Raw genomic sequence first — 118253 nt, 5'->3', positions numbered from 1 at the left:
ATGCTCTCTTCAAAGCTCATGCATTTTGAGACCCATGCTTTCCATTGTGTTTTGCACCTCCTTGCTGTCTGTAATCAAGCTGGCTGTTATCTGAACTATATAAAGACACACATGCAAGTACCTCTGTCTTTCATAGCTAGTTTGTACAATTATTTCAACATTATCCTGAAGTGTATCAATGACAAAATAGTAATTGGCTAATGCATTAATTTTGTATAACTTTAGATGTATTCCTGCATCATTTGGATGCAATCTTGAATGTCCTGAGTACTACAAAAATCAAACATTTTCTTAATTTTATAAAAAAAATAACTGTTGTTAACTGTAGTATGCTGACCCTCATCAACTTGTTAAGTCTACACCAATTCTTCATCAAATGACTGTTGTACTATTAACTGTCATGCCAAGTCACTAAATAATCACCCTTGTTAATGCAAGTATTAGTTTTGAGTTTTCAGTTCAAAGTGAAACAATAATAGTTGTTCCAGTTTTTCAATGGTCACTTGAATTCTCAAATTCCACAGAATAAAGACAATACTAACACACAAAATGCCATGAAACGTAAGTTTTATATCACTACACTGCACCAAACTACTTTCAAACCTACAAAACAAAAAGAATTTTCTTTCTATGGACCCAAACTCAAAAAGCCCAAGGTAAATCACTGACCATTGGAAACTACTTACCTTCACAAGCCATACTGCCCCTGCTACTTGTTTCATCCTCAGAGTGTGTGTAGATAGAGTCTGAATCAGTGTCAGACAGCTGGGACCACCCTAAAACAGAGAGGGGCTTGGAGAAGGCTGGAGACGGACACACAGTTGGCCTGTGGACATCCGTCCAACATCTTAGCTGGTGGGTACTCAGCTTCCTCACTGTTGGTGTGCAAGGTCCTGATAGTTCAGTCAGGTCCATCTCTCTGCATCTAGTTCTTTTCGCAGACGTGAACAGTGCAAGGTCAAACTCAGAATGTGCTGGTGAAGGTGCAGGGAAGACCCGAGGAGTGGATGGAGCAGGCGATGGGGAGTGTCCCAGTGAAGCATATTCCTGAATCCCAACGACAGACCGCCGGGCCAGAAGTCTGACATTCTGTCGGCTGCTTGTAGATGAAGACCCGCAAATGGATGGTGCCTTGGTCCTCCTTCTGAGAGGTGTGTTCACAGGCTTAAGGAACTGTCCCTTGACAGAGGCCGTCTGTGAAGATGACGAAACAGGAGCAGGTGTCTTGAAAACAGCAGACTGATTGGAATTAGGGCTAGGAATCATCATCCTATTCCTCTGCGATGTAACTGAATGAGCTGGAACAGTCATATGGAGGCTTCTTGCTGATTTCCCATGTTTCTCACTGTGCACACAAGCATTCTTGGTAATGTCCAATGCCACTCCTTTCTGTTCTGTCAAGGCACCATTATCTGTTACACAAGAACACATGAAAACACTTTTATCAACAAACTTCTGTGAATGGAGTGGTGATTTTTCAACTGGAGTGTTTTCGGAGCTAGTATTCCTAGCAAAGCTAGCCCACTGATTGCAAGTGACAGTGTTAGTATAATCCATCACGCATCCTCCATCTCTAGCCCTTACTTTCTTGGACACATATGCACAGTCCTCACACTTTTTGTCCCTTGTACTAGTTTTGCAGTTTACCATGTGGCAACACTGTCCAAAATAATCCTTGGGTTCATTTGAGAAACCTCTGTGTTGTTGATTTTCAGTGTGTACATGTCCATCTGATTTGTGTTCCTCATCACTTCTTTCAAGCGCTGTGCAAACACAATGGTTCCTATCTTCAATATGTTGTGAGTTACAGCTACTCCTATTAAAATTCTGTTCATGTTTTTCATGCAACCTTCTGTTTTCATGTTCATGTCCATTTGTGTCATACTGTGACGACTGATGTTGAAAACTATCATAACCATGAGTATCACATGATGTTACAGATCTGCTTTGGGCACTTCTAAACCACATGTCATTGCAATGAGGGCTTGTCACCCTATCTTGACCAAGTCCATTGTCTACAAACCTACAACAGTGATTGTAGTCAACCACAGACATTGGTTGCCAGGTTGTAGATTGTTTGTTTTGACTCTCGTAGTCATTTGAATATTCTTTGACTTCATCTCCTCTTCTTAACAGGGCTTCGGGAATAAGATGTCTGAGCCACTGCATCAAGTGAGGAGAACCCTTTGATGTTTTCCTTTCAGAGTCAAAATCAAGCCTTGGCAGTGCTTTGACAGGAGTGTTATTGTTGATCACATTAGACTGTGACATTAGATCTGTCCAGTTGAGATTAGGAGGTCCAGCACTGTGTTGTCTGTCATAAATCTGCTTGATATCTTCAGTGGGACTGTATTTATTCCTTGCATCCAGTAAGTGACTATAACCTGTCTGAGGATCTGGTAGATTGTCAGTCATCTGAAAATCCATTAACAGAGTTACAGGTCTAATGTTGTAACATATGTTATATCTGGGATTACACTCATAAGGGTTCGGGTAGGATAGGCCTTCAGCAACCCATGCCTGCACATTAAAGGTGATTATGCTTGCCGTAAGAGGTGAATACCAGGATTGGGTAGTCAGGCTTGCTGACCTAGTTGTCACATGTCATCGGTTCCCAAGAGCGCAGATCAATGCTCATGCTGTTGATCACTGGATTGTCTGGTCCAGAGTTTATTATATACAGACTGTCGCCATATAGCTGGAATGTTGCTGGGTGCGGCGTAAAATTAAACTCACTCGCTCACTCAGTATTTGGGATTACACTTTCTCTTTAAAGTACAAATTCTAGCACTCTTCATGGGTTGAGTCCCATGTAGGAATCGAACCCACAACCACAGAGTGGGACAAAGTGACAACCTTGATCTTTCATCAGAATTAAAACAATATATGATAATATACACTAGCCTTTCAGTATCCAGTGATGAAATTCAAAATATGCAGGAAGTTACACCAAAAGCTCTCATATATATCCATGAATACACAACATGGAACATAGAGCACATTCACTGAGATTAACAGCCAGGTCAGGGCTTGTCTTTTCCCCCACCAGATTATATTGCTTGACATTTACTTACACATTGGCCACTCGTAGAAGGTAATCTTGTACAGTTGTTGCTCTGGTTAGTAGTGGTGGTTGGGTTGGACTCCTCCTGATATGTTTCAAGTCTTGCTGCAAGTTCATCAATCTTCTCCAAAATCAGTTGACTGCTCTTCCTTTGCAAGAAAGGAATCACACTTCAGCACAAAGCATACACATGCTTCTTAACTGAATAGTACTAACTGTTCTTGTAAAATAAGTATCACATGAACATCATACAGATGTCCAAACTGTCTGAGGGTGTCCACATTCTGCTTCACCCATGACAAAATGCTAATATTTTACAGCTGCTTCACTCAATGCATCAGTAATTCCATGATTATGAAAGCAAACTGAAGCATGTTAACAGAATAAGACTATACACTGAAACACAATTTTTCTATTTGTAAAGAGATGTCATTACTTTATGGAAAATGCTCTTCTAAAGACTAGTATGCCATGACTGAAATGACCTACATTTTGAAATTCAACAAGGAATGACATAAAGATCATACAATAGCTCCCTCAAGGAAGTGTCCAGTTTGCTGAATTTAGATTGAGGAATTTTAACAGTAAAAACAAGTTATTTGTTGGCCTATTCTGGGGATTCACAATATTTGCCTTCCAATTAGAAATTTCTTCTCAGCATCAATTTCAGAAAATGAAGTAGTATATTGACGATTAATATCAGATATTTCCAGACAGAAGGAAATAATATTAGCATTAGATGCGAAGAAGATGTCGGATCAATAGTCGAGACAGATTGTTATGTTGACCTGATGGTAATGAACCAACAGTACATTCAAATGACCGGATATTGTTACTGTGGTACTGAATGCGAAACACAAATATCAAATATTACCCTCTTGACCAAAGTCAAATCAGAATCAATGAAATAGCTTGTACAAATTGAAACACACTCCCTTAGGCTCAATGAAATAGATGTGGTCTGTTTCCCCTGCTGCTGCTCACTCTGCAGCTGATCAGAGCACCTGCTCCTTGCACGTCTACACAATACATCACCAAACAGCCTATGCAGATAATGCCATGCCTATACTGATGTCCCATAAACATAGCTATGAAAAATCTCCTTATGGAAAACAAATCATATTCAGACAGGAATCTTTACTTACTTCAAGTTTGATTTTATTTCAGGTGGAGCCTTCTGTTTGTCACGGTCTGAAATGAAATTCAACAATTCATTGTCAAATAGAGGCTACATGGCAATGCTCAAGAATAAGAAAAAGTGAGAACTATTTAATTTTCATCACACTGAAAAATACAAACATTTCTTGCTAACATGTTGAGTCTATCTTAACATGAGACAAAGTTACCAGAAAACAGAAGTAAACATACCCAAACAAAAGTATCGTCTGCAACTCCAAATGTAATAAGTAACACATCTATTTTTTTTATTATACACATATAGAAAGATCTCATTTTATAAGGAAGTTTAAAAATAAATCCAAAATACAATTACTCAGATATATTTCATGCAATATTTGTCTGCTATATTGTTACAATCGTGGGTGTCCCTTGCCATGATAATGCTGGAATATTGCTTAATGCAGCATAAAACTAACCTCCCTTACTCACTAAAATATACATGAAAATACTCTCATGTACATTTTAAATTGTATATACAGAAAGGTCTGTGGTGTATACATACTCACATAAAGGATGCTATAAGCTCAAATATTGAAAATGCAATTTTAGGGGGCACTCTATAAATATACAACAACTATACGAACATAACACTGATATTTAATACTATTAACCTGCATATTTGCAGACACAAAATAAACAATCCTAACTCAATTAACTTCACCGACTAGTATAGCATAGAGCTCATTGCACCCTTTTCAGCCTTCATAACTAAACGTATTTCCACATCTCAATTGATGGACAATGTAGGAATCATCAATGCGCACACAAGTCAAGAATAAATATTTACCAGGCCAGTCACTGTTTTTGATTTTAGTTTTTATAAGACATATTTTCATTCATATTGACAATGATATACACATCCAATATTTGGATCAGGTGAAGTTATCACAACCTGTGACCTTATGTGCATTTTTTAAAGAAATTTCTTTTGGATATATTCACCATCAACACTCACATTTGCTGGGCCCAATAACATCTAAGCAGTCAATATCCGACATATACCAGAGAACAGAAATACTGAGACCTCACGGGAACTAATTTATTGAAACAGCGCTGATCATCATTTCAAATGCTGCGCTAAGGGTTGTTTGCCTTACAACGTTTTAACACCACTGCAAAAACCTGGTTCTCTTTTTTCCATTTCTGTACTGGATATATTTCGTTCATATGCTGATTAGTGTTAGAAATTCACTTGTTAACTGAAATGCTTAAGAAAATCAAAAGGCAGCTGGAGTCCCATATTAGAGTGTCTCTAGACACATGAAGTCCAGAACTGTTAAGTTGAGTCACGATCATTGTCAGAGTATTTGTGTGTGTCTTGTCTTCCTCAGCCAAAACCCTGTCATTCTTCATTGTATTTTCAAAGATATGAAACTGGGCTACCCTTGAAACAACATAACAGGAATGACGAATGACAGAACAGGTTTTAAATGTCAAGACTTGTATATTTTCAGTGTTATCAGTTCCATTGTATACTCTCTCCATAAAACAAAAACATTCTCTGTTCTACACTTAGATCTAGGTCACTACATACAGATGTATATCCATAACTAACATACATGACTTTATGGCACACAGACACGTGTAAATTTGGTGTAGATTCTTGATGGCAGTGTAAGATTCTACACCAAACATGTAAATAAACAAGAAGGGTTTATCAATAAAGATGCATCTTTGTTATTAGGTCACCAAATTCTAGAATACTGATCAAACACTAGTTAATTTTGTTTAACTGGGAAACTAAGATTTTATTTGGAGAAGAGATAGAGACCAGGGTGGGCAAGGAGGGGCTTAGTACTATTTGACTAAGTTCGTCCGAGTTGGACTCAACAGACACAGAAGCTTGCGGTGACTGGGGGTATATATATACTCTGGAAGAGCCGGATGGGTTGGCCGCCAGTACAGGTGGGTCCGGTGTTTTGGCAAGGGAATAATTTAAACGCCTCCTGCTGCCGGTGTGAATGGCAGTCGGTGGTCCAACGGTGATTCCGGTGGTGGCTGGTGTTACCGATGGTGTGGCCGGTGTTAGCGGTGGCTATCTGTGGGATGCCGGTGGTAGTCAGTGGTATCACCGCTGGTGATGAGATTTGTATGCCAGTGTCCCTCACAAGCTGGTAAGGGACCTGGGGCCCCAACATTCTGATTTGAAAGTGGGGCTGAGTATAAAAACATACACTGAGTTTTGAGAGTATATAAACTTGTATTCAGATGAGATATACATAATAGCCCTAATGAGGGTGGATTCAGATAAGTCTGCAATTTTGCAGACTGAGTGAATGTCCCACAGTCATAAGAGGTGCAAGGTGTGCACCTACTCATAGAGAGTAATGCCATTTTGGTTCCCCAAGCTGGTGAGAGTTAAAAACAGCCGTCGAAAGCAGGTCTTGGTGTTGTGCATTCAGGTTAACTAGGCACCCGTATTCTTGAAGGATTTCGTCCAGGTTTTTCCTGATAGCGGGATTATGGTGAACTGTTTCGTTCAACAGGTGACGGCATCCCGTGGGATCGAGTGGAGAACTTGCCAGGGTTCTGTAACGATGGATGAGTGGCCGTTGACCGATCTGACAATGGCGGGATGGGCACATTTCCTCAATATAACATAAACGGGCAAGGTTGGTGTCTGTAAATGTAGGTAGTTACCTGGTTCAGTAGAGCATTGGGAGGAGGAGTCCAGTCGATAGAGGGCAGGATGTTTTCCGCATTTGCTTTAATGATGCGTGGGTCCATGGGTGGGTCAATGGAATCACGTTCAAGGGGAATGGTCCTTGTAGCAAAGTCAATTAGGCTGTCCACCGCTATGAAGAAAGTCTTCTGCAGTAGAAACGGGCGGGTTGTTCTTCCATGTTTGCCGAGTAGTCTGTTTAATAAATGCTTTGGGTTGAGCAGACTGGTGTTTAGTGTTGATGTGCTTCTGGCAGTCGTCCTGACGGAGGTATGTCCTGTTCCAGATCGCACAAAGGAAGTCAGTGTCGCCATGGTTAGTCCTCTGATGTCTAAGTAAGGCGTCTTTACGTGCAAACGTTGCAAGCGTGGCATTTGTCGGCCATGGTTGACGGTGGATACTTTGGTCCAACCGTTGTGTCTAGTATAGGGGAGTGATAGTATGACGTCATGGATTATGACGTCATAAATGCCGGTGTGGCCAGTGTCGGGGTGGCGTGGAGTGACATCACAATGCGGATACCTAGCTTGGTATGGACGCATTCAGTCCGCAAGGTCTCAATGTTAAAACTGTCGGCTTAGATACCAATCTAAGATTTTATTTGGCCATAAACATTTCCTGAGAAACATGTGGCTATCCAATTTATCAAATCTATTTGCTATAAGACCATGGACCTACATACAAATATGCTGTCGAGTGTTTACAAATAAGAACTGCATGTGAGTGAGATGAAGTTACACAGTAGATAGTACACCCTTGATGGGGGTCATGAAATATAAATGTTAATACCAAGAATTGGAACATGGACAAGTGGTGACAATAAGCCCAAGTATGTCTTTACACAGACACCAAAACAAGATCCTGTACTTGCTATATCCAGCAGCCACATCACCTGCACCTAACGTGTCATGCATTGTTTTGACACTTTAAAGCAAGGTAAAATAATCTCATTCAGTGTTCATGCCAGACCTGTTGATCTCATGTATGAAGGAATTTGCTACAAACATTCAGTTTCTCACAATCTGTGAGTAGAAGGCATAGGACCCTGTTTGGGGTATAAACTAATATGATCAAATTGCAGCAAACTTTAATCAATTTTTTCAGTATCTATTAATGCTCAGGCATGAAGAAATTGTCAACATTTAGCTTACGTATCTCTATGCACAATGTCTGCATGGTGTACTACCAATTAAATTGTCACATTTTATAAAGATGTTATTGGTGTGCACTGTTGAAACCGTGGTAATGATCTCTGGTCATAAGTAATGTTTTCAGATGAGTTCCGACTCACTTTGATACCTCTTACTGTGAGACTTCACAAGAAGTCACCATGTGTTCCCAGTAATGAGTTTGTTCATTTTCATAATTGACTGTAACGATAAGATATTATCTCATCAAAGTTTGGAAACTAAAAGTCAACTTAAGTCATTTCAAAGTACCCTGGGTTTTTTTTATAACACTTAGATTACTAGATTTCAAACAGTTTCTGTTGACATGGATGAGTATACACTTCTTATACTAAAGGAAATGTGAATTTGCCTAAACAGGACAAACACATAAAATATGCTTCTTTATTCACTTCAATTCAATCAAAAAGAGATGTGACTTAATCTACCTGAATCCTGAATCATCTGTAGGACATATTTGAGGGCCTTGACAAGTTCCTCATCCTGGGCCTGAGTGAGGAGGCACACCAGCTGTTGATAATCATCTGATGAAACACTAGCCAGCGCACCTAGAGGAATTCGAAGAGTACTATGGGTGAAACAGTACTCTGCAGTATCAGTATAGGCGCTGTATTTTGTCTTCGATTCTGTATACTGTAATGCCATCCAAATATTTGATATTTTCAGTTTTCATGCCATCATTTCTGTCCAGTCATAAAATGTTTTATTCAGTCAAAATTGTAAAGACCATGGTTATTTCTATTTCCATGTTGTTAAACAATGTAAGGTTTGGCTCTTGTCAGTTTTCTGCTTTATGATCATATCTCATGTACCAAACCAAAACAGACCCAACTGAAGGTCTTGTACTGCAATATGTAATGTTTCACCCATACAGTGTACATCACCAAAACTGATGTTCTGACAATGTTTTCATGATAGAATCTAATCCATGTATGACCCAACCCGCTCTGACCTAGTATTACAAAGGCATTCACTCTGATAAAATACACCCCTCCCCCCAACAGTTCCACAGAATATTTCCAGGAATTGATGTCTTGGGTGAGTGAGTGTGAGTTATTGCACTTAGCAAAAATGGCGGTTGTAAATAATACAGTCTAGGCCAGAAAATCCAGTGACCAACAGCATGAACATTAACTTACGCGATTGCGAACCGATGACCACACAATTCTGTTGGTCACCTGTTGGGAAGGCTGATATTCTAACACATACCATAATGGGTAGTCATATGTGGAAAGATATACACACATAAATGGTCAAATAATAAATACTTTCAAACATGATGTTACCTTAGTCAATTGGTGACTAAAAATCAGGGACATGGAAAAGGTACTGAGATTATTGTCTAATTAATAATTATAAAAACAAAGTCCAAGTTACTAAAGATCAGGAACAATTTGTGAAACAATTTACTGAGGACACAAGTCAAATTACATCAGTTTCCTTATCTGCACTTTCACACCTCTGTGACCTGGGGTATTTCAAGTTTATAACCGATAGATTCATCGGACACACTGCTTGTCTGTCTCTGAACTTGTTAGTGCATTGGACCCATGAAGGTCCCGGGGTAGAATAGGCCTTTAGCAACCCATGCATGCCATAAAAGGCGACTGTGCTGACTTGGTTGACTTGTGTCATCGGTTCCCAACTGCGCAGATCAATGCTCATGTTGTTGATCACTGGATTGTCTGGTCCATACTCGATTATTTACAGACCATTGACATATAGCTGGAATATTGCTGAGTGCGGCGTAAAACTAAACTCACTTACTCACTGTTAGTGTTATGAAATCGCAGGCAGACCCTTAACAATGTCATGTCGTGGGTTAAAGTAGTTTCCGTTCTATCACAGGCAAAGTGTAGCGCAAAATGGGTTGCGCAGCAGAATGAAACTGACCAGCTCGCATATACAAAGACTGGTCAGTTTCGTTCTGCTGCGCAACCCATTTTGCGCTACACTTTGCCTGTGGTTCTATAAAAGGGCAGTTGCCCAACATCAGTCTTCAGCACTGTAGCAGAAAGTCAAACCACCAAGTCACCTTGCAGTACCCATGAGATGGTCATCTTTGTTCTCAAGAAGCACACAAGGCAGCATCACCTACGGTAGTTGTCTAACAGCACATGCAAGAGGGTCACATACCTGTATTGTCTTGCAGGACATGAGAGAGTGTCACCACCACCTGCAACTGTTCCTGCTGACTCAGGAGCCCGGGTGTGAGGAGGGAAAAGAGAGGGCCAAACCCACACACTTCCCTTAGCCTATTGATGTTAACCTCTGTCACAAGCAAAGGTAATATTTTCTTACATTCATATTGACAGAATTACCTATACATTATTCATTAACAAACAGTCACACATTCTAGTTTCAGTACTAATCTTCACAAGGACTATGGTGCATACAGTGGGATAAATAACACCCATTCTGGTGAGAATGTTCTTGATTTTTCATGTTAATATGTAGCCTTGCTAGGAATTTTCAATTTAGAATAACGCACAGAATAGTCTAAACGAAGTCATTTCTTTGTAGAATAGGAATTAATCAAGATGACCTTCGTACTTCGACCTTCGTGGCAGAGAAATAGAAACACTCGAGCACTTATTCTTTTAATGTGAGAAAACTAAACATTTAATCTTTCAGTTAGCAAACTGGTATAATTTGAAGACTGACCCTCGTCTCAACATTGATATTACAAAGTTTTTACTGAGGGATCCTGAGGCAAGTGTATTAGTAAACCACATTTTTATCATTTACAAGCAATACATCAATAAAACAAGATATGCTCCTGCGGAATTTCGATCAACTTTTCTATTCCATAAAACATCACTATCATCTGTAAAAAAATATTTTCGGTGAATATCACCCAGGTTTGAAAAAAAAACCTGGTTCTGTCTATTTCAAAATGATTAAACCAACAATTTAATATGGTGAGTTTTCCTATTCTGCACTCTGTTATCCTTCCTAACTCTCTTTTCCTAACTCTCCTTTCCTTAACTGTGTATGTCCTCCTCATGCTTTAAATTCCATATGCTGTACAGTCTGTAATTTGTTTCCGAACAATACTTATATAACATGGCCTTTGCTTTAATAATAATAATTTTTCCTTATCCTGACTCATGCTTATTTGTTTATCTCCTCCTCCCTGGCGAAGGTAGTGGAATACCTGAAATCCCTTGAAGTTCCCTTCTAAAAGAAGCAGATGTAAAATACACTCACCCTCTGGGAGCCTCCCTTTTCCCGCCAAAACAGTCACATGACCAACCATGCCTGTCACTCTCTCTTCATTGCCTGATGAGGTCGGCTCAAGGCACCTGGCTTCTTGAATACAGCGATAAGTCTTTGAATTATTTCGGTCTTTTAGCTAAATTTATGTCGTATGCGGCATTTGGCTTATGCATACCCATCATAATTTGTTGAATTTGTGATAATTTTGTGTTTATATAGCATGTAAATCATGCTTGCAGTGTAGATTACTGCTGTCAGCGCTTGACTCGCACTTAGTTTGTCAGGCATGTATGCCAATCTGTTCTTCCACTGTTCACTGTGATTTTTGAAGGAATTTGCATGATTCACAATTTACTTTATATGTTCGTTCTGTTTGTAGACGTGCGAGGGACAGGAAATGTCGGCTTTCATCAGTCATGTCTAAATCTGCTGACTTAGCCTTGGGTAACCATTGGTCATTAACTGCTGAAATTCATCATTCTAGTGAACAGTCAGGTGTGTCTCCGGGGCTATGTCTTGGTTCCAGCGAGTCGTCCCCTTGACCACAGAAAAGAACTTCAACTGAGATGGGGTCATCGCAGCCTAAGAAGTCTAGGTCATTGTCGTCAAAGACAAAGTCGTCTTCAACAACGACGTCGCTGAATCAACATACTTCGACAATGAAGAAGTCCTTCGGCGACGAGATCATCCCTCTACAGGATCAACATATCTATGATGAGCTACCGCTAATTCAACACAACGAGCATACAAGATCGGCTCTGACTGCATCATCACCATTCCTGAGTCCCTGCAAGGGTCGTCAGACTACGCAGACTCCGTCAGCAGCATTGGTCATCGCATCAGACAACTCTATGAGTCAGACGTCACTACATACAACTCAGCCTTTCGACACCGGCATCTTCATGCAGCAGTTCACCACGCACATGATGAGCTTGATGGAGCATCGTTTTGAAGAAGAGCGGAGACTACAGTCTTCAACTACGTCCACTGCTGCTCCGTGTCAGCACTCCACTACATCTACACTCACTCCTGAGGATGAAGAGCAATCATATGCATGCACCCGATCAAGGAGATCGTCACCGTCATCTTTGTCATCCCTTCGTAGTCCAGAGAGATCCACCCACGTACTCGTCGAGTGAGTGCACCCACACGGATGAGTGCACTAACACTCACGAGAGTGACTGTGCTTGCGTGAGTGAGGACACTCGCTTGGGTGAGTGCACTCACAGGTCTACTCTTCAACGCAGAAGATCTTCTCAGAGTCTGAAGTTACGCCATGAGACAGCAATGGTCTGGACTTAGTCTCGCCATCCAAGGACTCCAACAATGCCAATACTCATGAAATGAAAAATGAGGACATGGACACGTTATCATTTCCTGAGACATTTATCTGCGGCATAGAAGTCAGCAACCAAGTTTCAGCAGCAACATATGCCATCTTTCAACGTTCGTCGTTTTCCTCTTCACCATATGGAGCCCTTTATCAGAGCACGAGATGTAGACGAATCATATAAGATCATCAGTAACGCCCCCTCAACAGATCTTAGAAGATAGAGGACATCAGGCCATTTGTCCAAGGACGGATGAGGCGGTTAACATTGAAGATCAGGTTCGGAACAACTGGAGTCTTCCATCCCCAGCCGTTCCCGTACAACCATTTTAAGTGGGTAGACATCTTTAACTCTGCTGGAAGAATTGGGGAATTCTCAACAGCGATCACGTCATGAAGATGCTTCAAGATGGCTACACCTCCGGTCACAAGAGTTCCAGCTCCCATCGTTACAGAAGGGAGCAGTAGAAGTAATACAGGCACAAAGTCTAACACCCGGCTTTTACTCAGAGGGTGAGTGTATTTTACGTCTGCTTCTTTTAGAAGGGAACTTCAAGGGATTTCAGGTATTCCACTACCTTCGCCAGGGAAGAGGAGATAAGCAATTAAGCATGTGTAAGGATAAGCATAAAATATCAATTTTATTCAGAAAATTACATAAAAAAAATAAAATATAATAATATGTAGCCTTCCTTTCAATCCAAAAGTGACATATTAGATGCCTTATTAATGAATGAACAGCTAAAAATATTGGGCTGCCTGTAAGATTCACTGCACTGAAAGTAACCTCACTACTGTAAACTTTTTACAACATAATCAAAGTGACTACTAATCATAAATAATTCTGTAGTTTGTTTCAACTAAAAGATGTAGCAAGTGACTGTTATGTCTGCCATGTTGTTATAAACTGTTTTCTGGATATTAAATGACCAATTTAACTCAATTTAAAAATACTTTACACAATCACATGTCACATGCACGAAGAGGGGATTATATCATTCTAACAAGTAACAACTGATGAAGATATGAAAATGTGTGCTGTCAATTAGAACTACTTATAGTCGTGTGGGGGAATGGACACCCAACATAATCTTTAACCTCACAGAATATAACTGTAGCAAACTAAATTAAAGTATATGCTTTCTAATATTCCTTGACAAGAAAATAATCAGTTTGCATTATTTCTGTCCAAACTTTACCATTTTCTGTGAGACATGAATCTAGGGCACCGACCACCTGCACCGCTAAAGTGAGGCAGTCTTCTTCCCCACTCCTGTTGGTCAGGTTACACAGCAGGGACGCCATTGTGTCTAGGCCCCCACACTTCTTCACTCGGTCCTGGTTAAAAACTGTAAGGCAAAAACACCTACATATTCAAATACTACAAACAAACAGCAACAGATTTTTGGAGTGCACATGCACCTATAATGCAAACGCAATGTTTTGAGTGAGCAATGTTTATGTACGTAACTTTCGATTTCTTCCTTCTTTTTTGGCCATATTTATCAAAATTTTTACACTGACACATCACAACAGTGCTGCTCAATTTGTGTTGATAAGTAAATATGGGGCCTTTCTTAACTGACAACCCCTTAAAGTTAGTAGTATGTGGAACAATGCTTTAATGCTAGAGAGATATTGCAAGAGATGTTAGTCATCTCATACAATCTAAATGTATAAGCATACATCACTGACATCCTGGACAGGGTTGTTGTGACACATTTGATGATCATACTCAATGCCATGCACACAAGGCAGATCTTCACAGACAACAAGGTTAGGCCTCATCTGGCTGAGACATTTCTTACATAATGAGTCAGGTAGCAAGCCAGAGTCAAGATCTCAAAGCCATCAAGCATGTCTTGGACATCATGAATGACAGATTATGCCAGAGAAATCCTCCAGAACAAAAGTACTGGAAAAAACCCTCAATTCAAAAGTAACACACTGGGACTATGAAAATATGTTGTGTCTCAAACCATATACTTGCTTAATACTGTGTACTACATGTACTTTTACGTGATGCTTGCCTTTGATTGTAGCATGTGTATATCTAAAATCAATGTATGCACCCAAAGGGTTGCAAGAATCAAACAAATAACAAACATATTTAATCACAAACATATTTATGATATGAATATATATGGCTATATGGGTATTACAAATCAAAGATAGTGCAATAGGTGTTACTATCTCAAGATAAAATGCCATTGTAATGTCAAAATATTTTGTACAAGTCCACAGGAACTGGGCCAGTGATCTTTTGACAAATTCCAATCTTGGCCTTATTCGGGTTTTATTTGCAGACTATGTGTGGTGAGCTCATTGGACAGTTTCTGCATTCCTCCTATCATTCACAGATCCTTAATAAATAACAACATCCAACAGATCCCCATGCAAAGTTGTACTGACTTCTTAAATTTAAACATAATTCAGCATGCATTTCCACTTTGCTAATTTTCACATGTACAGGGTTCGAGTTGCATAATGTTTGTGTTTTGATTTAAGTGTTCCAACAAACATACAAATTTGCATCCATTCATACCATTGTTGGCCACCATGACTCCCACCAAGGACAGCACAGGACAGAGGGTCTGGGGCTCTGAGACTCGCATCATGAGACTGAAGATGTGTGGCAGCAGGGTTGAGCACAAGCGCTGGTTTTCCTCTGTTTGTAGTGGGTGGAGCAATTTATCAGAAAAAATAACTTACAACTCATGTAATACTAAAAATATGGTTTAATTTAAAAGGAACAAGGATCATATGGCAAACACAATGCAAAACTTCACAAAAAGACACATCCATGAAAAACATCATGCCTTATATAATTGTATTGCCATGACATTACATGATCCTTGATCATCATGCCTTTCATTTAAAAAAAGACTAGCCACATTTTATTAGGAGGCCAGACCAATTTTATTTCTTGTTTTACATATCCAGTGTCGTAGTTTTTAAGAATAAGAAACTAAAAAAGGTTTACTTTTTAAAAACATTTTAATGTTCATATTGGCCAAAAACGTAAACTTACAAGAAAACGTTTTCCAGAGTGTGTCTTTTGCCCCATACACACTTCATAAATTGAAAACAGTAAAATACTTCCAGTATTTAAAAGGAATATTACGTTGACCGGATACTTTCATATTTTTTTCCCTCCTGCCTTTAGGTTTTCTGAGGACAGAAATCCGAAAAAAAAAGGAAATAAAATACAGTAGAATACTTTCATAACAAACATGGATATAACAAACTGACGGCTATAGCAAACTGTTTTAAAAGTCCCGAATTAACCTCTGTATATTATCACATGAAAAAGTCGTGAATAACGAATTCTCTATATCGTACTAATGGCTATAGCGAACTGATTTGCAATCCCCGCGAGTCCCAGTTCACACTAATGAACGGTGTGAATAACAAACTGAGCGAACTCAGTCAGTGTCACTGCCAGTTAGTGATGCTCACTTTGAAATCCTCGACAGGCCCGTGTCGTACCTGACGACATTGTTAAGGCCATTTCTGATCAGCGCGATGGAATATCTCATGTGGATTCGGAATGTGATGATGACAACACGAACATTGATGAAACAGACCAGGCCCAACCTTCATTCACAGAAGCCAATATGGCGTTACAAACTTTAAGAACTTTCTTGTGTCACAAAAGTCAACTGACATGTCTTCTTTCGATTCGCTTGCCGACTTGCAGTTGGCCATATGTGCACAGAGTAAGATTACTGACTTTGTAGGGAAAAGAAAGTAATATGAATGAATGAATGCATAATTAAATTAAGTACGAATGTGTTGTACTGTATACAGTGTGTTTTATTGTTCTTTCAATGGAATTTTCGTGAATAGCGAACTACGGATAAAAGCGAACGAATTTCAGTGGTTCCTTGTAGTTCGTTATAAAAATATTTTACTGTACTTCCAGTATTTAAAAGGAATACTACGTTGACTGGTGATTTTCATTTTTTCCCCCTCCTGCCTTTAGGTTTTCTGAGGACAGAAATCCGAAAAAAGAAAATGAAACTGGTCTTGCCAAAGGAAGAAAATTAGTAACATATTTAACTAAAGTGATTCTTAGTTACTGAAAATTAGTGAAAGTGAAGAAAATGATCAAACTAACAAGAATTATACATGTACCCAGGTATTTCTTCACATCAGAAAGAGATAAGCCAAATGATACTAAATTGTATTCCTGAATGGCTGTCCTCTTTCATGTGCAAGCTGATAGTTAATTCATGATGAAATGACTGGATTCAGTGTTGCATTATAATCACACTGAAGAAAACTCACCATTCTGTGGGTTGTTGATGCAGACACTGAGGGCACTGGTGACCAGACCAAACTGCCTAGCCTTGCTGATGACGTTGTTGCCACTGGTCACCAACTTCCTGGAACATCACAGAAAATATGATGTCCATGCTTGAGTGATTATGACCATGCATTTCATCAAGGCATGATCATGATTCTTAACCTTTGAGATGGTTCTAGAGACAGGAGATGAAAGGTATCTTCAAGTTCCAGTTCCATGTTCCAGTTCTTCTACTGGTAAACACATATAAGATGATCCACGACCTGAGAAATTACCCCAATCTGCATACTTGGGAACACCCCACAGAACGATCCACTTGAAACAAGAGGAAGACAGGTTGTCTGATAAATATCGAGAAGTTCATTTTTCCCGTGCGTTTCAAGCATGAATTGTTATAGCACACTCGATTTGGGAACAGGTACAATCCTAACGAATTGAATCAACACAATATTCTGAGCAAATATGTTTAGGACCACCGATCCATTTCACGAAGCAAATGACATTTTCCTGGGTTTTTTTAAACAAAATTGTTCAATATCTAAAATGCTTGTCAATGCCCCAATCATCTATTTGTCTTTGTCTTAACTAAAGGTTAGCGTGGAATATCAGTATCTTATGCCTGAAATTGCAGTCTTATCATTCGAAGCAATATGCGGTGTTGTTTTAATGGGTAAAGTTGACTTTTCGTCTGCTAAATATTAAATAGATAATAACTACATATAGTTAATTGTGTTTACTATTTAACTTTTTAATATGTGAAAAGTTATCTGTTACTGAATGGTGGTGGCTAAATCAGAGTAGCAAGGGGGAAATATTTTTATCCCATAATTTTGTTTCTATTTCTCTGTATGGCTGATTTTCGTCCATATTTCCGCTGGTGATCGACCAGGAATACAGGTCTTGGAAATTTATATACAGTTCCAGAGAAATGGTTAGTATTCAAACAACATTTCCAAATTTCTGTCATATTTTTATTATGGTCACCAAAATTGTGTACAGAAAACTGAAAATACCTTTAGACATTGATAAGTCAGTGAGAAATATCTTTGTACACAAATTTGTCGGTTTGGGGATCACTCAGTACCATACTCAGTAGATTTATAAGTGACTGAAAAAATATAAAATACAGACAACTCACCAAAGATTACTCATTTTTCATGACAAAGTATGGGAACAGTAAAAACCTGATATAGTATATGTCAATTATTACACAAGACACAATAATGCTGGAAAATTAGGCGGACTGACTGATTTATGCTTTAATTATCACTCTCTGAATCAGTCTCGGTGTCTGAATCACTTGCAAGTCCTAAGTCAATCACTGGTCTGTCAATTTCCCTTTCTACTGCGATTTCGCGTTGCCAGTAACCATCAATTGTTTTAACACGTTTACAACATTCCGACCATTCTTTTGCACGGATTGCAGACATCCTTTCATTTATGGCAACTCTTAAGGAACTTTTTGTGAACTGCAAGTTTTGTGAAGCGACATAATTTTTCACATTTGCCCACATTAATTCAATCGGGTTTAGTTCTGAGTGGTATGGAGGGAGACGTAGTACATCATGACCATGTTGCTTCAACATCGTGTCTACTCTGTACACATGGCCCGATTTGTCGGATTTTGAAAGAAACAATAGTTGGGCTTTAAGCATTTTCTCATCAAATGAGATATTGTGCCTTTGTAGCCACGCTTTTATGTCATCTTTTCTGTTGGCGGTTGTCGGACATTTGTCCACTTGCTTGCTATGATATGGTGCATTATCCATAACGATGACTGAGTTCAGTGGAAGGTTTGGGATCAACTTTTCCTGGAGCCATATGGAAAAATTATCAAAGTTCATCTCGTCATGATACACTGCTGATTTGAGTTTGGAATCAAAAACAAGCAAAGCATTTGGAACAAAACCGTTTTCACCCCCTCCATGAACCACAATAAGCCAAGGTCCTGTGCCAGACGGAGGTTGAACCCCTTTTATTACAACTTCACCCTCAAGTTGCCAACACTTTGGGACAATGTGGTGTACATGCAACCATGTTTCATCGATAAAGATGAGTGTTTGGAAATAATGTCTTTACGTTCCATTAAAAGTTTAGGGTTTGACTGCGTTTTTCACCACCTAAACCCCATGTCTTTGAGATTTTTTCGAAAACTTTCCTTGAACCCTTGTAGTTCAACTGGCACTTTGCCATATCACACATTGTATCCAGAGTGGGTAGTTGTTTTTTCACGCCATATAAACTTTGTACAAATTGACGGACTGCACACCAGTCGAAATCATCAAGTTTGTAAGTGCAAGTTTTGGGTTTGTGCAACTTGGTGGGACTGATAAATGTAGGTCCACTCGCACTCCTACCACCTTCAGCCTTAATGCGCTTTAAAGTTGCCGTTGAGAGTCCAGTAGCACGGCTACTTTGTAAAAGAGAATCTGCTTTGGTTGATAACATTGTATGCTATCTCCCTTGCATGAGAATGAACTATTTGCCCATGTTATCCTAACTTGGACATTATTTACCACAACTGAAATCTGTTTAACAGTAATGAGACAGGTGTAAAACAGTAACGAGACAGGTGTTACACAGTAGCGAGACAGGTTTTAATCAGTAGCGGTGTTGATTTCATGTCACGGTTAGCATGTATTGAACGTGCATAATCGTCAAGGTACCTGTAGCAGCCAAGTGTACTCGCCCAATTCATTGTACCGCCTCTGTTGTCACAAATGCGTTTTGTGAGCAGGATCATCTAATATGTGTCTAGCAGTACAACCAAACCAGAAATTGACTTGAGGACATTGTATGTTGCACATAATATAAAAACTGCAAGGTGCCTCAAACAAACCCTGGCTGCACATTACTGTAAAATAAAACATTACTGTAAAGTGAAATTGGAATATGTGTGTATCGTCTTGACTGACCAGTTTGATTATGTGCAGCCTAAGAAAGCAAGATAACTGACACATCACAAATGGATAAGTGATAAGATCATGAGCTTCAGAGGTACTGACTGTCTGTAAGGACTGTTTCTATGTGGACAAATAAGGGTTGATTAGACACCAATTGGAAACTTTATGACAAGTACTTACTTCACGTAGACATACCCATAACATGTAATGTTCAAACAATAGTTTGTACTTTTGCATGTTTCATTTAGCCAAAATGAGCTTTACAGACACATTCCAATACATGTCTGAAATTGATAAAATTCAATTTTACTTGAAACAAGAAATAGAAGTACATGCCTTACCTAACAAGCTTTCAAAATTTCCTGGATAGTTTTACATGTAGATTCATAATCATTCCCATATTGTTTTCGATGTGACAAAAATATTTTATCATGTGTATTGCAATGATCCTCTACAACAGTAAAAAGAAATCCTTGCATTGTCTAGACAGCTCTGTTCCCTTATAAACAGGTTCATGCTATGCTGATATATATTCCTGCTCACCTTGACATTTGGCAGAAAATATCTAAACCTTTCTAAATGAAACTACAACAACAACAAATGTGCAGGAGCAGGTTCATAAATCTCAACTGAACTAGGTCCCAGAATGGAACAGTTGTTGTTGCTAGCCTCAAGCCTGGTGTAAAGAGTAAGGGGTATATATGTTGAAGAACCCATATTCTCTTTTGAACTGAGGGTTAATTATGCTCTTAAATTTACTAGCTAGACTACAGTACGTGTTAAACTGCTCTACCTGAACATTCCCATAAGGTCTGCCAGACAACCAGAGTCCCTCGCCTCATTCTGGGACTGACCTGCAACACAGGTTCTCCTGTCACCTTTCCGAGTACAACTGTGGGTACATATGTATGCCATTATTTTGTCAGTCTCCACTGTGTACTGAAAAGTTTCTAAAACTGCAGTGTCAACAGTTAGCCTTACTGTTCAGTTTAGCTCAACCTGATGTGGGGGCTAGGACAAGCCCCGAAACGTCGTGAAAATAAACCCAAGAAGTTGTTATCAATAAAATTTGTCCTGTATTACTATGCCAACTTTTAAATGCCTTTGAAGAATCACTAGTCTAACCAATCAGCAAAACATTTCAGAATGCTTACTCAGTTTTAAATGTTTTTCGAAGATAAAGCCAACTCATCTTAATTTGCACTATAATGTGCAGGCCCAAGCACTGAATGTTAGTACAAGCGAGACAGGAATTACACGTATTATTCACTGAGGAAGACTTAAGCTGTGTATAAAAGATCTCTGAAGAGATGCTGGCAAGCTCAAATGGCAACAAAGGAAACTGGTAAGATAAGATGTTATTATGCTTTGGGAATTTTCAAATAAATTAGCATGAAAATTACATACAAAGATGAAATGTTGTGCATTTTGAACACAAACAAAGCAGATTAGTTATAATGACTTGCAAAAGCATTTAGTGAATGAAAAAGATTAGACATCTTGATTCCTTAAGTTCCAATATTTGGGCAGGTGTGCATGCATATTTTCTCTAGCCTAAGGATATTTGAAACTTATGAAATCCAAAATTCCCCTCTATTTGATAAAACACCACAAACTGTACATACACTGAGGAAAATGTCTAATGATAGGTAACACCTGATCTGATTAAAAAACAAGACATACCATTGTTAGCGACAAGACACAGCAGTAGGAAGACGGCAGCTTGTCGGAGTTTGTCTGTGGATGTTACACCGTGTAGACTGCCATGGATGATACTAAACACACCATGCTGTGTCAGAAGTGTCTGGGAAAACACTGAAACAGAAGCAGAGAATTCGAAGTTAAAGGACAGTACGTGGGGGCTCTGATCTGCTGCAATAGTGACAGAAGAGGTAACCAAGGCCTAACCAGGAGCTACAATAAAAGGGAACTATTTTTAGATCTGAAAATATATGACAGTTCTGTGTCATGTCATTTAAAGTCAGGAATGTTACACAAAATCAGTTTTCATTAAGGTCTTTCCAAAGTATCTAATTATTATGACAATGAATGCTTTGCCAAATCAGAACTGTATTTCCCTGACTGTGTGATGACTACCATTTAAACAGGTGAAGTTCCTGAGATTTGGGCATGGTTGGACTGAAAACAAAAACACCAAGACAAGATTGTTGCTTTACATAAATTCCACTTAGTACTTACTTAAAATAAGATCCTAAAATAGAAGAAATCTGATCCTGTTGTCAATATAGTAATGTGCACATCAACAAAGGTGATTTTCAATATCTGCCTTTTAAAACCGACTCAATGCAGCCAGCCTGACAGCCAGGCATCTTGTTAAGGGTGTGAGCCTAACAACTTACCAGAGTTGGCTTGATAACACAAGAGACAGGCTGTGCATCAAAGGCATTACACCATGTTTACAGACAATGGTGGAAGAAAATCTTCATGTGGAAAGAAATATTAACATGATGCAGATAGTAAACCTTTATCACTCTGGCAAAACCCACAAGCCAAATTTACTAGCATAGGGTCAATAATCAATCAGTGTGAAATAGCTGGTACCATAAATGGATTCTGGTACAAATGTAACACAACACTTTGTAATTTGCAGTGCATCTGTGCCCCCTAGTAAAATAGAAATTTGTTATTATTGCTTAATGCTCAAGTCATCATACCGTTTTTTTCTGTGGCAGAGGCTAGACAGAACAGAGCAGCTATCTTGATGTTTGGGAAGTCAGTTGTCTGTAGTAGGCTGTATAGATAGAGCAGGCCTCCACTTTCTCGGACATAGTCCCTAGCTTCATCTGAAAAATTAGGTTAGTTTGATAAAATGAGTCAAGTACCACAGCATTTTCAGATCACAAAATACATGAATCTAGAAATACATTTCAGTACATAATGTAACAAGAGGCACTTAAAATATAGTGGTTCCAACAAAATGAATGTCAAGCATGCTGAAATTTGCGCCACTACATAACATATCATTTGCACACAAATTAAAGGGTAAAGTGGCAATCATGGTTGTTATTTACAGAATCCACAGCATATTTTCAAAGTCTTCTCTGAAGACTGTTCAGCAATTGATTATCTGTTCATACACTATTACCTTACCTCACACATAAATGTTGTTTTCTGATTGGTTAAGCACTCTTCTATTCTTTTCAGTGTACCCCACTTACTAGTGAGGAAGTGTGCAATGTTCAATATAAAACGATGTTCAGAGATTCAAATGCAGGAATCGAAATTATTAGTGTCATAGTACTAATGGCACAGCTTAGTTTGAAATGCCATGGTTACATTCTTACCTGGATGCGCTTATGGCACACTTGATTTGCTTGCTAAAGTGCATTAAAGTATTTAGTGAATTCACCATTATTATCTTTCATGATTTATAATGACATTATGAAAAATGTCTAATGATAAAGTGTACAGGTCAGACAGCCAGCAACTTATAGGTGTCTTTTCAAAGTTTGATAAACAAAGTTTTCAAAGTTTGAAAAACATACCTGGCATTGTTTTATTTCTCATGATTTATTAGTGTATAATACAATACAATTACAACTTTTACATTCACTTCAAGTCATGTACTGTTTTGAAGTACAGTTTAATAGGCCATGACTTTATGGCGTACCTGAAATTTAAATGGCACACTTCAATTATCATAACAGTGCCCATGAGGCATACTTTAAAATACTGAATTTCCATCCCTGAACTGTAACTCAGTTTATCTACCTGACGAAAAGAGACTTGACAAGGTTATAAGTGACTGATGAAGAGCAGATGGGCTTTTTAGCTGACATTTCACACACTCCAGAACCACATCAATGTCAGATCTTATTTCTGAAATTTAGAAGACATGAGGTTAGAGAAGTCAGGTTTTTAACATCTATTATTATTAGCTGTTGTCCATGTACAGGATCATACAGGTGTTTGAAAGCTTGTTTCAATACTTGCAGTTCATAGTGGCATTGACTGAAACCAAGCAAGAAATATCTAACTTCTTCCAGTCCTCAAGATACCTTCTATTAGGGGAACAGTGTTGTAATAGAAGGTGCTAAGTCAATGTGATCCAACTTTGTCAAGTGATCAGCACATTTATTACAACTGAGAGGAAAACCTTCCTTCTGCGTTGTAGTATGTCTTTCAACCTTGAAACCTAATTTAATGAGGCCTTGGTGAGTAACCTTACCATATGCAGATCCAGAGAAAGGTTGCAGTGGTGCACACATCCCCTCGCCTTTTTGTCCTGAAAGTTTACTACATGGCCATTAAAACAAGTGAAAATGAAAAGTAACAGTCCCTCTTTCATAATCTCTCATGCACAACACCTTTCTCGAAAAGCTGTATCTGGTTCTGCTTACCTGCCATGTCTACACAATTACATCAAGAGTCCATCTGTTTGCTGTGGAATCTATCCCTGTGAACATAAAACAGATGTAAACTATTACCTACATCAACGTGGTTGGTCCTCAGTGTTGTTGGTGAAGTCATCAGTCACAACATGACAACATGGTTATTAATAGTGTTACATTTATGCATTTTCACACATTTTCCTTAAGCTGACCATAAGACTGCATTACACTACAGGGATGAATTTCTGTGATTTCTATTGACAATCACCAAACAATTTTATGAAGTGGATGTTTTCATTAGGTCTTGATAAACAAAAATGTCTTTATCAATCGCACATTCACTTTGGAAGATCAAATTAGTCCATATCCATAGGTCTTCTGTATTAGGCACCTTAGAACATCACAACCTGTAAACAGGGACTCACAGTCATAAATGTTAAAGCTTTTCAATTCTGTTAATTTGAGGGGAGATAGATATTTCAAGCCCTGTTTGCACAAATGTGCTATAGCACAGAGACACAGGCACAGACACAAGACTGTACTGTGGTTTAGTAAACATCTTGTCATGTTTTGGTCTTAGATGTTCACAAGAAGGCAGCTCCACATACAAGTACACATAAATTATGGTCAGAGGATATTTTCCAAAGGGAAAGTGTTTAAGATCGAAAGTCCAATGAACTGAGAGTTCCTCCACTAACAAGTATTAGCACTGGCAGAATGCTTGCAGTATGAGTCAAAAATTGATTTTCTATTTCAAGTGTGTGAGTGAGTTTAGTTTTACACAGCACCCAGCAATATTCCAGCTAAATGGGAGCTGCTGTAAATGATCAAGAGTGGACCAGACATTTCCAGTGACAAACAGCATGAGCATCAATCTGCATAGTGGGAAACAAATGACATCTATCAACCAAGTTAGGTTCAGTCATCAAGTCTGACCACCTGTTCTTGTTAGTCGCCTCTTTCTACAAGAATGCATAGTCCACAGGCCCTCATGCCATTGTGAGGATTAAAGATTATTTTTTAAAATATTACAATTTTGAGATGACCCCTGACTTAAAACGCTTCACAGTACGATATATCTGGACAAGGCAGGACACTTCAGTGTAACCCAACCGCCTGCTTTGCACCACCATTGCATGTCCCTGATTAAATCTTCATCTAAACATAATCACTGGTGACTGGCCTATATATTACAAATCATGATACCTACCAGTCCTTTATTGCTATTTCTACAAGTCGGTTGAAAGCCTATCTGACTCTCAACTAAAGGATCTTGACACAGATGGAGGACGATAGCAAGCGCTGACCAATGAAAAGGCTTGCTTTGGCCACATCCCCTTTTATGCTGCCTTATCCTCCTTGCCACCATCCTCCATTTGTCAAGATACAATAAAAACCTGTATAAACTGAGTCATTATCTGCTTTGCTGTGCTGAGCTCTGTTGTTTTAGTGTTATGTCATGATCGGAAAATATTTCACACAACATTATAAACACCCAGAACCATCAATATCCTAGCCTATTAAATACCATGGGAGAAGCCCTCTAAACGTTACACTGTATGCCCAAAAGATTTGCATCTACTCATAATAATGTTTCTCCTGATATCATTTCTGGAAGGTTTTAATGTTACAGTGCCTTTGGTTCCAGTGTTCTGCAGCGTTGTTTACAACCAAGAACAGGAGATTACATTCAAATTATTTATGCTCTGCTCATTAGCAATAAAACCATGGTCAAAACCAGCATATTCTGAAATTCAGAATGGTAAGTTGATTATCTAATTTGCTGGGCTGAGCTCTGATATTTTAGTGTGATGGCATGACCGGAAGATATTTCACACAAAATCAAAAACACCATGAACCGTCGATTTATTGTAGCCTATTAAATACCATGGAGAAGTGCTCAAAAAGTTAAATTCTCTGCCCAAAAAAATTGCATCTACTCATAATAATGTTCCCGTCCTGAGTGGCTAGCCAGGCAATGAGGAATGCAGAGAGTACTGTCTGCTTTATGCCACTGTAATATTTGTTGATTACTAAACACACTGATGCCTACAAATAGTTCTGCAGTTGTGCCCCATTTATCCAAACACTTGTGTTTTTAGTGAAATCCTCCAGATAAGCGAATTTTCAGATATCTGAATCACAGGCCATATGTACAAAGAAACATACAAAGAAACGAACATAGTAGGTATCAGACACAATCATTTACACATAAATAAACATCAGTGCATCCAAATTACAATGTCTCAAACACGAGCTTCCTTGTGAGACACGGGTGGGGGAGGTGGCACCTGCTCAACTTCGTCATCATCATCAGTCTCACTATCCAAACATACTGCTTAGAGGATGTCTGTGTCATTCAAAGATTCCACTGGTAACTTCATCAGTAATTATAGTGACCTACAAATTGACACGCCTCAGAATTAGGTCAGTGTCACCTTGCTACTCAGAGGTACTTATCTTCTCACGCTTCAAAGACTGCCGACTTCTTTCATGTTCGGCATGCGAAGCCCTCGTGTGTGTAAACATACAGTGCTCAACCATCCGGATATACGAGACAATGTACATAAATTGGTGTTTTGTATGTGAAAATGACCATACGGTTACGAAAACCGGATTTCCGGATAAGTGAGTAATTTTAAAACGTTGTGAATTCGTTTTAAGGAATTTCCATTCGGAAGGCGAGTTTTCCGGATATCTGAGATTCGGATAAATGGGGCATGGCTATACATGTAGGAGAAAGTCCGAAATCTGTCTATTAGTTTCGCTTATGAGGCTTCATGAGTGAAACTAATTGATGGATTGAGGACTTTCTTCAACTTAAAACAAAATCAACTAATCTTCACTGTATATTAGTGCTTTCGTAGTGCGCTTTGACTTAGAAAGTCTTCCTCGAATGCATCATTAAAGCGCAACGCACACGTAAGTGGCCTGCTGCATGGGGTCAACTAATCAACAGCTTTTTCATATAAAAATGAAGAAGTGTTCTGTACATGGCTTACGTAGAATTCAGTTGAACTTGTTGGCTGTTTGCAAAAAGGAAGACGGATCCTGATGAAAGTTTGTTTTATAGCCAAATGGTTCGTGCAGGGCACAAGCACAGAGTATGCAGAGACAGGGAGAGTGCGCACATCAGTGAAATGATGATTAACTTCGACAACAGGAGGAAATTAGAGTGGGGATTCAGCATAGAAAATACGGATGAAAAACAGCCACTGTCAAAGAAAACAAACTCCGCCTAGAATGATGTCTAGTGGAACTGTGTCATATCAATATATCCCTTAGGTAGGTAGCTGATTTAAGGTGGTAAGCATCATCATGCAGTTCCCTGTTATATGCTGCAGATGAGATTTGGCTCAGTAAATGATAATGTTATATTTCACAAAAGTGTAATTAAACAGTACAATTATTTTCAAGGCTTTTAAGGATATATGTATCTATGGTAAATAGTCCATTTGATTTGTTTAGGTTACATGTAGAAAGTGATTACTATAATATTCTCCTAATATTACTGATAATACTGTTTGTTTTGGATTCATCTATTTATTATGCACATGCCTTATTCAAGGCGAAACAAGGGTTCGTGTAGCAGTCTGTGCTTGAGAAATCTCCACTACCAGTTAGCTGATGCATGGTTTGCTGAAGTCCCCATCAGTGGACAACCACTAACACAGATGGTCAGTCTACTCCTCAAGGCAGCGGGATGCTAAGGGTTTTCTCAAAGCACTCTCTGAGGGCGACAACTCCAACATGCTTATATGGCTCGAATATTAATGAACAGCTTAACACTGAATGGACCGGCAACATGTCATCAGCAATCCATTGTTACAAAGCACTGTGGTTTATAATAATTTGTTAATAACTGACAAACCAGGGACGTAAATCAAATGGACATAAAATGCTGTATGTAATAACATTGATGCTTTTAGGACGTACCTCCTACATTTCAAAAGACTTTGTAAACATTCCTATTCAATGATTTCAGTTATGAGATACTGTAAGAGTTATCAGTTCTAAAGTAGGACAATGTACTTGTAGACAAATTCCTGCTTTTCATCATGTAATAATAACACTGTTTGAAGATCACATATGATGTCTGTATTTGAACAAATGACATCAGTGATAAAATTAAACGGAAGATTGTTCACAACACTGGTGTTTCTTTCAGCGAATGTCCGAAGAAAGGCCAGAAAAGTTGATGACATTGTTCAAACGAAAAGAACTCAGACAGCAACAACGAGCATCTGTTGGCACAGGATGAACTGCCTCTGGAGAAGAGATAAGTTAAAGACGCCCCTACCTCTATTCAGTTGTAATTCTTGAATCGATTAAAAAACCTGAAACCTGATTTTGTCATATTTTCTGGAATTAGGTACACCGATAGACAGTTATTATCAAAAACGTTTATCTGATTAAAGACCCTCCTCATACAGATATTGTCTACAACCGTTACGATTCATAGGGTATGTTTTGTCACAGATGGAGTGTACTAGGTATTCTAGGTGGCTTTCTAGTCACATGATGGAGGGGGTTGGGGTGGGGGTGTAGAAGGTATTTCAAAGGCAGCAAGCATGTAAAACTAATCAAAATTTTTCGTACATTATCTGACTAATCTAGACAAAAGACTACTACCACTTTCACTTTCCATGAGAATTTTCATGGAACTTTGTTTCAAACAACAATGTTGTCTTTCCACGATGGGTTAGAACTTTGCTAGGACGGGGAGGGACCGGTCCAAACGTCGATATATTTTTGGTTTAGAATCATGATTTATACTTTTCAAAATACTTATAAACTTACTCTCGTGTACTTGCTCATTCAAACTATAAATCAAACTTATTTAATGCCTGCATACCAAAACGCTTCCTACAACAATAACAACACTAATGAGTGTTAATGTCACTTGAAATTGAAGCGTAGATCTGAAACCCCGTCTACAATATTTTCATTACTTGTTCGTTATTGAAGATAACAGGACAAACCTGCAGCATGAGCCGATTATTGTAGTTAGTGTTCATAAGTCGAAGTTGTCATCTAACATAGCGTGAACAATTCTTGGCACCACTTGAACTTTACCCTCGGTGTCCGTCAGACGACTTCCGGTTTCACAGTTCGGCAAATTGGCAAAACAATCGGAACATCCCAACTTGTTTCTGTATTTCCATGAACGTTGTACTTGAAAAGGCGTGTTAGGTTATATGTTGAATTATATTGTAAACTGAAATGCGAACAAGCATTCTGACGTCTTTGCAATGTGTCAGAGAACCTATCATCCAGTCGGATCTGAAATTTCACATCTCGTTACAAATGCATTCACCCTTCTCTCAAATGGTCCGACTGAAATTGCAAAAAGACAAAGCATAAAACTAATGTTTTCGATGCTGCAACGACAGAATGGAAACAGATGCTGCAAAACTAGGACACGCATTTTAACGGCTGAAATATTTGCTGCAGAGTATATATACTACCGACAAGAAATAAGGGAACTAATGAAATAATAGCGAATTTGAAACTGCTTTAAATATCCACTAAATCAATTTTAAGCGTCAAGTTCAATATCTGGTGTGTCCACCATGTTTGGCAACACATTCAGGGCACCTTGATGGCATGCTGTTAATCAATTTCCGGATGGTTGCCCGTGGTATTACCCGCCATTCCTCTTGGAGAGCTGCACCAAGCTGGGCCAGGTTGGCAGAACGTCCCAGAGGTGTTCAATTGGGGACAGGTCTGGGGACTTAGAGGGCCAGTCCAATGTCTGGATACCTTCTTGTCGGAGATAAGCGGAGACAATTCGGGCCCGATGTGGTCTGGCATTATCATCTTGGAATACAAAATTTCGGCCGATAACTCTAGCCAATGGAGCCACAACAGGGCGCAATATTTGGTCAACGTATCGCTGACCAGTCATGGCTCCGTTAATGATGACCAAATCTGATCGTCTGCCATGTGTAATCCCACCCCACACCATGACACTAACACCTCCATATCGATCATGGTCAAGAATTGCTGCTCTGGCATATCGCTCCCCGCTCCGACGCCAACAACGTTTTCTGCCATCTGTGAATCGTAGGTAAAACCTTGACTCATCAGAGAACATGGTGTAACGCCAGTGGCGCATAGCCCGTCCCTGATGCTGCCTAGCCAATGCCAATCTTTGGCGCTTATGGTGAGCTGAAAGGGTGACACCCTTAAAAGGCCGTCTTGCTTTCAGACGAGCTTGATAGAGTCGGTTTTTAACGGTTGAGGTTGAAATGCGTCTTCCAGTAAGTGTGCGGAATTCTCTATTGATGGCAGGGGCCGATTTAAACCTATCGCGTAGAGCAATTAGCATAATGAGACGATCCTGTCGTGGTGTCGTTGATTTTGGTCTACCACGCCCAGGTCTCGTTGCAACCCCACCCGTTTGACGGTACTTATCCCACAGGCGTGAAATTACACTTTTTGATTTACCCATCTGCCGGGCAACTTCACATAATGATGTCCCCCCCTCTATCATCCCCACAATTCTCCGAGATACTGCCTCGGAGGCATTTCTGTCAGTAAGTGTCAATCTCTATTGCATTAGTGATTGCGACTTCTCCAGTACATTTACAGGAGTTAACTTCTGTATGCACGTGTAGCACGTGCTGGGCATGCATTATGCGAAATTCCATTGTCATTGGATGTTGCGTTTGGGAGATACGCCACGATAACGGACCCTGTCACAGTTAAAGTCATCTACATTCAATTTCTTCGTTCCCTTATTTTTCTGTCGGTAGTATATTTCCCGGCCGGTTCTGTGCAGTTGGTTTGTAAAGTGACTAAAATCAGGGAGCCTATTTTGTTGTAGAGTATCCCTGCTAAAATATACTTGTTTTATTCACGCTCGGTGCCATCAAGGCTGCACACCGGAAAGACATAAACAAGTGCACCTACTGTGGCAGGCTCAGAACAATGTATTTTCTTTGTAACTGTAGTTTTTTACATGTTCATAGACTAGTGAAGATCAGTCACTGTCACAGTCTCCTACAAATGGTTCGTCAATCAAGTATATCTATTTGTTCTCTCCGCGGATGATATTTCAGGGTAATTCTTGGAACGAATCTTTGGCTTTTAACAGTTTTACTTTATAGAATATTTCATCTTCTTGTGGTTTTTAGAGTAACGAAGCTATAATTTTAAAAACATATTCGTGGTCGTTTCACCAAGCAATGAGATAATTGTTTGCATAAATTAATGTGAAAGTTTAAACAAAAGAAAGATAGCTTTCAATTTTAGAGGGCTAGTTCATCTCTCTTTTCAAACCCTAAACATTGCCAGTGATAAAACAGCAGATCAGGCTAAAAGGTCATTAAAGGATATGATCAGAAAGGAATGATCTTGTCACTGACAATTCATTCTTCACAATATCCTGCAGCTCGTAAGGGGGCGGTTTTTGAATATATAAAACCCAATAAAATGTTATTCTGTCTTGGACTAAGCCAGTTCCCAAAATATCGAATGATCGGCCTACAAATGCATCACAAACTGCAGGAAATAAAACACGCAAGAGATATCTTGTGTGTTTGAGATTGATAGAGGTCCCTTAGAATCACACCTAGGTATTGAAATCCATAAAAAAAAACAGCTCTGTGAAATTACAATCACTTATTAAAGTGACTCCCCTCTTCGTCTTGCCTGAAAGAGCTTGTTTTGGAGACACTACCCATCCCCTTTCAGATGACGTAACCATGAAAGCATAACTGATTGTAATGTTTTCACTTATTCACACATGATGCCAAGGGTTGAAACTATACTCTGTACAGTCACACAAATGTCAGCTCACAATATATTGTTTACAATCAGTACCCGCTTGAATATCTGGACTTAATGTTTTAGGAAGATCGAAATGAGGATGTCCTTAAAAACAGCCCTCGACTAAATATTAATTAAGCCACCCAAATCTGTGACTTTTGATTTTGACAGGAAGTCACCCAGCACTACACTGAACATGTTTTATATGATATTCTCTGAGAGCAAGCCATTATCCAAAAGGTACCAATTGACACACCTATTTTTAAATTTTCTGGGGTTTTGTTAGAAATGTTACACCCCAATGTGTTGCGCTGATTAATATCTCGTTAGTCACAGTATCAACATATATGAAATTTGGAATATGGCGTTGTTAAAGATTCCTTCAAAATAAGATGGACGCTTCTCAAATATTGGACATCGAGGCTAGTTAGCCTACGTAGATTTTGATATTTTGATTTACCCTCGTACATGTTTTATAATTAGATTCATGGGTTTATTCTGAAGATTTGTGGTAGAAACCAACACGTATGTCGGGTTGTATTAGGAAATGTAATATTATAGGAAAATAAACGAAATGTCCGAAATAGTTATGTTACATTCTGTAAAATACCATCAAAATGTTGATGTTTGAGTATATATTTATTCATATGCACGTGCCCTCATATTATTGAAATTATGTTTGCTTCTTAACCTGGGTCCACTGTTTAATCAAGTCGCCAATCGACCTGAATACCTGACTGAGACAAAAGAAATTGACCCCGACGCTTTGATGACATTCCCTAACGGAAGAGCCTTGTGTTGATGTTATTTTGTATGACACGGACGGATTCGAACCACTGATTTTCGTACGCAGGCAGATACGTTATCCAGTAGACCAAGGATGCGTTCCGTCCACAACTGCTCTATACGGTCGTGGTACGTATGTTTGTGCAATACAGATGTTTATGTAGTCTGATCTCCACCAAGCATGAGCGCAGAGTTTTAGACCATTAAAGTATGTTTTGTAACAATGAGGGGAATGTTATTTATATTTACTGTGACTATCTTTGTTCACATACATCACTTTCCCATTATCAAATACATGGAAAAATACCAAGGAGAAGGTCGAAATTAAAGAAATAGTGACGATCATTACTTGGGTTAACGCGAAAAGCATTGCAACATGTGTTGCTGAAGTTTAACAATGGAGATTTTATCATAGCTTCTTGTGACACCTACATATGCACCCCGGCAATTCTTGAATATACCTTGTACAATTCTACAACATAGCTTCAACATATTTATCTTTAAACTTGGTCTTCAGTCACCCATGATTACCATGAGAGGCGACTAACAAGCTGTGAAGGTCAATGTGTTGACTTCACTGACATGTCATCGTATCCCTGTTTCGGAGACCGATGAGCCTGATGTTCATCACAGGATTGTTTGGTCAGGAAATTGTTTACATACCGCCCCTATGATGCATATAGCTGCAATATTACTGAGCGCAGCGTTAAACAACAACCAATCAATCAAACAATCAAATGATTCTAAAAATACAATTTAATGACTAGTTTAGCTAAATAGTGTTCCGTGGAAGCGCTTAAACACGTGTTGTGTGAAAATTAGAACCTGTGTGGCACCGCCTTTCAGAAGAATAACATTGAGCGAGACTTGTTTTGTCTTTCACAAACATCAAGAATAAAAGGGAAAATGTTTTGAGAATTTGCTCCGTCGAAAGGTAATCTTAATTAGTTTATCTTGGATATGTCAGATTAAAATCTTGTAGAAATGACGTTTCATCGACTGTATGTGTGTGTTACGCCAGTTTATATGTGTAGCTGTCTATCCATTATAATAAGTTGTAGGATGACACTATTGACGCGATGGGCATTGCTCGGCTGTACTGTTGCATGTGCAGAACGTGCTTACACTTCTGCCTCACATGGGCGGGTCTGCGTGTGATCGCTGTTGACATTACACCAAGGTGGACTGAGGTAGGAATTATTGAGAGATCATGATCAAGGGTGACAAGAATGCCAATGAAACGTGCAACACTGCATTGGTTTGGATCGTTTTAATACACAACAGAGACACATGAAAATAATTTACAATAACACTCACAATATACAGACAAGAAACTCTGTTTCTTCATACAGCCACGATGGATTTCCGATCAAAAATAAAATTCGCGCACCCGTTGTACTTACCTGGGTAAATTAAGTAAATGATTGTATTTTCATAATTTGAAAAGGAAAAGTTGTGGAAGAAACGTGACTCTTGCAGTAATATTTAATATCTTGAAAAATACCTATTGCTTGAAGGTGCTGAGGAAGTAAATAATATTGGAGAACTCGGAGGGTCTGTAAATATGTCATATGGCCTTAACTGTATTCATCAATAAAGATTTAGCAACAGTAGGTGAAACGGGTGAAACGAGTGAAACACATCTAAGGAGAATCACATGAGCTCAGCAATGACGTCACACACGGCAAACTCCCATTTCCAGCTGAACCATGGCTCATTCTTGAAGCTGTCCAAAGCAGTTCCTGACACATCAGCCCACATTTACAGAAGGATGATATGAAACAAAATAAATTATGTCTTTGGGAATGTCAGATTTTCCACGTTTCTGGTGTCTTTGAGACCAGCAGGTCAGCAGCAAATGTCATTCAAGTCCATACCTGGATCTAGAATCAGAAACATCAGGAGTGCATATTACACTCAAGTGATGAAGTCCTACGAAAATATGGTGCATGCACCTGCCCATTTACATCTGTCAGTAGTGGCACAACACCATGACTCCTTATTGTCATGGTTAATACAAAATGGTCATGTTCTTTTGACAATAGATGTTGAAACAATTGACTTATGCGGGAGCTTCCTATACTGATGTATGAAATAACAATAGCGCTGGTACCAGCCCAAAATGGATTTATCCAGACCAGACACCAAGAATTCACTCAAATGTATGGAACATCTAAAATTTGCACAGACTGTCAGACTGGCTTGGTCTATATTTCGACTGTCTGTGAGTAATGTAACCTGTCTCCAGTGGTTGGACAGGGCTTATTTCATACACTGCCCCTACCCCTAAATATTTGAGAACACTATTTCAAATCATCAATTACAGTGATGGTGGTCGATCAGTTGGTGTTCTTTCTTTTACATGTACTTTGTAAAAATTTGTAAAATGACAGTTAAGGTTCCACATAATATTTGAATGCTTGAATTCTGTTCAGAGAGCACAACAAATCTAAGCTGATGGCACAGGGATGAGGGTTAAAACTAAGGTGTGTTTTGGGTGGGCGCCAGTTGAGCATGAGCCATGACACTGAACACCATGTTTTTAAGGGGGGCTTTGGAGGAGGTCATGTAGGTGACTGTCATGGAATTCATTGTCAACATGGAATCCATTTCATGACCTTCAATGACTCATTTTCCAGTCTGCAGACCCCGTCAATTTTCATATTCTGGTCACTTGATTCAAGGAACCACATTCAAGTCACTGGATGAACTTAATTACATTTAAGTTTCTGGTTGAACTTAATCATATTTAGGTCACAGAATCACACATTAGACACTGTACAACATTCGTATCTTCAAAGCGGCAATCACAATTTGGGACTTTTTACGTTAAAAGAAATAAAATATACACCAGAACAGTCAGTAAGATTTATGTTTGTCATCTCTGGTGAGAATCCTTACAGAATTTGATCCACTGAATAACTTCACTTAATCGTTTTGAAAACATTGTCTTAAATAAGTTATAGGTGGCGTCTTTCTGCACAGCATCAATGAGAGGTTCATACGTCCTGGCATAGTGTTCGAGGACCTGATGGGGACTGATGCTGCCGTGGAGCTTGTGCAGAGCATCCACGAGTGATTTCTGGAAGATACACATCGTCTGTAGCATCTCTTTGTGGAACTGGAGGAAGTGTTCACCGTTACTGCCGCTGTGGTACAGAAGATCATATGCATCAAGGAGCCCACTCTCGTTATCTATCAACCAGAGCTTTCCTGTTGTTGTGGATTTACGAAGGTTACGAATGTTGTCTTGAATTATCTTTGGTGATTTCTCTTTCTCTGCAGCATCCTGCATACTGGCCACTCTGAAACACAGAAGGAGACAGTTGCTTGACATGCACCTCTGAGGAGGGGTGCTTGTATCACTTGTTTTGGAAGGGAGTGTTGTTCTTTTCAGTCATATCTTGTAGAATGAAATAGAATAAATTGATTTTGCCTCAAAATTAGCACCTACAATGTCCAGAATCATATTGTTCAGTTCTTTCTGTCTCAGAAAAATGTATGTCTTGATTCATAAACTAAAACAATATTACTTCACTTACTACTGAAGACTCAAACCATCCTCTCTGAAAATTGTTTCGTTGATCCACTGGGTTGTATCATTTAACAATAAGTGGTGGGAAAAATAATCCTCAGTCCTGTTTAAGTGTCTGAACAACAGACCTTCATATCTGAGGTTGAATGCCATGTCCATTTGACTAATGATGTTATACCCTTCAGCTGACAAAAGTAAGGATATTTTCTATGGGATGATCCACATACATAGTCAAATAACTCAGGACCGTAGATGATCAACAAGCACTAAACACTGCCCTCTTAATAAAGGTCGGCCTAACATGTTCCTTCCAGTTGCCAGTATAAAAGAGGACCTGTCATATACGCTGACTGTTCAGTTTACCACTAGGAAGACCTTACAGGAGAACCAGTGTGTAGACTGTGTCATTATCTGCGAAATGACACGTATTACTGGCCTTCTAAAGTAGCCATTCCTACAGATGATATTACCTTAATGGATGTTATTAGTGCCACAGGCATTAAGGCATTAAACCCAGTCAGCATCAAATTGGATGCATCATTCTGAGATGGAAATCTACAGCTGTAACTGCACATGCTGTAACACCTTCACTTCAGTGCCACTTCAAGACTGTTAAGTGGGTGGTGGGGTAGTCTAGCTAATGGTGAAAGCATCCACTCATCACAGTGATGACACAGCTTTGATTCAGTGTGTACAATGTGTGAAGCCCATTTCTGGTGTCACCAGCCATGATATTGCTGGAATATTGCTAAAAAGCGACACTGAACCAAACTCATTCACGTATCTAGATTCGTTTTCATATTATATTCTATTTTTTATTATTATATTTTATAAGCACCTACTGAGACATGCTTTGTTTTCCCCTCGATAATTGAATACCAGTCCCAAACCACACAGTTATCAATCTCAACTCCCTGGGCATCATACAACTCTTGCAGCCACTAGGTGCACAGAGTTAATGTGGCTATCCCACCCTTGCAATTGTTTGATTGTTAACACTGACTTGGTTGACATATGTCATCGGTTCCCAATTGTACAGATTGATGCTCATCTTGTTGGTCACTGGATTGTCTGGTCCAGACTCGATTATTTACAGACTGCTACCCTATAGCTGGAATATTGCTGAATGCGGCATAAAACTAAACTCACTCACTCTAACACTGACAGTAAGACAAACTGTAAGTATATAATTATATCCTATATATGTTTCTTTTCTCACTTGAACTTAATATGGCTGAAACAACTAAATACAGAGATAAACCCAAAGTCACTCACTCACTCACTTATCCATAACGTCATGAACACAAGGGGAGGGGGCTTAACACCCAAACACCTGACTAAATTCCTTTTTTTATTGTCACCAGGGGCAGTGAGTTAGGTTAGTGGTCAAAGTGTTTGCTCGTCACGCCAAAGACACGGGTTGCTTTCCCGACATGAGTACAATGTGTGAGACTTATCTCTGGTGATATTGTTGAATTATTGATAAAGTAGTGTAAAAGTATACTCTTTCATCTTCACCAACATATTTTAACCAAACACACTGCTGCTCAGACAACTGGAGTTTGATAACCAATGTATTTTTACCACCCAAACTAACAAGATAATAAATCTTTTGACTTTGGGCCAAAGTGCAAGTTTCACACAAGACATCATTAATCTTAGAGCTTGACCCTTCTCCCTATGGGGAGCTTTAGACCCTCCAAGCACCTTATACATGGAAATAATATATAACTCTTTTCTTCTATTTCAGGCGTGCAAGTAGTGCATACATCAACTTGTGGTTGTGGACAATCCTAGTCACATGAATGTATTGACATTCTAGATCTATACAGCTAAGGTGAGGGAACAACGTTATTGGCAGATGTACGCTGCTTGCTCGCAGGTTGCTAATTGTAAAATGATGAAGGAGCCGGACGTCCCTGAGGAAGTGGATGGAGCTCGCTAAATGCAGACACTTTGGAAGCGGGTTTGCAGTACCGATATTAGACTCATGGAGGAAACATCTGACTGCAGGTAGGAGATAATACTTATTCTGCTGCATACTTAGTTTACTTGTGGTACTGAATGGAATTTGGTCTTTTCAAAAGTTTTAAGTTTTATTAACACAGCATTGTTGTTTGATATCCACATACATTGGCTGATGTTATCATGCATACATTGATTGATGTTATGTGATATCATCATATTTGATACTTTCAAAGAGAAGCCTGTGATGAATTCACATTTGATACTCTCAAAGAGAAGCCTGTGATGACTTCACATTTGATACTCTCAAAGAGAAGCCTGTGATGACTTCACATTTGATACTCTCAAAGAGAAGCCTGTGATGACTTCACATTTGATACTCTCAAAGAGAAGCCTGTGATGACTTCACATTTGATACTTTCAAAGGGAAGCCTGTGATGACTTCACATTTGATACTCTCAAAGAGAAGCCTGTGATGACTTCACATTTGATACTTGCATAGAGAACCCTGTGATTACTTGGTTTGATATTCATGTACAGCTCATCATGTTTAGTACCTCTATTGATGCTGTTATTTTGTAACTGCATGATAGAAAGTTTGATGCATTGCTGTGAAAAAGATAGTACTTTGACATGATCAATTGGGTTGTCATTAGTGTGTAATTAAAGTCATACTGTAAACAGAAAGACGTCAAACCAACTCAGTCGTACAATATTCATGAAGACATCATTTTTGGCAAGTAGGATGTTAAAATGGGACTCTATGATTATTCGGGGAAACCATGTTGAGGTCTTGGGCCTAGTACATACCTATCGTAGTTGCCTGTGAGGTAGTCGAAGATGACCATGGCGCCCCACTGGACAATGTCTGACAGTGCTGCAGCACTCAGTTTCTTCTCTGTGATGATGTCTGAGTTGACGATACCCCCTGTGCGATACGCTTCCAGGATTGTGGGCGGCATCTGCACATGAGCTCTGACAGACACAGGAGGAAAACATATTCCAGTATGTGCGATAACACATATAAATTGTGCACGATTCAGAGAGATTTTTCTTACCATTACTCATGGAAGATATTCTGGGGAAGGAAAGTTATTTGACTATATGTTAATACTATATGTTAATGCTTGAACAGGCTGAGATTTTGATTACAACGTTATATTAGGAAGTAATGCAACGAAAGAAAGCAGGTTGTTTGACAATGAATAACATGTTTAAAATGTTATTTTACCTAGAGATATACGTTTCTGAGTTTTGTCCTAAAGTCCAAGATCGATCTGTTCTTCCACTGAAAGTTTTCATAGGAATTATGCTCTTTTTGTTAAATTAATTTGTTTCCAATGATAAATGGTTACCTTTAAATTTCTAACATTTTAGTCAGCATAAAATATATGATTTTTTTCATAGTTCTCAAGGAAAAGTAAGACATTACTTGTGTGATTAATATGAGGTGAAAATGGGTTTACATATTTACTGAGACAATACATGGAATAAGATTGCGGTTGAAGCTTCCAAGGCAGTGGGCTGACCTGCGTGAGTTCATGTTGTCTATCCACTGAATGAGGGCCACGTACTGGTTGTTGCCCCACCCTAGAACCGCTGTGTCCTGACCCTGCCAGTGGATTGCAGAAGCATTGATCTGGGACAGCAGCACTGCTGGAACGTTGTCCATGCCTAACAACATCGACAGATAAAACGACAGGACCTCACCTGCAGAAAGGAAGCAGGTTTGTTAATAAGTTAGGTGTAATAGACTAAATTAAAGCTACCACTTTGTACTTGGTGTACAATATCTCAGGTTTCCAAGAGGAAATGAAAACAATGCTCACTGTTTGATGAGATGTACGCTCGTATGATAATCAAGTGACACAGGGTTTTATTTTAGATGTCTGTCAAGAATCTCAAGTTATAACAGGGTTTTAATCTAAATGCTTCTCAAGAATCTCAAGTGATACAGGGTTTTACATGAAACCACTAGAGTCATGGTGACTCACAATAAATGAATTGGGGAGTTGCTTTCTAGATAAGCCATGAAAATATTTTGTCAATGAAATACTTCCATTATTAAGAACTAGCATATGGCTTAGCCAGGTGTGGTTTACAGTGAGAAAGCCTAAATGGGTTATTTGAATTCATGTTACAATTATTTGAGATATTATTGCTTCAGCCAAAACTTGTGAAATGATATGAAAATATTTTTGGAGCACTTTATGAAATTGTTGAATCAAATGTGCAAGAATTGTTCGACATTTAAAGCACCATGATATTACCCATAGGTCTAGGATTAGGAACTTGTTATCAGCAATTTTCTCTGATCATTGTGGTAATGTAATGGAGGGTTATTACTTCATCTGACACATCTGTTTACACAACTGCCATATGCTGGGAAGAGTAAGAACTCACATATCACAAGTGCCATGTGTTATGAAGTGTCAGTACTCACTTAACACAAGTGCCATGTGTTAAGAAGTTTCCAAACTCACTTAACACATGTACCATGTGTAATCAACTGTTAGAACTCACATATCACAAGTGCCATGTGTTATGAAGTGTTATTACTCTCCTAACACAAGTGCCATGTGTTATGAAGTGTCAGTACTCACTTAACACAAGTACCATGTGTTAAGAAGTTTCCGAACTCACTTAACACATGTACCATGTGTAATCAAGTGTTAGAACTCACATATCACAAGTGCCATGTGTTATGAAGTGTTATTACTCTCCTAACACAAGTGCCATGTGTTGCCAAGTGTTAATACTCTCCTAACACAAGTGCCATGTGTTGCAAAGTGTTAAACTCTCCTAACACAAAAGCAATGTGTTACGGAGTAGCAGTACTCACCTAACACAAGTGTGTCATGGGGATGGCGGTATCGGGCACACATGGCTGTCCCGTCCTCCATGACAACATATCCATTCTTGGGACGTCCACAGCGGTCCCATGACGGTTGCTGGAGGCTCTTTATGTGTGTTACACGCATCCTCCTTACCCAGTCCATCCGACTGTAGTTGGACATACCTGAAACCCAAATGTCACATGACACAACATGGTATTTACATGTACATTTTGGCAGAATGGATAGTGGGGTAGCAAAGTGTCTCTATAATGGAGAAATGTGGTGCAATGCAGTACCACGGTGCATTCACTCACTCACTCACTCACAGTATCACAGATTTACTGGATGCAAATTCTTGTGTCCTATATGCAGAAAAATTGATAGTCGATGCAATGAAATTTATTAGCTCATCCACAGGGCCACAGAAAAAGTCAAAATATTTTTCTAAAAAGTCCCAGCCAAGTAACAATACGTTATTACTGACTTTGCTTCAGGCTTGGTTATGGTATCATTTGCAAATTAATTACTGTAACAATGTGTTGATCAGGAAACACAATACAACAACAGTATTAATGATAATATTTAAGTGTTTAAGTGTCTGGCACCCACAATTTGTTGCCCAGGACTCCTTAAATTAATAAGCATGAGTCCCAGGGACCCTGAAATACAGGACTGAAGGTAAATTCCTGTGGGTACTGACTCGGAGCTGGCAAGTCTTGGGTTTCAAACTGACTGTCCACTGACTCACTAGGCACCAGGCTTCATCAGCTGGGACACTCGGGCAGTAATTCTAGTGCATGACTACTCTGTACACTTTACTTTTCAGATTAACATGGATATTATCATTTAACCTGTGCACCCAATTAAAAAGATCACGTCTTTAGAAATACGAAAAAATGCTTGTTGGTTAAGTCCTGATGATAAAATATATTTAATAACAATTAGTGATTACAATGGATTCTATTATTATCTAAAGTTAATTATGATAATACTGAAGTTGTGTGTACTGGATTATGAGTGGGATAAGACTTGGTGTACTGTAGTCTGTAATTCAGATTGCCATATCGTGGATTGTGGGGCAAGGGAGGCCACTCTTCCAAGACTAGCTGGTCATCATGCACCAATGTGAAATGTCATGTCTGTTCTCTGACAGAGTGGCTTAGTAATTTGTTTATTGATTTGAACATAAATGTACAGTAGGTGATTTGTGACAGCTGTCATATATACAAAAGATGAGCATCATACATGTCTCTGACATTCTGGTTTATTAATATTAATAGTTATGTTTCTGAGCTCATACCTTGACTCCATATGCCTGAGTATTCCATGGATATTTAAGAATTGTGACATTGTCAACCAAGTCAGCAATTTACTGTCATTTCCTAATTGATAAAGGTTTGATATTTAGGACATGTTGAAATCTGAGGTTCCCATTGTGTTAAGATTAGAAAATTGGCATTGAATATGAAATGAAATACTCATATTCCAGCTTGCTCGTGGAGCACAATTTACAGAATGCATTGTTTATCTATGAGCACTCGAACATGATGAAGATAGTGATGCTAGTTTTAACTTTCTGATTAAAGTGACATTTTGCTTAGGAAATATTCCCTTACACTTCTTGAATAATTACTTCCTACACAATAACAAGCTGCTTCCTGATTTGTCCTGTCAGGTGCAGTCTTACCGCCATCCACACACCATAGCAATCTTTTGATCAATCAGTTTGTACACAAAGGAAACACAGCTGCCTGATTTGACCCCACATTTTATATAATCTGTTGTCCACCGCTAACATCACAGCCCCGCCAGACACACCCCTGTATTTGGAGCAGGTGCCCCTTGACTTGTCCTCTACCCAGTGTGTGTGTAATGGTATCTGATGGCTCAGTTCTGTAATGAAGACAAATGGGAAGTGATCATAGCCTTAGATAGGAAGACACTTCTCATTCTGTGAAGGGCTATCCAGGTGCTGAGTGTTGTCATTTGCTCCTGTATAACCAAATGGAAACACTGATCTGTGTTGTCACATACAGATAGCTGTAGGAGAACTATGTTTAAACAGATAACAAGATTGTAGATCTTTAAGATTATGTCTCTATACCAGCTTACACCAAGGGTTGTTGTAATGGGTGAAATTCAAATACTGCCAATGTAGTTTCATTTTTATGCTTTTTTTTTATTTTATTGTTTGTTTTAAGAAGTACCTGTTTCATAAAACAAGCTTCTGGTTAGGTAGTAGAAAGCCCATGACTAGACTTGCACAAGTCTCTAAGGTAAAAATTAATGATTTAAATGATAATTTCTAAAAACTAATAAATAGTAGACTGGTCTGCTTATCTAGACCTGTTTCTTCGAAGTATACAATTACAATACATTCAGCAACTCTGTATTCCATACAGCTTTGGAGCAAGGCTAAACCATGACATGAAACTGAATGTTCAACTTATCAGTACATCTCAGATTTTTTACAGAAAATATCTTCCTTATTACTCATTCATCTAATGAGGGCATAAATAGCATGTATCACAGATGCAAAACCTGCTAGCATTATATACATGTATTATGTGCAATGCATAGTCTCACACATTAATATTTCAAACATGACAGTGTAAAAGTCAAGTTTCAAGTGAAAGTCTCTGCTTGTTTCAAGAACTTTATGATAGTACATTCTGATTACTTGAAAACAGTATCCTTTTCATTGTCATGGAAAAAAATAAAAAACTTCTATTTTTGTAACAATGAAATTAGTTTTTGATATTTTGAAATTTGCACTTTTAAATATAAAATTTTACAGCAAGTATCTCCAGGCTATACATTCCGATAACTCTCCACTATTGTTGAGAATTATCAGAATATATCCTGGAGATATCAAGGATGAAGTAAACTGAACACATAATCTTTGGTTCTTCTATTTTGACAAATACTGCACAGAATGTCATAAACCCCTGAGTGAACTTTATGCCGAGCAGGGGGCATCAGGAATAGGTTTTACATATTGTAACCATGTGGGGAGTTAAACCCGGGTCTTAGGTGTGACAAACATATGCTTTAACCTCTAGGCTACCCCACCGTCCCATATAAACATGTACTGACAGAATGACTCTTCATCCCACAAGTGCTTCATTACATCAGCCCCTGTAAAGTGACCAATGGTTTCCACTTGACTGTTACAATAATACAATAGTTACAATAGTACAGACCAACAATGTCCGGAAAAGAGTGTGATGAGATTTCTGTGTGGAATTTTGAGTTGCCAGACACAACTGTTAAATAATTACTTAATGAGGTGTGTAACGCAAGTTTTGTTCAAAGTTTTTGACTTTTAGGGGACAATCATAAAATCCTTGATAAATTTCGGGCATTTGTCTCACCCCAACAAATGATCATTGTGTAACCTTTTTGTGTGACACAGTTTTCAAAGATCTAAGGGGAGATAAACGTGACATAGTGAAGGGGATAAAGGTATGTGTACCTGTGAGCTGGAGCAAGGCGGCTGAAGTGAACTGAACACTTTTTCATATCTAACATATCCGAAAGCCAGATGGCTGTGGAAACTTCTGTCCTCAGGTGATAAAAACTTGAAGCACCTGTAATCTACACTTTGTTACTTGTGTTATCTTGGTAATACGGTGTCTCAGAAAACAATTCAGTAACTTCTGTCCTCAGGTGATAAAAACTTGAAGCACCTGTAATGTACACTTTGTTACTTGTGTTATCTTGGTAATATGGTGTCTCAGAAAACAATTCAGTAACTTCTGTCCTCAGGTGATAAAAACTTGAAGCACCTGTAATCTACACTTTGTTACTTGTGTTATCTTGGTAATACGGTGTCTCAGAAAACAATTCAGTAACTTCTGTCCTCAGGTGATAAAAACTTGAAGCACCTGTAATCTACACTTTGTTACTTGTGTTATCTTGGTAATACGGTGTCTCAGAAAACAATTCAGTAACTTCTGTCCTCAGGTGATAAAAACTTGAAGCACCTGTAATCTACACTTTGTTACTTGTGTTATCTTGGTAATACGGTGTCTCAGAAAACAATTCAGTAACTTCTGTCTTCAGGTGATAAAAACTTGAAGCACCTGTAATCTACACTTTGTTACTTGTGTTATCTTGGTAATACGGTGTCTCAGAAAACAATTCAGTAACTTCTGTCCTCAGGTGATAAAAACTTGAAGCACCTGTAATCTACACTTTGTTACTTGTGTTATCTTGGTAATACGGTGTCTCAGAAAACAATTCAGTAACTTCTGTCCTCAGGTGATAAAAACTTGAAGCACCTGTAATCTACACTTTGTTACTTGTGTTATCTTGGTAATACGGTGTCTCAGAAAACAATTCAGTAACTTCTGTCCTCAGGTGATAAAAACTTGAAGCACCTGTAATCTACACTTTGTTACTTGTGTTATCTTGGTAATACGGTGTCTCAGAAAACAATTCAGTAACTTCTGTCTTCAGGTGATAAAAACTTGAAGCACCTGTAATCTACACTTTGTTACTTGTGTTATCTTGGTAATACGGTGTCTCAGAAAACAATTCAGTAACTTCTGTCCTCAGGTGATAAAAACTTGAAGCACCTGTAATCTACACTTTGTTACTTGTGTTATCTTGGTAATACGGCGTCTCAGAAAACAATTCAGTAATGAGTTTCAGTCATTTATAGTGTATAAATAAAAGAATCAAGCTTCAGTTATCTAGCTGGTTGGTTTGTTGTTTAACACTGCAGTTGTCAGTGTTCCAGCTATATGGTGACAGTTTACAAACAAGGTAAGGTTACTGGCCAATTAAACATATTTTGAACAATTAGAATTGAAACTTTTAAATGAAACAGTACTATTCATCTTTAGATGGGGATCATTAAGTTTTTTATCTGTTTGAGAATGCACTTTTCATAGTATGAGAGTTTTTCGCGCCAGGGAAAGATAAATACGTCTATCAAACAAGGCATACTGTATCATAACATATATTATGTTGCCTGTTCAATTTAGAAACATTCCACTGAAAATTTCTTCATTTTCAGGAATCTAGATTTGCAAGATTAGTCAACACTGTGGTATTTTCAAATATTTTGATTTTGGAGTTTAAGGGTCTGTAAGGCACCACATTAGGTGAACAAACATTGAAATTGTTTAAGTGAAGGTTTGTAAAAAAAGTGAATGAAACTATTTCTTTTCAAACACTTTAGGGCAGAACAATCTTGTTTCTATCATCTTTGATGTTTCAAACACTCAAGTGCTAATGTTCTCTTGCAGACACATGTTCACTTAATCTCTTTCAACCCTTCAAACTCCATTCAGATGGTTTCAAAAAGGTTTGAATCACCATTATTCAACACATTAAAAAAGTTAATTGAAGAAGTATTCCTAGTATTCACTCATTCTGTTGTTAAAAAGTCTAGTTACGACTTGCACATGGGGAAAACATTGTAAGCACATAACGATTTACTGCATCAAAAGATGTTTGCGAAGGGAGTAACTTAAAGTTCTGTATCAGTCCAAAACAAAAATATGTAAGGAACATTTGCTGTGATTTGCAATGAAAACCGATTGAAACACTGTAAATTACAGTATTAGGGTACTTGCAACAAATGAATGGGACCTAAAACATTCAGATGTATCCATCAGTTTGTTACAAGTTACCTTGTTATGTACTCTGTTTACTGAACTACATTTTTGATGTTCTACTCTATTTACCATACAGAAGCATTTATTGTGACCAATTGAGACATCCTGTAGGGACTTTGGTTCAAATATTTCTACCCTCATGCTTAAATGATATCAGGATGTCATATCATCTTGAGTGGGTGGCATCCCTGACTGAATGTTAAGTTGCTCATGATATTGACCACTGGTTTGTCTGGGCTGTTACATCAAGGTCACAGTGACATAGGCTAGATATTGCTGATGCAGCATAAACAGTAACTCAACATAATTTCTCTGTCAATGATTGCATTTTGCTGAAGGTGTTTTGAGGTTGATAGTTTTTATTCTGCACATTTTGCACAAATTTTTTTTTTCTCTAAAAAATGCTGAATCTGCAAAAGAAGATTGGTCATTGAACTTGGAAGCACATTATATTCACATACTATTCTTAAAAAAATATATAATGCTATCTTCCTGCCAAGCTGCTCACTTGTCATCCCTGCTAAGGAGAAGCACCTTCTCAACACTGAGATTTATGTCCTATTATTTATGACAGTGGAGTGTTAAGATGTCTGTGTGAGATGGGTCCAGTCTTGTGAAGCACGGTCTTATTCACAGGTCGAGGTGTTGAGTCCCGGCAGTCAAGGAATTTGTCACTATCAGGCTGTCATATATTGTGTTGTCACACGCAGTCATGTCAAGAGGGGAGCCTTTTGATAAGAGATTCTTAGTCTGAGCACCTACAGAACGTTTTATCTTGTGAGGTTGCAGACATGGTGGACAACGGAGGCATGATGGAGCATATGTTGTCACAGATTTGCAAGTTCAAATTGACAAAGTTGTGTTATAACTCATTTAATAACACACACAGGTGATAAGTTTGTTTATAGAAAGCCTTATAATTCAGTGGTATTCGGTCAGATCTGATTTAACATGAGTGTTTACAGGTTTGTATTGCTCTTTTGTATCTCAACAGCAAACAGTAGTGATGTACAAATAAAAGATTGTAGAGCTACTACACTGCAGGGACCTATGTTATGAACCGATCTCATGGTGGAACATTAATTTAATATCACTTTGAACAATATTTCAGTTATATATCATCATGTTTGTCTGAATGTTTATGAGGCATGGATCTCATGGCAGTGAAAATTTCAGTTCAGTGAGGCTGTGATCAGCTTTTCAGTTCTAGGCAGCAATGTCGTCTCACATTAGGTGGAAGCTGATATGTATGGAAGATGTTCAGCAACATTAGAAACTTGACGTATATATATAGGGGCACTTACACTAATATCAGGAAAGCCTGACATCAGAAGTGTTGCAATACATAAGACACCTACTTCAAGAACAGGAAAATTCATTGAACCAGGTAAACATTTCACTAGTTACAAATGCATGATGTTTCATAAAATATATGTAACTGAAAACATTTACTCAGGCTGAATATTGTAGGGTTTCTCAAACATCTTTAATGTAATGAAAAAGGATGAAAATTCAAGTGGTGCTTATCAGCTGTTTTCAAAGCACATATTTGTTACTGTTTAACTTTTTAACTCAATCCAGTTTTTGTATGTTCTCCAGCTGAATGAAACTAACCAGTTCTTTGTTGATTGTGGATTGTGTCAACTATTCCTTGAGCGTGGTTAACACTTTAGGCATGAGGGAGGGATCATTATGTCATGTCAAGATCCCCTACAACTCCATGTGTTTTGTCTTTCTCATGCGAAACACAAACCTCCCTCACTCCCTCCCCGCCACACACACACACACACACACACACACACACACACACACACACACACACACACACACACACACACACACACACACACACACACACACACACACACAGACAGACACACACGCACAGACACACACACACACACACACACACACACAGACACACACACAGACACACACACAGACACACACACAGACAGAGACACACACACTGAAAAAAAGAGAAGTCTTTGGACCTGGTAGCCTAATTGTTAATGCATTCCCTCATTATGCCTGAGTCCCAGGTTCGATTCTCAGCATGGATAATATGTGTGAAAACAATATCTGGTGTCACCTACCATGATATTGCTGGAAAACTGCTAAAAGCAGCATAAATCTAAACTCTCTCGCTGACTTCATCAAGTGGGTCACATGACTGTATCATGAGGTATATACAAGTGGTTCACATTACTGTATCATGAGATATTCACAAGTGGTTCACAGGACTGTATGATGAGGCATACACAAGTGGTTGACATAACTGTATCATAATACATACACAAGTGGTTCACATGACTGTAACTTGATGTATACACAAGGGTTCACTTGACTGTATTTTGATGTATTCACAAGAGGGTCACTTGACTGTATCATAATGTATACGCAAGGGGTTCACTTGACTGTATCATAATGTATACGCAAGGGGTTCACTTGACTGTATCATAATGTATACGCAAGGGGTTCACTTGACTGTATCATAATGTATACACAAGGGTTCACTTGACTGTATTTTGATGTATTCACAAGAGGGTCACTTGACTGTATCATAATGTATACGCAAGGGGTTAACTTGACCGTATCATAATGTATACACAAGGGTTCACTTGACTGTATCATAATGTATACACAAGGGTTCACTTGACTGTATCGTAATGTATACACAAGGGTTCACTTGACTGTAACTTGATGTATACACAAGGGTTCACTTGACTGTATTTTGATGTATTCACAAGAGGGTCACTTGACTGTATCATAATGTATACGCAAGGGGTTCACTTGACTGTATCATAATGTATACGCAAGGGTTCACTTGACTGTATCATAATGTATACGCAAGGGGTTCACTTGACTGTATCATAATGTATACACAAGGGTTCACTTGACTGTATTTTGATGTATTCACAAGAGGGTCACTTGACTGTATCATAATGTATACGCAAGGGGTTAACTTGACCGTATCATAATGTATACACAAGGGGTCACTTGACTGTATCATAATGTATACACAAGGGTTCACTTGACTGTATCATAATGTATACACAAGGGTTCACTTGATTGTATCATAATGTATACACAAGGGTTCACTTGACTGTATCATAATGTATACACAAGGGTTCACTTGACTGTATCATAATGTATACACAAGGGTTCACTTGACTGTATCATAATGTATACGCAAGGGGTTCACTTGACTGTATCATAATGTATATGCAAGGGGTTCACTTGACTGTATCATAATGTATACACAAGGGTTCACTTGACTGTATCATAATGTATATGCAAGGGGTTCACTTGACTGTATCATAATGTATACACAAGGGTTCACTTGACTGTATCATAATGTATACGCAAGGGGTTCACTTGACTGTATCATAATGTATACACAAGGGTTCACTTGACTGTATCATAATGTATATGCAAGGGGTTCACTTGACTGTATTTTGATGTATTCACAAGAGGGTCACTTGACTGTATCATAATGTATACGCAAGGGGTTAACTTGACCGTATCATAATGTATACACAAGGGTTCACTTGACTGTATCATAATGTATACACAAGGGTTCACTTGACTGTATCATAATGTATACACAAGGGTTCACTTGACTGTATCATAATGTATACACAAGGGTTCACTTGACTGTATCATAATGTATACACAAGGGTTCACTTGACTGTATCATAATGTATACACAAGGGTTCACTTGACTGTATCATAATGTATACGCAAGGGGTTCACTTGACTGTATCATAATGTATATGCAAGGGGTTCACTTGACTGTATCATAATGTATACACAAGGGTTCACTTGACTGTATCATAATGTATACACAAGGGTTCACTTGACTGTATCATAATGTATACGCAAGGGGTTCACTTGACTGTATCATAATGTATACACAAGGGTTCACTTGACTGTATCATAATGTATATGCAAGGGGTTCACTTGACTGTATCATAATGTATACACAAGGGTTCACTTGACTGTATTTTGATGTATCCACAAGGGGTTCACATGACTGTATCATGATGTGTACACAAGTGGTTCACAGGAATGTGTCATGATGTTTAAGCAGTTGATTCCATGAGAATATGCAATAGAATATCAAGACCAAAAGTTTCATAATGCCCTGATTCAGCTGTTCATGATGAAAGCTGTTGATACACATGTTGTCTTAGTTTCCAATAGCATTTGGTGCATCTCATAAGTGATGATATTGTATACTTTGTAAAGGATTGTAATGCTCCATGTTTCCTGTGCATGACAAATCTGGTATGATAAAGCAATCAATACAGATAACGCAGGCATGTTACTCAAACACTGACATGAAAAGACGTCCATTTATCTCCCAGATGTGGCTCACAAACTGTAGTCTCAAGTCCGCACTTGGCGGTCTCCATGGTTGTCTGTACAGTTACTTCGAAATGAAGTGCACCATCAAAAACCTTTAGTAGATGAGACATTGATAGTGAACAACCAACTGCTCTGCCAAGTGTAGAACTGCAGATCAAGTTGATACATCAGAACAGTTGCCCAGGCCGGGTCCAGACCTTAGCTATGGTGACCTAATAAATTATCGGTGACAACCAGGTGGATCCAGTCATTGGTGGTGACAACCAGACAGATCCAGTCATTGTGGTGGCAACCATGTGAGCCTGGCAGATCAATTTGTTAACTCAGACCTGACTGGATCCAAACATTTGTAATGACAACCAGATAGAGCCAGTCATATGTGAGGACAACCACATAGATCCTGTGATTGGTGGTTACAACCGTATAGATCCAGTCTTTGATGATGACAACCACATGGAATTAGACATAAGTGCTCCAAAAGGTCTGTCTACTACACCAGTAGCAAACAGTACATCACATGTGTGATGCCCTAGTGATATACCAAGAACACTGCTGAAATTGTTTGGGAACTTGAAGGTGTTCAATTACCTTCTGTTGACTGTCAACAAGACAGACGCTTTGTCCAGATGGGTGCACACTTTGTTCAGTAGTGGCGAGGCAGCAGTTAATCTGCCTTTAGTTATACATTGCTGCCTCTTTGACAAGTTGGCTGGTGCCATTCTGACGCTCACATCACACAGTTAAGAAACAAGTGTTCACGGATGTTGCTTCACAAACACATTAGCTAGAGTAGGTTGAAATCAAATAAGGAATAATTAGTATCTGGATCTATGTTCAGTTTTGCTTAATGTTTTTCAGTTTTGTTAGGATTTGGGATACTCTTTGTCTACAGCAGCATGACTCCACTTATGCCAATGAAGCGTTCAGTGCTTCTTTGTAATGTTTGTACTGGTCAAAGGCTTTTAGTGTATTTTATTCAATTACTATTCCACACTTCATGATTCCATTTTGTAGTTGTCTTCTCTCTTATAATCCATTCAAAACAACAGTCAGATAAATATATTATCATCTCTTTCTAGTTTAGACGTTAACATTTGGCTCCAGTTGGGTGAGACTAAGTTAAAATGTGTCATATTACCAGACTTAATGCGGTTTTAACTGGTATGCAAACTTGGGAGGCATGTCAAGAGTTTTATGAGGAATTTACATTATTAGTTCAGTTGACCAGCAAGCACCTGCCATGAGAGTGCAGGCCAACATAATTCAATCATTATTTGTCCAACTTTTGTCATGGCAAATTGTTCAGGCATTTGTATAAAGTAACTTCATTGGATGTGTTTCACCCAAAGCACATGCATGCAAACATGCAGTGCACATGCATGGGCAAAAAATGAAGGGAACGTTGATTTTCTTAATCAGTGAAGGTATATGGGGACAACAACGTAATGTAGGCAGGGAGTTTCTTGGCTAGGAGGGTGGGGGGTTGAGAAGCTTATAATTGATTCATTTCAGTCGAAGACAAAGACTGTGGCATAACAAGGCCTAATGGAGCGTGGTGTGAAATCCTTGACTAGAATAGACAGCCAATTAAACATAGATACACAATTAGACACATTGGACCTCTGGGAGATGTTGATATCTGTCTCTGATGCCAAGACATTAATAATTGACACAAGTGTTTCACCTGTTGATGTGACTGGAAGAGAGGTGGTTACACTGTTGTAATCGTAAATTGAGTAGCTTTGGTCAGTCCCAGAGGCCATTCTGAGGGTTTGCCCCTTCCAGACTATTCCAAATTGTATCACATCTTTCCTGATGGGATTGTCATTTTTTGTTAATGTTGGCTATGTATATAGTGACAAAGAATTTTTAATATGAATGAAACATGTTAATTAATGTGTATGAAATATATTTTCATCATTTCTTTTATCAAAACAACTAACAAGCATGATATGATTTTCAAGGTGCCAAGTGAAAGGCAGAGAAATTGTCTGTGTTTTCATCTATTTCATTGTCACTGTCTAGTATTTACCTAGCTTAGTTAAAATGGAAATGACCAATACAATTGACTGTGAATGTAAATTTTTAAATGTTAATAGTAATTTAACTAAAAACCTTGTTAAGTAATATTGAGTATGACCTTATTCTGAATGGGTTACTGCTTTGGGTAACATGTTGATTGTTTAGATGTTCCTTGAGATGGGTAAGGTCCAGATGTGAGGCATGTGACCATCTGCTTCACACTGTCAGTGTGTAAAGCCATTGGAACAGCTGTGAAATGTACAAGAATTATTTCAGCTAAATGAAATAGATAAATATGGACAGTATTTAGGGGCTGTCATTTGTTTTAGGTGCAGATGGCCATGACAGAGATTTTTGCATTTGTTGAGTCAGGAACCAAACAATGAACATCATGCCCTTAGAATATGAGAATATTATTCTGTTGCTGATGAAATCTCTCATCCTCCACATATTCTTTCCCCAGCCTGGAGGTCACTTGTTCAAGGAAGAAGTCACTGATCACAAATGGTCACTGATCACAAATGGTCACTGATCACTGTCACCAAACTTGACTATCAGATCCTTTCATCAGCTCTATGACACACGTAATCTTCTGGGGATGTATTGAGAGTATTTCTTCTGCTAGTTACTTGAAACAAACCAGTCTGATAATGGTCGATCAGCTAATGAACTAATTAGTCAGCTCATATTCAGTTCTTAATGTAGCCTTTAAAGGTCGATATGTATGATTCTTTAGTTGCCTGCAGTAATGATCAAATTACCTGCTGAAGTTTTGCTCAATTGTCATGTTACCATGGCAGCAGGTCAGGTTGTATTGTTTGGAATGTTTAAAGTGAGATGCCAATAGTCAGCACTGCCTTGTCAGATAATGTATGATGGTCTTCTGGGAGACATCATTGAAACACTTCCACGGAACCTGTTAATCAGGGCTTTCACCGAATACAGTTGATTCTTTTTGTATGACATAAATATGATGACTAGTCCAAAGCTGGTAAATTCAAGTGCTGGCTCTCCCACTTTGGTTATAAATACTGTTCACCTAATGACTTAAAACCACTATTTCACCCCAACTGCCAGTCTCTGTGTTAGCCAGAGTTGCAATGTAATTGGATGATTGAATCTAACCATGGATGTGTCTTCAAAATCTTAGTAGACCTGGTGTCTGTCAGTCAATTAGGTTGATGCCTCTGTTCTCGCAGCAGTACAAACGGGTACCCAGAAGGAGAAGATTATATTGTGACTGTTAATCTTGTATGTTCCTCAGTAAGCTGAGATTGAAAGTGATTGGGGCAATAACCATAGTGCTTATAGATCATCATCATCATCATCATTTTTTAAATGTAAGATCAAATATGAAACTAAGTTGGGAACCTGCGACTGACAATATTTTTATGAAGTGGCTGTCACAAAGATGGTAAGGATTAAAGATTTTATTACTGATTGGTTAAGCAGATGCAAGTGCTGTATATCACATGTATAATTTATGGAATAATAAAGTGGCAATAATAGGTTATGTCTCATATTTTCCGTCACAAACCCCTATAAGTATTATGGTACCTAATTGGCTTGGAACACATCCCAACTATACGGTGAAAATATTTCTGAGGTGGAAAATATATCCTTTATACACTGTAATGATGAAAACAATTATTGAATTTTCACTTTTATGTTCTGAATGTTGGAGAGACATTAAACATCCATTCCTTTACAAATTAACCCAGCAGAAATGAGCATGTAAGTGCTTGCAATGTATTTTTAATTGGGGATTTTTTTTATCGGGATTCATGATAATTAGATTCTAAGCTTGATGAGTTGTCTTTGAATGTCAAAGAGAAAGTATTTGTTGTCACATATAGCCATCTATAATTGTGGCTTAACTTGCCCAAGTCTCTTGGAAAAACATTATTAGTTTAAATCATAATTCAGAGATAATATGAATCATCAAAACAAGTTGTATAGCATAAAAAATGGTGTCTTGTACTGTCTGCTTATGTAGATATACCCATTATGTAGGCAGAAATACCAAGCATCCACGGGCGTAATTCACTATCATTTGATTCAGTCTTGTGACTCATAATTCAGTACAGACTGAGCAAGACTAGATTATTTTTTCAAACTGTCATTTACATATTTGATTGAAAGGAATGTGGTGTGCAATTACACAAGCATGATGTTAAAGTCAGTCAGAAAAGGATCATTTTCCCATACCACTGGTCTTGCAGGCCAAAGTATAAAGATCACAGAATGATTGATCTGGAGGTCAAGGACAGTGCAAGAGTCACATTCCCTTTGCTGCTACTAATTACTCTTGGCATCAAATTATGAGGCGTTATTTCCATAACAACTGACTGGGGATCCTTGTAATGACCTATAAGTTGTATGTCAGAGATTGACAGAGTTCCAGACTCAAATACTAGAGCAGCCCTCAATAGAACCTCACATTTTCAACACTGATTGGTATTGCAGGCCCAAATGGAAGAAGTTAAGCAGATGAAAGAAATTTGAAAATCTGGAACCAGACTTTTCTTTTGACCTTCTAAAGTTTGTGGTCAAAAGAAGGTGGTACCTCTAAATTTCAACTTCTTGCCCCATTATGTAAACACTCATCTTTGAATGACAGAAAAATCATATATACTGCTGGAAGTAAGTTGATGTCTTTCAGTTATGCTCACCTTTTGGAATGAGTTGCTCAACCTGAGGTGACCAGTAAATCGCATCCACTACCACTTGATGTGGGAACACAACCGTCTCTAGAGTCACAGGAGGCACACCAACCTCTTGGAAGTGTAATGGCGGTTTTGTGAACACCTCTTTCGATGAGTTTTTCAGATTATCAAACACATTTGTGGGGTTTCTATCTGCTGCATCCTCATCATAGTCTTCATCGGGGTCGATGTCATCATCTTGGTACTCATCCTTGTCATCTTCCTCATCCTCATCCTGTATCACCACCTTCTCGATGTCCTCCTCATAGGAGTACTCATCATCAATGTCTTTTCTTCGATTTGGGAACAAAAATTTATCAACCTTCCTAAACAAAACAGGTTTCTTATCCTTAGCTGCTCTGACATTCTCTAGAACAATCTCAGGCTGAATTGTCTCCCCTTTTCGCATCATGACGATGCCCTTTCGTTGGCCGAACTCTGAGTCTTGGGCAGCCTGGGGTTTTCTGTCCACCAGTGGTGAACCAGCAGCATGGATGTAGTTGTTATCATGCTGCTGTGACAGTTGACGCAGCTTCATTCTGTACGCTGAAGGGTTTGCTGCACTGACATGCATGTCAATGTCTCTATCAGAGGAGTTGAGCTGATGTATCATCACATTGAGCAGTAACACAAAACAGAAACCGAAGGAGAAAATTGTAAGAAAAAGGGTTTTCACCCTCCTCACACTGAAGATCCTCATGGTAGATGAGCTGGATCTAGATTATGCTCGTGGATTGTGTGGATTTCTTGGGAACTGTAATACTGATCATTTTGACTGACTTACTCACAAAGAATGATGAACATTTAAAGCTTTGTGTCTTGAATATGCAGATGACATCCATAGAGTATCCAGGTAAACACATGAACAATGAAACTGTAATGTGCAGTCTTCAACACTGAATGATCCTGCCGGTTTATAACCTAATGTATTCCCTACATGGAAGGGCCATAACACACAGCATCAACCAGGGAGCTCACAGGACTGACTGACAGTCAACTCCAGACTGTCCACTATATTGTCCACTCTGATGGTAACACAGTGTGTTATACTGATTATTTGCCACAAACACCCATGTCACTGTATGGTGGGTCCAGTTTCTGTTGACTTCCAGCCCACCTGCAGGAGACAAGCTCGCATTAGAAACCACTCACCCTTGATAATGCCACCTATTGTGATCTGTTCACTGCAGCCGACATGGCCACACAGCACCTTGTTCAGTGTGTCAACTCAAAGGGGCAGTTGACCAGAACTTGTAATTGGGTCTGTCAAACAACAATAGGTAGTTGATGTATTTCCATTCATACCTCTACCTTATTGGTCTTGTATTCATCACAGTTAAATCAACATTGATTAGTGGCATGTACACCTGCAATCAACATCCTGCAGGTGTAACATACCCATGTAATTATCCTTACATGTGAAACACACACCTGTAATTAAGAATTTGTGCTTTCTCCGCTGGAATGAATTGTTTTATTTTCTATATTCATTTATCCATGTCCCCACTCCATTAAGTCCAGGTCTTGTGGACCATATAATCAGAGCAACAAATTGAATCCTTTATTAATGTAATCTGTATCACTTCTTGATCACTTTTGACCAATTCTTGGATAACGAGACATGGATTTTGACACAAATATGATTATCCCCTTGAACATTAGTGTCAGATCATGCTGAAGAATGTCTCTGGCTCTGTCCCAAAGGCTGGAATAGGAATCGTTATTTAGCGTAGTATCTGTCCAACACTTGAGAAGCTTACATCGTAATGTGCACAGGGGTCCCAGCAACAGAGGATCATTGTAGATTAACAGCACTGATTTGCAGAATGTCTGAAATTTAAATCAAAGTTGTGACAAAATGATATCAAGTGGGACTAAATATGTAAGTTACATGTATGGTATTAAGATAAGTATATTATCTTCCAGGTTGTTTGATTCTTAATACAGGATAAAGTAGTATGACATGTGTGACACACACATTCACTGTTTGTTGGTTCATGTAATGATGCAAGCATGCATACAATCTCTCAATCTCAAACTCAATTCACAAAAACGTCACTGAACATTTGAAAGATTAAAACAAAAGGATTGCAGACCAATTCACTGGTATGTGAGCTGAAAGAAATGTAGTCAAGTTTTACGGATTGTTTCAATTAATATTTCTGATATAACATCTATCACATTACCAAATAAAAATATCAGGAATTGCCTTCCTGTTGCGGTATAACATAAAGGGGAGAAGGGGTAGGCCCGTGGTTGAAGTGTTTGCTCATCACACCGAAGGCCTGGGTTGGATTCCCCACAGATGTACAAAGTGTAAAGCCCATTTTCTGATGTCTCCTGCCATGATATTGCTGAAATATTGCTGAAAGCGGTGATTATCCACACTCACTCACTAGTACAAGATAACCATGATAATAGAAGTACATACAAATGATAATCGCCAGCACGAGTGACGTGTAGATTTTATCTACCATAATTTGAGGGAGTGCAATGTAGTTCCAACATAACAATTTGTCTCGTGTTAGTATGAAAGTGTCAATGTGTACTACAGACACCATATTACAACAGATAGCCTGTTAATATAAGAGAGTGAGACATATACCGGGAATTCCTGTATTTAAGCCCATTTGAAATTTTGCCCATGGGCTAAAATGGGGGATTTAATTCTTGGGTGTTTAGAGTAACATCCGTTTCCAAATGCAGAGACTTTGATGCTGTAGATACTCTCTGTAGAGACTAGTAATTATCTAAGATGTCTAATATATACTACACACATACCACATTACAATAATAACTATCTGGTATATAAGGGAGTTGGACGTATACTTCACACACACCATATTACAATAATAACTATCTGGTATATAAGGGAGTTGGACGTATACTTCACACATACCACATTACAATAATAACTATCTGGTATATAAGGGAGTTGGACGTATACTTCACACATACCACATTACAATAGTAACTATCTGGTATATAAGGGAGTTGGACGTATACTTCACACATACCACATTACAATAATAACTATCTGGTATATAAGGGAGTTGGACGTATACTTCACACATACCACATTACAATAATAACTATCTGGTATATAAGGGAGTTGGACGTATACTTCACACATACCACATTACAATAATAACTATCTGGTATATAAGGGAGTTGGACGTATACTACACACATACCACATTACAATAATAACTATCTGGTATATAAGGGAGTTGGACGTATACTTCACACATACCACATTACAATAATAACTATCTGGTATATAAGGGAGTTGGACGTATACTTCACACATACCACATTACAATAATAACTATCTGGTATATAAGGGAGTTGGACGTATACTTCACACATACCACATTACAATAATAACTATCTGGTATATAAGGGAGTTGGACGTATACTTCACACATACCACATTACAATAATAACTATCTGGTATATAAGGGAGTTGGACGTATACTTCACACACACCATATTACAATAATAACTATCTGGTATATAAGGGAGTTGGACGTATACTTCACACATACCACATTACAATAATAACTATCTGGTATATAAGGGAGTTGGACGTATACTTCACACATACCACATTACAATAATAACTATCTGGTATATAAGGGAGTTGGACGTATACTTCACACATACCACATTACAATAATAACTATCTGGTATATAAGGGAGTTGGACGTATACTTCACACATACCACATTACAATAATAACTATCTGGTATATAAGGGAGTTGGACGTATACTTCACACATACCACATTACAATAATAACTATCTGGTATATAAGGGAGTTGGACGTATACTTCACACATACCACATTACAATAATAACTATCTGGTATATAAGGGAGTTGGACGTATACTTCACACATACCACATTACAATAATAACTATCTGGTATATAAGGGAGTTGGACGTATACTTCACACATACCACATTACAATAATAACTATCTGGTATATAAGGGAGTTGGACGTATACTTCACACATACCACATTACAATAATAACTATCTGGTATATAAGGGAGTTGGACGTATACTTCACACATACCACATTACAATAATAACTATCTGGTATATAAGGGAGTTGGACGTATACTTCACACATACCACATTACAATAATAACTATCTGGTATATAAGGGAGTTGGACGTATACTTCACACATACCACATTACAATAATAACTATCTGGTATATAAGGGAGTTGGACGTATACTTCACACATACCACATTACAATAATAACTATCTGGTATATAAGGGAGTTGGACGTATACTTCACACATACCACATTACAATAATAACTATCTGGTATATAAGGGAGTTGGACGTATACTTCACACATACCACATTACAATAATAACTATCTGGTATATAAGGGAGTTGGACGTATACTTCACACATACCACATTACAATAATAACTATCTGGTATATAAGGGAGTTGGACGTATACTTCACACATACCACATTACAATAATAACTATCTGGTATATAAGGGAGTTGGACGTATACTTCACACACACCACATTACAATAATAACTATCTGGTATATAAGGGAGTTGGACGTATACTTCACACACACCATATTACAATAATAACTATCTGGTATATAAGGGAGTTGGACGTATACTTCACACATACCACATTACAATAATAACTATCTGGTATATAAGGGAGTTGGACGTATACTTCACACATACCACATTACAATAATAACTATCTGGTATATAAGGGAGTTGGACGTATACTTCACACATACCACATTACAATAATAACTATCTGGTATATAAGGGAGTTGGACGTATACTTCACACATACCACATTACAATAATAACTATCTGGTATATAAGGGAGTTGGACGTATACTTCACACATACCACATTACAATAATAACTATCTGGTATATAAGGGAGTTGGACGTATACTTCACACATACCACATTACAATAATAACTATCTGGTATATAAGGGAGTTGGACGTATACTTCACACATACCACATTACAATAATAACTATCTGGTATATAAGGGAGTTGGACGTATACTTCACACATACCACATTACAATAATAACTATCTGGTATATAAGGGAGTTGGACGTATACTTCACACATACCACATTACAATAATAACTATCTGGTATATAAGGGAGTTGGACGTATACTTCACACATACCACATTACAATAATAACTATCTGGTATATAAGGGAGTTGGACGTATACTTCACACATACCACATTACAATAATAACTATCTGGTATATAAGGGAGTTGGACGTATACTTCACACATACCACATTACAATAATAACTATCTGGTATATAAGGGAGTTGGACGTATACTTCACACATACCACATTACAATAATAACTATCTGGTATATAAGGGAGTTGGACGTATACTTCACACACACCACATTACAATAATAACTATCTGGTATATAAGGGAGTTGGACGTATACTTCACACACACCATATTACAATAATAACTATCTGGTATATAAGGGAGTTGGACGTATACTTCACACATACCACATTACAATAATAACTATCTGGTATATAAGGGAGTTGGACGTATACTTCACACATACCACATTACAATAATAACTATCTGGTATATAAGGGAGTTGGACGTATACTTCACACATACCACATTACAATAATAACTATCTGGTATATAAGGGAGTTGGACGTATACTTCACACATACCACATTACAATAATAACTATCTGGTATATAAGGGAGTTGGACGTATACTTCACACACACCACATTACAATAATAACTATCTGGTATATAAGGGAGTTGGACGTATACTTCACACATACCACATTACAATAATAACTATCTGGTATATAAGGGAGTTGGACGTATACTTCACACACACCACATTACAATAATAACTATCTGGTATATAAGGGAGTTGGACGTATACTTCACACACACCACATTACAATAATAACTATCTGGTATATAAGGGAGTTGGACGTATACTTCACACACACCACATTACAATAATAACTATCTGGTATATAAGGGAGTTGGACGTATACTTCACACATACCACATTACAATAATAACTATCTGGTATATAAGGGAGTTGGACGTATACTACACACATACCACATTACAATAATAACTATCTGGTATATAAGGGAGTTGGACGTATACTTCACACACACCACATTACAATAATAACTATCTGGTATATAAGGGAGTTGGACGTATACTTCACACATACCACATTACAATAATAACTATCTGGTATATAAGGGAGTTGGACGTATACTACACACATACCACATTACAATAATAACTATCTGGTATATAAGGGAGTTGGACGTATACTTCACACATACCACATTACAATAATAACTATCTGGTATATAAGGGAGTTGGACGTATACTTCACACATACCACATTACAATAATAACTATCTGGTATATAAGGGAGTTGGACGTATACTACACACATACCACATTACAATAATAACTATCTGGTATATAAGGGAGTTGGACGTATACTTCACACATACCACATTACAATAATAACTATCTGGTATATAAGGGAGTTGGACGTATACTTCACACATACCACATTACAATAATAACTATCTGGTATATAAGGGAGTTGGACGTATACTTCACACACACCATATTACAATAATAACTATCTGGTATATAAGGGAGTTGGACGTATACTTCACACACACCATATTACAATAATAACTATCTGGTATATAAGGGAGTTGGACGTATACTTCACACACACCATATTACAATAATAACTATCTGGTATATAAGGGAGTTGGACGTATACTTCACACATACCACATTACAATAATAACTATCTGGTATATAAGGGAGTTGGACGTATACTACACACATACCACATTACAATAATAACTATCTGGTATATAAGGGAGTTGGACGTATACTTCACACATACCATATTACAATAATAACTATCTGGTATATAAGGGAGTTGGACGTATACTTCACACACACCACATTACAATAATAACTATCTGGTATATAAGGGAGTTGGACGTATACTTCACACATACCACATTACAATAATAACTATCTGGTATATAAGGGAGTTGGACGTATACTTCACACATACCACATTACAATAATAACTATCTGGTATATAAGGGAGTTGGACGTATACTTCACACATACCACATTACAATAATAACTATCTGGTATATAAGGGAGTTGGACGTATACTTCACACATACCATATTACAATAATAACTATCTGGTATATAAGGGAGTTGGACGTATACTTCACACATACCACATTACAATAATAACTATCTGGTATATAAGGGAGTTGGACGTATACTTCACACATACCACATTACAATAATAACTATCTGGTATATAAGGGAGTTGGACGTATACTTCACACATACCACATTACAATAATAACTATCTGGTATATAAGGGAGTTGGACGTATACTTCACACATACCACATTACAATAATAACTATCTGGTATATAAGGGAGTTGGACGTATACTTCACACACACCATATTACAATAATAACTATCTGGTATATAAGGGAGTTGGACGTATACTTCACACATACCACATTACAATAATAACTATCTGGTATATAAGGGAGTTGGACGTATACTTCACACATACCACATTACAATAATAACTATCTGGTATATAAGGGAGTTGGACGTATACTTCACACATACCACATTACAATAATAACTATCTGGTATATAAGGGAGTTGGACGTATACTTCACACATACCACATTACAATAATAACTATCTGGTATATAAGGGAGTTGGACGTATACTTCACACATACCACATTACAATAATAACTATCTGGTATATAAGGGAGTTGGACGTATACTTCACACATACCACATTACAATAATAACTATCTGGTATATAAGGGAGTTGGACGTATACTTCACACATACCACATTACAATAATAACTATCTGGTATATAAGGGAGTTGGACGTATACTTCACACATACCACATTACAATAATAACTATCTGGTATATAAGGGAGTTGGACGTATACTTCACACACACCACATTACAATAATAACTATCTGGTATATAAGGGAGTTGGACGTATACTTCACACACACCACATTACAATAATAACTATCTGGTATATAAGGGAGTTGGACGTATACTTCACACATACCACATTACAATAATAACTATCTGGTATATAAGGGAGTTGGACGTATACTTCACACATACCACATTACAATAATAACTATCTGGTATATAAGGGAGTTGGACGTATACTTCACACACACCATATTACAATAATAACTATCTGGTATATAAGGGAGTTGGACGTATACTTCACACACACCACATTACAATAATAACTATCTGGTATATAAGGGAGTTGGACGTATACTTCACACATACCACATTACAATAATAACTATCTGGTATATAAGGGAGTTGGACGTATACTTCACACATACCACATTACAATAATAACTATCTGGTATATAAGGGAGTTGGACGTATACTTCACACACACCATATTACAATAATTACCATCTAATGGTGATATGAAGTGTGTCAGTACAAGGGGAGGTTTGAGTAAGCGCCTGTTTTCTCACTTGCATTACACTTAATGTTTACAAGGGGATGCCTTGAAGGAGCGACTGGCCGCTACACTCAAGTCAATTACCTTTGTGCATGCAGTGTGTTGACGAGCCACCCTTTTGAAATTGTGTGTACCTTTCTGTTCTGTTGTGGACAATCGCACTTTCAGCAGGCGAGACTTGGCTCCTCTGCACACAAACCCATCATTGCAAACATTTCATCTTACGCCTGGGAGTCAGAAAAACATGTCATCCAGTACCTGCAAACATGTTCTTCTTTGGGGACAGCAACATCTGCGACAGCGGTGATGGTGTGTAGTGGAGGCATGGTTGTTACTGATGGTGCAGCATGGAAACTTGGGTGTTACCCGGGTATGGTTTGGGGTAGATCTGACTCTCGGTGATACTGATGAACTAGGTGGAGAAAGCTGGCCTTAGTGACTGAACCATCGAGACCTGGAAATATAAATCATTCTGATTTTCAAAGATTGTTGACAGTTTTTAATCTGTTCTGGTTTTTACTTTCGCAGATGGCCAAAGCTTTATTTAAACTGAAGTCAAGGGGGGTTTTCAGATTTTTCTCTAAGGGGTTTGATGGATTAAGGTCAATGTATTGGGAATATTTGGGTGTAGTTGGGCTTGAGTATTAAAGTAAAACTCGAAACAAGTTAAGAAACAAGTTGTGCTTTCTAATTATGCTCATTTATGTGCGATGACATCAGGGTGAGAAATAGCCACTGGCCCAGGTGCTCTTGAGGGGTAGTAGGGTGGCCAAGCAGGTAAAGCTCACTCTCTCCCTCCCTTGTTAGGTAAAGATCACACATACTCTAGGGGTTGCAAATGCATAAATCACTCATTGACATCGTTATAAATGAAACCCCGTCATTACAACTGCTCATTTCGGTCTTTAATTACCTTAAATCAACCTTTTTGACAACAGTGCACAATTGTCAACTGCAAACGAAATTTCAACCAATCGGAGCGGCGCATCTCCGTGACGTAATAGTAGGTATAGAAATGAGGGTCTATGCAGATTTCTACATTTCAGGGGTTAAACTTTTTCATTTACAGGTTTGTACAAAACTAAAATCACGACAGCTGTTGTGTAAAATGAAAGCTTTATGTTCTCACAATCTACAATCATTTAGTTTTGTCTCCTGCTTTGCCTAGTTTCCAAGTTACAACCCTTGTTTTCATAGACAGTTCTGTCAAAATCACTTGGTGTCGCTAGCTTGTAGTCCATGTTAGGTGGTATAAACCCATCCGTTTTTTGTCATCATTCACTAGATGCTCAGTTAATGAATTTATAACAGGTATAATTAGTGGTAACGCCACTTAGATTACCCGACAAAGGTCCCCATTTGGCATTTCTTGTGTCTGGATCGATCATAGGATTAACTGATAACATGCTGACTGATTAATTACTTTTACACGGATTTAAATGGGGATTTGTCAGAAGGTAGTGTTTATGTATGTATATTTACTAATCTCTACTGAATACATTCTGTCGTGTCTGTGTCTATGTAAAAACAACACCCTTCTTTCAAAGGATTAACAGCCAATACATCGATTGATTGCTCATTATTGGCTAAATGAATTACTTTTTTAAAAAATGACACACGTTATGCAATTAGTTGCCAGGTGTGCTATCTTGGGTGACCAATGAGACTATACATCAATGAAAAACCTGAAACGATATTTTCGTATATTAGACTGTTAAAAGACACATCATTTGTGAAATCTGCAGATGAAATATATATCACTCGTTTTTGTGGATATTGATGGATACATTCCTTGAACAAGGTAATAGCCCAACATTGCTCATTGCTCCCATAACTTTAATTTGTTTTAATTTTAATATTTGCATTTTGTTTTTATTAAGTTGCCGTAGCTTTCAACAGAATCATTGTTTTCGTTGTGAAGTGTAATGATACAGATGACATACACTAGGACGTGTGTACAAATTATGATTCATATTGGCAAACTATTAGATGTCTAGATATTACATTCTTGTTATACATTCGCAGATTGCTTCCTTTTATTAAGTTTCAAAATGCATACAAGTATGATTATAAAGTAATTAGGATTATGAGACCAAATATAAAGACGTATATTGACAAGTGTCTACATACTGGTGAGTGAATGTTACAAACCAAGTAAATTTAGCAAGTGAAGAAACTCCTTTTAGTCATGATTCAAATACATATTTAACTACTAGTAGAAAGTAGTTTTGATTTTCTAACTTAAAGAAAACAAACCATAATCTCATTATTTCAAATGGACATAAGTCTGTGATTTCATGATTTTCAAAAATGGCTGCGCCCTGTTTGAGGATGAATGCTATTTAAGTTTGTTTTCACCAACTTACAAAAGCAAAATTAATTTCTGCTGGTAGTAAGATGTGTATTTTATTGATGGACAATAGGATTTTGCATGACATTGCTTATAACTTAACAATTTCACTCTTGGAAGCGAGGCGGGGGTCCATATAAAATTACTTACGATAATATTGTCACTTTGACCACAACCTCGCTTCTTAGGAAGAAAACGTTATATTCATGCAAAACCCTTTGGTCAGCAATGTATAGTAAGCAGTCTTGATTTTATAAACTCAATGAAACTTGAACTCCATTTTCTATCCCTGGTAGGGGGCGAATTATCTGATTTAGTATACACCACACGCTTCCACAATGCTTGCTTCACACACACAAACAACCAATTTAAGCACAAACTACTGTTTGAAATCTGTGCATAGTGACACCATCACCCGACCCCAAGGAGCAATGAACAGCAACACAACAATTTGGCATGTCTTTGGTGGCGTCAAGAAATCAGCAAACTGACGAGCTTCCTACACATTTTCTATACAACTAACTGAAAATCGTACCTTCTATGACGTTACTGCAGGCCCCTGGGGACAGCGTTATGTAACCTGTCTGTAGTTTCGAGATAGAAGCAGACAGCTTTTTAGCAGCTCTTGAGCCCTTGGCATTGATTAACCACAATATTTTTTTTAAAAAATGGTTTTCTGTTTATGACTTACCAGAAGTCTTTCATATGCAGTGGTAAAAAGAGTAAAATTGAGTTTATTCGTTCTCTAAGGCTCACTCTCTCCCTTCCTTGTCATTAGTTAAGGCTCACTCTCTCTCTCCCTTGTTGTTAGTTAAGGTACACTCTCTCCTTCCCTTGTCGTTAGTTAAGGCTCACTCTTTCCCTCCATTGTTTTTAGTTAAGGCCATCTCTTTCCCTCCCTTGTTGTTTAACATGGTTTTACACATGTTTTCTACAGCTTCTCTTGCTATCATTTATCTGCCTTAAACATAGACATTTCTCTTTTATAGATCACAGAAGGCTGCATGTAGTCTGTAGTTTCATAGAGATGACCGGTTGCAAAAGCTCAGACAAAAGCTCTAGTCAGACAAGAAGCTTCGATTAGTGTAACATAATTGCTGGCTGTATGACTGTCAGTTAGTTATATAGCACTTGATGAGAGTACCTTCAGCAAGAATAGAAGATCTTCATCAACTGGAACCTGAGACTTACAGTAAGTCTCTGAAATGAAAAATTAGTTTGATTGTATAGGTTAAATTGTCATTTTGTGTATAATTCTATTAGATCAAGTTCATATCTTCAGGATATTTACACTTGGCAAAGTATTGTAGACTTGTTCAGATAATTCTGTTTCAAGTTCAACTACTCTTAGAAAGTCTGTTTCCTTGACCCAAGGGAATCAATTGAAAAAGGAGCCCAACTCACGTCCATAATGATTGAGCAAGTCCAAATTGCCTCCTTTTGGATATTCTATTCACTTGTTTGTTAAAAAACAATTTTAAGTGATACCATTTTATTTCGGGGACCAAATATCAGTCAAAGGAAAACATGATCTGGCAATTCAGAAGTGGTGAGTAATACAAGAGTAAGATGCAATGTTCCAGTGTAGAATCTTATACCTTTGTCAGGCAGGATCTATACTAAAATTTCACATCCTATATACTAAATATACTAAAGATGTTATCCATAAAGTATCTCTTTTTTTTCAAAGGAAAACATCAAATGAGTGTGTAGATAATTGCCATTACAGTCTAAATTCTAGCAACAACATCTGTTACTACAAGGCCAGGTTTCTGATGGACAGATCATATGAAACCATGCTTCACCAAGTCTGTCTGTGGTGTCAAAAGTGACACTGAAGCTGGAGAGAAAACAAAGAATAGAATCCCCAGATTTCAGGAGCACAGAATCTCCGTTCTGATGAATATTCTATATTAGTTTCCCGAACATGGTGCTTAACAGTCCCTTTTTGTTTGGTGACAGACCTTCACTGAGAGCTGATGAGGATACACCAGCAACAGATCCTGGTGTGAGACCTCAGGCTTTAGCATCAAGCGGAGGTGATCGCAGGCCAGACTTACAATAAATCAATACCGATTTCTTCTATTTTCCCCTGCCTGACGCAAACTAATAGTTCCCGTTTAGTCGGGGATGACCAGTAGACAATGGTGGAAGGTGAGTCACATTGTCGAAGTCTAGCGGGTATATTCACCGATCTCTGACTCACAGTTAGGACAATAAAGACACACAGTGTTCCTTACAGAATCAGTCTGCAGAACGAGGGCTGACTCCATGGTCGCACCCTTCTCATGCTTCTCAATTTGTGACTAATATGCATTTTGTCAATACCGTTTCTGGGAGCTGGGAAATTCATCATGCTGGTTTTAAAGCCTCTTGTCTCATAATTTTGAGTAGCTCTTTGAAGACTGCCAGATTCTTTCTGAAAACACATTTCTTTTCTCATTGAGGGACTGGAGAGACATGAAATTGCCTCTCGGAAATTTAAGAAATTTCAGCTAATGATAGGGTTCATCTACACATGGAGACTCCCATGTAACGGCTTCATGGTTTTTGTCAATTTTGCATCCGAAGAAGTTTAATATTTTGCTGAAAATTAGCATGGTGTTTTATTGCAGTCATTTCAGATGTAAATTTGCAGATATTTTTTTTTACTTAACACATGCAGTGCAGTACACAGAGGACACACATCTGTACTCTCTTGTTTTATAAGGCAGCTTTAATGGCTGGCGTGGAGATCTGATTACTGCTCTACCATGCACACAGGACATTAATGTGGGTACTGAAGTGGACTTAATCCACAAACTTAGAGGTCACACAGGGAGAAGTGCTGCAGATCACCACACCTCATGACCTCAGGGCTTGCTCTTGTTGAGCAAACCACCAACAAAGACAATCTTGTGCACGGTTTGACACAGAGATAGGTGTGTTAAACATACAGAGGTATTTACCTCCTGGTTTATCAAAATGAGCTAGAGTATCAGGCTTCTGTCATGTTCACTATCTTAGTGTAGCATGGCAGTCAGCCACATATGATAAACAAGGAGCAGGCAATGGTGAAGATGTTTGGGGCTGCACAGGTAATGTGTCAGGTATGATGACACACCAAGTCAGCCAGGCCTGTTTTGTCCAGGAAGAGTACCGGTTTCATTCTGCAGTGAATCCATTCTATATTTCTTCCAGCTATGGGGCAGTGGTCAGTAAATAATTGGGTCTGGACCACACAATCCAGTGATCAACATCATAAACTTCAGTCTGCACATCTGGGATACAATCACAAATATCTGGAGCTATTGGTGGTGATGGGTGGTGATTGGGGTTGAAATGTTATGGATGGTGATTGGGGTTGAAATGTTATGGGTGGTGATTGGGGTTGAAATGTTATGGGTGGTGATTGGGGTTGAAATGTTATGGGTAGTGGATGGAGTTGAAATGTTATGGGTAGTGATGGCATCCGTTCCACTTCATATATCTTTGAGGGAATCATGGCCATATCTTTAAAAGAATAATGCCCCTAGAATGTGTTCAATATACAAGTTTTAAATGTAGATGAGTGAAATATATTAAAAAATAAACATCCCCACCATACTGAGTTGCTAACTATATTGTGACTCAGTTACCCAGAGCTAGCCTTCTCAGGGGATGGAAACCTTAGTGTGGTCATTGCATGACTTTCATCTTGTGTGTGACATACAGTTTCTTTGTTATTGTTTAAACACTTTCCAGATGAAAATTTGTTCACTCTAAAATGAAAAAGAAATGATTTTTTCCCAATTTTATTGCATGTTCATGATTTTCTGATAACGGAATCAACACGAACCCCTCCATGGTGCACAGACTGCATGACTCCTTGCATCAAGTGACTCTTCTCATCAAAGATTTGGAATCTCAGAAATGCAGACTAAACACGATAAAATATGTGATAATTGTGATAGCACATGGGAGGTGCAGAAATAAATGGAAACATTATCCTGACACAACTCTATGAAGTCATCAGTGTGTTGCATACGAGTCTGGTTATTTGCAATGGCATTTCCAAAATATTGTTGTTCCTGTGTATAACCATACAGGAGTTGTGTATAACCATACAGGAGTTGTGTATAACCATACAGGAGTTGTGTATAACCATACAGGAGTAGTGTATAACCATACAGAAGTAGTAGTGTACTAACCATACAGAAGTAGTGTATAACCATACAGGAGTAGTAGTGTATAACCATACAGGAGTAGTGTATAACCATACAGGAGTAGTGTATAACCATACAGAAGTAGTAGTGTATTAACCATACAGGAGTAGTGTATAACCATACAGGAGTTGTGTATAACCATACATGAGTAGTGTATAACCATACAGAAGTAGTAGTGTATTAACCATACAGAAGTAGTGTATAACCATACAGGAGAAGTAGTGTATAACCATACAGGAGTTGTGTATAACCATACATGAGTAGTGTATAACCATACAGAAGTAGTAGTGTATTAACCATACAGAAGTAGTGTATAACCATACAGGAGAAGTAGTGTATAACCATACAGGAGTTGTGTATAACCATACAGTAGTTCTGTATAACCATACAGGAGTAGTGTATAACCATACAGAAGTAGTGTATAACCATACAGAAGTAGTAGTGTATAACCATACAGAAGTAGTGTATAACCATACAGGAGTAGTGTATAACCATACAGGAGTAGTGTATAACCATACAGGAGTAGTGTATAACCATACAGGAGTTGTGTATAACCATACATGAGTAGTGTATAACCATACAGAAGTAGTAGTGTATAACCATACAGAAGTAGTGTATAACCATACACAAGTAGTGTATAACCATACAGGAGTAGTGTATAACCATACAGGAGTAGTGTATAACCATACAGGAGTTGTGTATAACCATACATGAGTAGTGTATAACCATACAGAAGTAGTAGTGTATTAACCATACAGAAGTAGTGTATAACCATACAGGAGAAGTAGTGTATAACCATACAGGAGTTGTGTATAACCATACAGGAGTAGTGTATAACCATACAGAAGTAGTAGTGTATAACCATACAGAAGTAGTAGTGTATTAACCATACAGGAGTTGTGTATAACCATACAGGAGTAGTGTATAACCATACAGGAGTAGTGTATAACCATACAGGAGTAGTGTATAACCATACAGAAGTAGTAGTGTATTAACCATACAGGAGTTGTGTATAACCATACAGGAGTAGTGTATAACCATACAGAAGTAGTAGTGTATTAACCATACAGGAGTTGTGTATAACCATACAGGAGTAGTGTATAACCATACAGGAGTAGTGTATAACCATACATGAGTAGTGTATAACCATACAGAAGTAGTAGTGTATAACCATACAGAAGTAGTAGTGTATAACCATACAGAAGTAGTAGTGTATAACCATACAGGAGTAGTGTATAACCATACACAAGTAGTGTATAACCATACAGGAGTAGTGTATAACCATACAGGAGTAGTGTATAACCATACAGAAGTATTAGTGTATTAACCATACAGAAGTAGTAGTGTATAACCATACACAAGTAGTGTATAACCATACAGGAGTAGTGTATAACCATACAGGAGTAGTGTATAACCATACAGGAGTTGTGTATAACCATACATGAGTAGTGTATAACCATACAGAAGTAGTAGTGTATAACCATACAGAAGTAGTAGTGTATAACCATACACGAGTAGTGTATAACCATACAGGAGTAGTGTATAACCATACAGGAGTTGTGTATAACCATACATGAGTAGTGTATAACCATACAGAAGTAGTAGTGTATAACCATACAGAAGTAGTAGTGTATAACCATACACGAGTAGTGTATAACCATACAGGAGTAGTGTATAACCATACAGGAGTAGTGTATAACCATACACAAGTAGTGTATAACCATACAGGAGTAGTGTATAACCATACAGAAGTAGTAGTGTATAACCATACAGGAGTAGTGTATAACCATACACAAGTAGTGTATAACCATACAGGAGTGGTGTATAACCATACAGGAGTTGTGTATAACCATACAATAGTTGTGTATAACCATACAGGAGTTGTGTATAACCATACAGTAGTTGTGTATAACCATACAGAAGTAGTGTATAACCATACAGGAGTTGTGTATAACCATACGGTAGTTCTGTATAACCATACAGGAGTAGTGTATAACCATGCAGAAGTAGTGTATAACCATACAAGAGTTGTGTATAACCATACAGGAGTAGTGTATAACCATACAGAAGTAGTGTATAACCATACAGTAGTTGTGTATAACCATACAGGAGTAGTGTATAGCCGTACAGGAGTTGTGTATAACCATACAGGAGTAGTGTATAACCATACAGAAGTAGTGTATAACCATACAGGATTAGTGTATAACCATACAGAAGTAGTGTATAACCATACAGGAGTTGTGTATAACCATACAGGAGTAGTGTATAACCATACAGGAGTTGTGTATAACCATACAGGAGTAGTGTATAACCATACAGAAGTAGTAGTGTATTAACCATACAGGAGTTGTGTATAACCATACAGGAGTAGTGTATAACCATACAGGAGTTGTGTATAACCATACAGGAGTAGTGTATAACCATACAGGAGTTGTGTATAACCATACAGGAGTAGTGTATAACCATACAGGAGTAGTGTATAACCATACAGGAGTTGTGTATAACCATACAGGAGTTGTGTATAACCATACAGGAGTAGTGTATAACCATACAGGAGTAGTGTATAACCATACAGGAGTTGTGTATAACCATACAGGAGTTGTGTATAACCATACAGGAGTAGTGTATAACCATACCGGAGTTGTGTATAACCATACAGGAGTAGTGTATAACCATACAGGAGTTGTGTATAACCATACAGGAGTAGTGTATAACCATACAGAAGTAGTAGTGTATTAACCATACAGGAGTTGTGTATAACCATACAGGAGTAGTGTATAACCATACAGAAGTAGTAGTGTATTAACCATACAGGAGTAGTGTATAACCATACAGGAGTAGTGTATAACCATACAGAAGTAGTGTATAACCATACAGGAGTAGTGTATAACCATACAGAAGTAGTGTATAACCATACAGGAGTAGTGTATAACCATACAGGATTAGTGTATAACCATACAAGAGTTGTGTATAACCATACAGGAGTAGTGTATAACCATACAGAAGTAGTGTATAACCATACAGTAGTTGTGTATAACCATACAGGAGTAGTGTATAACCATACAGGAGTAGTGTATAACCATACAGGAGTAGTGTATAACCATCATTTTCTTCATGTTTTTTAAAAGTCCATATTTCTTGAAATATTTTGACGTTACGCTAATGTAGAATAACGCATTGGAGACTGAAATATTGTGACTTGTCTAATGTTTTCATTTTCCAAAATTCTGTGCTATTTTGACATTGCAGCAATGTACATTAGGGCCTCTATTGACTTAGTGGCGCTGTTACCAGTAATATACGGTTACTTCCAGGAAGTCAGCAAGTGAACACCCCAGTTGGAATTACTAATAGTCTTCCGCCAACCATGACTTGTCATGAGGGGTGTCTAAGAGGATCAGATGGTCAGGCTTGCTGACATGATTGACAGACATCATCGTCTCCCATTTCCTTGGATTGATGCTCATGCTGTTGATCACTGGATCATTTGATGCAGTTTCGAATATTTACAGACCACCACCATATCTGGAATATTGCTGAGTGTTGAAGAACAAACAAAAGAAACTTGACGTCACCTCCTGATAGCCATCACCACCCCTAACATACACCTTAAACTGAGAATGGATAGACTGCAGAAAGTAACCAGAGCTTTTCCCGGGCTAAACAAGCCTGGCTGACCTGGTGTGTCATCATACCTAGTGAATTACCTGAACAGTCCCAACCATGTTCAGTAATGTGAAGGTCCAAGGTAGAATATGCCTTCAGTAACCCATGCTTGCCATGAAAGGCGACTGTGCTTGTCGTAAGAGGTGATTGGGTGGGATGGGATTGGGTGGTCAGGCTCGCTGACTTGGTTGACACATGTCATCGGATCCCAATTGTGCAGAATGATGCTCATGCTGTTGATCACTGGATTGTCTAGTCCAGACTTGATTATTTCCAGACTACCGCCATGTATCTGGAATGTGGATGAGTGCAGTGTAAAACTGCACTCACTCACTCAGCAATGTTAAACTGCAAACCAGTTAGCCAATCTCCAAAGCCAGGATTTGACAGTGATCAACAAACATATGCTTGTGACATTGTTAGGATCAAACAATCAATTTCTTATGGTTATGGAAAGGATATAATCACTCCTATATTGACAAAGAAATAAGAAATTCATTTTGGAAAGTTTAAGTGATATTTACTCTATGTCTGGGGCTAAATAATCGCCTTGAAGCAGATGTGGAAGAAGCCCTGTCTATCACTGATAAGGATGATGTTGATGACAGATTGATGAAACAGCAAGGAATTATATGACAGCAGTGTTGTCAGAATAATCCACAAGGAATTCTGCTGGATTCTGATGAAGTGTTCCAATGATCAGTATGTATGAGACATCAAGAAGGATGTTGATATCATGGCAGTAGGTTTTAAAAAGCTCCCTACTCCCTAGATAGCGATAAGTCTGCTGTAATTTGTATACATCACAATATCAGATATTACCAGCATGAGATCGGACATGTCTGTCGAAATATTCGACAGTCAGGAAAACAATTACCAGGAATATCTCACTGAGAAGCATCTGACTTTCAAATGTATTGATATTACATTATACAGCTTGTGAGCTGGCCAGGATAGTGCAGGCTTGAAGGGAACAGTGGATTGTTCGACAGTGATATTGAATACTCATGTTCACTGACAGAAGGCTGCTTCTGAGGATGAGGTTGTTGGTAGACTTACCTCGCACATGTAGAACTATACAGCAGATGGTGTATTTGTCATCATGAAGCATGAGATGTGACCTTGTGCCTTGTCTGTCCTACTAACTCGATGTGGTCATTGTATTGCAATACAACTCAGCCACATGGGAAGACACAAAGCCCGCAATTCAGTGGTGACAAAATCATTCTCCAGTGGTAAAAAATGTCCTACAGAACTGCTTGACTGAATGAAGTTGAAAGGCTGTACTTTGTTGACACTGGCCCAGTCATGAATATAGGCTGCTTGTCACAGTGTTCTCATGCCAGCTTACAGAGAATCTGTAGTCCGTCGTTGTCTTGCTGAGACTACAACACTGTTCTGAGGAGCATTGCTTCAATCTCCCCTCTCTCCTTCGATCTCCTGGCTAAGCCGTGTCTGTCCCTTCTCAAGGCTTAGTCTGCTACTGTGAGGTGTAAACTGACGAGGGATTTACCCTCAACAGATAAACCCTCTTCAATCTTATTGGCTCGTAGCTGTGACATGAACACCCAACACAACTGCTGTTTGAGGCTCACCAGTGTTTCCTTCATTGATGATTCGCACGTTCAGTTGTATTCAGATATTACATAATTTGTAGAGAGAGAACAGTCATTTCCACAGTGTCCTGTCGATGTTATTGTCACTGTGTCCCAGACAGGCCTTTGTCCCAGGGTCCTTCCCCTACCGTGGAGCACCTGCCAATAGACTCTGTCCTCTCATCCACAGATGAATGACCAGGTACAGGTCACATGAGGCAGTCACACAAAAACACAAACAGCTGATGGAACACAGCTTTACACAGCTGTACGACAGTTTTCTGTCATTTTCTGATTTTTTAAACCTTTATTCTGCATCTATTCATTTTTTTTCAAGGAGACAGTGTTAGTTTCTACATGGAAAACAATATTCCAGCATTAGAACTGTAGCTTCTTGTTAATTGCGGCTGCACAGTGGGACTTGTGGTCAGTGTTGTTAGCATGGACATGTTGCGTTGTGGGTACAGTGACTTTAACTTCCCAAGTCTCTCTGAGACCTAAATTAGTCTTGTAGACTATAAAGACAATCAGTAGTTGTACGTTTCTAGACAGGATCCAATCAGGATTCAGGGTAGATGGTATCTACTTGTCATTATGGACATCTTGGCCCTTCTTTAAAGTCACCTGATCTCTTCACTTCAAAGGGGAGAAGTGACCACCTTACTTCTGAAGGTTTACACCGGGGAAAGTTCTCCATGTAAACACACATGACCACTTCACTTTAATTGGTGTACTATTGATAAAAAGTACTCTATGCAATAAGACCTGACAACCTCAGTTCTGAGGGTTTACTAAAATTGGAGTACTCCATGTAACAGATGACCACCTCAGTCCTGAGAGTTTACTACAGATGGAGTTGATACCTCTCTTTGGAGGGTTTGCAAAATAAGTATCCCCTTTATGAACATCATTTCAAAGGTTATACTACAGATTTGAAAACACCTGCCTGACTGGAGGCTGATTTCACATATTGTAGAAAACTTAGTAAGACAGGTTTTTTATCCCATAAAGGTAATGTTCACAGTTTATGGCCTCAATGAATAACTCTGAGCCTGTGGTGCATAAAGACTGTCATTGTGGTTGCAGTGATTTCACTTCCTATTGTTTGTTCAGTATTAAATATCCAATTACATGTACCAAGCCTCCAGAAAGGTATTATAGTGGCTGCAAAGCTGCTCAAATGCTCTCTGGTTCCTTAGCACAGATACAGTTTATAAAAGAAACTAAATACTCTTTCAAGCATGCATGGTCCAGAGTGTTAAAGATTTTCACACTGCTTTCCGTTAATGTTAAATATAAAGTGGCCAAGGAAAACGTTTGATGTTATGTACATTGGTTGATTACACTGAAGGTACACCTCAGCATGGAGTGATGATTTACACATCTGACCCTCTACAGCTGATCCACCATGGAGTGATGGTTGAAACATCACCCCCTTTGACACGCCCCTCTACAGCTGATCCACCATGGAGTGATGGTTGAAACATCACCCCCTTTGACATGCCCCTCTACAGCTGACCCAACATGGAGTGATGGTTGAAACATCACAACCCCCCCCACCCCCCTTGACATGCCCCACTACAGCTGACCCAACATGAAGTGATGATTGAAACATCACCCCCTTTGACACGCCCCTCTGCAGCTGACCCAGCATGAAGTGATGGTTGAAACATCACCCCCTCTGACATGCCCCTCTACAACTGACCCAGCATGAAGTGATGGTTGAAACATCACCCCCTTTCACATGCCCCTCTACAGCTGACCCAGCGTGAAGTGATGATTGAAACATCACCCCTTTGACACGCCCCTCTACAGCTGACCCAGCATGAAGTGATGGTTGAAACATCACCCCCTCTGACATGCCCCTCTACAGCTGACCCAGCATGAAGTGATGGTTGAAACATCACCCCTTTGACACGCCCCTCTACAGCTGACCCAACATGAAGTGATGGTTGAAACATCACCCCTTTGACACGCCCCTCTACAGCTGACCCAACATAAAGTGATGATTGAAACATCACCCCCTTTCACATGCCCCTCTACAGCTGACCCAGCGTGAAGTGATGGTTGAAACATCACCCCTTTGACACGCCCCTCTACAGCTGACCCAGCATGAAGTGATGGTTTACAGTCAATGTGTACACTGTTGCCTTTCCTTTGTGCATTACCAGCATTTTCACTGGTGAAGATAAAAACGTGCCAAATTTGCCAGCTTTGTGTGAGCACATTGTTTGGTATTCTCAGGTAGTGTGTATGTCCATGTTTAGCGGCGACGCTAGCTGTACCCATTGCACCGACCACTCCAATAAATCTCGCATTCCCATGGCTCATGTAAATATTGAACCCTCAGATGTGTGCAGATGCGACTTTGTCACTGCTTTTTCTTGCGAAAAAGTAATTGTTCCCATTTAGGATGGCTTGAGATCCTGTTGTGATTATTTACTGAACATAATTTAATTTTATTTTTTTGTGCTAATTTATGCTATGATTTCGTTTTGATTACATTTGAATCTTCAGTATTTCTCCGCGGTAGATGCTGTCTTGTTCACACATATTATTTTGCAATGAATCATTTTATTAGTAATTACAATAGATGGGTATGTACTGTACATCTCAACTTTTGATAAGGATATTCTGTCCACAATGGAGAGTGAATGAGATGATTGTTTGAAAACATTGTCATGAAAGTAGTATCTGATATTCCAGTAGAAGTGAATCATGCTTAGATTCTTTTGTTTGAGCTTCATTCGAGAAGTTGGTGGTTAGGAGATGACACAGCTTTATGGATGATCAACTATCTATATAGATTTTGTCAAAATATAGAAGTTGATCATCCATACAGTTTTGTCATCTCTATTCTCAGATTTGGGTCAATGAAAGATTGTGATAAAGATCATCTTTGTGTATTTCTATATCCTTGTATCTTTTGAGTTTATATTTGTAGTTCATTGAATATTGCCACTGTTTCTTAAAGGAATGGTATTTAATAAAATCTCATATATTATCTTATCTTATCTATCTTGATTTAATGATGCATTCTTCACCATGATGTGTTAGTAGGAACAGTTCTAGTAACCGGAACAAGTGATAAGTGGTAGAGAAGTATCCTTTAACTAACAATGTCCTGGTACTAATGAGCTTGTGAACCGGTTCCACTGCTATAAATCTGTGTGCGTGTCTTCTCAAAGCCCTGGAGATACTCGTCACTCAGCTCACAAATACTGATGATCTGAGTTTGTTGTTCTGAGAGTTAAGTCTGGAGATGTCCAGTTTTGTGTCAATACTGTGATGAGCTATGCCTGTACCTCTGTGTCATTGTGGTCCTGTGAAGGTCTGAGGTCACCAATACTGCCCTGTGAAAGTCTGAGGTCACCAGTACCCTGTGTTGTGAGAATGTACAGACATTGGAAAGAGTTCAGGACAAACAAGGTCCCCAGTGTCCAGACTGTGCTATTCTAAGGATATATGGGCAACATAGTTCTGGGCAGGTGCTGTGAAGCCTAGTCCACAGTATTCTTGATGAGTCCCCATTTCTCCATCACATTTCAGGAACTTTTTGGACAAGGTCATGGGGCAGAACATCTTGCAGCTGTACTGATCCATGCGTGTGTGTCGTGCATAGAGTGGTATAATATGCAGCATCAATGTATCCATGTTGCACCTTTAGGAAAAAAACAACATATTTGCCGATTTCCGACAGGATCTTGACAGCATTTGATAATACAACAAAACTTGGCCCAACAATGGCGGTTTGTGTAAACCTGACCTGTTGCCTTCTGCCACCTCTCCCGCACTTCAGCAATTATACATGTGTGAAGTTGTGAGGAAAGGTGGCACCTCTCGTAGTGAGTGATGTGGTTGTGAAGCAGCCATGTTGTTGTAGAGAACCTATCACTCTTTATCGGGACAAACTCAAAACATGAGCATAATATAGGGCATGCATGTCTGCCATACACACCCTGAAGCAAATACATCCATGAAAGCTCAAGTCTAGAAAATGTTGGAAGTCTTGATTTCCGCAGCTGAATGGAGAAAGTCTCAGGCCTCCTTTTAATTATAACGTCTTTTTTCTGTTGCTATGAGCTTTTCTTTCTGTAAAATGTGTTCATTTTGGAGACTAGTTGTTAGTCTACCAAGTGTTTAATGTCCTCTCTAACTCCATTTCACATATCTGTATGTTAGATAACAAGGTATGACACAAAGGAGTCGTCGATGATAACTCCCATACCTTGACTCAGACTCACACAGTTCTTGCTGTAGGGTTGTCGTGTACCATGGCACATCATTAGAGAGTGTTTACAAACATCCGACAAGCCCCTGATCTGGTTACGGCTTCAGTGAATATGTGTTCATACAAGACAGAATGCACTGCTATGATGTGTCAAGATTTGTACTTCCTGTGCTTTGAGATTTGTCTGACTTGTCACCACGACATGGCCATATTGTACTGGGATCTGAGGGATTACTTCACAAGGTCGTGATAATATTCACAATTAAAAAACCTGCCATCCTGGGATGTGTGAATAACATTATGCACATCAAACATATTTAGTGTTTCCTGTTCTAGTATCGTGGAAATGCAGGAATGGATTGTTTTTGAAATGTTTATTTATTGTAAATGAGAGTAAAGACAGTGTCCTGTGTTGATATCCTACTTGGTGCATGTAAGTGTAGTCTGGGAGGTGACCTGGGAGCTTGTCAACATTTCACCCCTCAGTGTTTGAACAGCACACCACTGGCGCTGTAATGCCACCTTCCGTAGTGCCTGTAATCTCTGAGTAAATAGCCACACGTAATTGGAATACACAGATAACACATTGTGTCCCATTGTGGACATCTTAGCATGTACAAAGCCTGGAGAGTAGACACTCCATGATGCAGCACCTCTGGCTTGTGGACCGTATGTGAAACTTTCCTATACCGACATTCCATTCTCTGATACCTCTGGTACATGGACACTTTCTTAAATGGAAATTCAGTACTTAAACACAACTGATATGTGGACATTCCAACATTATCATAGGCCTCCCACTACAGAGAACCTCTGTAAAATACTTTCTGTACCAGCGTTGTTGATTAAATACCTTCTATATGCTATATTTTCTATGTACAACATGGACTATGTAAAATACCCACTACATCAGTGGATCTGTGTACACTACTCTCTGTATCACTGGTTCAATGAACAATTCTACCAATACCACAAGTTCTATGAACAATAGTGTCTATATACCACACGTCTGTTACTAATATGAACAATGCTCTCAATGCCACATGTTCTTTAAACAATACTGTCTATACAACATGTCTGTATCATTAAGTGATTCTCCTACATCAAATAACAAATTAAGAACATACAAACTGGTCAAGTCATTTAAAAAGTTCACAGATCACATTTTTCAAAACTACAGTGAGGTAATCACAAACTGAGTAACTGAAACTGGAAGATGTTGAACCTGCAACAACACTAATATAACATCGGTGTAAAACATGTCATCATGTTTACAAGTTTGGATGAATTCTGTGAGTTACCATAGCTTCCTCATATTGTTTCCATGTTATTATATAATTTGTAAAATGGTTGTCATGTATATCATGTGTGTATCTGTATTGCTAAGTTTGTAACCATTATGTTTATGTTTGTAGTTTATAGAATCTTGGTGCTGTTTCTTCATAGAATGCTATGCAATAAATGTCATATCTACCACATGGTCTATGAACAGTACCCTTAGTACTGCCACATGTTCTGTGTACAATATCCTCTCTCTACAGTTTATTCTGTATTCAGGACCTTGTGTCATGGAACCACTGGTGATGGCTGTGCACAGTATCCTCTCTCTACAGTATATTCTGTATTCAGGACCTTCTGTCAAGGAACCACTGATATGTCTGTGCACAATATCCTCTCTCTACTGTATATTCTGTATTCAGGACCTTTTGTCATGGAACCACTGTGATGTCTGTGTACAATAACCTCTTACACCAAGTGTACAGCACAAAGTGTGGCACTTTCTCCATGCTTATTGGCCAGGACTTCTGTATTAAGGCCATGGCCAAATTCGCATAAGCTGTGATTGAATGGCACTAAATTTACATTAATTGATCATATGAATCAAACTTAAGACCATGACATTTCTCATGAGAGATAACCCCAGATAGGTTTCAGATATCAACCCAAATAAACCTTTGAGGTAAATATATGAAAGGCTGCACTTGTGTACCAGAGCTGCTGTTGAACAATGACTGACTGGCTGACTGAAAGAATGAATGAATATTTATCTGCATAGCATTAGCAATCTTCCAGCAAAATCACAGCAATATACCACGTACATGTGACAGGAATAATCATATATGTCATTCTACATTTATTACACACTGTAGGTATTATTATGGAATAAGGATATTTTCCATGTCATACATGGAGAAGTATATTTGCCAGATTTCTGCTGATTCAGCAAACTGTGCCAGCTACCTTGACAAAAGTATTAGATATGATAATCTTGTGTTTTTAGCATAGTGTTTTTACTTGAGCATGATGGTGAACACCTTGGAACACCATGATGTGGAACACATTCACAAGTATGTTTCACGCATTTTTATGTATAAATTATGCAGCATTATATCATGTGGCGGAACAGCCCCGTGAGATATTGCCGTGGTTACAATGTCCCTGTCAGCAGCCAGGCCTGATGTGTCGAAGTCTGTCACTGCAAAGCAGGCAGCGACAAAGCTGCCTTCAGCCACTTCATCATTACATCAAGGGGCCGGCAGGTAGTCTAGTGGTTAAAGTGTTTGCTCATCATGCCAAAGATCTGGGTTCGATGTTCCATGTGGACCAAAGTGCTGTCCAACATCATGATATTAATAGAACTTTGCGTAAACAGCATAAAACTAAACTCTCTCACTGTTTCACATGAAGAGTCTTTCAACCTGACTAGGGCTTACCTTTCATGCGTGATGCATAGTTATTAGACTGATGGGCTTTGTGTATGATACCTCCTATCAGGGCCTAGGGCATATCCTTGACATTAGTACAGAATAAAGCTGTATTCATTCATGGATTCGGTTTGTTATTCATAGATACTAGAATCAAATTTTTAGGATTTTTTAAAGGAGTATTTTTACATGCTTTTGGATATTTATTGAAATGAGATGTGCAAAATGAAATGTATCCAAGCCAGGTAGGTAAATAGCAATCACTGTTTGATATTTAACTTGAATATCGGCATTGGCCATTGTCATAAGGAATTAACTCTGTCAACATGATCAAAACATGTCAAAGAAATATTTTGTCATTTCTCCACTAAATATATTGAATAAAATGTTAACTTCTGACTTGTTATTGCGTTCATTTCCAATTTGGTATTTGTCACCCAGGTGATATATGTCGTATTCACTTCATATTTGATACATTGTAGCCCTGCTACTGATCATAGATCTGTGAGGAGTTGAGTTTTACATCTTACTTGGCAATATTCCCTATATATGGTGGTAGTCTGTAAAAAAATGAGTCTGGACCAGACAATCCAGTGAGCATCAATCTGCACAATTGGGAACTGGTGACCTATCAACCAAGTCAGTGCATCTGACCACCCGATACCGTTAGTTGCCTCATATGACAAGCATAGTCACCTTCTGTGGCAAGCATGGGTTGACCTACACCTATTTTACCCAATTCATGGGTCAGCACTGGTTGTGAGACAGCTTTCACTGTGTTGACATATACAAAACTGCACTTGGTCTCCTGTAACACTGCTTTTGACTTCCCCCATCAACCAGCACACCATTTGTGTTCAACTTCAGAACCATAGGAATATGGTAAAATCATGTAGAAGAGTTACTGAGGTGCAGAGAGCAGGGATTGTGCAGCGAAAACCATAGGTCTTTGTGGAGCTGGTTTGTTGTGAATTGTAAGGGTTTTGAGTGGTGGGTTGTTGGTAGTGGTATGTGGTGCATCACCAACTGTATGGAATAGGATTTTGGAGTAGAATTTCTGCTATGTGTTGCAGTTGGTATACTGTAGGTAGTGAGGGTTGGGTGATTGCATGAAGTGGATGGAAGACTGATGGGTGGTGGATGGTGTTGGTATCAAGGATGAAAGCTGGTATTATGCTAAAGGCAGAGAAGGTGGGATGGAGGGTGGTTTTCTGAAATGAGACTGGGGTTATGAATAAGTGTGAGTCAGACTCTGAAGGTCATTGACAAAATGGTCCTGCTGACAATAAACATTTGTCTTCCAGTCCAAACTAATTAGCCCCTTGTTAATGATCAAAGGAGTGATTCAGGCAGATACTGGAGAGGGTGGGCTGTACACAGTGAGTCAGTGATGCAAGTCAATTAGAGCTGGCCAGCTGGAGGCTGGCAGGGACATGCTGGACGGAAGTTACACTGCACTCAGGTACAACTATTTGCAGACCATGCAGTAATTAGCTAAGCATCTGTGCAGTATGTCAATAATTTTGTGATGAATGTAACTAGTAAATATCTGAATATCATTGCATATTTACATAATGTGTTGAGTATATAAACTGTAATGCAGGTCTTGACTCACTGATATTACTCACACCAAACAACTAGGAAGTGCACTTTCACAAAGATGAGTATCTGATCTTCGGGAGAAATTAACGTAATAATGTATATGTATTAAATTTGATATTTCATATCAGAGAGTGAGGTACATTCTCATTAATATGATAAATGCTGATCTTAGTAGAGTGATTCATTGAATAATAAATCACTTAATTCTGAAGGTCATTCATCTTGATCTTTGACGTAGGTATAATATTATGTGTGCATTCTGATAGGCTTGTCATTAAGGTTTTGTGATATTAACATATGGCAGGATCTTCTTGGTACAACTGTGTGTCACAGTGAACCTGTGGTAGCGATGTATTGCAATACTTAACAGCACTAAAACAATGTCAGTCCAAACATTCCTCTTGTGGAGTTCCCTTTAGCAGGTTGTATCTGATCTGGTCTCATGCCTGGCCTGCCATCAAGCAGCTATCTGCCTTGTGCAGATGATGTGTTGGAGGGAGGAGTGTAAGGAGGGGTGATGGGGCAGCGGTAACAGCAGTGCTGTTGACAGCTATGTCTAATGTACCAACTCCTGTGTGTGTCGACACCTACACTGGTGCTTCACTTATGGTAGATATGTTTATATACAGTTACATCTGATCTGCACAACAGTGAAGGGTCTAGGGGTCAGGTTTCACAACAGCCATCCATCTGGACAGGGTGATCCACAAGCCTCACTGAATGACCTCAGTTGTCCTTTGTTCTGGCATCAGTGTGAACAACTTGGGTTCACATTCTCCAATGGTTTCCTTGACCAAGGGTAAACTGAAATTAACTTTTCAGCTGACTGTGATAAGCTTTTGCAGGTTCCTAATTCGAGAAGTTAGAATCTCTTTGATGCCAAACCAACTATCAAGTGGTTTAATTGCCAACACTAACTGAAGGACCCCACTGGTATCTGTGTAGCTTCAGTAAATGCTATCACTGCTATCAAGAAAAGTCATCATCTTTTTTAACGTTTAAAAAAATGTCTCTGTGCTTATATTAACATAATTAATGGAACTTTAATTTTGCTAATATAAATGAAATGACAGATTTCTTGTTGTTTGTACACCATGGGTGGATCCAAATGGGGTGTCAGGGTACATTGGTGTGCATCCCCCTTTTTGTCTCATAAGTTTATTAAACGACCATTGAAATTCTAGTGAAAACAGGGTAAAATTAACTGTACACCCTTTCTTTCTCATAAGGCTGTATCTGCTCCTGATTATTGTGAGTGATAGATGATTGGAGCTCAGTTAGTTTCCATGATCATTGTCATAGCATTTCCTTCCCTCCAGTGAACCTTGGGAGCACCTGCTGAAAGTCCACAGTCCATCTGTCTGCGCTTGTCACAGGTTGGCAAGGAAGCCATGTTGAGAGGCTGTGGTACAGTGGCATGTTTTGTGGTGTAGAAACACTAGTCTTTTGTCATGGGAGAAAGATTTTACGAGGTGTGTAAAGAAGAACATCTGAAGGTCAGCTTGGAGGAAATTAAGACCTTGTCAGTGATTGATGTATCAATGACTGGACAAAGCACAACAGCTACTTCAGAGACTGAGAGATGCAGCAGCTTCATGGGAAATGCACAGTGTCCAGAAAGTGTTGCTATATTCAGAGGGTCACAGGTGGCCTTGTTTACCAAAGCAACACAATTCTCTGTGCTGGCATGCTGGAATCTTGATGTTGTGTGTTTCCTTCTCAAAGTCCACCTGACTATGAATCCTTGTTAATCAGCATGATGCCAGTGCTTAGAGATTTCACCAAAGTGATAAAAATCTCAGACCTGCATCTTTCTCTATCTTTTACTGTGGTAGGTCACCAACCCCTCCTTGAACAGATGACATTGGTAGCTCAGCTACTCCCCTCGCCTTCCGTCCCTCCCTCCCCAGCTCATGACACATGTAACCAAGCAACCACCTTCCCCACTGTCAAGATGCCGTGAAAAAACCTCAACACTCCCCCAAGTCTGTCCCCAGAGACAGTACATACAAGTAAGAAATAGCAGTCTTTGGAGATAAGACTGTTGACCTGGACCCTCACATCATCCTGAGGGATAAACAAGGCAATTACACTGAGTTATTGACTGATATCGTCCACATGGAAAAGGGACATAACTCTGGGTGTGATAAGACAACATGGCTAATAACAGTAGATCACTCAGTATTGAGTTAGTGAGTGATCAGTACTTTGAAGCTGCTTACGGTACACGCCACGTGTTATCGCATAATTCATGGTTTGTAGCCAGTGGAAACTCTGGGTACTTCAAGAGTACAAGAGGCTAAATATGCCATTTTACTGATCAAGATCACAACCAAAATTAGTTTGAATATTTATACAATGTAATTATAAAGTCCTAACTTGATCAAAATAGATTTTGTTGAGTTTTATATGAAAACTTTCTGGCTGTGATCATAACGTCAACAACATTCTGATGTTGCTTGAAAACTTTTCATTTTTTTATCTGTGGACATAAACAACTTTTGATTTTAAGGAGTTCTTATCGACAAGCTGTCACATGTTCAGCACCACTGATCCATCAGAGTGGGAATTATGAACTATATTGCAAACCTTGATCTTACATGCACTTTAATATTCTCATGCTTCCAGTTCTGTAAACATGCGAGTAGGAAGATAGTATCAATGACATGGTAACATGGAGGGGACGCAGCAGGATGCTATCTTCCTGCTGTAATGCTGCACATTATATTGCTCATCAACAACAGTTTGTAATGGCTTCATTGCAGGAAACTGATGAAGTATTAATGCTCCGATAAAACAGCAAAGCAAAGACTTTATCCTCCATGGCTTTTATGGCTCTGCAGGTGCTGCTGTTACAGTATCTTGCCTGTCAACTGATATGGAGGCTAACTCAATGTTTCAGCTTCCATCTCTCATTGGATTCTGAACTGTGGTGAATATACTGAGTAAAAGAAGCAAGGTGATATTGTTCTGAGTATGTCAGATTTTATACCCTGTAAGCAATTTTCAAGTAATATCACAGCAGGGTTCGTCAGAAATGAGCTTTTGTACCATAGTAATGGGGAGGATTGACCATTGGCCTTTGACGATAGACATTTTGAGAGACAAGGAACCTGGCATGACCAGCAAATGCTTTAAAAAACCCCATTATTGTTCTGAAGAATGTTAGCAAATGTTTAATGCACTTGTGAAAAAATAAAGCAGCTAAACACATTTCATCATAACGTCACAGTGTTATATATGTCTTAACGTATGATTTTTTAATGCTACATTTGTCATACATCCCGCAGTGAACAGATTTAAGCATAGATAAAGATATTTATTGCATGTCATTCCGTCAAGAAACAGTAGGAATATTCTATAAACTACAAATGTGAATGTTACAGTAGTTACAGACATATATAGATACATGAATGATATGCATTACAACAGTTTATCAGATGGAGTATCATCACATGGAAGCAATATGAGGCAATACACGGGATTCATTTGAAATTGTAAATATCATGACATATTTTGGAAATAATTGCGGGATTTCTGTTTGAAAACATTGTTATAAATTGTTCTTGATATGATATATATATTATATACAAACTCAACCTGTTTTGGCCAAGACTGGGCATATGATTTCCTAAAAGAATATGGTTAAAGCATTCGCCTGTCATGTGGACCCAGGTACAATGTGTGTTGCCCATTTCTGGTATCAACTGCCATAATATTGCTGGAATGTTGCTATAAGAGGAGTAAAACTACACTCACTCACTCACTCACTCACTCACTCACTCACTCACTCACTCACTCACTCACTCACTCACTCACTCACTCACTCACTCACTCACTCACTCACTCACTCACTCACTCACTCACTCACTCACTCACTCACTCACTCACTCACTCACTCACTCACTCACTCACTCACTCACTCACTCACTCACTCACTCACTCACTCACTCACTCACTCACTCACTCACTCACTCACTCACTCATGTGTACACTGATATTTTCCAGGCACTGAGATCTATGTATGCTATTGTTCAAAGGGAACTGAAGTTATGTTGCACATCTCCATTTACAGATCCAGAGGTACATTTCTTCCTGTTGTCAATATTATAGGGAACATCCATTGGTGTGGTGATTTATCATGGTGATAGAGCATCAGAACCCTCATCATCTGTCTACATGTCTACATCAGGCCATTTGCTGACACTTGAACACCCTGTGTAATAAATATGTGTTGTGATTGATGCTGGGCTGGGGAGATATGGGCATATATCCCCCAGTTTGAATGGCTGGTGTATAATGCATGGACTTCCATAGTAGGTAATCCTCCAGGGACTTTGGCAGATAACATGCATGAAATACATGCTGGACAGCTGGAAAGAGGTTGTAACCTTTTGTGTATGCCAAACTTACACAATTATTTTGATTTAAATATTTGGAAAATTTATTTTAGAAGCAGATAATGTAAATGAAATAGCTGAAAGACAATGTAATATTGTTTTTGAAACAACATTCTGTTCATGGGCCTGTCCATTCCTTACTCATGGCAACAGTGCAAGTGGGATTCCATTGGTAGCAGGATAACATAGGTATATTTTTAAAACAGGAAGCAGAAAAATGCACCAATAAATGATAGGTTTGTTTAAGTAGACATGGACCTAAAACAATGTACAATAAGTATACACATGGTCAAGTTAGGAGCTGTTGTATGCCTGCCATATCATGATGAGCTGATCTGTGATACCTGGCTATATACACTTGTATTCTGATTGTCACAGTGATGATAGAAAGCCCATGAAAGCAGGGCCATGGAAATTCCTCCCTGGTGAAGACAAGCATGTTACTAAACTGATTGATCAGTTACTAAAGTATTGATCACATGAATCAGAGAAAACTAACCTGGCAATATTGATAAAATCTCCATCAACTTGGCAATGGGCCATAAAGAGAATTCAATTGCAGTCAGTCTCATATATGAAGTGGGAATGGTTTTGTGAATCTAAAGGTGATGTATGGTGTAATTAACGGTTGTGCGGTGATGGATGGGGACTGAGGGTTGTCGGAGGGAGGATATTGGCCTCTGGGATTGGGCTCCAACTGTCAGTGTGGATCCAGCATCTTAAGGAAGCAATATTCAGAATGCCAGAACACTCTTGTTACTTTTAGCCAATTAGATGGGTTTTAGATGGTTTTGTGAGTCAAACTCCACACAAAATGCTTGTTCTGAAGGTGAGAGATATTCTCAGCTTTTCCCATGTCTGTCACAAGATTGAAATAGTGTAATTTATTGCCAGAGAAATGGACTGTTGGCTGCCAGCAGTGATTCCCACAACTACTTCCATATCTTCTTGTGTGGCATGGTGAAGACTGCTGTAGGTGTACTGAGTGGCCGGTTTGGTCCAGATTAACAGAAAGTATAAAGTGTAAAATGCCAATAAGGTATATATAATATCAGGTGTGGAGGAATAGAATGGTTTGACACTTAAGTTAACACCAATGAATCATTATTATTACATTGAAATGGTTGAATGTCACTTATCTCTGACATGTACAGATATTAGGAAAGTTTACTAGAAATAAAACATGGGAATTCTTCAGAGTATTTCATGAAAATACCAAGGTGCAGAAACATTAACCAATTGTTTTAGCTGGATGATTTGGGATAATGAATTGCTAAACATTTCCAACCATTTCCCTCCCCACTTTAGTGCACTTTGTGAAGCCAGTTTTGGGCGTGAGTTGCCATGTTGTTTCTGGAATATTGTTAAAACCAGCATAAGGTGCTTTCTCATTTGTAGACAAAACAGAAGTCTGCAGTACTATACCTGACATTCATGGATGCGAACTTTGTGTGCATAGTATAGCCCCAACAAAGGACAATGTCCCTGTAATACTGTCAGTGTTAAGGTGGTCAAAGGTCACTGGTTATTACAGGTTTAATGACACAAGTGTGGAAATATTTGGAAGAAATTCAAGTTGGAGACATGCCAGTTGTCAGCTGGTCAAGATTGATAGCCATCTAAATTACTAGCAGTTGATTTTAATCTGATCAAATGATTGGCTTGGGATTGGTTATTAGATGCAAATAATTAGTCAAGACGTCATGTGAGAGAGGCGACAGCATGGTCGTGTATGGAGTTGATTGATTTGGATTAAGGAGACAAGACTTTATAACTGCTCGGTGGGAGATTGATTTCTGCCCATAACAAATTCATAGTAGCTGATCTGAGTGAAAATATTTCTATTGAAAACAGAGGTCACCTTGACTTGGCTGCTAAATTGGTCAGTATTGGGGACGGGTCAATGGTTATTCACTTCTGTTATTGATTCAGTTCTAATGAAAAGTTTGAAAGTTTACTGAGCTAGATACTCCCCAGGGAGTTGAGATTGATAATTGTGACGTTGAGATTTACATCAAGTGATCACGGAAAACAAATACCAGTGCCTTGAGCAAGCACTAGTTGCATGGCTATGTGCCCTGTATGAAATATCTTATAGTAATATTTAAAAAACAATAATAGATAGTACTCAGGTCACAGGTCAGGATGGTTTCAGTTGGGATACTTAATATTTATGAATTGAGTTACACTTGAATTTGTAGTCAGTAAAATATTTCTTTCATCCATCCTGTCAGTCAATCATTCAGTGACTGTCTCATGCACACTACTGTTCAGTCACTCACACATTGCTCAGTCTCACTAATACTTCCTATCTCTGTCTCAAATATTCTTGCCCTTTTTCAAACTCATTCACTCACTCACTTGCATGTTCTATATCTAGCAGATTTATTTGCTCCCTATGTTTCTGTCACTTGTATGTTCCGTTGAGTACAATATAAATTTTGTGTTTCACATTCATGGCCACTTGAAGACAGAACCTCCCCAACCAGCTGACAACACAGCACTATGTTACAGTATGTACATGTTAGCTACAAGTGTTCCACTGACACCTTCCTCACTGCTGGCAATATAGTAGGTATGTTGCTTGGCTAAACACAACATATTTCTTGTGTGGCATATGTGGGTTATAAATGACTAGCAGATTTCTTTGATAAAGTGCTGTAACAGTCATAAATCATAATAGCATCTATTGTATCATGGCCCTGATGACTTAGCGCGGTAAATCTGAGCCAGTGAGTACATTGATGGAGTTTATCACACTTTATTGTTGTTGTAAATCATATCTGATGAACGTGTTCAGCTGGTAATGGCCCAGCTAGCGCAAATGACTTTCTGGCATAACAGTCATGTCTTGCTGCTAGCCCAAGATTGGAGTTGAAGCAGAGTGTACAGTGCGTGACAGAACGCTACTCATACATTGTAGCGCGCCCACAGGGAGTAAATGAGATACTGAAAAAATAATTCTCAACGATATTTTATGTCCTGGCTATAATTATTTTCACTCCCTGTTTTTTGTTTTCTCTGAAATGTTTATTACAATTGAGAGTAGCATGTCAATATTTGTAATGGTTAATCACATACCACATCACCAGAGAATATGAGTGCTATATGACAGGGGAGTACGGGATGTTACACCCCAGGGAATACAGGCCTTTGCATCAGGGGGAAGAATGCCGGATGTTATGGCATAGAGGAACATTTGTCATTCACAACAGTTTTATTACTGACTAAAGAAACTTTGAAATTACTTGGCAGCTATTTATTAGATAGAAGCTGTCAGTGTCAATCAGAGCTTCCCAGCTTGGTCGTCATTTTCCCCCACTGCAGATAGCAGGAGGATAAACATACAGATGATTGAGACAATTACTGAGATGAAACCTCAGACAGCATTATACCAAGTGGAGATAATCTCTCGGTGATAGAAAGAGGGGATGAGATAGATGGCTGAGATAGGGGAGCCTTGTGGCAGTCGGGGAGGAGAAGTGCAGGTGCACACGCAGGCTGCAGGTCATACTTAGACATTCTTATACTAGTGCTGGTATTAACATACAACAAGCCATACAATATATTGTCCAAGTATTGGACACTTAAGCTGCACTACAGTACAACACAAATTCCAATAAGAGGGTGGTGATAGGATACTAAATTCTTTAATTCTAACACCAATTATAGAACACCTAAGATCAAAACAAAACAAATTTGAAAGCATTCCACCAGCATTGTTCAATGTTTATTCAGAAGCAAGATAATTAACTTTATATGAATGTTAGTAACATGCGATTTTAATGTCTGAAACAGTTTTTGATGCAGGAATTTCCAAGAAAATATTTATTTATTAACAAAGTTAAACATCAATGTTTTGTTGGGATACATGACAATGTAAAACTTTATATCGATTCACTATATCGATGACCCAGGATCAGTGCATTGATGAATTGTCATACCACTGTCCTGTTGGATTATAAGCCTATACTTTGTTGCAGCACTTTCTTTCAGATAAGACATTTATTGCTTGATCTCTCTTGAAGAAATCAGTAGTTCTTTTAAACATTTTGAAATAAGGTAACAAAGTATATTTAAATGAACATAAGAAAATTGAGCATAATTATCATTTTGTTGAAAACTCCAAACTGGGCTGGACTAACACAAATGAAGGGTTGATTGCCTGAGTACACAGGTCTTACTCTTGTACCAATAAGGATAATCTTTGTCTGGAACACACCTTAATTTTGATACTCTACATAACCAAAATACTGTCTCAAAAACAAAAATCCGATTGAAGGTTTCTACAAGGGCCAAAAGCATAATGAGCTCTCAGATGTCTTCAAAACACAGCTGTATGTGGTATTACACTGCCATTGTCATTGTTAGGTTGCTTCAGTGTGAGTGTTATACCATAGTGACAGTGTTAACAAATACTGTCGTTAAAGTTTTATACCATAGTGACAGTGTTATAAAAATACTGTCGTGAAAGTGTTATACCATTGTGACAGTGTTACAAATTACTGTAGTGAAAGTGTTATACTGTAGTGAAAGTGTTGTACCATAGTGAGATTGTTATACCACAGTGAGAATATTATATCATAGTAATTCTGTTATACTAAAAGTAGGATACCATAATGTTCAGAGTGTTATACCATAGAGAGTATAATGTAGTGAGAGTATTATACCATAGCAGAAGCGTTATACTATAGTGAAAGTAGCTGATATACAATAGTGAAAGTAGTATACCATTGTGAAAGTAGCATTCATTGCAGTGAGAGTTGTATGCTATACCCTTATCAAATAAACATTATTCTTCTGTACATAACTAAAGACTACAAAAAATCTTCCTTCTGACATTATTGGCTCACTTTAAATAATGGGCATATTTTACATGCAACCTTACATGATAAATGTGGTTTACATGCCTTAGATAAGGTATCAGTATGCTATACAGGAATACGAGGAGATGGATTATTTATCATCTCATGCAACTGAGGTATCGCTCTGTCATGATAACCATGTTTTACATTTCATCAATTGGACATAAATTGCTTGGTCCAATAGTTGTGTTTGTCAGTTGTTCAACTTTAACTACATTTGTAGCTGAGTGAAGCTGACAGTGATGTACTTCAGAGCTATTGCCCACTGCACTTAGTGGTATACCATCCATATCACTGTATGATTGATTGCACCACCATGGGGGTGTTGGCGGGAATACATTGCCATAACTCCTTCATGTGACCAGTGGAATGAACAGTACAGGATTCTTGCAGACCAGCTACAATAAGGCAGCTGTACTGCAAACTCACACACCAGACAATTTATAATGGTGGAAATCATGTTGTGTTGGACCTTAAATGGGAATAATCCTATAAAATATCTCTTGAGGATAAGGGAACTCTCGAGTCAAGGAAGGGAGAAATGGCTGCGATGGGTGTAGAAGGGGATTAGAACGGGATGGGGTGACTGTTTTTCATTAAATATTCATACAATTTGGTCTGTAAGTGAGGCTATAGCTCTGTGCTGCAGAATCAGTAAGTACATGATGGCTGTTACACATGCTTACGTTTAGCAGCAGGGAGTCATGGAATAACGGTATCCTCTGAAGGATAACACTGTTATAGCACTTATGATAGCACATGCAGGGGTGTAAATGTCCATCTGATAGTGTGGCTTGTTGACCAAAACACAGGCATGTAGTTACTAAACTATATTATCAACATTTACACACACATTGACTTCAGGATGAGTTTATTAGAATCCTATAACACAGTCAGGTCTTAGCCTGAACCACATTATTTTTCCTGCAACCCAATGCTAAGATCTCCTGCTACCCAATGCTAAGATCCAAAATGAACCAATCTCCATTTGTTTGGGCTAAATTCCTGAATTTAAATGGGTCTATATGTTATTATCAAAAGTATATATATTCAGGGACTTGAAGTCCCCTTGTACACATAAGATACATAAAATGAATTTTCAGAATTTCAGAATCCTTGCTTGAGTGTATTTCTTTTAGATTTTTATTGCAAATTTATTGAAGGATACTTTTCCGTACATAAGCAGAACTCCTCACTCACTTTGTACACAAGCACAAGCCAAGCATTGCCCAATACCCCTTCATGTTGTTCAGGTAGCTTGACCTCCTGAAATGCATCTAGGAGTTTGCATGTTGATGACAGACCACATGGTGGGGGTCCTTTGCTGCTGGTCTGTGGCCATTGTGTTCATATAAATGCTTACCACATTAACAGCTCTCACTACAGGCTGTTCCCATCACACTGGCCGCAGGGAAGTATCTAGTGTTTTACTCTGTGCATTGCCCTTTCATTCATGAAAGTTTTTGTAATGTTTCAGTACACCAGCTTACGATAAATATTCTCTACACAAGCAACCTAATAGTTTTAACAAAAAAATATGAAAATGTACTTCTTTGTGTATGTTCATTATACAATAAATTAGTATTCATTATATGTAATATGACAAAAAATCCTTATGAGACGAGTGAGCCTGTATACAGCATCAATTCATGCAATACTGTATGCAATACTATATGTTAGGATAATTTGAAATGGGAAGGTAATGTCGCTTTGACCGCATGAAGGTATTCTTCCCAATAAACATCCAGTGAGGGAACGTTCTGGACAAAGAGGGTTTTCTTTTTATCATTTGATGAATTTGAATGCTGTCATTTTTAGATGCGACAATGTTGAATACTGTGTCAAACTGGATGTTATAGTCTCACAGATTGAATAAGGTCAGTGAGAATATCGTAGTTAAAGGTCCCTTTAAGATTGTTATGGCAGGAGATTAATGTTATATATTGGAGAGATAATTACTGTCACAATTCATTTTAATAACATTCTTTAGATGTTAAAAACTGATTGTATGTCCCACTTAAGTTTTGATATGTGAGGAGATGAATGTTATGTTATAACAGACTGTAGTTACCATGTGATAACTCCCATATCTACCAGCCATGATGTACACACTGAAGAGAAAACTAATTGGTAGGACACTTAGTTTGTCATGTCAAGAGTGGAATATCACAGACTACTCACCATGAGGTAACTGATATATCAACCAACACCGATGTTGTGGCACTGTGGTCCAAACACTGTTGTATAAAGTCCTAGCTGGGGTGTCAACAAGGAAAAACTGCTACATCCAAACACATACACACTTTCACTGTATAGGAAACATGTCACTTGAAACAACCAGTCCATACACCAGAGGGTGGAGAGAGTTTATCTGTCATGGAGTCTGTGCTACATGTGGCTAAACCAGGTGATGCAGGACAGCATGAATTCTGCAATGGTATCCCGTGACAGTGGGTAACAAGACTGGTCAGGCTATCATGTTTACATCGACTCCCACTCTGGTAGCGTGAAACACTGGATACTTGTCTCCGGGCACACATCCACTCAACACTGTTCCTAAGCAGCACCTGAGGGTAGGTAGTCAAGCAGCTGATGAGGAGTTGTGAAGAAAGGTGACGGATAAAAGCAGATGGACCAACTGACTGACTGGTTCAAAAGGAGATATGACGGTACTGACTGACAGGAAGGCGTGCTAGAGTCGGCCAGACCATGCCAGGCAGGCAGACAGGCAAGAGGCAGGCAGGCTGTGAGATAGAGCAAGCAGGCTGGGGAGAGAGGAGTTGATCAACTTCTTCACACATGCAATGAATGGGAAACACATTGCAGCAGTGGAAGATCTCGAGCTGCATGACAAAAGGAGAGGTGCCTGGAGGGGACCTCATGTGGAGGGGTGGTTTGGAAGAGTTGTGAGATTTTGTGTCACACTTGTCATTAAAGGGAATGAAAGGCAGTGAGTGAGTGAGTGAGTGAGTGATTGAGTGAGTTAGTGTGTGAGTGAGGATATTGCATCACACTGGTCGTTCTACAGGGGAGGGGTTGGTAGGGGCCTGTAAGGGCCTTAAGGACCTACTGTTGGAGGTCATGTCAGCTGGAGGGGATTGTTGTAGAAGGTGCACTGGATTCTGGCAAGGTAAAATATCAAGACCTCTGTGGCAGGTCAACTTTCAACTGGCTGCTGCATCAGGTCTGCTCCCTGTTACACAAATTAATTCCCTCTCCAAATACTTGCTGACCAACTCGCTCACTCACTCACTCACTTACTTATTACCTAATACCTGTCATTAAGGGAAGTTCATCTGGTTTACTGGTGACTGTAGGTAGACCTATAAACTCACTCACTCACTCACTCATGGTTTTCAGTGAACTCTACCTAGTGATTGGTTGAGTATTTGTTGTTCAGAGCTGCACAGCTGTATGGGAGTGGTCTGTAAATGACCAGACAATCCAGTGGTCAGCATCATCAGCATCAATCTACGCAGTAGGGATATTATGATGTGTCAACCAAATTAGCCTGATCACGTGATTCCGTTAGTTTTCTCTTATGATCATTTCAAGCCCGATTGATTTTCAAGTCATTGTAATCAGGCAAACAAAGTCTCACTCATTCACCAACCCATCTATTCACACAATTATTTGCTATGGTGGTGTAGACTAGTAGTTAGAACATTCACTCATTATGCTCAGGTCCGGGTTTAATTTCCCACATTGGTACAATGTGGGCACCCTCTTTGTGATGTGGAATATTGCTAAAAGAGGCGTAAAATCATATTCACTCGCTTACATATTCAATTATTCACTCAGTGTTCACATGTTACTAGAATGAAATAACTCACTCACTGATTACAGGCTCTCTGCTTTCTCCCAGCCTCATGTAATCAGGAAGAATCTGACCTGCTGCCAGTAGTGGTTATGGAGTGGACGTGACTGCTTGCTTCCCTCCTGAAGGAGGTTTGTTCCTTCTGGGATCAGTTCACTGGGACACTCTATTGATTTCCTTCTTTGTGGGTTTCTGCAGATTAATGCAATTAACTGAAAGAGGCAAATATTTTCTACAGAAACATCCACTCAGACCTACTGAGTTGAATGGGAAAATCTTCATAAGCCTTATGACATCAGAGTGTTTGAGATATTGCGCAGTGCCTGATTCAGGGATTGTGGACCACTATGCAGAGGTTTATGAATTTTTCAATGAAACTTCATGAGGTTTAAGTGTATTTTCCTGCCTGAATCTTTGTCTGTGTTTTTCATGAACTGAAAAACTATACTCTTTCTTGTGATCTCCAGAGCTCTACTTAGTGTTCTTAACTGTTCCTTTCCAGCTGCTTAAATCAATAATCAATGTATTTTCTCTCGTCTGTTTTGTTATGTATACAGTGCACCAAAGGGATAAGGAATCGTGAAGATTCTAGAGGGTATTTTTTTATGAATTAATGTGTGCTGTCTAAAATACAATGATTATCGGTAAAATATTTAAGAGCCCCATTTCTATTTTGTTTATGATATGACGTGAAAACAATCTTAAACACCTCCTTCTTTCTAAATTAATTCCTTTCATAGAAGCTGGCTAAATTAGCACTGAGCCTTTCATTTAAATTGCATGTATCACCAAGCAATGCTTATCTTGACGTCATCAGCTATGTGTTAAACATTTTATTGCAAATGTGCTGATTTTCCACTCATCATAGTATTGCCCCATATTGCTTCCATTTTATTATACTGCATATGATAAACTGTTGTAATGTATATCATTTATGTATCTATATTTCTATATGTTTGTAACTACTGTGTTCATATTTGTAGTTAATAGAATATTGCTACTGATTCTTGATGGAATGCTATGCAATAAATATCTTATCTTATTATCTTATCTTATGAAAATTGTCTCATGTGGCTTGTGATTGACCTTGCCTGGCATACATTTCATCCCCCACCTGAGCAGTAAATTATTTATGAAATGGTTAATGTTTTGTTTGAAGTTAAGAGTGGGTAATGTGTTCAGTTGTCTAACTGAACAACCTGCTTTGGGTACCAATGGGAGTTTTGTGTATGATGCAACATTGTAATGGTGCAACACTGTAATATGTGATACCTCTTCTCAGAACTTCTGCCCTGGTATCGCCTTAATGTTGCCAACAGGATGTAAAGTCTCACTTACTCACTCACTCATCACCACCAAAGTTTAGGTCATGTGACCTGCAGTGGAGGATGTCAATGTCATGCTGTCACCGTTATTGATTTCAGTCTGAAGGTATGGATGCTGCAAGGGGTGTCACAGTCCGATGAATGGGTCTGGGTTTGATTCCAGCTGTGAAGTCTTTGACATCCCAGACATACTGGTGGCTCCCCCTGGTGTCAACATGAAGACCAGACTGACCATCCCCCTTTTATTGCCTCTCCTAGATCAGTCTGATAGTCTGTTGTGTCTGATAGTGCGCCCCATTACACAGATAATAAACTGATGCATTGACTGGAAGGAGGAGTTGGACCTAATTAGATTATGGCATGGAAGAGTTATTTCCCTTGATGCAATTCCTGCTGTTCTTATGGGTGATATGAATGTTTATCTACTGGAGATGTGATAGCACTACATATTCACTGAAGATGGATGAGGATGTGTCACCTGATTGGCTGACCATGTATTAGTGTAGTGATAATGGGGAGTAGTGGTCAGGGAGGGGTGCTAATAACATCAATTATGCTATGGTTTATCTGCTAGCTCTACTCACATCATGAGATACTCGTAGTGCAGATATTCCAGTAACAGATACCAGTCTATCTCTAAAATGAAAAGTTTCAATGTGGGATTAGCATTGTCTTGTGAAAAGAAATATAAAAGAAGGCCAGAAAATCAACATATTTCCAGAAACTGAGGAAATATAGATTTACCTCAGCTTATAGACTTGCTTGAATTCTGACAGGTAATTTTGTTTAGACTCAACCAGTGGGTGAGTGAGTTAAAATATAATGTGGTAGTGGTACTGACAAGATCGTATGTTTGTCATCCATACAAAGTTGCTTACATACTTAGCATAGAGAACTGTTAACTGGACATTCAGTTGAATTGAATGTTTCAGAAAACCAAACCTAGTGCAGAAGCAACGAGGTCTATATAAAAGGAAAACAACACTGTCAAGAGAGGGAAAGCAAGCAGGTGATATAATGTGATGAGATGTATGAACTGTACAGTGAAGTATGTTGTAAACATCTGAAACCAGTGTCTTAACATACCATTCAGAAAAACTAAGGGATTTTAAGATGGAAATGATGACACCATGGAGGAATAGTGACAAGAAATGTGACAGTTGATTCCATTCCTTTGGAACTGTTTCATCTGTATGGATATGTGTTATCGTTTCTCATATGTATTGGTATTGGCTAGTGGTATGCTCACAAAATGGAATGTTCCCTACTTTTTTTGAATGGTATAGGATACATAGGAAGTAAAGAATGCCAACATGAGAAATAATGAGTTTTTTTAGCAGTAATTTTTTCTAAAGTTTCGTTATTGTGTTTATTGTCAAAGAATATTGCTCCACACATACCATTACATTTGACGTGCAATCAGTTGATGTTTTCGGTACAAGTATTTACCATTGCAGGTCATATTAAAACCTCTTTCATGACATGACACTCTGCACTGTCAGCAAGGAATACATCCTTTCCTAGATATTTACAGGGAAGTAAATCAGAACCACATTGAGAACATCCAGGTGCAGACTGAGACGTATGATGTGCATCATAATAGTGGATCAGAAAATCTTGTCAGCCCTTAAATGATTGGCCTGAACTTATGATCAATGGAGATATGTTCATATTCTATAGACAGGCATTTGTGCTCAGCTGTGTTCATGCTAAGGTTCATGTTCATGGTCAGATGTGTTAAAGCTCATGTGTGTCAGGTGCAAGTGAGGTGGCCCAGTGGTTAAAGTGTTCACTCATCACACCAAGGACATGGGTTTGATTCTCCTCATGGTTACAATGTGTGAAGCCCATTTCTGGTGTCCCCCGCTGTGATATTGTGGAACATTGCTAAAAGCGGCGTAAAACTAAACTCACTCACTGACTGAAGCTCATATGTGTTCGTGTTCATATGTGTTCATATGTAAATGTTTATATGTGTTCCTATGCTTAAGAATAATCATGCTCAGTGGTGTTCATATTCATATATGTTCTGTTGTGTTCTTACTGAGGTACTGTGACATAATTCATGTCGATATCATTAGGAGTTGTCCTCTCTGATTCTCATATGATTCTTCCATGCACATCTTGTCACATTTCCAATAATCAATAATTAATGACTAGGTCAATATTTATTGTCGATATTTATTATTCAGAAGACGTTATAGCACACCTTATTTGTCATGGAAGAGTGCATGTCTGGTGGACATTGCAACACACAGCCTTCCAGTGCATTTTCTTAACTTCTTTTGAGTAGTATATTCACAAGTGTCTTCTTCCAGGGAACAGTGGTAGATGACTTGTCCAATACAAGTGCTCTGTGGTATTGAGAAAAGTGGGGACCTCATAAGACATGTAATTTACTTCAGATAATGACCTAATGATGTGACTGGTCATCGAGAGCTAGCATTTCTTGATAAAGAACATGATACCCAGGTTGTATACATCATAACAGAATATCATGCCATACAATACCTGTAGCAAGATCAAGCCTTGGACCAGATGGGAGGAATATGGGAAAATGATGTAAGATTAATATCAGATGCTGAGAAACATGCAAAGCACATCTTCTTATATGACTCAGCTTCCTTAACGTGATGCAGGATCAAATTATGACAAACTGAATCCTCCACAGAGATGTCTCACATGTCTTAAGTTTGAAAAAAACAAATTTCAATCATTTGAACCAGTCTGTCATAAGGGAACCCTCACACCAGCTAAATGAATAAAGAAGTCAAAGTCAGTTTTGCAAGTCGAGAATTTTCACTGTATTAAGTCTGAGGTTTCATTTCTATTAATGGAATTAAGAAAATATCATGAGGGTATTTTTATTTCAGGACAATTATGGGAATTTGTAGAAACTACTTGCATTGATCAAGTATTTCCTTGAGCCTTGCATTCCTCAAGACTTGTGATTCTCTAGTTGAGACCTGACATCCAACCTCCTGTATAAACCACAGATGGAAAATCCGACAAAACAGTGAGATTGTATCAGCTGACACCAAGGATATAAATGATGTATACCATGGCCCACAGAAGAACACCTTCCACCCAGAGTAATCCTGGGGAATTATACCTATAATCACCAGTAGCCAGACATGTCAGTGATGGTTTTGTCGGCATTAATTTAACTTTAAGTGCAAATGTGCTGTGTTGGTGGGGTGGGCTAAGTGATTTATCATCTGTCAGGTGAGAAGAGAGATAAGTAGGGGGTGGGATATCACCTGTGTATACACCACTAGTTGCAACCACTTCAACACACATTATGTCACCAACTTTACAGCATGTCACACACTGTAGGAACATGTGTATATACATCAATGTGTCCATTTATAGTATCATATTGTGGCTACTGGTCATGTGCACTGTACACAGATCATAAATCAGATCAAGTTGTGCGATTTGGGTCACTGAAGGTAACTGGGAGGGTATGGGTGTTTTGCAGCTTGAGATGACTATGGTAGGGATAGTGGGGTGGCTTAATGATAAAAGCATTCATCATGCTAAAGAACTAGGTTCATTACCCATGTGTACAATGTGTGAAGCCTATTTGACATGTCCTTTACTGTTATGTTGCTGGAATTTTGAAAAAAGCAGCATTGAACATCACACGCACGCTCACTCACTCACTCACTCACTCACTCACTCACTCACCCACTCACCCACTCACTCACCCACTCACTCACCCACTCACCCACTCACCCACTCACCCACCTCCTGTAGAAGTAAAGAACACTAGGACTTCCTTTCTCCACTTGAGCAGCTTACATAAACATTCACACCAGGAAAATGCATTTAAAATATTTCTCCAGTTTTTGTCAAAGAAGATTGTTATCATCTAAAGATGAAATTTGTTGACCCAAGTGTTCGGAGAGTGTATCTGTGCATCGTTGCTTGTGAAGAGGGATCAGTTGTGTTCACATCACCAGACAAAGCTGTGTACCATATCATCCCATCTTTGTAATAGGGTCAATGGCTGCTGCGCACACTCCAGTTGCAGAATGGAAATTTGCATGTTTTTCATTGAAAGTGAGAAACTTGATTGAAGTTTAGAAAAGAAATTGGAATAAGAGTGTGAGTTGCAAGATAAAGATCAGCTAATGTAAAGTATGGAAACTCCCAGCAGAAGAAACAATCCATGATGGAAGCCATCTCACACGGACATGTCATCTGTTAGAAGTTACTGCTCTGTTTTTGTTCATGTAGTCATCAATGTGAATAAACTGCTCAGATGTGTTACTTAGCTAGATGAAAGAATGTCGAAACATGATACATATATAATCTCAAGGTGTATTAAATGCTTTCAAACCCCAGAGGATAAGGTGTCCAAGTGGTGAAATGCCACTTACAGTAGACAGTGCACAGCCAGTCTCAAGTGCATTCTGATTGGTCAAGTCATCTGTAAAACTCAAGGATGATCCATTTCATTGTAAAAACAAATCTCATAGATCAGATTTCTCAAAACTACAGTGAAGTAATCATCAACTCAACAATGAAACCGGGGAATGTACAAAACCTGAAATGTCCTAAAACAGTGTCTGTCAAGAATGTCTTAGAAGATAAGCAACACCATGTAATACCCGGTAGGAAGTGGGGACAAGAAAGAGAATCATGTCTACAAACAGTTCTTAATCTTGATAAAACATTTCATTCATTGTTAGCTGAAAAAATTCTTAAGACTTTCTACAAACAGATGTCCAGTAAAAATCTCCAAGATATGTTATCATATTTACAATTTTAAATAACTTCTGTGTATCACAAACTCCTTGCATTGTTTCCATGTCATTCACCATGTTTTTCCACGTGAATTTGTTACAGTGTACATCATTTATATGTTATATATATATCTATGTATTTCTATTTCTTTGTAACAACTTTGCTAATATTTGTAGTTCATACAATATTGACCTCACTTATCTGACAACACTGAAAGTGCATTGAGTGGAAGTGAAGCAGTGGTGAGTGATGAGATATTGAATGTTTTAGCTCCGAGTCGGTAGGGGTGAAACGGTATACCACAGTATTAGTAATTCAAATATTGAATCCAAATATTTGGTATTTTTGGTTTTCTTGCTGGCATTTTAGAAACGTTTTTAAACCTGTTCTAAAATATCTAGAACCTGAATCATGCTGTCCAAGACTACCGCCATGTTTCCAGATGTAAGTTTGGAATTGCCCTGAAATACAAGTCAGTAAGACATCAATACCTGGGTTCCTGTTCCAGTTATTTCAAATACAAATATTTTAATGAAATTCCAGACAATCTACTCGATACACATCATATCACACCTCGATATGTTTCAAATAGGACAGTTTGACTTGAAATAAGGGGTTACTTATAGACATGTGGTCATTTGGCAAAATTGTCATCAATCTGAGTGATATTACATGAGACTTGGAATGCATGCAATTACGAACAATACTGATGATTGCTTGAAACATCCCGTGCTATTTGCTATCCATGTGTTAATGTATTTAATATACTTTACATAATGACAGCTTTGTTCATTCAAAATAACAAATATTATCTTGTTTGAGTGGCATTTTAGAAGTTGAGGTGTACAAATAGGACAAATTGTATGGATAACAACTTCTTTATTGCGTGATTGCGACGTTTCAGTGCAGATTCTTGTACCGTTGTCAAGCAGGAATAACAACTTCTCTATTGCGTGACTGCGACGTTTCGGTGCAGATTCTGGTACCGTTGTCAAGCAGGAATGATGCATAAAATCCAGAACTTGTATATATATACACTAATAAAAACAATGGGATAACATAGTATACAATGAAAACACAATTGACAACCGGAGCAACATAATGCCATGATTGGACAAGCAGAAAGCTGGCTTCCATTCACTATCCTTTGTCTACTACTGGCTTCTCCAGCTTTCTGCTTGTCCAAACATGCACAACATTGTATACTATGTTATCCCATTGTTTTTATTAGTGTATATATATACAAGTTCTGGATTTTATGCATCATTCCTGCAACCGAAACAGACTGAACCAAAGACCTTGTACTGCAGTATGCACCGTACCATGGTTGAAGTGTACTCTTTCACTCCTAATATCACCATCAGTCTCCATACATGTCAGAATCAATGCAGCTCTGTCCATATCTTCCTTGACTCAAATCAAGTTACATATTTTGTATGTATAAATGCCACACTCAATATTACTCTCAGCTTTATGGCAGCAGTCTGTAAATAATCATGTTTGGACAAGACAATCCAGTGATCAACATCATGAGCATCTGTCTATGCATTTTTCCGATGTGGCCTGGTATGTGTTTGGTTTGCTCCTAACCAATGGAAGGTGTAAACATAGCCCTTCAGAACACGTTGACACAGCTACTTTGTCAGATCTTATCTTCACCACCCTGTTAGTGTGACCTACCCATGCCCTGGTTCCATGTTGTGGAGATGGGTCTGTACAAGACGACCCAATATGACACCCATCTCCAGACTGGAGTTCAAAGATCCAGGATTTTATTCCGTGCATGACGGGGGAGATGGGGTTGAATCAGCTTGTGATGGACCATGACTGGACTAATCAGACCACCTATGCTTCATTAATTCTTAATTGTCTGAGGTGTTCTGGGGCTTCTCACACTAAGATGAGCAGATAAGGCCATTAACACAGCCTTCCATAACAAGATAGCCTGACAAAACGGCACTGATATAATTGGGAATGCATGTGGGTGCTGCCTCTGCCTTTGTGACCATAAGATAGGATATTGCAGCTGTTTGTGCTTGATTACTGACATACTTGGCATGCTACAGTAATAAAGATTATTCCTGAGACATGTCGCCTCATCTACACTAAACCGCTCCATAGTAAACTTGTGGCAATGCCATGATTGTCCTGTGGTCTAACACTGTTCCATTCCATGGTACGCAAACAGAAACATAAATGCTGTCCTGTCACCCAGTTCAACTGTAGGCTGCAACTGAAGGCTAACTCCCAGTCTTTGAATATGTACCAAACAGCAAATGAAACACAAGTTTAAAAAAGGAAACCTCATGAAAGTAAGTGTTGATGTTTATGTCTTATATTTAGAAATACAGCAAAGATGTTCCAGGAAACACTTGGAAGGATCATTGAAAAGGGGAGGCAGGATACTTTGTGCTATTTCCAGGTATCCGCCAATTAATCTGGTGATAAATGCTCAAGGCATGTCCAATAAAATGTGCACATGACAGCATTCCTTGAACATACGGGAACATGCATGTCCTTGCTGGAGAAGATGATTCCTCTCAGCACCTTCAGAGAATCATTGCTCCAGGAAGTCCTCGTCTCTCTATGGGCCGTGGACAAGGTAGATGAAGTCTTGGCAAACATAGATTCTAACTCAACAGCCAAAAACTCGGTTATTTTTTAGTCCTAATGACAAGGCTTTAGCTTGGATTATCATCAACATAGTGCCAACCCGGGGGCCTGTCATGATATTGGAATGAGTGAGATGAGTTTTACATCGCTTTTAGCAATTTTCCAGCAATAGCATGGCGGGGGATACCAGAAATGGGCTTCACACATTGTACCCATCTTGTGTGTATTTAACATTTGTACCCATGTGGAGAACTGAACCTGGCCGGGTCTCCATGATGAACACTAGATTACCCCACCACCCTAGATATTGTAATGAAGCAGCGTCATTGTCTGTACATGACCAAAGTGGCATCACAATGGCAGTGGCACAGAAGGCTCGTAAGGATCACTTGAAAGTGGAAGTGATGACAGAAAGCAGAATGACACTTAAAATCACATATCACTACTGGAAGGAAAAAAACACAATAGAAGTCACATGATTAATTACTTGTTTAAGATCTTGGACGGGAAGTTCAACCTGCATCACTTTCAGTATTTGTCTCCGATGAAGCTGATACATGATATAGCCAAGATACTGGTCAAAGATGAGTAAAACAGAAAATTAAAGCAAAATGTCACCTTATGGTAAGACCTGTGTTTCAGTGAAAAGCTGCCTAATTAATCAGTGTGACTTTTATGGGTGGGTCATATGAACACAGCTTGCTGCACTTTGTGATTAAACATTTCAAGGTGTCTGCAGATCATCTTACTGCAGGTGACAGTTGCAGCACACTGCTACATGGCTTAACAAACAGAACAGTCATGACAAATGCCGGGCATTCTGGTTAGAGACTGTTATACTGTAGAACCATCACAGATACAGAGGCTTGTGGTGTATAAAACTGGATATGTCACTTGGTAAATTTACGACTGAAGCATGTTTGCTTAGGAGAAAGCAAAGTACCAACCTCAAATAGTCCAGCATATCAACACACATATTTAGACAGGTCTGTGTCATGCAATGACATTTTCTGAGCAAATATAACAATAGAAACATGGATATTTTTCTAATATTATTTTACATATTGATCTCTGTAGAACAACAAAGAAATAAACAAACCCTTGTGAAGATGTATCATTTTGTTCAGGTTTCATGTAAATTAGTTGATAGTTACAAGCACTATCTTTCAGTGTACAGATTTGACCAAGGTCAAGTTACATTAAGTAATCAACAACTGACAATAGAATGTTCATGGTTCACAGTCACACTCAGCAGATCTGGACTGATGAATTGTTATTCAATGTTGGATGTCTTTTTCTGAAACAATGTCTTTCCATCTTTTGTGTATTTAACATTCAAGCACAGAATGTTTGTCATCTAGTCCTGACATTCAGGACAGAACAGTTGTTTCAGAGTGGTGGCTGTTATGTCTAGAGGGAGCTGAGGGGTTGGATGACTGTCGGGATCAACAGTTTTCTCCCTTTGACTTTTCAGAATCTTATCATAACAGGTTTGATTCAGGTTTGAACAGGCTTGCCCTGTATGTGATCTTGTTTTGAGTTTCACCCAGAATGTAGTCATCGGAAACCTGCATCCCTTCCCCAGCAGCAGGCTGTCCCATGATGATATGGCAGAAATACTGTTTAAAGAAGCATCAACACCAACTCATTCACTCTAAAACAATAAAGCTCAGAATGTTCTTCCTCTCTTCAAGACATTTGGGACAAAACAGTTGTTGCAGTTGGTTATTGGTTTGGTGTCTAGAGATCTTGATGTTTGTTCACTGTAGAGACAGACAGCATAATGGTATTTCCTTTCAAACACCATAGCTTACGCATTTCTCACACTTTAAACTTCACACTTATTTATTTGTCAAACTCTTATCTAATTCCATGTCACAAACACCTCCATCCAGCATATATTTGTGCAGCCCTGTCTAAATAATCTCCTATCTGACATATGCACTGCTTCCCTGTTGGCTGGTGCTGACTAGCTGGCAGCCAGGAGAGAGCGTTGATGTTGGTGAGCCTCGAAGGAGGAAGAGATTCCAGTCAGGAAATATCTCGGTAGATTAATCCCTTCTTTCATTACTCTCTTCAGGGGACACAGAGTTGTTTGGAGTTTAATCAATGCAATTAAGTCCAGATTGTCTGTACCCTCCCTGATAAATCTCGAGAGCTTTCCAGATATCAGAGTGTGGAATTTCAACAATTAAATGAGTTGGGTTGAGTATCGCAATGATCCTGTGTTCAAAGTGAACATGTACCTAGGCCTAGCCTCTGCATGTTTTTGAGGCTGGTTCTTTTTAACTTTTAAGCAAATGCTTGTCTGTGTTATGGGTAATATTGTTTTTTTACAGCATATCATCTGGTCATTGTGTATACAGCATATCATCTGGTCATTGTGTATACAGCATATCATCTGGTCATTGTGTATACAGCATATCATCTGGTCATTGTGTATACAGCATATCATCTGGTCATTGTGTATACAGCATATCATCTGGTCATTGTGTATACAGCATATCATCTGGTCTTTGTGTATACGATATAACATCTTGTCATTGTGTATATAACATATCATCTGGTCATTGTGTATACATTATACCGTCTAGTCATTGTGTACACAATGTTTACTGTAGTCATTGTATATACAATATATCATCAAGTCACTGTTTACAGTTTGTTATCTCATCATAATGTATACTATGTATGATCTAGGCACTGTGTTTAGCATGTATAATCTTGTTATTATGTATATGGTGTCTAATGTTGTCATTGAACTACAGTATCTCATTTGATGATTGTCAACTGGATACAACCTCCATTGTGTAAACATTTTGTTACCCAATCACTCTGTAAGGATTCACACCCTGATACACTGACAAGGTAAGGATGTCATCTGTGGGATGACTCCACACCCTGATACACTGACAAGGTAAGGATGTCATCTGTGGGATGACTTCACACCCTGATACACTGACAAGGTAGGGTGACTTCACACCCTGATACACTGACAAGGTAGGGATGTCATCTGTGGGATGACTTCACACCCTGCTACACTGACAAGGTTAGGATGTCATCTGTGGGATGACTCCATGCCCTGCTACACTGACATCACACCTAACTGCAACTAATACATTAATGGTTGAGACATCACGTATAGTGTGACTAACATTATTCTGGTCCAGCAATTGTTAAACCAAAAAGTTTACATTTTGATGGAATGGTCCTGAATTTACTGGGTTTCACTGTGAACAGTCACTGTCTTCACTGTAGGTCCTGGAGAAAATCTGGAAATATTTTGCCTTCCCTCTCTCAGAGGGGTTCTGGCTCCGATTTGGTAATAAAACTTCAGCAGGTTCTTTTTCACTATGGAGAGTCTCGATAATTTCTGCCTAATGCGTGATCTTGTGATCGCTAAGTGCTTCCCCAGCAGCGCTGATGGGAGGGAGAGGCTTTGTCCTGGAGTACTTCACTTGGAGCTGGGTGCAAGACATCTTGGGTTACAGTGGTACTTCAGAGAAGGAGAACAGTAGATAATTGTTCATTTATTACAGATGTTGTACATAGTAGTGTCCTCACTTATTGACAACAACAACAGAATAATGGTGATATGTCCTAGATGTTGTACATAGTGGTGTCCTCACTTACTGACAACAACAGCAGAATGATGGTGATATGTCCTAGATGTTGTACATAGTGGTGTCCTCACTTACTGACAACAACAACAGAATAATGGTGATATGTCCTAGATGTTATACATAGTAGTATCCTCACTTATTGACAACAACAACAGAATAATGGTGATATGTCCTAGATGTTGTACATAGTGGTATCCTCACTTATTGACAACAACAGCAGAATAATGGTGATATGTACTAGATGTTGTACATAGTGGTGTCCTCACTTATTGACAACAACAGCAGAATAATGGTGATATGTCCTAGATGTTGTACATAGTGGTATCCTCACTTATTGACAACAACAGCAGAATGATGGTGATATGTCCTAGATGTTGTACATAGTAGTGTCCTCACTTACTGACAACAACAGCAGAATGATGGTGATATGTCCTAGATGTTATACATAGTAGTATCCTCACTTACTGACAACAACAGAATAATGGTGATATGTCCTAGATGTTGTACATAGTAGTGTCCTCACTTATTGACAACAACAACAGAATAATGGTGATATGTCCTAGATGCTGTACATAGTGGTGTCCTCACTTACTGACAACAACAGCAGAATGATGGTGATATGTCCTAGATGTTGTACATAGTGGTGTCCTCACTTACTGACAACAACAGCAGAATGATGGTGATATGTCCTAGATGTTGTACATAGTGGTATCCTCACTTATTGACAACAACAGCAGAATAATGGTGATATGTCCTAGATGTTGTACATAGTGGTATCCTCACTTATTGACAACAACAGCAGAATAATGGTGATATGTCCTAGATGTTGTACATAGTAGTATCCTCACTTACTGACAACAACAGCAGAATGATGGTGATATGTCCTAGATGTTGTACATAGTGGTGTCCTCACTTATTGACAACAACAGCAGAATGATGGTGATATGTCCTAGATGTTGTACATAGTGGTGTCCTCACTTATTGACAACAACAGCAGAATAATGGTGATATGTCCTAGATGTTGTACATAGTGGTATCCTCACTTATTGACAACAACAGCAGAATGCTGGTGATATGTCCTAGATGTTGTACATAGTGGTATCCTCACTTACTGACAACAACAGCAGAATGATGGTGATATGTCCTAGATGTTGTACATAGTGGTATCCTCACTTACTGACAACAACAGCAGAATGATGGTGATATGTCCTAGATGCTATACATAGTGGTGTCCTCACTTACTGACAACAGCAGTGGAATAATGGTGATATGTCCTAGATGTTGTACATAGTGGTGTCCTCACTTACTGACAACAACAGCAGAATAATGGTGATATGTCCTAGATGTTGTACATAGTAGTATCCTCACTTACTGACAACAACAGTGGAATAATGGTGATATGTCCTAGATGTTGTACATAGTGGTATCCTCACTTATTGACAACAACAGCAGAATGATGGTGATATGTCCTAGATGTTGTACATAGTGGTGTCCTCACTTACTGACAACAACAGCAGAATAATGGTGATATGTCCTAGATGTTGTACATAGTAGTATCCTCACTTACTGACAACAGCAGAATAACGGTCATATGTCCTAGATGTTGTACATAGTGGTATCCTCACTCACTGACAACAGCAGAATAATGGTGATATGTCGTAGATGTTGTACATAGTAGTATCCTCACTTATTGACAACAACAGTGGAATAATGGTGATATGTCCTAGATGTTGTACATAGTGGTATCCTCACTTACTGACAACAGCAGAATAATGGTGATATGTCCTAGATGTTGTACATAGTGGTATCCTCACTTATTGACAACAGCAGAATAATGGTGATATGTCCTAGATGTTGTACATAGTAGTATCCTCACTTATTGACAACAGCAGAATAATGGTGATATGTCCTAGATGTTGTACATAGTGGTATCCTCACTTATTGACAACAACAGCAGAATAATGGTGATATGTCCTAGATGTTGTACATAGTAGTATCCTCACTTACTGACAACAGCAGAATAACGGTCATATGTCCTAGATGTTGTACATAGTAGTGTCCTCACTTACTGACAACAGCAGAATAACGGTCATATGTCCTAGATGTTGTACATAGTGGTATCCTCACTTATTGACAACAGCAGAATAATGGTGATATGTCCTAGATGTTGTACATAGTGGTATCCTCACTTATTGACAACAGCAGAATAATGGTGATATGTCCTAGATGTTGTACATAGTAGTATCCTCACTTACTGACAACAGCAGAATAATGGTGATATGTCGTAGATGTTGTACATAGTAGTGTCCTCACTTACTGACAACAGCAGAATAATGGTGATTTGTCCTAGATGTTGTACATAGTAGTATCCTCACTTACTGACAACAGCAGAATAACGGTCATATGTCCTAGATGTTGTACATAGTGGTATCCTCACTTATTGACAACAACAGCAGAATAATGGTGATATGTCGTAGATGTTGTACATAGTAGTATCCTCACTTATTGACAACAACAGCAGAATAATGGTGATATGTCTTAGATGTTGTACATAGTAGTATCCTCACTTATTGACAACAACAGCAGAATAATGGTGATATGTCCTAGATGTTGTACATAGTGGTATCCTCACTTATTGACAACAACAACAGAATAATGGTGATATGTCCCTGATGTTGTACATAGTGGTGTCCTCACTTACTGACAACAGCAGAATGATGGTGATATGTCCTAGATGTTGTACATAGTGGTATCCTCACTTACTGACAACAGCAGAATAATGGTGATATGTACTAGATGTTGTACATAGTGGTATCCTCACTTATTGACAACTGCAGAATAATGGTGATATGTCCTAGATGTTGTACATAGTAGTATCCTCACTTACTGACAACAACAGTGGAATAATGGTCATATATCATAGATGTTGTTCAGAGGTGTTTCAAAGGATGTTCCTAAGGACTTCTATTATTTGTAAATGCATATCAGATTCTGTCAGAGTTATTAATCTTTAGAACAACAATGGTAGCTAAATAATTGAAATTATTTGTTTCTGTGCCTTTGTCTTTTGTTGGTAAATAATACCTTGTCTAAATGAACATACAGTCATCCCTTCGTGATACCGCTGATTCGGTTAAACTGCAGAGTAATCCGTGGCTCCCATAAAAAAAGTTAAACTGCGATCACACCCCTTCACGAAATCGAAAATGGCTCACCAACAAGTCCAGTGTTGCACTCTGGAATATTACGTAAACTAGTGAAATTCAATTGAGATAGCAACTGACAGTGTTTATTGTACATATCCATTGTTTTTCAGATGCTTAAAACATGCAGGGTTTTCTCAATAATAATCATACCAACAGCGAAATATCGTAGTAGATCTAACTCATAAAAGACAAGACATACTATCAAGCGAGTACTTACAATGTTTGCTGTGAAGCAACACACCGCTCTATAGTTTGGGTAAACGGTCATCCAAGAACATGGTGTCAGAAAACATATTTATTTAATTAAATTCAATCCCATTTTTGTTCATTAAAACTGTTGACAGAAACAACGGAGACACCGTGAGAGAATGGCATTTCCTCATTCCATACGTATACAACTTCCACTTACCTCATTCGTGAGGGTCCGTTTTTTGCGCCTACCCCGATAGCACCAATTTCACATTATTCTTAGCAATCACCAACAGATTACAGCCTCATAATCCATGGACTCACATGGAAGAACCCACGTTATTGACTCATTGAAGTCATTTTTAACAATTAAATTACCAACATTTTGTTTTTTCACAAGCAAAGTTGCAAGTACTGCGGGAAGTCAGTGGTGACTTGTCAGACTGTCTCCTACTTAAAATGTATCCAGACAGGTAACGGCCTGTGTTAATTGTTATGCTAAATACATTTGCAGAAAACATGCATTATATACTAATCCGATAGCAATATATGATATATCTGTTACAATAACATCTTAATATATAAAATATTCTGATAATGGAATAGAAGTTCTTTGATGTAATATTATCGGATTGTTTTTAACTGAATCACCAGCACATTGGACCAAAACTTTTGCACACAGCTGATCACTATTTCTGGCTTAGTTGAATAACAGGTAGCATTACAGGAACAACAATTAAATTATCATGTCTAGTGATTTTTGATTGCACGTGTCCCAGACATATATATGTTTTTATTTTCAGAGTTTGTTTATTTTCACCTTCAGCGATACGATATATTTTTGACTGGGCACAATTCATGAAGTAGCAGTTTTGTTATGTCCTTGGGACATACGATTTTACTTGGCCTTTGTTCCACATTATGTAATAGGTACTATAACACAGATCGAGCCTGGACCAGACAATCCAGTGATTGATCAACATGATTATTGATCTTCACAACTGGATATGATGACATGTCAGCAAGAATGACCACTTGATCCTGTTATAGTCACGGCAATCATGGGTTGCTGAAGATCAGTTCAGACCAAGGTTGGACACGTATTAAATGCCCACTGATGTAAAGTCTGAGTGTTTTCAAGTAGTTATGTCAATGACCTTACATCATGGTGACATCAAGAACCTTCAGAAATAAACAGACTTCTTTAGTGTGTGTTATATTTGGGAGTATACTTTTGCAGTAAAGTACAAATTCTAGTACATTTTTAGTTGAACCCCATCCAGGATTCAAACCCACACCCTCAGTCAAGCACCTAATCGCCAGCACACAAAGTCAGCCACCTAATCCACTCAGCCACTGGGACTTCCACTGAGGGTGGGTTTGAATCCCGGATGGGACTCAACTGAAAAAAAGAGTTCTAGAATTTGTACTTCAATAAGAATTTGTAGTCCTAAATATAACATATGTTAGATTTGAATAATTTCTGTATAGCATTGTCTAATCACAATCAAACAGACTTGGCATTGTGTAATCACTATCAAACAGACTTGGCATTAAGTAATCACAATCAAACAGACTTGGCATTGTGTAATCACTATCAAACAGACTTGGCATTAAGTAATCACAATCAAACAGACTTGGCATTAAGTAATCACAATCAAACAGACTTGGCATTGTGTAATCACAATCAAACAGACTTGGCATTGTGTAATCACTATCAAACAGACTTGGCATTGTGTAATCACTATCAAACAGACTTGGCATTAAGTAATCACAATCAAACAGACTTGGCATGAACACGACATCAATTTTTATTTGAGTGTGGCACAAAATGTTGCCTGTCCCTTTCTGTACAGAGCCACAGAGCGATATGGCTACTGGATCACACAGATCGCTTCATGTCATTCTAGTAATTCAACCTGCCTGCAGGATAACATGTATGGAGCTAGTGAATGTGTCATTCAGATCTGCAGGGAAGCTACTGTGGAATGTTTATGGGATGTACACCATAAGTGTGATAATTCACATCTGTTTGATGTGTTTTAAGATGGAGGATTTCTGTTCCCTGAACTGGAATTAGAGACCTACTTAAACTCTCAAAGTGAAGAACACAGAGTTTCAAACATATGTGACAATTGATGTATATATCAAATGACGTACAACCTATCAACTGTATATTACACTACTTAGTCTCAGCTCACATTGAAAACAGAGGCTATAATTTACTTCAGGGTTTTGCATATGTCTGTTAATATCTTAATGGAAGCAGAGCAGGACAGTTTATTGAATCTCTGAACTGCCAGTTGAATGTTTCATCATGTCAAAGTTACACTAACAGCCTTGATAATAGATACCTTGACTAAAGTATGCAGAGAAACTAAGTGAGAGGAACAAAAAGCTGTGATAGGATGAAGGGAAGGTTTACAAACTTTAGATAACGGCCAGAGCTTTCTTCTAGATACATGACTGAGACTTCAATAACATCATTGCCAGAGCCTTCTACGGCTAGAGGTTTCTACTAGTTGACTGCAACAGGGAATGAGATCCTAGTATTAGGTCCCTGCTACAAGAAATTCGAGCTTTTTTAACATCACAGATCCCTGCTTCAGGAGATGAGAGCCTTCTCCCAGATCCCTGCTCCAAGAGATGAGAGCTTTCTCCCAGATCCTGCTCCAGGAGATGAGAGCCTTCTCCCAGATCCTGCTCCAGGAGATGAGAGCTTTCTCCCAGATCCCTGCTCCAGGAGATGAGAGCCTTCTCCCAGATCCCTGCTGCAGTAGATCAGAGCATGCTTCCAGATCCCTGCTCCAAGAGATGAGAGCTTTCTCCCAGATCCCTGCTGCAGTAGATCAGAGCATGCTTCCAGATCCCTGCTCCAGGAGATGAGAGCTTTCTCCCAGATCCCTGCTGCAGTAGATCAGAGCATGCTTCCAGATCCCTGCTCCAAGAGATGAGAGCTTTCTCCCAGATCCTGCTCCAGGAGATGAGAGCCTTCTCCCAGATCCTGCTCCAGGAGATGAGAGCCTTCTCCCAGATCCTGCTCCAGGAGATGAGAGCCTTCTCCCAGATCCCTGCTCCAGGAGATGAGAGCCTTCTGTACAAGAAGGCCGGTTACAGTATAGCATCTGATGCTCTGCTGCTATCATTTCCATCCACCTCTCCTTCAGACATTTTCTTTTTGTTCCGTGATTGCATCAGTTGAAGTAAATCAATGTCTAGGACAGGTTGTATATACTACAGTGATACCGTTGGGTTATATTTCCAGTTATTCACACAAGCACAAGTAGGCAAGAAAGGAAACCTCCCATAAATGACATGTTTTTTCCAAAGATTTATTTGGAGTATGTTTTCATTACTGTTATCAATATATATAGGAGGTGATGTTTTTCATTTGTCACAGATGGGCTTGCATGCTTCTGAACCATGGTTTTAATACTCTTTGAATGATGCAGTTCCGCAAGGTAATGTGGAACATCTGCATTTCATGTAATCCAAACCAACCTAGATCATCAAAATTGGCAAAATAACTAACTGCATAGTGAGTAGTTGGGATCATACAAATGTAAGTCATCAGTTCAAGATATTTAAGTGTAATAAAGATTTCATGAACTTAATGTGAATTGTTAACAGTTTTCAAAATCTTGAAGGAAATATAGGGCACTGCCACTGAACGTATGTATTCCGAACATACATAGTACTTGCACTATTCAGATACATTAATGATTTCTGATGGCGACTGTTGATATTGGGGGTAGTACTAGGGCTTACCATGCGTTGTACCATTGCTCCACCCTGTTGAGTACCCTTCCTCCACCCTGTTCAGTTCCCTGCCCCCTCCCTGTTGAGTATTCTGCCTTCGCCCTGTTCAGTATCCTACCTACACCCTGTTCTGTACCCTAGCGCCGCCCTGTTCTAAACTATTGCTCCACCCAGTTCTGTATCCTACCTCTACCCTGTTAGGTTCCATTGCTCCGCCCTGTTTATTACAGTTGCCCCACCCTCTTCCTTACAGTTGCCCCTCCCAGTTTAATGCAATTTCCCCACTCTGTTCAGTTGCACAACCCTGTTCAGCACCCTCCACCCTTTCTATTACCTTAGCCCCACCCTTTTTAGAACGTTGCCCCACACTGTTCAGTACAGTTGCCCCACACTGTTCAGTACACTTGCCCTACCCTGTTCAGTACAGTTACCCACCCTCTTCATTAAAGTTGCCCCACTTTTGTTAAGTGCAGTTACCCAACCTGTGCAGTACAGTTGCCCCACCCTTTTTAGTGCAGTTACCCACCCATTCATTACAGTTGCCCCACCCTGTTCAGTGCAGTTGCCCTACCCTTTTAAGTACAGTTACCCCTCCCTGTCAACACATACAGATCCTACACCACAACACCACAGTAATGGATTTGGCTCCCTAAAGTAAAAGAAAGAAGTGATAAGAAACACTTCTGTTATGTCTTCTGATGTAATCGTAATTGAAACATTATCTCGACAAGTGACAGATTCCTTCCGTAGGTGATCTCCACAATCTGCACTGCAGTGCCATGTTGCCTGGTACTGTAATTCCACTGTTTACCTTGGCAGGATCTTCCAGAGCTGCTCCTGCCACAGTGTTCACACCCGCTGATCCCGACCAACGTTTGTGCAGCTCACCTGACTAATGAGATGTGTCAAACAT

The 118253-nt window shown here is 38.7% G+C and overlaps 3 protein-coding genes across 7 annotated transcripts in view; all 3 read right to left on the bottom strand.

Moving 5' to 3' along the window:
- The window catches only part of LOC137262000 (uncharacterized), an 11701-nt gene extending 4482 nt beyond the window's left edge, over positions 1-7219 (bottom strand). Inside the window, exons 1-5 of the mRNA XM_067799802.1 lie at positions 6884-7219; positions 6114-6399; positions 4210-4255; positions 3075-3213; positions 687-2415 (exon numbers count right to left, since the gene is read on the bottom strand). Coding sequence (XP_067655903.1) covers positions 687-2415; positions 3075-3213; positions 4210-4255; positions 6114-6399; positions 6884-7219 — 2536 coding nt within the window. The remainder of the gene's footprint in view (positions 1-686; positions 2416-3074; positions 3214-4209; positions 4256-6113; positions 6400-6883) is intronic.
- A 5323-nt stretch (positions 7220-12542) lies between these two features.
- LOC137261999 (telomere repeats-binding bouquet formation protein 1-like) lies at positions 12543-24221 on the bottom strand. Its single transcript, XM_067799801.1, has 8 exons — positions 24215-24221; positions 22529-22657; positions 21537-21668; positions 20647-20707; positions 16932-17029; positions 15187-15309; positions 13841-13990; positions 12543-12574 (listed from the first exon to the last, which is right to left on the bottom strand). The coding sequence occupies exons 1-8, from the start codon at positions 24219-24221 to the stop codon at positions 12543-12545; spliced, it is 732 nt and encodes a 243-aa protein (XP_067655902.1).
- Positions 24222-34019: 9798 nt separating this feature from the next.
- Positions 34020-96875, bottom strand: LOC137261894 (four-jointed box protein 1-like). Of its 5 annotated transcripts, XM_067799701.1 has the most exons (9): positions 75718-76141; positions 67953-68008; positions 64717-64912; positions 57587-57656; positions 55794-56943; positions 41107-41283; positions 39794-39974; positions 39075-39239; positions 34020-36069 (listed from the first exon to the last, which is right to left on the bottom strand). In XM_067799701.1, exons 5-9 carry the CDS (start codon positions 56524-56526, stop codon positions 35643-35645), a joined length of 1683 nt encoding a protein of 560 aa, XP_067655802.1. In that variant the 5' UTR covers positions 56527-56943; positions 57587-57656; positions 64717-64912; positions 67953-68008; positions 75718-76141; the 3' UTR covers positions 34020-35642. The 5 variants fall into 5 exon arrangements, with proteins under 5 accessions (XP_067655802.1, XP_067655801.1, XP_067655798.1 ...); XM_067799700.1 differs by lacking the exons at positions 67953-68008; positions 75718-76141 and adding an exon at positions 96238-96793; XM_067799697.1 differs by lacking the exons at positions 67953-68008; positions 75718-76141 and adding an exon at positions 96238-96875 and having other exon boundaries at positions 55794-57656.
- Between the last annotated feature and the right edge of the window lie 21378 nt (positions 96876-118253).

Source organism: Haliotis asinina, chromosome 14 (genome assembly GCF_037392515.1).
Source record: "Haliotis asinina isolate JCU_RB_2024 chromosome 14, JCU_Hal_asi_v2, whole genome shotgun sequence".
NCBI classification, from domain to species: domain Eukaryota; kingdom Metazoa; phylum Mollusca; class Gastropoda; order Lepetellida; family Haliotidae; genus Haliotis; species Haliotis asinina.
This window is presented reverse-complemented; position numbering and strand designations above follow the sequence as displayed.

Excerpts from the sequence above, each read along its gene's own strand:
- LOC137261894 (XM_067799697.1), bottom strand. The coding sequence starts at position 56,526 with ATGAGGATCTTCAGTGTGAGGAGGGTGAAAACCCTTTTTCTTACAATT. Across the intron at positions 41,284-55,793 it reads TGAGCAACTCATTCCAAAAG|GTATGTCCAACTACAGTCGG; the intron begins GTGAGCATAACT and ends TTTGGGTTTCAG. Across the intron at positions 39,240-39,793 it reads GACAACATGAACTCACGCAG|AGCTCATGTGCAGATGCCGC; the intron begins GTCAGCCCACTG and ends TGTGTCTGTCAG.
- LOC137261999 (XM_067799801.1), bottom strand. Across the intron at positions 21,669-22,528 it reads CTCTGCCACAGAAAAAAACG|TGTTTTCCCAGACACTTCTG; the intron begins GTATGATGACTT and ends CTTCTGTTTCAG. Across the intron at positions 12,575-13,840 it reads TTCATGTCTCACAGAAAATG|ACTCTGAGAAGATCTTCTGC; the intron begins GTAAAGTTTGGA and ends GCGTAACTTCAG.